The sequence below is a fragment of the Heptranchias perlo genome, chromosome 45, assembly GCF_035084215.1.
Source record: "Heptranchias perlo isolate sHepPer1 chromosome 45, sHepPer1.hap1, whole genome shotgun sequence".
Taxonomy (NCBI): Eukaryota; Metazoa; Chordata; class Chondrichthyes; order Hexanchiformes; family Hexanchidae; genus Heptranchias; species Heptranchias perlo.
In genome coordinates, this window is record NC_090369.1 from 31,349 (window position 1) to 160,962 (window position 129,614).

At 53.0% G+C, this 129,614-nt stretch overlaps 1 protein-coding gene across 1 annotated transcript; it reads left to right on the forward strand.

Annotated features, from left to right (window-relative positions):
* The first annotated feature begins 12,900 nt into the window (after positions 1-12,900).
* On the forward strand, positions 12,901-117,800 carry LOC137306767 (plexin-B1-like). The gene is made up of 36 exons (XM_067976132.1): positions 12,901-13,139; positions 21,774-22,844; positions 29,571-29,750; positions 31,354-31,482; positions 32,717-32,817; positions 36,929-37,061; positions 42,569-42,725; positions 45,881-45,989; positions 46,950-47,058; positions 50,005-50,133; positions 51,126-51,248; positions 54,648-54,741; positions 55,629-55,795; positions 56,477-56,628; positions 60,402-60,507; positions 62,245-62,381; positions 66,812-66,988; positions 67,632-67,782; positions 70,445-70,684; positions 72,791-72,967; positions 75,528-75,676; positions 82,442-82,542; positions 87,775-87,992; positions 88,788-88,966; positions 93,247-93,313; positions 93,780-93,926; positions 95,945-96,104; positions 96,472-96,575; positions 100,655-100,742; positions 103,035-103,201; positions 106,581-106,741; positions 108,325-108,472; positions 110,872-110,936; positions 113,109-113,184; positions 115,446-115,520; positions 116,036-117,800. Exons 2-36 carry the CDS (start codon positions 21,783-21,785, stop codon positions 116,138-116,140), a joined length of 5,643 nt encoding a protein of 1,880 aa, XP_067832233.1. The 5' UTR covers positions 12,901-13,139; positions 21,774-21,782; the 3' UTR covers positions 116,141-117,800.
* Positions 117,801-129,614: the final 11,814 nt, after the last annotated feature.

The following is a 129,614-nucleotide window of genomic DNA, read 5'->3' on the forward strand; positions in this document are numbered from 1 at the left end:
TCACAGACCAACACACTCACACTCACAGACCAACACACTCACACTCACACTCACAGACCAACACACTCACACTCACAGACCAACACACTCACACTCACACTCACAGACCAACACACTCACACTCACAGACCAACACACTCGCACTCACACTCACAGACCAACACACTCACACTCACAGACCAACACACTCACACTCACACACCAACACACTCACACTCACAGACCAACACACTCACACTCACACACCAACACACTCACACTCACAGACCAACACACTCACACTCACAGACCAACACACTCACACTCACAGACCAACACAATCACACTCACACTCACAGACCAACACACTCACACTCACAGACCAACACACTCACACTCACAGACCAACACACTCACACTCACAGACCAACACACTCGCACTCACACTCACAGACCAACACACTCACACTCACACTCACAGACCAACACACTCGCACTCACAGACCAACACACTCACACTCACAGACCAACACACTCACACTCACAGACCAACACACTCACACTCACACTCACAGACCAACACACTCACACACACTCACACTCACAGACCAACACACTCGCACTCACACTCACACTCACAATCACACTCACAGACCAAGCACTCACAGACCAACACACTCACACTCACACTCACACTCACAGACCAAACACTCACAGACCAACACACTCACACTCACACTCACACTCACAGACCAAACACTCACAGACCAACACACTCACACTCACACTCTCACAGACCATAACGGTCACACTCAAACTCTCAGACCCAAATACTCACACAGACCGACACGCTCACACCCAAACTCACACTCAGACACTCACAGACCCAAACTCACACTCAGACACTCACAGACCCACACTCACACTCACTCATAGACCGACACGCTCACACATAGACACTCACAGACCCAAACTCACACTCAGACACTCACAGACCCACACTCACACTCACTCTCAGACCTACACGCTCACACTCTCAGACCAACACACTCACACTCTCACAGACCAACACACTCACACTCACAGACCAACACACTCGCACTCACAGACCAACACACTCACACTCACAGACCAACACACTCACACTCACAGACCAACACACTCACACTCACAGACCAACACACTCACACTCACAGACCAACACACTCACACTCACAGACCAACACACTCACACTCACAGACCAACACACTCACACTCACAGACCAACACACTCACATTCACACTCACAGACCAACACACTCCCACTCACAGACCAACACACTCACACTCACAGACCAACACACTCACACTCACAGACCAACACACTCACACTCACAGACCAACACACTCACACTCACAGACCAACACACTCACACTCACAGACCAACACACTCACACTCACACTCACAGACCAACACACTCACACTCACAGACCAACACACTCGCACTCACACTCACAGACCAACACACTCACACTCACACTCACAGACCAACACACTCACACTCTCAGACCAACACACTCACACTCACACTCACAGACCAACACACTCACACTCACACTCACAGACCAACACACTCGCACTCACAGACCAACACACTCACACTCACAGACCAACACACTCACACTCACAGACCAACACACTCACACTCACAGACCAACACACTCACACTCTCAGACCAACACACTCACACTCACACTCACAGACCAACACACTCACACTCACACTCACAGACCAACACACTCACACTCACAGACCAACACACTCACACTCACACACCAACACACTCACACTCACAGACCAACACACTCCCACTCACAGACCAACACACTCACACTCACAGACCAACACACTCACACTCACAGACCAACACACTCACACTCACAGACCAACACACTCACACTCACACTCTCACAGACCAACACACTCACACTCACAGACCAACACACTCACACTCACAGACCAACACACTCATACTCACACTCACAGACCAACACACTCACACTCACAGACCAACACACTCACACTCTCAGACCAACACACACACACTCACACTCACAGACCAACACACTCACACTCACAGACCAACACACTCACACTCTCAGACCAACACACTCACACTCACACTCACAGACCAACACACTCACACTCACAGACCAACACACTCACACTCACAGACCAACACACTCACACTCACACTCACAGACCAACACACTCACACTCACAGACCAACACACTCACACTCACACTCTCACAGACCAACACACTCACACTTACAGACCAACACACTCACACTCTCAGACCAACTCACTCACACTCACAGACCAACACACTCACACTCACACTCACAGACCAACACACTCCCACTCACAGACCAACACACTCACACTCACACTCACAGACCAACACACTCACACTTACAGACCAACACACTCACACTCACAGACCAACACACTCACACTCACAGACCAACACACTCGCACTCACAGACCAACACGCTCACACTCACAGACCAACACACTCACACTCACACTCACAGACCAACACACTCACACTCACAGACCAACACACTCACACTCACAGACCAACACACTCACACTCACAGACCAACACACTCACACTCACAGACCAACACACTCACACTCTCAGACCAACACACTCGCACTCACACTCACAGACCAACACACTCACACTCACAGACCAACACACTCACACTCACAGACCAACACACTCGCACTCACAGACCAACACACTCGCACTCACAGACCAACACACTCGCACTCACAGACCAACACACTCGCACTCACAGACCAACACACTCACAGACCAACACACTCACACTCGCACTCACAGACCAACACACTCACACTCACAGACCAACACACTCACACTCACAGACCAACACACTCACACTCACAGACCAACACACTCGCACTCACACTCACAGACCAACACACTCACACTCACAGACCGACACACTCGCACTCACAGACCAACACACTCACACTCACAGACCAACACACTCACACTCACAGACCAACACACTCGCACTCACAGACCAACACACTCACAGACACACACACTCACACTCACACTCACAGACCAACACACTCGCACTCACAGACCAACACACTCACACTCACAGACCAACACACTCACACTCACAGACCAACACACTCACACTCACAGACCAACACACTCGCACTCACAGACCAACTCACTCACACTCACAGACCAACACACTCACACTCACAGACCAACACACTCGCACTCACAGACCAACACACTCGCACTCACAGACCAACACACTCACACTCTCAGACCAACACACTCGCACTCACAGACCAACACACTCACACTCACAGACCAACACACTCACACTCTCAGACCAACACACTCACACTCTCACAGACCAACTCACTCACACTCACACTCACAGACCAACACACTCCCACTCACAGACCAACTCACTCACACTCACACTCACAGACCAACACACTCACACTCACAGACCAACACACTCACACTCACACTCACAGACCAACACACTCACACTCACAGACCAACACACTCACACTCACAGACACACACACTCACACTCACACTCACAGACCAACACACTCGCACTCACAGACCAACACACTCGCACTCACAGACCAACACACTCGCACTCACAGACCAACACACTCACACTCACAGACCAACACACTCACACTCACAGACCAACACACTCGCACTCACAGACCAACACACTCGCACTCACAGACCAACACACTCACACTCTCAGACCAACACACTCGCACTCACAGACCAACACACTCACACTCACAGACCAACACACTCACACTCTCAGACCAACACACTCACACTCTCACAGACCAACTCACTCACACTCACACTCACAGACCAACACACTCCCACTCACAGACCAACACACTCACACTCACACTCACAGACCAACACACTCACACTCTCACAGACCAACTCACTCACACTCACACTCTCAGACCAACACACTCCCACTCACAGACCAACACACTCACACTCACACTCACAGACCAACACACTCACACTCACAGACCAACTCACTCACACTCACACTCACACTCTCAGACCAACACACTCACACTCACAGACCAACACACTCACACTCACACTCACAGACCAACACACTCACACTCACACTCACAGACCAACACACTCGCACTCACAGACCAACACACTCACACTCACAGACCAACTCACTCGCACTCACAGACCAACACACTCACACTCACAGACCAACACACTCACACTCACAGACCAACTCACTCGCACTCACAGACCAACACACTCACACTCACAGACCAACACACTCGCACTCACACTCACAGACCAACACACTCACTCTCACAGACCAACACACTCACACTCACAGACCAACACACTCACACTCACAGACCAACACACTCACACTCACAGACCAACTCACTCGCACACACAGACCAACACACTCACACTCACAGACCAACACACTCGCACTCACACTCACAGACCAACACACTCACACTCACAGACCAACACACTCGCACTCACAGACCAACACACTCACACTCACAGACCAACACACTCACACTCACAGACCAACACACTCACACTCACAGACCAACTCACTCACACTCACACTCACACTCTCAGACCAACACACTCACACTCACAGACCAACTCACTCACACTCACACTCACACTCTCAGACCAACACACTCACACTCACAGACCAACACACTCACACTCACACTCACAGACCAACACACTCACACTCACAGACCAACACACTCACACTCACAGACCAACTCACTCACACTCACACTCACACTCTCAGACCAACACACTCACACTCACAGACCAACACACTCACACTCACACTCACAGACCAACACACTCACACTCACAGACCAACACACTCACACTCACAGACCAACACTCTCACACTCACAGACCAACACACTCACACTCACACTCACAGACCAACACACTCACACTCACAGACCAACACACTCACACTCACAGACCAACACTCTCACACTCACAGACCAACACACTCACACTCACAGACCAACACACTCACACTCACAGACCAACACACTCGCACTCACAGACCAACACGCTCACACTCACAGACCAACACACTCACACTCACAGACCAACACACTCACACTCACAGACCAACACACTCACACTCACAGACCAACACACTCACACTCACAGACCAACACACTCACACTCACAGACCAACACACTCACAGACCAACACACTCACACTCACAGACCAACACACTCACACTCACAGACCAACACACTCACACTCACAGACCAACACACTCACACTCACAGACCAACACACTCACACTCACAGACCAACACACTCACACTCACAGACCAACACACTCACACTCCCACTCACAGACCAACACACTCACACTCACAGACCAACACACTCACACTCACAGACCAACACACTCACACTCACAGACCAACACACTCACACTCACAGACCAACACACTCACACTCCCACTCACAGACCAACACACTCGCACTCACAGACCAACACACTCACACTCACACTCACAGACCAACACACTCACACTCACAGACCAACACACTCACACTTACAGACCAACACACTCGCACTCACAGACCAACACACTCACACTCACACTCACAGACCAACACACTCACACTCACAGACCAACACACTCACACTCACAGACTAACACACTCACACTCACACTCACAGACCAACACACTCACACTCACAGACCAACACACTCACACTCACAGACCAACACACTCACACTCACAGACCAACACACTCACACTCACACTCACAGACCAACACACTCACACTCACAGACCAACACACTCATACTCACACTCACAGACCAACACACTCACACTCACACTCTCACAGACCAACACACTCGCACTCACACTCACAGACCAACACACTCACACTCACAGACCAACACACTCATACTCACACTCACAGACCAACACACTCACACTCACAGACCAACACACTCACACTCACACTCTCACAGACCAACACACTCACACTCACAGACCAACACACTCACACTCACAGACCAACACACTCATACTCACACTCACAGACCAACACACTCACACTCACAGACCAACACACTCACACTCACAGACCAACACACTCACAGACCAACACACTCGCACTCACAGACCAACACACTCACACTCACACTCACAGACCAACACACTCGCACTCACAGACCAACACACTCACACTCACACTCACAGACCAACACACTCGCACTCACAGACCAACACACTCACACTCGCACTCACAGACCAACACACTCACATTCACAGACCAACACACTCACACTCACAGACCAACACACTCACACTCACAGACCAACACACTCACACTCACAGACCAACACACTCACACTCGCACTCACAGACCAACACACTCACACTCACAGACCAACACACTCACACTCACAGACCGACACACTCACACTCACAGACTAACACACTCACACTCACACTCACAGACCAACACACTCACACTCACAGACCGACACACTCACACTCACAGACTAACACACTCACACTCACACTCACAGACCAACACACTCACACTCACAGACCAACACACTCACACTCACAGACCAACACACTCACATTCACAGACCAACACACTCACACTCACACTCACAGACCAACACACTCACACTCGCACTCACAGACCAACACACTCACACTCACAGACTAACACACTCACACTCACACTCACAGACCAACACACTCACACTCACAGACCAACACACTCACACTCACAGACCAACACACTCACATTCACAGACCAACACACTCACACTCGCACTCACAGACCAACACACTCACACTCACAGACCAACACACTCACATTCACAGACCAACACACTCACACTCACACTCACAGACCAACACACTCACACTCGCACTCACAGACCAACACACTCACACTCACAGACCAACACACTCACACTCACAGACCAACACACTCACACTCGCACTCACAGACCAACACACTCACACTCACACTCACAGACCAACACACTCACACTCACAGACCAACACACTCACACTCGCACTCACAGACCAACACACTCACACTCACACTCACAGACCAACACACTCACACTCACAGACCAACACACTCACACTCGCACTCACAGACCAACACACTCACACTCACACTCACAGACCAACACACTCACACTCACAGACCAACACACTCACATTCACAGACCAACACACTCACACTCGCACTCACAGACCAACACACTCACACTCACAGACCAACACACTCACACTCACAGACCAACACACTCACACTCACAGACCAACACACTCACACTCACAGACCAACACACTCACACTCACAGACCAACACACTCACACTCACAGACCAACACACTCACACTCACAGACCAACACACTCGCACTCCCACTCACAGACCAACACACTCACACTCACAGACCAACACACTCACACTCACAGACCAACACACTCACACTCGCACTCACAGACCAACACACTCGCACTCACAGACCAACACACTCACACTCACAGACCAACACACTCACACTCACAGACCAACACACTCACACTCACACTCACAGACCAACACACTCACACTCACAGACCAACACACTCACACTCACAGACCAACTCACTCACACTCACAGACCAACACACTCACACTCACAGACTAACACACTCACACTCACAGACCAACACACTCACACTCACAGACTAACACACTCACACTCACAGACCAACACACTCACACTCACAGACCAACACACTCACACTCGCACTCACAGACCAACACACTCACATTCACACTCACAGACCAACACACTCACACTCACAGACCAACACACTCACACTCACAGACCAACACACTCACACTCACACTCACAGACCAACACACTCACACTCACAGACCAATACACTCACACTCACACTCACAGACCAACACACTCACATTCACAGACCAACACACTCACACTCACAGACCAACACACTCACACTCACAGACCAACACACTCACACTCACACTCACAGACCAAACACTCACAGACCAACACACTCACACTCACACTCACAGACCAACACACTCACACTCACACTCACACTCACAGACCAACACACTCACAGACCAACACACTCACAGACCAACACACTCACACTCACACTCACACTCACACTCACACTCACAGACCAAACACTCACAGACCAACACACTCACACTCACACTCACACTCACAGACCAAACACTCACAGACCAACACACTCACACTCACACTCTCACAGACCAAAACGGTCACACTCAAACTCTCAGACCCAAATACTCACACAGACCGACACGCTCACACCCAAACTCACACTCAGACACTCACAGACCCAAACTCACACTCAGACACTCACAGACCCACACTCACACTCACTCATAGACCGACACGCTCACACTCAGACACTCACAGACCCACACTCACACTCAGACACTCACAGACCCACACTCACACTCACTCTCAGACCTACACGCTCACACTCAGACCCACACTCACTCTCAGACCTACACGCTCACACTCTCAGACCCACACTCACACTCACTCTCAGACCGACACGCTCACACTCAGACACTCACAGACCCACACTCACACTCAGTCACTCCCAGACTGACACGCTCACAATCTCAGACCCAGTCACCTCACACTCAGACCGACACACACACTCTCACAGACTGACACGCTCACGCTCACTCACACACCGACATGCTCACACTCACACTCAGACACACATGCTCACATTCACAGACCAACACACTCGCACTCAGACAAAAATACTCACTCACACACTGACACACTCGCAGACTGACACACTCACTCACAGACCGACATACTCACACTCTCAGACCCACTCTCACACTCAGAGACTGACACACACACACTCTCACAGACCGACATGCTCACACTCACCGACACGCTCACACTCACAGACCGACATGCTCACACTCACCGACATGCTCACTCTCTCACAGACCGACATGCTCACACTCACCGACACGCTCACACTCACAGACCGACATGCTCACACTCACCGACATGCTCACTCTCTCACAGACTGACATGCTCACACTCACACTCTCACAGGCCGACACGCTCACACTCACACTGACTGACACGCTGACACTCACACTGACCGACACGCTCACACACTGACACACTCACAGACCGACATGCTCACACTCACACTGACTGACACGCTCACACTCACAGACCGACATGCTCACACACTGACACACTCAGTCACAGACTGACACACTCACACTCAGACACTCACAGACTGACACGTTCACACCCAGACACACGGACAGTCACACTAACACGCACACACAAAAACACTGATGGACACAAATACGCAAACAGGCAATTCGATCATGGTGAGCATCACAGCCAAGCATGAGCCCAGCGGCGGGGGGAACTAGTTATTAAAAAGTACGTCCTTTCCCCCAAGTTCTGCCTGTAATACAGTACGTGAGCTGAGCAGAGTATTGCCTGGAGGATTCTGTCCTCTCGGATACACAAGTCCCACTGCAGCGAAACTCGAGACAAAGACTTTCGAAACAACGTCTGCTTGTTCAGCTGGGACTGCCCAGGCCGAGGGGGGCCGGGGGGTGTTGTGGGCTGTCGTAGCGGGGAAGTGTTGGTTTGTTTAAGCTGTCTTGTTTTAACAGCCCCATGGCTAATGGGGATCTGTCCATCCGTCAGCTGTGGCTCGGGGCAGGTTCGGTGCGCGAGAGGGAGTTTGTTTTGTGACTGGGGACTCTCACGCTCTCTCCTAGGAAAAACAAACTGACTGCCCTCCCTCCCTCCCTCCCTCCCTCCCTCCCTCTCTCTATGACTGTGACTCTCCCTCTCCCTCAGGCTAAAGTGCGAGTCTGAGTGGCAGCGAGCTGGAGCTTGGAATTATTCACACCTCTCCGACAACCTTCACTTCCTCTTTCCAATTATTATCGAATCGTACAGCCACTCGGGGCATGTGATGTACGCATTAGGGTTAGGTGTGTCTGTATTCATGCGTGTATGTGTGCGTGCGTGCGTGTCTGTGTGTCCGTGTGAGAACGCCTGTGAGAACGCCCGTGTCCGTGTGAGAACGCCCGTGCGTCCGTGTGAGAATGTCCGTGTGAGAACGCCCGTGCGTCCGTGTGAGAATGTCCGTGTGAGAATGTCCGTGTGAGAATGTCCGTGTGAGAACGTCCGTGTGAGAACACCCGTGCGTCCGTGTGAGAACGTCCGTGTGAGAACGTCCGTGCGTCCGTGTGAGAATGTCCGTGTGAGAACGCCCGTGCGTCCGTGTGAGAATGTCCGTGTGAGAACGTCCGTGCGTCCGTGTGAGAACGTCCGTGCGTCCGTGTGAGAATGTCCGTGCGTCCGTGTGAGAACGTCCGTGTGAGAACGTCCGTGTGAGAACGTCCGTGCGTCCGTGTGAGAACGTCCGTGTGAGAACGTCCGTGTGAGAATGTCCGTGTGAGAACGTCCGTGCGTCCGTGTGAGAATGTCCGTGTGAGAATGTCCGTGCGTCCGTGTGAGAACGTCCGTGTGAGAACGTCCGTGTGAGAATGTCCGTGTGAGAACGTCCGTGTGAGAATGTCCGTGTGAGAACGTCCGTGCGTCCGTGTGAGAACGTCCGTGCGTCCGTGTGAGAATGTCCGTGTGAGAACGTCCGTGTGAGAATGTCCGTGTGAGAACGCCCGTGCGTCCGTGTGAGAACGTCCGTGCGTCCGTGTGAGAATGTCCGTGTGAGAACGTCCGTGTGAGAATGTCCGTGTGAGAACGTCCGTGCGTCCGTGTGAGAATGTCCGTGTGAGAATGTCCGTGTGAGAATGTCCGTGTGAGAATGTCCGTGTGAGAACGTCCGTGCGTCCGTGTGAGAATGTCCGTGTGAGAATGTCCGTGTGAGAATGTCCGTGTGAGAACGTCCGTGTGAGAACGTCCGTGTGAGAACACCCGTGTGAGAACGTCCGTGTGAGAACGTCCGTGCGTCCGTGTGAGAATGTCCGTGTGAGAACGTCCGTGTGAGAACGTCCGTGTGAGAACGTCCGTGCGTCCGTGTGAGAATGTCCGTGTGAGAACGTCCGTGTGAGAACACCCGTGCGTCCGTGTGAGAATGTCCGTGTGAGAATGTCCGTGTGAGAACGTCCGTGTGAGAACACCCGTGCGTCCGTGTGAGAATGTCCGTGTGAGAACGTCCGTGTGAGAACGTCCGTGTGAGAACGCCCGTGCGTCCGTGTGAGAATGTCCGTGTGAGAACGTCCGTGTGAGAACGTCCGTGTGAGAACGTCCGTGTGAGAACACCCGTGCGTCCGTGTGAGAACGTCCGTGTGAGAACGTCCGTGTGAGAACGTCCGTGTGAGAACATCCGTGTGAGAACGTCCGTGTGAGAACGTCCGTGTGAGAACGTCCGTGCGTCCGTGTGAGAATGTCCGTGTGAGAACGCCCGTGCGTCCGTGTGAGAACGTCCGTGCGTCCGTGTGAGAATGTCCGTGTGAGAACGTCCGTGCGTCCGTGTGAGAACGTCCGTGCGTCCGTGTGAGAATGTCCGTGTGAGAATGTCCGTGTGAGAACGTCCGTGTGAGAACGTCCGTGCGTCCGTGTGAGAATGTCCGTGCGAGAACGTCCGTGCGTCCGTGTGAGAATGTCCGTGTGAGAACGTCCGTGCGTCCGTGTGAGAACGCCCGTGCGTCCGTGTGAGAATGTCCGTGTGAGAACGTCCGTGCGTCCGTGTGAGAACGTCCGTGCGTCCGTGTGAGAATGTCCGTGCGAGAACGCCCGTGCGTCCGTGCGAGAATGCCCGTGCGTTGGTGCGAGAACGCCCGTGTGATCTGAGATTGAGCAACTTCTCTTTAAGAGTTTCAGTTTTGTGTGTGTGAGGAGTTTGTGTTTTCCTGCATTCTCTCCCTTACCTCCCCCGAAGGCACTGACTCTCATCGAATCAAACAGCACAGAAGGAGGCCTTTCAGCCCATCGTGCCTGTGCCGTCTCTTTGAAAGAGCGATCCGATTAATCCCACTCCCCCCTGCTCTTTCCCCATAACCCTGCAAAATTTTTCCCCTTCAAGTATTTCTCCAATTCCCTTTTGAAAGTTATTATTGAATCTGCTTCCACCGCCCTTTCAGGCAGTGAATTCCAGATCAGAACAACTCGCTGCATAAAAAAACATTCTCCTCATCTCCCCCTCTGGTTCTTTTACCAATTACCTTAAATCTGTGTCCTCTGGTTCCCGACCCTCCTGCCACTGGAAACACTTTCTCCTTATTTACTCCATCAAAACCCCTCATGATTTTGAACCCCTCGATTAAATCTCCCCTTAACCTTCTCTGCTCCGAGGGGAACAATCCCAGATTCTCCAGTCTCTCCACATCACTGAAGTCCCCCATCCCTCCCCTCGCCCCAGAAAGGTGCTGACACTCCCTGGAGTAGGACGCCGATACGCCCTCGCTCACTCTCCCGAGTGAGCCGAGACAAGGATGGTCGGCGGGACAATCGACCAGGGGGTGCATCGTAGCCCTCGCTCGTTCTCCTGCTGGCCGGGAGATGATTGGGTCGGAGGGGGGGGTGGGTGGGGGGGCTTCGGAGGGACGGGAGAGGTGGAGCTCCGTATCGATCTGGACTCCACTTGTCCCCCTCGATGTCACTCCTGTCGCCTTTTTCATAATATACGGGCAGCAGCCAATCGCGCAGTGTGGCTGCAGCGACCGCGTTCACTGGCACACAAATCCTGACATCACTTGGTATTTTGCTGTCAATCCCTGCGGGAGTTCGTGCTCTCCCTTCCCCCTGCCCCCGCCCTCAGCAAACATCGGCTTTCTTTCTCACAGTATCACTTCCAACAATACAGCTCTGTGCTGGGGACCCGCGAGGAGTCGCCTCCCTCCCTCCCTCCCTCCCTCCCTCCCTCGCTCCCTCGCTCTCTCTTGTTCCTGTAAAGTTTTCTTTTATCTCTCCCACTTTGGACAGCGTTGGCAAAGGAAATGAGCCCGCAGCAACAGTGAGTGATCTTTTGTTCTCTTCTCTCTCTCGTGTTCCCCCTCCCCCCTCTGTTTCTCTACCTCCCTGTCTCTCCCTCTCTCTGTCTGCGTGTGTGTGTCTTTCTCTCTGTCTCTTTCTGCCTCCCTTTATCTCTCTCTCTCTCTCTCTCTCTCTGTCTCTCTCTCTCTCTCTGTCTCTCTCTCTCTCTCTCTGTCTCTCTCTCTCTCTCTCCCTCTCTCTTTCTGCCTCCCTTTATCTCTCTCTCTCTCTCTCTCTCTCTGTCTCTCTCTCTCTCTCTGTCTCTCTCTCTCTCTCTCTGTCTCTCTCTCTCTCTGTCTCTCTCTCTCTCTCTCTCTCTGTCTCTCTCTCTCTGCCTCTCTCCCTCTCTCTCTCTGTTCCTGGAGAACTTTTATACTCTTGCCTGATTCTGTGCCTGTTGTGTGTGAGCGGGTGCTATCAGTGTGAGTCGATGCTCGCCCTGGGTGCTTATGTGCAATGGGCTGCCTGCTTCACTCCTTCAGTCCTCCTTAATTACAGTCATTTTACCGATACAGTGCTTCCTATTGCTTTGTGCTTTAGTTGGGAGCTTTGTTGACAGAATGACAGCTCCCTGATTCAGGGAGTGCAGAATGGGCTGTGAGTGTGGGCAATTACATGTGTGTCTGCATCTGTGTTTGTGTGTCTGTGCGGTTTACATGTGTGTGTCTGTGTGGTGGACGCGTGTGTGTCTGTACACGTGTGTGTCTGTGTGTGCGGGTGTCTGTGTGTCCGTCTGAATGTCTGTGTGTGCGGGTGTCTGTGTGTCCGTCTGAATGTCCGTGTGTGCGTGAGTCTGTGTCCGTGTGTGCGTGAGTCTGTGTCCGTGTGTGTGTGAGTCTGTGTCCGTGTGTGCGTGAGTCTGTGTCCGTGTGTGCGTGAGTCTGTGTCCGTGTGTGCGTGAGTCTGTGTCCGTGTGTGCGTGAGTCTGTGTCCGTGTGTGCGTGAGTCTGTGTCCGTGTGTGCGTGAGTCTGTGTCCGTGTGTGTGTGTGAGTCTGTGTCCGTGTGTGTGTGAGTCTGTGTCCGTGTGTGCGTGAGTCTGTGTCCGTGTGTGTGTGTGAGTCTGTGTCCGTGTGTGCGTGAGTCTGTGTCCGTGTGTGCGTGAGTCTGTGTCCGTGTGTGTGTGAGTCTGTGTCCGTGTGTGCGTGAGTCTGTGTCCGTGTGTGCGTGAGTCTGTGTCCGTGTGTGCGTGGGTCTGTGTCCGTGTGTGTGTGAGTCTGTGTCCGTGTGTGCGTGGGTCTGTGTCCGTGTGTGTGTGAGTCTGTGTCCGTGTGTGCGTGGGTCTGTGTCCGTGTGTGCGCGAGTCTGTGTCCGTGTGTGTGCGTGAGTCTGTGTCCGTGTGTGTGCGTGAGTCTGTGTCCGTGTGTGTGTGAGTCTGTGTGCGTGAGTCTGTGTCCGTGTGTGCGCGAGTCTGTGTCCGTGTGTGCGTGAGTCTGTGTCCGTGTGTGCGTGAGTCTGTGTCCGTGTGTGCGCGAGTCTGTGTCCGTGTGTGCGTGAGTCTGTGTCCGTGTGTGCGCGGGTCTGTGTCCGTGTGTGCGCGAGTCTGTGTCCGTGTGTGCGCGGGTCTGTGTCTGTGTGTGCGCGAGTCTGTGTCCGTGTGTGTGTGTGAGTCTGTGTCCGTGTGTGCGTGAGTCTGTGTCCGTGTGTGTGTGAGTCTGTGTCCGTGTGTGCGTGAGTCTGTGTCCGTGTGTGCGTGAGTCTGTGTCCGTGTGTGTGTGTGAGTCTGTGTCCGTGTGTGCGTGAGTCTGTGTCCGTGTGTGCGTGAGTCTGTGTCCGTGTGTGTGTGAGTCTGTGTCCGTGTGTGCGTGGGTCTGTGTCCGTGTGTGTGTGAGTCTGTGTCCGTGTGTGCGTGGGTCTGTGTCCGTGTGTGCGCGAGTCTGTGTCCGTGTGTGCGCGAGTCTGTGTCCGTGTGTGCGCGAGTCTGTGTCCGTGTGTGCGTGAGTCTGTGTCCGTGTGCGCGTGAGTCTGTGTCTGTGTGTGTGTGAGTCTGTGTCCGTGTGTGTGCGTGAGTCTGTGTCCGTGTGTGTGCGTGAGTCTGTGTCCGTGTGTGTGCGTGAGTCTGTGTCCGTGTGTGTGTGAGTCTGTGTCCGTGTGTGTGTGAGTCTGTGTCCGTGTGTGTGCGTGAGTCTGTGTCCGTGTGTGTGCGTGAGTCTGTGTCCGTGTGTGTGTGTGAGTCTGTGTCCGTGAGTCTGTGTCCGTGTGTGCGTGAGTCTGTGTCCGTGTGTGCGTGAGTCTGTGTCCGTGTGTGCGTGAGTCTGTGTCCGTGTGTGCGCGAGTCTGTGTCCGTGTGTGCGTGAGTCTGTGTCCTGCGTGAGTCTGTGTCCGTGTGTGCGCGAGTCTGTGTCCGTGTGTGCGTGAGTCTGTGTCCTGCGTGAGTCTGTGTCCGTGTGTGCGCGAGTCTGTGTCCTGCGTGAGTCTGTGTCCGTGTGTGTGCGTGAGTCTGTGTCCGTGTGTGCGTGAGTCTGTGTCCTGCGTGAGTCTGTGTCCGTGTGTGTGCGTGAGTCTGTGTCCGTGTGTGCGTGAGTCTGTGTCCGTGTGTGCGTGAGTCTGTGTCCGTGTGTGCGTGAGTCTGTGTCCTGTGTGAGTCTGTGTCCGTGTGTGCGTGAGTCTGTGTCCGTGTGTGCGTGAGTCTGTGTCCGTGTGTGCGTGAGTCTGTGTCCGTGTGTGCGTGAGTCTGTGTCCGTGTGTGCGTGGGTCTGTGTCCGTGTGTGCGCGGGTCTGTGTCCGTGTGTGTGTGTGAGTCTGTGTCCGTGTGTGTGTGAGTCTGTGTCCGTGTGTGTGTGAGTCTGTGTCCGTGTGTGCGTGAGTCTGTGTCCGTGTGTGCGTGAGTCTGTGTCCGTGTGTGCGTGAGTCTGTGTCCGTGTGTGCGTGAGTCTGTGTCCGTGTGTGTGTGTGAGTCTGTGTCCGTGTGTGTGTGAGTCTGTGTCCGTGTGTGCGTGAGTCTGTGTCCGTGTGTGCGTGAGTCTGTGTCCGTGTGTGTGTGAGTCTGTGTCCGTGTGTGTGTGAGTCTGTGTCCGTGTGTGCGTGAGTCTGTGTCCGTGTGTGCGTGAGTCTGTGTCCGTGTGTGCGTGAGTCTGTGTCCGTGTGTGCGTGAGTCTGTGTCCGTGTGTGTGTGTGAGTCTGTGTCCGTGTGTGTGTGTGAGTCTGTGTCCGTGTGTGTGTGAGTCTGTGTCCGTGTGTGTGTGAGTCTGTGTCCGTGTGTGTGCGTGAGTCTGTGTCCGTGTGTGCGTGGGTCTGTGTCCGTGTGTGCGTGAGTCTGTGTCCGTGTGTGCGTGGGTCTGTGTCCGTGTGTGCGCGGGTCTGTGTCCATGTGTGCGCGAGTCTGTGTCCGTGTGTGCGTGAGTCTGTGTCCGTGTGTGCGCGAGTCTGTGTCTCCATGTGTGCGCGAGTCTGTGTCCGTGTGTGCGTGAGTCTGTGTCCGTGTGTGCGTAAGTCTGTGTCCGTGTGTGCGCGAGTCTGTGTCCATGTGTGCGCGGGTCTGTGTCCGTGTGTGCGCGGGTCTGTGTCCGTGTGTGCGCGGGTCTGTGTCCGTGCGAGAACGCCCGTGTGATCTGAGATTGAACATCTTCTCTTTAAGAGTTTCAGTTTTGTGTGTGTGAGGAGTTTGTGTTTTCCTGCATTCTCTCCCTTACCTCCCCCGAAGGCACTGACTCTCATAGAATCAAACAGCACAGAAGGAGGCCACTCGGCCCATTGTTCCTCTGCCGTCTCTTTGAAAGAGCTCTCCAATTAGTCTCACTTCCCCTGCTCTTTCCCCTTATCCCTGCAAACTTTTTCTATTCAAGTATTTCTCCAATTCCCCTTTTTGAAATTTATTATTGAATCTGCTTCCACTGCCCTTTCAGGCAGCGAATTCCAGATCAGAACAACTCGCTGCTTAAAAAAACATTCTCCTCATCTCCCCCTCTGGTTCTTTCACCAATTACCTTAAATCTGTGACCTCTGGTTACCGACCCTCCTGCCACTGGAAACAGTTTCTCCTTATTTACTCTATCAAAACCCCTCATGATTTTGAAAATTGGGACAGTGTAGAGGGAGCTTTACTCTGTATCTAACCCTGTACCTGCCCTGGGGAGTGTTTGATGGGACAGTGTAGAGGGAGCTTTACTCTGTATCTAACCCTGTACCTGCCCTGGGAGTGTTTGATGGGACAGTGTAGAGGGAGCTTTACTCTGTATCTAACCCTATACCTGCCCTGGGAGTGTTTGATGGGACAGTGTAGAGGGAGCTTTACTCTGTATCTAACCCTATACCTGCCCTGGGAGTGTTTGATGGGACAGTGTAGAGGGAGCTTTACTCTGTATCTAACCCTGTACCTGCCCTGGGAGTGTTTGATGGGACAGTGTAGAGGGAGCTTTACTCTGTATCTAACCCTGTACCTGCCCTGGGAGTGTTTGATGGGACAGTGTAGAGGGAGCTTTACTCTGTATCTAACCCTGTACCTGCCCTGGGAGTGTTTGATGGTACAGTGTAGAGGGAGCTTTACTCTGTATCTAATCCTGTACCTGCCCTGGGAGTGTTTGATGGGACAGTGTAGAGGGAGCTTTACTCTGTATCTAATCCTGTACCTGCCCCTGGGAGTGTTTGATGGGACAGTGTAGAGGGAGCTTTACTCTGTATCTAACCCTGTACCTGCCCTGGGAGTGTTTGACGGGACAGTGTAGAGGGAGCTTTACTCTGTATCTAACCCTGTACCTGCCCTGGGAGTGTTTGATGGGACAGTGTAGAGGGAGCTTTACTCTGTATCTAACCCTGTACCTGCCCTGGGAGTGTTTGATGGGACAGTGTAGAGGGAGCTTTACTCTGTATCTAACCCTGTACCTGGGAGTACTGAGTGTAATCTCCAGTCTATAGCTACTGATTGCAGAATATTCGAACATTGTTACATTCCCTCTACTTGCAGCATCAGTAATCTCTGTGCATTGCTTATACAAGGAACAGGCTGAAACTAGTGTGGGGAAATGCAGAGCAATATAACCAACACCACTTGCAAACAACTGATTTTCTGTTGCGCAGTTGCTACACACGCACGCGCACACGCACACGCACATACGCACGCACGAGTTACAGATTCTGGGCTCAGTCCGGGGCCCATGCTGAGGTCACCGATGTATCAGTGTATCTCTGTAACCTCCTCCAGCCCCTACGACCCTCCCAGATCTCTGCGCTCCTCCAATTCCGGCCTCTTGTCCATCCCCCCGATTCCCATCGCTCCGCCATTGGCGGCCGTGCCTTCAGCCGCCTCGGCCCCAAGCTCTGGAATTCCCTCCCTAAACCTCTCCGCCTCTCTCTCCTCCTTTAAAACCCTCCTTAAAACCTCCCTCTTTGACCGAGCTTTTGCTCACCTGTCCTAATATCTGCTTTTGTAGCTCGGTGTAAACATTTGTCAGATTTATATTTCCGTGTGAAGTGCTTTCGGTCATTTTACCACGTTAAAGTCACTATATAAATGCGACTTGTCGTTGTATAAGTCTGAGTTTCGATATTTATTAAGTAAACGGGAGCGAAGCCGCCAGCTCGGCCCCCCCTCCCCGGCTGGATCCGGTTGTAATTACTTACTATTCCACCAGGGCTGCCATCGGCTGACTGTGGATCGACCCTGGGTCCTTCCCTGGTCTAGTGTGTGGCTCAGTACCGCACCTGGCACGGTACTCACCGAATGGGGAGACGTGCGCAGCCGACGGGAGAAGATTCCTGCCGCCGGCTCACGCCCAGAGAGCCTGGGAGGAGAGGGGAGGGGAGGCGGGGTGGGGGGGGAGAGGGAGCCTCATCCAGTTGCTGCAGTGCGTGACGGTAGCAGGCTTGAGGCTGGTTCATTGCCGAGTGGGAGGCAGCTCCGCGCTGCCCACCCAGGCGGGCACAGGACTCGGGCTCTGCTGCGATGTCCTTCAGTCGAATAGCCCATTGACACTTTACAGCCTGGCCTTGACGCGGGAGCGGTAGGCACCTTGATGGAGGCCCTGGAGGGCGGCCTGTAGATCCTGTGCCCCCTCGGGTGTCGGCACCTACCACAGCAACAGCCTGCATTTAGACAGCGCCAGTAAAAACGTCCCAAGGCTCGTCACAGGAGCGTTAAATCAGAAATAAATTGACACTGACCCTCATATTAGGGCAGGTGACCAAAAGCTCGGTCAGAGAGGGAGGTTTTAAGGAGGGTCTTATAGGAGGAGAGAGAGGCGGAGAGGTTTAGGGAGGGAATTCCAGAGCTTAGGGCCGAGGCGGCTGAAGGCACGGCCGCCAATGGCGGAGCGATGGGAATCGGGGGGATGGACAAGAGGCCGGAATTGGAGGAGCGCAGAGATCCGGGAGGGTCGTAGGGACTGGAGGAGGTTACAGAGAGAGGGAGGCGGGGGGAGAGGGCCATGGAGGGATTGGAACAGGAGGATGGAGAATTTAAAATCGAGGCGTTCCCCGACTGGGAGCCAGAGTAGGTCCAGCGAGCGCAGTGGGGGTGATGGGTGAACGGGACTCGGTGCGAGTTAGGATACGGGGCTAGTGGGAGTTTTGGGTGAGCTGGAGTTTACGGGGGGTGGGAGGTGGGAGTCCGGCCAGGGGAGTGTTGGAATGGTCGAGTGTGGAGGCATGCGGAGGGGAGGGGGAGGGGGAAACACAGTTGGCGTACTGTACCTGACACAGAGGGACACGGGCTGTATCTCTACATTGTAGGATTCTGCACACTCGGGGACCAGTCTCAATTCCCCGCGCGTCCTGCTGGGAAAGTATGTGTGGAATGTTCTGGAGATCGCCTCCAGCTATCTTGATGGGACGTGCCTCGAATCCTCTCACTCTGCGGCTAGCTTTGAGGACACGGATCGGAGAGGGAATGGGTCACACCCACCCCCACCCCCGGTTGCTGGAAACCCACCTGTTTCTGTGGGGTACTCTGGCGTTGAGAGATAAGTGAATTCCGGCTGAGGGAATCGGCACGATCTGGGAAACGCATTTGGATTTGCGATACGGATCGAAGGTGGGGTACAGATCAGCCGTGATCAATGTAGCTCACCCATCACCCCACCCCCCCGTGCTCGCTGACCCACATCGGCTTTAAAATTCTCGTCCTCGTGTTAAATCCCCTCCCTGGCCCCCCGCAATCTCTGTAACCTCCTCCAGCCCCTACGACCCTCCCAGATCTCTGCGCTCCTCCAATTCCGGCCTCTTGTCCATCCCCCGATTCCCATCGCTCCGCCATTGGCGGCCGTGCCTTCAGCCGCCTCGGCCCGAAGCTCTGGAATTCCCTCCCTAAACCTCTCCGCCTCTCTCTCTCCTCCTTTAAAACCCTCCCTCTTTGACCAAGCTCACCTGTCCTAATATCTCCTTATATGGCCCGGTGTCTGATTTACGCTCCTGTGAAGTGCCTCGGGGACATTTTATTACGTTAAAGGTTGCCGTTGTTGATAGGTGGAACAGGCTCGAGGGGCTGAACGACCTCCTGCTGTTGGTGTCACCTGTTTAAATTGCTTCCTTGATTTCTGTTGGTGTGTTACTCCACTCGAAATTCAATGTTAAAAAATTGATATATGCAAGCAGCCGCCCTCGTCTGGTAGCCCAGCGAGTTTATTCAGTGAGTAACTGAAGTGCAACTTTAACGTAGTGAAACGTCCTGAGGCTCTTCACAGGAGCGATTATCCTCCTTATGGTCTCCCCCCGACATCTTCTCCCCATCTACCCTGTCGAATCCCCTTCGTAATATTAAGGACCTCTGTCAGGTCGGTCTGGGAAAGTGCGCCTGTGTGTGTGGGCGCGCCTGGACAACAGGGCAGCCGTTTCAGCAGTCGAAGGGTTAACCGTCGCAGGAGTGACTTTGAACTTTTTTGACGCTACCCCCGGCCTGAGTCACGGTGTTTTGCCCAGGTATCTGATGCAAATGACGGGCGTTGTGTCTGGAATCTAAGCTCACTCTGGGACCACACCTGTTTGTTAGTTTACAATCCGGGTGTGGTTTCATGGGCTGCGGTGGGGGGCGGTTTGCTGATCGCTGGGCCCCGCAGCGTGACTCTGTGAGCTCGAGCAGGAGCGGCGGGGAGCTCCTCGTCTCATCTAGAATCGTGGGAGGAGGTACAAGAGACTCTGGCCGGGGATTGCACTGGCCGCCCTCGCCCAGGTGGCGCTCGCTCGCGCGTGATTATCGGGAGGGTATTCGACCACAGAGGGCATCGCGGCACGAGCTCGATTCCTGCCGGCACCTGGTGATCTCTGCGCTCCTCCAATTCCGGCCTCTTGTCCATCCCCCCGATTCCCATCGCTCCACCATTGGCGGCCGTGCCTTCAGCCGCCTCGGCCCGAAGCTCTGGAATTCCCTCCCTGAACCTCTCCGCCTCTCCCTCCTCCTTTAAGACCCTCCTTAAAACCTCCCTCTTTGACCGAGCTTTTGGTCACCTGTCCTAATATCTCCTCATGTGGGTGGGTGTCTGATTCACGCTCCTGTGAAGCACCTTGGTATGTTTTACCATGTTAAAGGCACTTGTATGTTAGTGTATGTAGATTGTATGTAAGTGTATGTAGATTGTATGTTAGTGTATGTAGATTGTATGTTAGTGTATGTAGATTGTATGTAATTGCTTCTTCCTTCCTCACGTGTTACAATTTCTGATGCTCTGTGTGTTTCCCCCCCCCCAGGTGATCATCATGTCCTCTCCTGCCACCTTCGCCCTCCTGGGTCTCCTGGCGAGCCTCGGTGCCCGGCCCTGCCAGCTGTACCCCACCTTCTCCCCGCCAGGCGTCCTCTTCAACCACTCGGCCATCGACCCGCGGACGGGCTACCTGTACCTGGGCGCCGTCAACCGCCTGTACCAGCTGGCGGGCGACCTGTCGTCGGTGGTGTCGGAGAGCGCGACGGGGCCGGTCAACGACAGCCGGGACTGCATCCCGCCCATCAGCCCCAAGGACTGCCCGCAGGCTCGGGAGACAGACAACCACAGCAAGCTGCTCCTGGTCCACCGGGAGGGGAAGGTGGGCGGCTCCCTCCTGGTCTGCGGCAGCGTCCACCAGGGCGTGTGCGAGAAGCGCGGCCTCCGCCGGGTGGCGCAGGTGGTGCAGCGGGCGGCCCAGCCGGGCGAGACGCAGTACGTGGCGGCCGACGACCCGGGCACCTCGACGGTGGGGCTGACTGGCCGCTCGGGGGGGCGGGCCGCCCTCTTTGTGGGCCGGGGTTACACCCACAAGCCCACCGACTCGCCCATCACCACTCGGAGGCTGGAGGGACCCGACGCCTTCTCCAACGAGGACCTGGGCAAGCTGGTGGTGGCAGGCGGCTTTGCCGAGTACGACCACCACTTTGCCGCTGCCTTCGGGCATGGCGCCCACGTCTACTTTCTCTTCTACCGGCGGGCGGGACGGAGCTACGCCACCTTCGTGGCGCGCATCTGCGCCGATGACGCCAACTACTATTCCTACGTGGAGGCGCCCCTGGGCTGCCGGGGGGACGGGGGGTCCTACAACTTGGCGCAGGCCTCCTTCGTGGGCCCGCGAGGGGGCGGAGGGGAGCCCACCCTCTTCGTCCTCTTCTCGGTGGGGAGGCCAACGCCGGAGGAGGCCTCGCCCGGAGATCGCTCGGCGCTCTGCGTTTACGGCGTGGCCGAGATCGACCAGACCATCGAGAGGGCGCGGGTGGCGTGCTACTCCTCCCAGGAGACCGAGGAGGCTTACATCGGGTACGACGTCAAGTCCAGCTGCACCAGGCTGCCCGAGGTACGTGGACGCCGCACGGAGCAGGAAGATCCCGGGCCGCGCTGCTGGGCGGGCGGGCGGCGGGGGGGAGGGAATGTTGCCTGATCCTGATCAGTAAAACCCTCCGGAGAAGTGCGTGTGGGAGAGGACAGGGGGAGAGCGGGTGAGGCCGCGATGCCTCCCACAGCCGAATATTGAGACTGACATTGGACTGGACTCTGGGGCGAGGTACCTGTGGAACCCCGTACCCCAGCAAGAGAGTCAGTGGAGTGGGGGGTGGGGGGGCGGGGGGAAAGAGCAGAAATAAGGCAAGTGTGACGACATCAATACAGCACCTTTTAATGTAGAAAAATGTCCAAAGTCGCTTTACAAAGGCAGAATCAAAAAAAATGGACGCCGAGCCGCTTAACGAGATATTAGGACAGGCGACCAAAAGCTCGGTCAAAGAGGGAGGTTTTAAGGAGGGTCTTAAAGGAGGAGAGAGAGGCGGAGAGGTTTAGGGAGGGAATTCCAGAGCTGAGGGCCGAGGCGTCTGAAGGCCAGTGAGTACAGGGCAAACGGGACTTGGTGTGAGTGAGGATACGGGGCTGCAGAGTTCGAACGCAAGGGTTAATCTGGGCTGAGAGAGGTGTTTGTTTGAGACACTAAACACTCCACCGGTGATATGTTGCCAGCGTTTAATTAATTATCAATTCAGAGCCACAGGAAAAACCAGTTTGAAAGCAGATGTGTCAGTAGCACAAAGAGCAGGGTGTCAACACTGAATTATAACGTCATTCTGCCCGTTCATGGTCACAATCTTATGGAGGCATGGAAACATTCTGTCCTTTTTTATGTGTGTCAGTCAGCATCACTCTCCCCTCTGTGTCAGTAGTTCATGGGTTCGAGCCCCGCTCCGGAGACTTGAGTCCCAGAATCCAGGCCCACACTCCCAATACAGTACTGAGGGAGCCCCGCACTGTCGGAGGGTCGGTACTGAGGGAGCCCCGCACTGTCGGAGGGGCAGTACTGAGGGAGCGCCGCACTGTCGGAGGGTCAGGACTGAGGGAGCGCCGCACTGTCGGAGGGGCAGTACTGAGGGAGCGCCGCACTGTCGGAGGGTCAGTACTGAGGGAGCGCCACACTGTCGGAGGGTCAGTACTGAGGGAGCGCCGCACTGTCGGAGGGTCGGTACTGAGGGAGCGCCGCACTGTCGGAGGGGCAGTACTGAGGGAGCGCCGCACTGTCGGAGGGTCGGTACTGAGGGAGCGCCGCACTGTCGGAGGGTCAGTACTGAGGGAGCGCCGCACTGTCGGAGGGTCAGTACTGAGGGAGCGCCGCACTGTCGGAGGGGCAGTACTGAGGGAGCGCTGCACTGTCGGAGGGTCAGTACTGAGGGAGCACCGCGCTGTCGGAGGGTCAGTACTGAGGGAGCCCTGCACTATCGGAGGGTCAGTACTGAGGGAGCGCTGCACTGTCGGAGGGTCAGTACTGAGGGAGCGCCGCACTGTCGGAGGGTCAGTCCTGAGGGAGCGCCGCACTGTCGGAGGGTCAGTACTGAGGGAGCGCCGCACTGTCGGAGGGTCGGTACTGAGGGAGCGCCGCACTGTCGGAGGGTCAGTACTGAGGGAGCGCCGCACTGTCGGAGGGTCGGTACTGAGGGAGCGCCGCACTGTCGGAGGGTCAGTACTGAGGGAGCGCTGCACTGTCGGAGGGTCAGTACTGAGGGAGCGCCGCACTGTCGGAGGGTCAGTACCGAGGGAGCGCCGCACTGTCGGAGGGTCAGTACTGAGGGAGCACCGCGCTGTCGGAGGGTCAGTACTGAGGGAGCCCCGCACTGTCGGAGGGTTAGTACTGAGGGAGCGCCGCACTGTCGGAGGGTCAGTACTGAGGGAGCGCCGCACTGTCGGAGGGTCAGTACCGAGGGAGCACCACACTGTCGGAGTTACCGTAATTTGGTTGAGACATTACCCCGAGGCCCCGTCTGCCCCTCTCGGGTGGATGTAAAAGATCCCACGACTAATATTAGAAAAAGAGCAGGGGGAGTTCTCCCTCGTGTCCTGGGGCAAACACTGCCACCCCCTCAACTAACAACACCAAAAGAAAGCTGATTTCAGTGCTCCTTTGGGATCATGCTGTTTGTGAAATGGCTGCTGCGTTTGTCTACATAATAACAAGCACTGTAGATCAGCAGTGATTCACTGTATGCCAAGGGGTTTGAGATATTTCTCTGTGTGGTTCAGTCCCACACCGGGCAGTGCTCTCCTGCTCTTAAAACCACACAGATCGCTACAGCTCAGTGAGGGAGTGTTTCTCCTGAGTTTAATTCTCCCCCCTCACTTACACAACCAGTGACGAGATATCTGAAAATATTATGTTGCAACATCCCTTGTGTAATTATAATTGGTCACGGAAACTCTTCCACAAACAAATCCACAGGGGAACTGCTTCATAAACAGGAAATGTGGGAGATATCTGTACACTGACTGGTGTCTCTCAGTCCCTCTCTCTCAGGGAGATATCTGTACACTGACTGGTGTCTCTCAGTCCCTCTCTCTCAGGGAGATATCTGTACACTGACTGGTGTCTCTCAGTCCCTCTCTCTCTCAGGGAGATATCTGTACACTGACTGGTGTCTCTCAGTCCCCTCTCTCTCAGGGAGATATCTGTACACTGACTGGTGTCTCTCAGTCCCCTCTCTCTCAGGGAGATATCTGTACACTGACTGGTGTCTCTCAGTCCCCTCTCTCAGGGAGATATCTGTACACTGACTGGTGTCTCTCAGTCCCCTCTCTCTCAGGGAGATATCTGTACACTGACTGGTGTCTCTCAGTCCCTCTCTCTCAGGGAGATATCTGTACACTGACTGGTGTCTCTCAGTCCCTCTCTCTCAGGGAGATATCTGTACACTGACTGGTGTCTCTCAGTCCCCTCTCTCTCAGGGAGATATCTGTACACTGACTGGTGTCTCTCAGTCCCCTCTCTCTCAGGGAGATATCTGTACACTGACTGGTGTCTCTCAGTCCCCTCTCTCTCAGGGAGATATCTGTACACTGACTGGTGTCTCTCAGTCCCCTCTCTCTCAGGGAGATATCTGTACACTGACTGGTGTCTCTCAGTCCCTCTCTCTCAGGGAGATATCTGTACACTGACTGGTGTCTCTCAGTCCCTCTCTCTCAGGGAGATATCTGTACACTGACTGGTGTCTCTCAGTCCCCTCTCTCTCAGGGAGATATCTGTACACTGACTGGTGTCTCTCAGTCCCTCTCTCTCAGGGAGATATCTGTACACTGACTGGTGTCTCTCAGTCCCCTCTCTCTCAGGGAGATATCTGTACACTGACTGGTGTCTCTCAGTCCCCTCTCTCTCAGGGAGATATCTGTACACTGACTGGTGTCTCTCAGTCCCCTCTCTCTCAGGGAGATATCTGTACACTGACTGGTGTCTCTCAGTCCCCTCTCTCTCAGGGAGATATCTGTACACTGACTGGTGTCTCTCAGTCCCTCTCTCTCAGGGTGATATCTGTACACTGACTGGTGTCTCTCAGTCCCCTCTCTCTCGGGGAGATATCTGTACACTGACTGGTGTCTCTCAGTCCCTCTCTCTCAGGGAGATATCTGTACACTGACTGGTGTCTCTCAGTCCCCTCTCTCTCAGGGAGATATCTGTACACTGACTGGTGTCTCTCAGTCCCTCTCTCTCAGGGAGATATCTGTACACTGACTGGTGTCTCTCACTCCCCTCTCTCTCAGGGAGATATCTGTACACTGACTGGTGTCTCTCAGTCCCCTCTCTCTCAGGGAGATATCTGTACACTGACTGGTGTCTCTCAGTCCCTCTCTCTCAGGGAGATATCTGTACACTGACTGGTGTCTCTCAGTCCCTCTCTCTCAGGGAGATATCTGTACACTGACTGGTGTCTCTCAGTCCCCTCTCTCTCAGGGTGATATCTGTACACTGACTGGTGTCTCTCAGTCCCCTCTCTCTCAGGGAGATATCTGTGCACTGACTGGTGTCTCTCAGTCCCCTCTCTCTCAGGGAGATATCTGTACAGTGACTGGTGTCTCTCAGTCCCTCTCTCTCAGGGTGATATCTGTACACTGACTGGTGTCTCTCAGTCCCCTCTCTCTCAGGGAGATATCTGTACACTGACTGGTGTCTCTCAGTCCCTCTCTCTCAGGGAGATATCTGTACACTGACTGGTGTCTCTCAGTCCCTCTCTCTCAGGGAGATATCTGTACACTGACTGGTGTCTCTCAGTCCCCTCTCTCTCAGGGAGATATCTGTACACTGACTGGTGTCTCTCAGTCCCTCTCTCTCAGGGAGATATCTGTACACTGACTGGTGTCTCTCAGTCCCCTCTCTCTCAGGGAGATATCTGTACACTGACTGGTGTCTCTCAGTCCCCTCTCTCTCAGGGAGATATCTGTACACTGACTGGTGTCTCTCAGTCCCCTCTCTCTCAGGGAGATATCTGTACACTGACTGGTGTCTCTCAGTCCCCTCTCTCTCAGGGAGATATCTGTACACTGACTGGTGTCTCTCAGTCCCTCTCTCTCAGGGTGATATCTGTACACTGACTGGTGTCTCTCAGTCCCCTCTCTCTCGGGGAGATATCTGTACACTGACTGGTGTCTCTCAGTCCCTCTCTCTCAGGGAGATATCTGTACACTGACTGGTGTCTCTCAGTCCCCTCTCTCTCAGGGAGATATCTGTACACTGACTGGTGTCTCTCAGTCCCTCTCTCTCAGGGAGATATCTGTACACTGACTGGTGTCTCTCAGTCCCTCTCTCTCAGGGAGATATCTGTACACTGACTGGTGTCTCTCAGTCCCTCTCTCTCAGGGAGATATCTGTATACTGACTGGTGTCTCTCAGTCCCCTCTCTCTCAGGGAGATATCTGTACACTGACTATTGTCTCTCAGTCCCCTCTCTCTCAGGGAGATATCTGTACACTGACTGGTGTCTCTCAGTCCCTCTCTCTCAGGGAGATATCTGTACACTGACTGGTGTCTCTCAGTCCCCTCTCTCTCAGGGAGATATCTGTACACTGACTGGTGTCTCTCAGTCCCTCTCTCTCAGGGAGATATCTGTACACTGACTGGTGTCTCTCAGTCCCCTCTCTCTCTCAGGGAGATATCTGTACACTGACTATTGTCTCTCAGTCCCCTCTCTCTCAGGGAGATATCTGTACACTGACTGGTGTCTCTCAGTCCCCTCTCTCTCAGGGAGATATCTGTGCACTGACTGGTGTCTCTCACTCCCCTCTCTCTCAGGGAGATATCTGTACACTGACTGGTGTCTCTCAGTCCCTCTCTCTCAGGGAGATATCTGTACACTGACTGGTATCTCAGTCCCCTCTCTCTCAGGGAGATATCTGTACACTGACTGGTGTCTCTCAGTCCCTCTCTCTCAGGGAGATATCTGTACACTGACTGGTATCTCAGTCCCTCTCAGGGAGATATCTGTACACTGACTGGTGTCTCTCAGTCCCCTCTCTCTCAGGGAGATATCTGTACACTGACTGGTGTCTCTCACTCCCCTCTCTCTCAGGGAGATATCTGTACACTGACTGGTGTCTCTCAGTCCCCTCTCTCTCAGGGAGATATCTGTACACTGACTGGTGTCTACTGACTACTCTCCTGCCCGGCCTCCCATCTTCCACCCTCCGTAAACTTGAGCTCACCCGAAGCTCTTCTGCCTGTTTCCCAACTCGCACCGAGTCCCGTTCACCCATCACCCCCTGTGCTCGCTGACCTACACTGGCTCCCGGTCCAGCAACGCCCCGTTTTTAAAATTCTCATTCTCGTTTTGAAATCGCTCCTTGGCCTCGCCCCCTCCCGATCTCTGTAACCTCCTCCAATTCTGGCCTCTTGGCCCATCCACCATTTCCATCGCCTCACCATTGGCGGCTGTGCCTTCAAGGTCCTTGGTCCTGGTCCTGATCCCTGGACCTGTTCCGGATCCAGGTCCTGTTCCATATCCTGATCCAGATAATTGCTCCTGTTCTAGATCATGATCCAGATCCTGTTCCAGATCCTTGGTCCCGTTCTACACCCTGATCCAGATCCTTGGTCCTGATCCTGATCCTTGCTCCTGTTCCAGATCCTGGTCCTGGTCCTGGTCCTGATCCTGATCCTGATCCTTGCTCCTGATCCTGATCCTTGCTCCTGTTCCAGATCCTGGTCCTGGTCCTGGTCCTGGTCCAGATCCTGGTCCTGATCCTTGGTCCTGGTCTATATCCTGATCCTGATCCTTGCTCCTGTTCCAGATCCTGGTCCTGGTCCTGGTCTATATCCTGATCCAGATCCTTGCTTCTGGTCCTGATCTATATCCTGGTCCAGATCCTGGTCCTGGTCCAGATCCTGGTCCTGATCCTTGGTCCTGGTCTATATCCTGATCCTGATCCTTGCTCCTGTTCCAGATCCTGGTCCTGGTCCTGGTCTATATCCTGATCCAGATCCAGGTCCTGGTCCTGATCTATATCCTCGTCCAGATCCTGGTCCTGATCCAGATCCTGGTCCTGGTCTTGATCTATATCCTCGTCCAGATCCTGGTCCTGTTCCAGATCCTGGCCCTGGTCCTGGTCTATATCCTGATCCAGATCCAGGTCCTGGTCCTGATCTATATCCTCGTCCAGATCCTGGTCCTGGTCCAGATCCTGGTCCTGGTACTTGTAGCCCACTGAGAGTCAGCCTCTTCAGGAGGGGAGAGCGGGGATGAGGAAAGGTCCTACAATGATTGCGGCTTTGTGTTTCTTTCCCCAGGAGTCTCCCACTATCTTCCCTTGCGGTGATGAGCACACTCCCAGCCCCATCGCCAGCAAAGTCCCCGTGCAGGCTGCCGCTGCGGTGACCACCCACATCCAACTGACTGCCGTGGCGGTTACAGTGGAGGCGAACAACACCATCGTGTTCATGGGAAATCGACTAGGGAAGCTTCACAAGGTAAGTGTTGGAATAGTGACCGTGAGGCTTATCGGAAAAAAACCCAACTGGTTCACTAACTCGGTGTTGGCCGTGACTCAGTGGGTCCCACTCTCGCCTCAAAGTCAGAAGGTCGTGGGTTTGAGCCCCACTCCAGAGACCCGAGCCCCATAATCCAGGCCCACATTCCCAGTGCAGTGCTGAGGGGAGTGCTGCACTGTCGGAGGGTCAGTACTGAGGGAGCGCCGCACCGTCGGAGGGTCAGTACTGAGGGAGCGCTGCACTGTCGGAGGGTCAGTACTGAGGGAGCGCCGCACTGTCGGAGGGTCAGTACTGAGGGAGCGCCGCACTGTCGGAGGGTCAGTACTGAGGGAGCGCCGCACTGTCGGAGGGTCAGTACTGAGGGAGTGCCGCACTGTCGGAGGGTCAGTACTGAGGGAGCGCCGCACTGTCGGAGGGGCAGTACTGAGGGAGCGCTGCACTGTCGGAGGGTCAATCCTGAGGGAGCGCCGCACTGTCGGAGGGTCAGTGCTGAGGGAGCGCTGCACTGTCGGAGGGTCAATCCTGAGGGAGCGCCGCACTGTCGGAGGGTCAGTACTGAGGGAGCGCTGCACTGTCGGAGGGTCAGTACTGAGGGAGCGCCGCACTGTCGGAGGGTCAGTACTGAGGGAGCGCCGCACTGTCGGAGGGTCAGTACTGAGGGAGTGCCGCACTGTCGGAGGGTCAGTACTGAGGGAGTGCCGCACTGTCGGAGGGTCAGTACTGAGGGAGCGCCGCACTGTCAGAGGGTCAATCCTGAGGGAGCGCCGCACTGTCGGAGGGTCAGTACTGAGGGAGCGCTGCACTGTCGGAGGGTCAGTACTGAGGGAGCGCCGCACTGTCGGAGGGTCAGTACTGAGGGAGCGCCGCACTGTCGGAGGGTCAGTACTGAGGGAGTGCCGCACTGTCGGAGGGTCAGTACTGAGGGAGTGCCGCACTGTCGGAGGGATAGTATTGAGGGAGCGCTGTACTGTTAGAGGTCTTTCTGATGAGACGTTAAACCGAGGCCCCGTCTGCCCCTCTCAGGTGGATGTAAAAGATCCCACGGCCACTATAGGAAGAAGAGCAGGGGGAGTTCTCCCCGGGGTCCTGGGCCAATATTTATCCCTCGACCAACATCACTAAAAAACAGATGATCTGCTCATTATCACATTGCTGTTTGTGGGATCTTGCTGTGCACAAATTGGCTGCCGCGTTTCCCACATTACAACAGTGACCACACTTCAAAAAGTACTTCACTGGCTGTAAAGCTTTGGGACGTCCTGAGGTGGTGAAAGGTGCTGTAGAAATGGGAGTTCTTTCTTTCTTTGTGTGGACATTGGGCAGGAGGCAGGATTGGGGTGGGCTGTGATGCTCCACATGGTTGACCTGCCGCTGACACCTTTGCTGTCTGGATTCACACACGAGGAATGGCCAGGTGCAGGGCGACCACCCTCTGTGGGACCACCCCCCCCTAGCCCTGGCCCGGCCGGCCCCTTCTATACAGTCCGGGTGGGTCTGGGCAGGGGGCAGCGGGTGGGTGAGGGTTTGAGCAGCGGGAATGATGCTCGATGGTCATGCTCCTTTCCTCTTAATCCGTCTCCAGGTTTTTCTGAAGTCCGGCAGCGAAGGGGAGATGTACAGTACCCTGACCGTCCAGGAAGGCGCCCCCATCAATGGGGACCTGCTGCTCGACCCCTCCCACGACCACCTCTACGTAATGACATCGTCCCAGGTGAGAGCTGAGTGTGGCCGGTGGCATTGGAGGGGGGTCGGGAGTCGGTCACTGACCTTTCACCCTGGTGACCTGGATTCCAGTCCGGCCAAGACTGACCGGATGAATTACAGACACTCGACAGCACAGAAACAGGCCAACTGGTCCATGCCGGTGTTTATGCTCCACACGAGCCTCCTCCCGCTCTAATTCTCTTTTCCCACCCCGTCTATATCCTTCTATCCCTTTCTCCTCCTTTCTCCCTCATGTGTTTATCCGGCTTCCCCTTAAATCCATCTCTGTTATTCCCCTCAACCACTCCCTGTGGGAGTGAGCTCCACATTCTCACCACTCTCTGGGTAAAGAAGTTTCTCCTGAATTCCCGATTGGATTTATTACTGACTATCTTATATTTATGGCCCCGAGTTCTGGTCTCCCCCACAAGTAGAAACATCATCTCTACATCTACCCTATCGAACCCCCTTCATAATCTTAAAGACCTCGATCAGGTCACCCCTCTGCCTTCTCTTTTCTAAAGAAAAGAGCCCCCAGCCTGTTGAGCTTTTCCTGATTCTTAGAACCTCTCAGTTCCTGGTCAGTCAACTATCTGTGGATCATAGAATCACAGCACAGAAGGAGGCCATTCGGCCCATCGTACCTGTGACGGCTCTTTGAAAGAGCGATCCAATTAGTCCCATTCCCCCCCTGCTCTTTCCCCGTAGCCCTGTGAATTTTTCTCTTTCAAGTATTTCTCCAATTCCCCTTTTGAAAGTTATTATTGAATCTGCTCCCTTTCAGGCAGCGAATTCCAGATCAGAACAACTCGCTGCGTAAAAATCATTCTCCCCATCTCCCTCCCCGGTCCTTTCGCCAATTTTCTTAAATCTGTGTCCTCTGGTTACCGACCCTCCTGCCACTGGAAACACTTTCTCCTTATTTACTCTTCCTGATTTTGAACCCCTCGATTAAATCTCCCCTTAGCCTTCCCTGCTCCGAGGGGAACAACCCCAGCTTCTCCAGTCTCTCCGTGTAACTGGAGTCCCTCATCCCCGGGACCATTCTAGTAAATCACCTCCGCGCCCTCTCCGAGGCATGGACGTCGTCCCTAAAATGTGGTGCCCAGAATCGGACACAACTATTCGGCAGGGATCCGATTACAGCAGTTGCACTGTGCTTTCCTCCCAGTTGATTTTGTTGCTCTGTGTTCGATTACTCCTGTTTGCTTTTTAACCTTTTCCATCCTTCTCCTTTTCAGGTGGTGAAGCTTCCAGTGGCTGAGTGTTTGCAGTACTCTGACTGTACATCATGTCTGGGAGCCAGGGATCCCTACTGCGGCTGGTGTGTGCTAGAGGGTAGGTTAGTATCCAGGGCATTGATGTACATACATAGAATTACATAGAGTTTTACAGCACAGAAACAGGCCACTCGGCTCAACTGGTCTATCCCGGTGTTTGTGCTCCACACGAGCCTCCTCCCTCCCTACTCCATCTCACCCTATCACCCTATCCTTCTATTCCTTTCTCCCTCATGTGTTTATCCAGCTTCCCCTTAAATCCATCTCTGTTATTCCCCTCAACCACTCCCTGTGGGAGTGAGTTCCACATTCTCACCACTCTCTGGGTAAAGAAGTTTCTCCTGAATTCCCGATTGGATTTATTACTGACTGTCTTATATTTATGGCCCCGAGTTCTGGTCTCCCCCACACGTGGAAATATCTTCTCTACATCTACCCTATCGAACCCCTTCATAATCTTAAAGACCTCGATCAGGTCACCCCTCAGTCTTCTCTTTTATAGAGAAAAGAGCCCCAGTCTGTTCAGCCTTTCCTGATAGCGATAACCTCTCAGTTCTGGTATCATCCTTGTAAATCTTTTTTGCACTTCCTCCAGAGCCTCTATATCCTTTTTATATTATGGCGACCAGAACCGTGCACAGTGCTCCAAGTGTGGTCTAACCAAGGAATATGGAGACCAGAACTGTGCACAGTGCTCCAATTGTGGTCTAACCAAGGAATATGGGCACCAGAACTGTGCACAGTGCTCCAAGTGTGGTCTAACCAAGGAATATGGGCACCAGAACTGTGCACAGTGCTCCAAGTGTGGTCTAACCAAGGAATATGGAGACCAGAACTGTGCACAGTGCTCCAATTGTGGTCTAACCAAGGAATATGGGCACCAGAACTGTGCACAGTGCTCCAAGTGTGGTCTAACCAAGGAATATGGAGACCAGAACTGTGCACAGTGCTCCAAGTGTGGTCTAACCAAGGTATATGGAGACCAGAACTGTGCACAGTGCTCCAAGTGTGGTCTAACCAAGGAATATGGAGACCAGAACTGTGCACAGTGCTCCAAGTGTGGTCTAACCAAGGAATATGGGCACCAGAACTGTGCACAGTGCTCCAAGTGTGGTCTAACCAAGGAATATGGGCACCAGAACTGTGCACAGTGCTCCAAGTGTGGTCTAACCAAGGTATATGGAGACCACAACTGTGCACAGTGCTCCGAGTGTGGTCTAACCAAGGTATATGGAGACCAGAACTGTACACAGTGCTCCAAGTGTGGTCTAACCAAGGTATATGGAGACCAGAACTGTACACAGTGCTCCAAGTGTGGTCTAACCAAGGTATATGGGGACCAGAACTGTGCTCAGTGCTCCAAGTGTGGTCTAACCAAGGTATATGGGGACCAGAACTGTGCTCAGTGCTCCAAGTGTGGTCTAACCAAGGTATATGGGGACCAGAACTGTGCACAGTGCTCCAAGTGTGGTCTAACCAAGGTATATGGAGACCAGAACTGTGCACAGTGCTCCAAGTGTGGTCTAACCAAGGTATATGGGGACCAGAACTGTGCTCAGTGCTCCAAGTGTGGTCTAACCAAGGTATATGGGGACCTGAACTGTGCACAGTGCTCCAAGTGTGGTCTAACCAAGGTATATGGGGACCAGAACTGTGCTCAGTGCTCCAAGTGTGGTCTAACCAAGGTATATGGGGACCAGAACTGTGCACAGTGCTCCAAGTGTGGTCTAACCAAGGTATATGGGGACCAGAACTGTGCTCAGTGCTCCAAGTGTGGTCTAACCAAGGTATATGGGGACCAGAACTGTGCACAGTGCTCCAAGTGTGGTCTAACCAAGGTATATGGGGACCAGAACTGTGCACAGTGCTCCAAGTGTGGTCTAACCAAGGTATATGGAGACCAGAACTGTGCTCAGTGCTCCAAGTGTGGTCTAACCAAGGTATATGGAGACCAGAACTGTGCACAGTGCTCCAAGTGTGGTCTAACCAAGGTATATGGAGACCAGAACTGCGCACAGTGCACCAAGTGTGGTCTAACCAAGGTTTGATACAAGTTTAACAAAACTTCTCTTCGACTCTATCCCTCTAGAAATGAACCTCAGCGCTTGGTTTGTAAAAGAGAAAAAAGCTTCCATTTCCCGGTTTGCAAACCAAAAATTAACCGATGAAGGGGTCACACTCAATGTGTGGAGGGCAGGACCGTTCCCCCTGTGGCCCCTCTTTCTAACCCACAGGGTTACTGAGTTCGTGATGCTGCCCTGAAGGAACTTGACCCTCTGGTCCTGCACCAGACCTACAGGCAGATTCTACATCTACGACAAAACCTATTCCCTCTCCCTCCCCACCTGAAGGCACTGACTCTCGCTGAGGGTACCGGCTTCCAGTGTCTGCGTCAGCCAGCTTGGCCCTTCTTCAGGTCTGTGACCAGCAGTGAGTGTCGGCAAGATATTCAACCACGGGAGGATCACGGCTAACCTGATTCTCTTCTCGGACACACACACACACACAACCTGCATTTATATAGCGCCTTTAATGTAGTAAAACGTCCCAAGCCGCTTCACAGAAGCGATTATCAAATAAAATCAGACACCGAGCCACATGAGGAGATATTAGGACAGGTGACCAAAAGCTTGGTCAAAGAGGGAGGTTTTAAGGAGGGTCTTAAAAGGAGGAGAGAGAGGCGGAGAGGTTTAGGGAGGGAATTCCAGAGCTTAGGGCCGAGGCAGCTGAAGGCACGGCCGCCAATGGTGGAGAGATGGGAATCGGGGGATGGACAAGAGGCCGGAATTGGAGGAGCGCAGAGATCTGGGAGGGTCGTAGGGGCTGGAGGAGGTTACAGAGAGAGGGAGGGGGGCGAGGGCCGTGGAGGGATTTGAACATGAGGATGGAGATTTCAAAATCGAGGCGTTCCTGGACCGGGAGCCAGTGTAGGTCAGTGAGTGCAGGGGGGGTGACGGGTGAACGGGACACGGTGCGAGTTAGGATATGGGGGGGGACAGCAGAGTTTTGGATGAGCTGGAGTTTACGGAGGTGGAAGGTGGGAGGCCGGCCAGGAGAGCATTGGGATAGTCGTGTCTGAGGGTAACATACACACACTAGATAGTGATTGGGCTGATGTTCTGTCCCACCCACCACTAACCCAGGGGCTCTGAGGCCAACTCCCTAACCATGGGTATGGCAGTGTAGTGGGTTATCCTGATGGGCTAACCCGAGAGGTCATGAGGTCAAATCCCACTGCCACTTGATGTGAGATTTAATTCGGTTAAGAGTCAGAATCTGCTGGACTGTTGTAGAAACCCTCCTCAATCTGGGCTCAACAGCTCATTCAGTCCCACACTATAGGGTTGACTCTTAATGGCCCACTCCCAACTAAGGATGGTCATTATCTGCGGCCTTGCCAGTGTGGCCCACGTCCTGAGACAGGAACCCTCTGGGTACTGGCTGCGATGGGCCAGCTTCCTGGTGTGTGGAACACAGGACCCTCGAGCCTGTCCCGCCATTCAATGAGATCACGGCTGATCTGAATCCTAACTCCATTCACCCGCCTTGGCTCCATATCCCTTAATACGCTTGGTTAGCAAAAAATTATCGACCTCAGATTTAAAATGACTAATTGAGCTAGCTTTTTGCTTTCTGTGGGAGAGAGTTCCACATTCATAACACCCTACGTGTGGAGAAGTGTTTCTGATCTTCTCTCCTGAATGGCCTGGCTCTGATTTTAAGGTGATGTCCCCATGTCCGAGACTCCCCCACCAGCAGAAAAAGTTTCGATATATCCTATTAATTCCGTTCAAAATCCTAAAAACCTCATTCAGATCACCCCTTGACCCTCTATATTCCAGGGAGTACAAGCCTCGCTTATGTAATCTCCTCTCATAATCTAACCCTTGGAGCCCTGGTAACATTCTGGTCAATCTGCGCTGCACTCCTTCCAAGGCCAGTATGTCCTTTCTGAGGTGCACTGCCCAGGACGGCACACCGTACTCCAGATGTGGTCTACCCAGGGCTTTCTATAGCTTTGTATACCTTTATATTGTAGCCCTCTCGATCTGTGGGTGGCTCAGGGTCACACCGGGGCCTTGACCCGATGTTCTGACGATCATGGAGGACAGCGAGGGAATGGGATCTCCCTAGACCGAGGGGCCTGCTAACTCCACTGGCTTGTGCCCACAGATGTTCAAGGAAGCTGGAATGTGATCGGCAACGAGAGGCCAATCACTGGCTGTGGGTCTACGAGGACAATGGCCGTTGCCTGACCGTGCAGAGCAAGGATCCTGTCCATCTGAGCAGGGAGGAACAGAGAGAGGTAGGCCCAATCCCCATAACCCCACTCAGCAACCCCCTGCTGCACACCAGCTTCACGCTCAACTCTTCCTCTTCCTGCTGGGTCACGGGTCACCGTGAACATTTTTTCACCCAGAGGGTGGTGGGGGTCTGGAACTCACTGCCTGAAGGGGTGGGAGAGGCAGGAACCCTCAACTCATTTAAAAAGCACCCGGATGTGCTCCTGATGTCCCGTGACCGAGAGGGCGAAGGACCAGGTGTTGGAAAGTGGGATTGGCCGGGTGGCTCATTTTCGGCTGAAAGTCCTCCTTCTGTGCCGTAAATTTTCTATGATTCTATCCAGTGATTAGTGATTAGGGAACAGAACACTCCCAGGGTCAGGTACAGGGTTAGATACAGAGTAAAGCTCCCTCTACACTGTCCCATCAAACACTCCCAGGGTCAGGTACAGGGTTAGATACAGAGTAAAGCTCCCTCTACACTGTCCCATCAAACACTCCCAGGGTCAGGTACAGGGTTAGATACAGAGTAAAGCTCCCTCTACACTGCCCATCAAACACTCCCAGGGTCAGGTACAGGGTTAGATACAGAGTAAAGCTCCCTCTACACTGTCCCATCAAACACTCCCAGGGCAGGTACAGGGTTAGATACAGAGTAAAGCTCCCTCTACACTGTCCCATCAAACACTCCCAGGGCAGGTACAGGGTTAGATACAGAGTAAAGCTCCCTCTACACTGTCCCATCAAACACTCCCAGGGCAGGTACAGGGTTAGATACAGAGTAAAGCTCCCTCTACACTGTCCCATCAAACACTCCCAGGGCAGGTACAGGGTTAGATACAGAGTAAAGCTCCCTCTACACTGTCCCATCAAACACTCCCAGGGCAGGTACAGGGTTAGATACAGAGTAAAGCTCCCTCTACACTGTCCCATCAAACACTCCCAGGGCAGGTACAGGGTTAGATACAGAATAAAGCTCCCTCTACACTGTCCCATCAAACACTCCCAGGGCAGGTACACGGTTAGATACAGAGTAAAGCTCCCTCTACACTGTCCCATCAAACACTCCCAGGGTCAGGTACAGGGTTAGATACAGAGTAAAGCTCCCTCTACACTGTCCCATCAAACACTCCCAGGGCAGGTACAGGGTTAGATACAGAGTAAAGCTCCCTCTACACTGTCCCATCAAACACTCCCAGGGGCAGGTACAGGGTTAGATACAGAGTAAAGCTCCCTCTACACTGTCCCATCAAACACTCCCAGGGCAGGTACAGGGTTAGATACAGAGTAAAGCTCCCTCTACACTGTCCCATCAAACACTCCCAGGGGCAGGTACAGGGTTAGATACAGAGTAAAGCTCCCTCTGCACTGTCCCATCAAACACTCCCAGGGCAGGTACAGGGTTAGATACAGAGTAAAGCTCCCTCTACACTGTCCCATCAAACACTCCCAGGGGCAGGTACAGGGTTAGATACAGAGTAAAGCTCCCTCTGCACTGTCCCATCAAACACTCCCAGGGCAGGTACAGGGTTAGATACAGAGTAAAGCTCCCTCTACACTGTCCCATCAAACACTCCCAGGGCAGGTACAGGGTCAGATACAGAGTAAAGCTCCCTCTACACTGTCCCATCAAACACTCCCAGGGCAGGTACAGGGTTAGATACAGAGTAAAGCTCCCTCTACACTGTCCCATCAAACACTCCCAGGGTCAGGTACAGGGTTAGATACAGAGTAAAGCTCCCTCTACACTGTCCCATCAAACACTCCCAGGGCAGGTACAGGGTTAGATACAGAGTAAAGCTCCCTCTACACTGTCCCATCAAACACTCCCAGGGCAGGTACAGGGTTAGATACAGAGTAAAGCTCCCTCAACACTGTCCCGTCAAACACTCCCAGGGCAGGTACAGGGTGAGATACAGAGTAAAGCTCCCTCTACACTGTCCCATCAAACACTCCCAGGGCAGGTACAGGGTGAAATACAGAGTAAAGCTCCCTCTACACTGTCCCATCAAACACTCCCAGGGCAGGTACAGGGTTAGATACAGAGTAAAGCTCCCTCTACACTGTCCCATCAAACACTCCCAGGGTCAGGTACAGGGTTAGATACAGAGTAAAGCTCCCTCTACACTGTCCCATCAAACACTCCCAGGGTCAGGTACAGGGTTAGATACAGAGTAAAGCTCCCTCTACACTGTCCCATCAAACACTCCCAGGGTCAGGTACAGGGTTAGATACAGAGTAAAGCTCCCTCTACACTGTCCCATCAAACACTCCCGGGGCAGGTACAGGGTTAGATACAGAGTAAAGCTCCCTCTACACTGTCCCATCAAACACTCCCAGGGTCAGGTACAGGGTTAGATACAGAGTAAAGCTCCCTCTACACTGTCCCATCAAACACTCCCAGGGCAGGTACAGGGTTAGATACAGAGTAAAGCTCCCTCTACACTGTCCCATCAAACACTCCCAGGGCAGGTACAGGGTTAGATACAGAGTAAAGCTCCCTCTACACTGTCCCGTCAAACACTCCCAGGGCAGGTACAGGGTGAGATACAGAGTAAAGCTCCCTCTACACTGTCCCGTCAAACACTCCCAGGGCAGGTACAGGGTGAGATACAGAGTAAAGCTCCCTCTACACTGTCCCATCAAACACTCCCAGGGCAGGTACAGGGTTAGATACAGAGTAAAGCTCCCTCTACACTGTCCCATCAAACACTCCCAGGGCAGGTACAGGGTTAGATACAGAGTAAAGCTCCCTCTACACTGTCCCATCAAACACTCCCAGGGCAGGTACAGGGTTAGATACAGAGTAAAGCTCCCTCTACACTGTCCCATCAAACACTCCCAGGGTCAGGTACAGGGTTAGATACAGAGTAAAGCTCCCTCTACACTGTCCCATCAAACACTCCCAGGGGCAGGTACAGGGTTAGATACAGAGTAAAGCTCCCTCTACACTGTCCCATCAAACACTCCCAGGGCAGGTACAGGGTTAGATACAGAGTAAAGCTCCCTCTACACTGTCCCATCAAACACTCCCAGGGGCAGGTACAGGGTTAGATACAGAGTAAAGCTCCCTCTGCACTGTCCCATCAAACACTCCCAGGGCAGGTACAGGGTTAGATACAGAGTAAAGCTCCCTCTACACTGTCCCATCAAACACTCCCAGGGGCAGGTACAGGGTTAGATACAGAGTAAAGCTCCCTCTGCACTGTCCCATCAAACACTCCCAGGGCAGGTACAGGGTTAGATACAGAGTAAAGCTCCCTCTACACTGTCCCATCAAACACTCCCAGGGGAGGTACAGGGTCAGATACAGAGTAAAGCTCCCTCTGCACTGTCCCATCAAACACTCCCAGGGCAGGTACAGGGTTAGATACAGAGTAAAGCTCCCTCTACACTGTCCCATCAAACACTCCCAGGGTCAGGTACAGGGTTAGATACAGAGTAAAGCTCCCTCTACACTGTCCCATCAAACACTCCCAGGGCAGGTACTGGGTTAGATACAGAGTAAAGCTCCCTCTACACTGTCCCATCAAACACTCCCAGGGCAGGTACAGGGTTAGATACAGAGTAAAGCTCCCTCTACACTGTCCCGTCAAACACTCCCAGGGCAGGTACAGGGTTAGATACAGAGTAAAGCTCCCTCTACACTGTCCCATCAAACACTCCCAGGGCAGGTACAGGGTTAGATACAGAGTAAAGCTCCCTCTACACTTTCCCATCAAACACTCCCAGGGCAGGTACAGGGTTAGATACAGAGTAAAGCTCCCTCTACACTGTCCCATCAAACACTCCCAGGGCAGGTACAGGGTTAGATACAGAGTAAAGCTCCCTCTACACTGTCCCATCAAACACTCCCAGGGCAGGTACAGGGTTAGATACAGAGTAAAGCTCCCTCTACACTGTCCCATCAAACACTCCCAGGGCAGGTACAGGGTTAGATACAGAGTAAAGCTCCCTCTACACTGTCCCATCAAACACTCCCAGGGCAGGTACAGTGTTAGATACAGAGTAAAGCTCCCTCTACACTGTCCCATCAAACACTCCCAGGGCAGGTACAGGGTTAGATACAGAGTAAAGCTCCCTCTACACTGTCCCATCAAACACTCCCAGGGCAGGTACAGGGTTAGATACAGAGTAAAGCTCCCTCTACACTGTCCCATCAAACACTCCCAGGGCAGGTACAGCACGGGGTAGGTACAGAGTAAAGCTCCCTCTACACAGTCCCATCAAACACTCCCAGGGCAGGTACAGCACGGGGTAGGTACAGAGTAAAGCTCCCTCTACACAGTCCCATCAAACACTCCCAGGGCAGGTACAGGGTTAGATACAGAGTAAAGCTCCCTCTACACTGTCCCATCAAACACTCCCAGGGCAGGTACAGGGTTAGATACAGAGTAAAGATCTGCAAGTGACTTTTTTCCAACATTGATGATCACCTCGATGTTGTCGTGAGATATTTTTCTGTTTCCCAACACCAGCCAATCCCTGCGGGAGACAGGCAATGTCGTGCTGCATTACGGACAGTTCTTGCTCTGGGTTCCTGCCTGTCGGTGGTGGCAACTGATTTAAAACTGACCAACCTCACGACATGTATGGTCTTTACAGCCAGCAGTGGGGGAGCCTTTCTGTCCAGGCTCAATTGGAACCCAGGTCCCACAGACTAAAAGCCCCACAGCTCGTTCCACCTGCAGTGTTTCCTCTGACTGTCCGGGTGTAGGGGACTTTGTCCAGTGAGCCCTGTTGTTAAGTGTGTGCTTGATAGTGAAATACCAGAGGGTGCCCAGTGGTGTACAACTTCCCCACTGTCATATCCTCCGTCCCTTCCTCAGCCCATCTGCTGCTGAAACCCTCGTCCGTGCCTTTGTTACCCCCAGACTCCCACTATCCCAATGCTCTCCTGGCCGACCTCCCATCTTCCACTCTCCGTAAACTCCAGCTCATCCAAAGCTCCGCTGCCCCCCGTATCCTAACTCGCACCGAGTCCCGTTCACCCATCACCCACCCCGTGCTCGCTGGCCGACATTGGCTCCCGTTCTGACAATGCCTCGATTTTACAATTATCATCCTTGTGTTCAAATCCCTCCATGGCCCTCGCCCCCCCCCGACCCTATCTCTGTAACCTCCTGCAGCTCCACGACCCTCCCAGATCTCTGCGCTCCTCCAATTCCGGCCTCTTGTCCATCCCCCCGCTTTCCATCGCTCCACCATTGGCGGCCGTGCCTCCAGCCGCCTGGGGCCCGAAGCTCTGGAATTCCCTCCCCAAACCTCTCCCCCTCTCAAAACCCCACTTAAAACCTCCCACTTTGACCAAGCTTTTGGTCACCTGTCCTAATATCTCCTCATGTGGCTCGGTGTCTGATTTCCGCTCCTGTGAAGCACCGTGGGGCATTTTACTCTGTTAAAGACGCTATATAAATGCAGATTATTATTGTTGTAAGGGTCAGTGTCCTTGTTTGAGGTGGGGGGAATGGGAGTGGGAGGGGGGGGGGAGAAAATCGAGCAATAAAAACGGGCCTGGTCCATTTTGCAGGTGCAGCTGAGCATTGACCGGATCCCGATCCTCGGACAGGGAGAAGGATTCACCTGTTCGTTCGGTAATTACTTCACCAAAGCTGTCGTCGTGGGAAACCTCGTCACCTGCCAGTCACCGGACGCTGATCAAGTGCCACCCAACGACCCGGGCAAAGGTGAGAGGTCGCAGGGTCAGCATGACAAAGGAGCGTGGACCTGGAGGAGAGGGGCTCCCTAGTTTTCACGGCGATAATGTTTATTGCGTCCGAGTTGGTCGAAAGTTGGCATCGGTCATAGGCAACGTTATTGATAAAGATTAGAAAAGACACAACTTGAGCCCCAGGCTTGTCTAGGCCTTCAACCCATTTAACTCTCTCAGACCCGAGGGTAATGGTCAGTGAGGGAGACCGGAGACTGGATTCTCAGACCCGAGGGTAATGGTCAGTGAGAGAGCCCCGAGACTGCACTCTCAGACCCGAGGGTAATGGTCAGTGAGAGCGCCCGGAGACTGGACTCTCAGACCCGAGGGTAATGGTCAGTGAGGGAGCCCGGAGACAGGACTCTCAGACCCGAGGGTAATGGTCAGTGAGAGAGCCCCGAGACTGCACTCTCAGACCCGAGGGTAATGATCAGTGAGGGAGCCCCGAGACTGGACTCTCAGACCCGAGGGTAATGGTCAGTGAGGGAGCCCCGAGACTGGACTCTCAGACCCGAGGGTAATGGTCAGTGAGGGAGCCCCGAGACTGGACTCTCAGACCTGAGGGTAATGGTCAGTGAGGGAGCCCGGAGACTGGACTCTCAGACCCGAGGGTAATGGTCAGTGAGAGAGCCCGGAGACTGGACTCTCAGACCCGAGGGTAATGGTCAGTGAGAGAGCCCGGAGACTGGACTCTCAGAGACCTGAGGGTAATGGTCAGTGAGGGAGCCCCGAGACTGGACTCTCAGACCCGAGGGTAATGGTCAGTGAGGGAGCCCCGAGACTGGACTCTCAGACCCGAGGGTAATGGTCAGTGAGGGAGCCCCGAGACTGGACTCTCAGACCCGAGGGTAATGGTCAGTGAGGGAGACCGGAGTCTGGACTCTCAGACCCGAGGGTAATGGTCAGTGAGGGAGCCCGGAGACTGGACTCTCAGACCCGAGGGTAATGGTCAGTGAGGGAGCCCCGAGACTGGACTCTCAGACCCGAGGGTAATGGTCAGTGAGAGAGCCCCGAGACTGGACTCTCAGAGACCTGAGGGTAATGGTCAGCGAGAGAGCCCGGAGACTGGACTCTCAGACCCGAGGGTAATGGTCAGTGAGAGAGCACGGAGACTGGACTCTCAGACCCGAGGGTAATGGTCAGTGAGGGAGCCTGGAGACTGGACTCTCAGACCCGAGTGTAATGGTCAGTGAGAGAGCCCGGAGACTGGACTCTCAGACCCGAGGGTAATGGTCAGTGAGAGAGCACGGAGACTGGACTCTCAGACCCGAGGGTAATGGTCAGTGAGAGAGCACGGAGACTGGACTCTCAGACCCGAGGGTAATGGTCAGTGAGGGAGCCCGGAGACTGGACTCTCAGACCCGAGTGTAATGGTCAGTGAGAGAGCCCGGAGACTGGACTCTCAGACCCGAGGGTAATGGTCAGTGAGAGAGCACGGAGACTGGACTCTCAGACCCGAGGGTAATGGTCAGTGAGGGAGCCCGGAGACTGGACTCTCAGACCCGAGTGTAATGGTCAGTGAGAGAGCCCCGAGACTGGACTCTCAGACCCGAGGGTAATGGTCAGTGAGGGAGCCCCGAGACTGGACTCTCAGACCCGAGGGTAATGGTCAGTGAGAGAGCCCCGAGACTGGACTCTCAGACCCGAGGGTAATGGTCAGTGAGGGAGCCCGGAGATTGGACTCTCAGACCCAAGGGTAATGGTCAGTGAGAGAGCCCGGAGACTGGATTCTCAGACCCGAGGGTAATGGTCAGTGAGGGAGCCTGGAGACTGGACTCTCAGACCCGAGGGTAATGGTCAGTGAGAGAGCCCGGAGACTGGACTCTCAGACCCGAGGGTAATGGTCAGTGAGAGAGCCCGGAGACTGGTCTCTCAGTCCCGAGGGTAATGGTCAGTGAGGGAGCACGGAGACTGGACTCTCAGACCAGAGGGTAATGGTCAGTGAGGGAGCCCCGAGACTGGACTCTCAGACCAGAGGGTAATGGTCAGTGAGGGAGCCCCGAGACTGGACTCTCAGACCAGAGGGTAATGGTCAGTGAGGGAGCCCCGAGACTGGACTCTCAGACCAGAGGGTAATGGTCATTGAGGGAGCCCAGAGACTGGACTCTCAGACCCGAGGGTAATGGTCAGTGAGGGAGCCCGGAGACTGGACTCTCAGACCCGAGGGTAATGGTCAGTGAGAGAGCCGCGAGACTGGACTCTCAGACCCGAGGGTAATGGTCAGTGAGGGAGCCCGGAGACTGGACTCTCAGACCCAAGGGTAATGGTCAGTGAGAGAGCCCGGAGACTGGACTCTCAGACCTGAGGGTAATGGTCAGTGAGAGAGCCCGGAGACTGGACTCTCAGACCCGAGGGTAATGGTCAGTGAGAGAGCCCCGAGACTGGACTCTCAGACCCGAGGGTAATGGTCAGTGAGGGAGCCCGGAGACTGGACTCTCAGACCCGAGGGTAATGGTCAGTGAGGGAGCCCGGAGACTGGACTCTCAGACCCGAGGGTAATGGTCAGTGAGAGAGCCGCGAGACTGGACTCTCAGACCCGAGGGTAATGGTCAGTGAGGGAGCCCGGAGACTGGACTCTCAGACCCAAGGGTAATGGTCAGTGAGAGAGCCCGGAGACTGGACTCTCAGACCTGAGGGTAATGGTCAGTGAGAGAGCCCGGAGACTGGACTCTCAGACCCGAGGGTAATGGTCAGTGAGAGAGCCCCGAGACTGGACTCTCAGACCCGAGGGTAATGGTCAGTGAGGGAGCCCGGAGACTGGACTCTCAGACCCGAGGGTATTGGTCAGTGAGGGAGACCGGAGACTGGACTCTCAGACCCGAGGGTATTGGTCAGTGAGGGAGACCGGAGAATGGACTCTCAGACCCGAGGGTATTGGTCAGTGAGGGAGCACGGAGAATAGACTCTCAGAGACCTGAGGGTATTGGTCAGTGAGGGAGCCCGGAGAATGGACTCTCAGACCCGAGGGTAATGGTCAGTGAGGGAGCCCGGAGATTGGACTCTCAGACCCGAGGGTAATGGTCAGTGAGGGAGCTGGTCTGGGTTACGGGCTGGAGGGTGTGTGGAGGCTCCTTTCTCTCAGGTCTCATGCTCAGCCTGTATTTCTAATGATGCCTGTTTTTTGTTTCGCAGATCACGTGAGGATGGAGTTGAGTCTCCGGTTTGGAGCGGTGATCGTTGCCTCCACAGAGTTTGTGTTTTATGACTGCGGCGCAGTGATGGAGCTGTCTCCAATCTCACCGTACGTTTCCTTTCAGTCCGTCTGGGGAGGGGGGGCACTGATTTAAGAATTCTTTTTGCTTTTGAATGCTCTGATTTCAGGCTCGCTGTGGGTAAGGGCTCGACCCGGTGTGGGGGTCCCACACAGAGCAGGAAAGGCCCAGCTCCCCTGGGTGAGGGAAGGGGTAGATCAGCCAAGGTTCCTGCTCCTGGTCACTGTCCAGTGACCCCCCCCCTGCTGGTGAGAACAGGATCGGGCCCAGCTGCGATGCTCCCTACGATAAAATATCCAACTGATGCTTAACCCCTCGAGATCTCTGCGCTGCTCCAATTCTGGCATCACGTGTTTCCCCCACTCCCATCGCCCCACCATTGGCGGCCGTGCCTTCAGCTGCCTCGGCCCGAAGCTCTGGAATTCCCTCCCTAAACCTCTCCGCCTCTCTCTCCTCCTTTCAGACGCTCCTTAAAACCTCCCTCTCTGACCAAGCTTTTGGTCACCTGTCCTAATATCTCCTCATGTGGCTCGGTCTCAAATTTGACATCGATTTGTATCAGATTTTACAACACAGAAACAGGCCATTCGGCCCATCTGGTCTGTGCTGGTGTTTATGCTCCACACGAGCCTCCTCCCTCCTTACTCCATCTCACCCTATCACCCTATCCTTCTATTCCTTTCTCCCTCATGTGTTTATCCAGCTTCCCCTTAAATCCATCTCTGTTATTCCCCTCAACCACTCCCTGTGGGAGTGAGTTCCACATTCTCACCACTCTCTGGGTAAAGAAGTTTCTCCTGAATTCCCGATTGGATTTATTACTGACTGTCTTATATTTATGGCCCCGAGGGAGGTACCAGAGATTGGTCAGTGCCTGCAGATCCCGTAGACCCAGAGACAGCCAGGAGAGGAGTGGGGGTGTCGGGGATGATGAGAAATGTTTTTGCCCCCCCCACTTTGTTTAACATTGCCCTTTTTCCCTTTCTCAGGTGCCAGGCCTGTGTGCGCAGTGCCTGGCAGTGTAACTGGTGTCTGTCAGAGCATCGCTGCATATGTGCGACAGACTGTGAGGGACAGCACATCATATTCAGTGAGAACGTGAGTCCAGGTGGCGATCTTTCTGTGTGGGAGCCTGCGCTAACTTAGACAAGGGGCTTAACCCTTCTTATAAGGGGTATTGATTGGTTTGAAAGGGCATTTGTTTTAAGGTGTCAGCTGTGGCACACTCACGCCTCTCAATCAGAAGGTCATAGGTCAGTACTGAGGGAGTGCTGCACTGTCGGAGGGTCAGTAATGAGGGAGCGCCGCACTGTCAGAGGGTCAGTACTGAGGGAGCGCCGCACTGTCGGAAGGTCAGTACTGAGGGAGCGCCGCACTGTCAGAGGGTCAGTACTGAGGGAGCGCCGCACTGTCGGAAGGTCAGTACTGAGGGAGCGCCGCACTGTCAGAGGGTCAGTACTGAGGGAGCGCCGCACTGTCGGAGGGTCGGTACTGAGGGAGCGCCGCACTGTCGGAGGGTCAGTACTGAGGGAGCGCCGCACTGTCGGAGGGTCAGTACTGAGGGAGCGCCACACTGTCGGAGGGGCATTACTGAGGGAGCGCCACACTGTCGGAGGGGCATTACTGAGGAAGCACTGCACTGTCGGAGGGTCAGTGCTGAGGGAGCACCGCACTGTCGGAGGGTCAGTACTGAGGGAGCGCTGCACTGTCGGAGGGGCAGTACTGAGGGAGCGCCGCACTGTCGGAGGGTCAGTACTGAGGGAGCGCCGCACTGTCGGAGGGTCAGTACTGAGGGAGCGCCGCACTGTCGGAGGGTCAGTACTGAGGGAGCGCCGCACTGTCGGAGGGTCAGTACTGAGGGAGCGCCGCACTGTCGGAGGGTCAGTACTGAGGGAGCGCCGCACTGTCGGAGGGTCAGTACTGAGGGAGCGCCGCACTGTCGGAGGGGCATTACTGAGGGAGCGCCACACTGTCGGAGGGTCAGTACTGAGGGAGCGCCGCACCGTCGGAGGGTCAGTACTGAGGGAGCGTGCACTGTCGGAGGGTCAGTACTGAGGGAGCGCCGCACTGTCGGAGGGTCAGTACTGAGGGAGAGCCACACTGTCGGAGGGGCATTACTGAGGGAGCGCCACACTGTCGGAGGGGCAGTACTGAGGGAGCGCCACACTGTCGGAGGGTCAGTACTGAGGGAGCGCCACACCGTCGGAGGGTCAGTACTGAGGGAGCGCCGCACTGTCGGAGGGTCAGTACTGAGGGAGCGCTGCACCGTCGGAGGGTCAGTACTGAGGGAGCGCCGCCCTGTCGGAGGGTCAGTACTGAGGGAGCGCTGCACTGTCGGAGGGGCAGTACTGAGGGAGCGCTGCACCGTCGGAGGGGGTTACTGAGGGAGCGCTCATTTATCACATTGCTGTTTGTGGGATCTTGCTGTGCGCAAATTGGCTGCCGTGTTTCCTACATTACAACAGCGACCACACTTCAAAAAGTACTCCATTGGCTGTGAAACACTGTGGGACGTCCTGAGCTGGTGAAAGGCTCTGGAGAAATGGTTTCTTTCCGTGGTGTGACGATTGTTGAGACGCTGCTCTCCCTGGTGGCTGTGGGTTAACAGCCAGCCAGGTCGGGACTGAGCCACACAGACCAGGGAGGGCCCAGGTTCTGTCGGCCCCGTTGCCCCTGGGTTAGGGGCAGGGCGAGAAATAAGAACATAAGAACATAAGAACATAAGAAATTGGAGCAGGAGTAGGCCAATCGGCCCCTCGAGCCTGCTCCGCCATTCAATAAGATCATGGCTGATCTGATCCCAACCACAAATCTAAAGAACACAAGAAGTCGGAGCAGGACCCGGCCACATAGCCCCTGGGCCCTCTCCCCCACCCACAGGGCATTGACCGATCCGAACTCAGCTTCATGTCCAATTTCCTGCCCGCTCCCCATAACCCCTAATTCCCTTTACTTCTAGGAAACTGTCTATTTCTGTTTTAAATTTATCTAATGATGTAGCTTCCACAGCTTCCTGGGGCAGCAAATTCCACAGACCTACCACCCTCTGAGTGAAGAAGTTTCTCCTCATCTCAGTTTTGAAAGAGCAGCCCCTTATTCTAAGATTATGCCCCCTAGTTCTAGTTTCACCCATCTTTGGGAACATCCTTACCGCATCCACCCGATCAAGCCCCTTCACAATCTTATATGTTTCAATAAGATCGCCTCTCATTCTTCTGAACTCCAATGAGTAGAGTCCCAATCTACTCAACCTCTCCTCATATGTCCGCCCCCTCATCCCCGGGATTAACCGAGTGAACCTTCTTTGTACTGCCTCGAGAGCAAGTATGTCTTTTCTTAAGTATGGAGACCAAAACTGTATGCAGTATTCCAGGTGCGGTCTCACCAATACCTTATATAACTGCAGCAATACCTCCTTGTTTTTATATTCTATCCCCCTAGCAATAAAAGCCAACACTCCTGCTCCCTGCCCAGTGACCCCTGCTGCCGACCGCGTGTGTTTGGGCTCGGGATGAGGACAGGGTGGGGCTCAGTTGTGATTAAGGGTTGCCAACCCTCCAGGATTGTCCTGGAGACTCCAGGAATTGGAAGATTAAGCTCCAAGGCACCGTTGTGAGCAAAAACCCGGGAGAGAAAATCATAGGGGCAATTGAACCCTAAAAATATTGGACGGGGAGGGGGGAGGGGGGGGGGTCAAATCATCCTTTTGGGTCAGAAAGAGTCCATTTGCTTTCTGATTGGCGAGGAAGGCTAAGACGGACATGTTGGGTGACCAATGGCACGTTGGGGGGATGGGGGGCAGTTGGAGGCGGGAGGTCACGTGACGAAATCTCCAGGAATACGCCCGACCAGAGTTGGCGACCCCAAGTTGTGACGCGCCCTGTGCACGAATCGGCGAGGGGGGAGGGGAGGGGAGCGAGAGTCTGTGCCTCTGGTTGGAGGAGGAGGAGGAGGAGGAGGAGGAGGAGGAGGAGGGGGGGTGGGTACCGGACAGACTGAATGTCCCTGCGCTGTCCTGATGTGTTGTGCTCTCCCGGTGTACAGGACCGCGAGGCTAAGATGAAGGGTCCCGACGAGTGCCCCCTTGTGGAGAGGTTAGAGGGCTCTGGGCTCATACCCGTGGGACACGAGGAGACGCTGCAGCTGATTGGATGGAACCTGGACCTACTGGAAGTGAGTCTCTGTCGGTGGTCCGTGCAGGGCGGAACATTCCGGAAGCAGCACGCGGCTTCCCCATTTTCATCGAGTGATACAGCACAGGAGGAGGCCATTCGGCCCGTCGTGCCTGTGCCGGCTCTTTGAAAGAGCTGTCCGATTAGTCCCACTCCTCCCCTGCTCTTTCCCCGTAGCCCCTGCAAATTTTTCCCCTTCAAGTATTTATCCAATTCCCTTTTGAAAGTTATTGCTGAATCTGCCTCTACCGCCCTTTCAGGCAGTGAATTCCAGATCATAAAAACATTTCTCCTCATCTCCCGCTCTGGTTCTTTTGCCAATTTCCTTAAATCTGTGTCCTCTGGTTCCCGACCCTCCCGCCACTGGAAACAGTTTCTCCTTATTTACTCCATCAAAACCCCTCATGATTCTGAACGCCTCGATTAAATCTCCCCTTAACCTTCTCTGCTCTCAGGAGAAGAACCCCAGATTCTCCAGTCTCTCCGCGTAACTGAAGTCCCTCATCCCTGATACCATTCTAGTAAATTTCCTTGTCCTTTTCCATAACTACTCTGAACCGTATGATATTGTGATCGCTGTTTCCCAAATGCTCCCCCACCGAAACATGCTCCACTTGCCCCACTTCGTTGCCAGAATCAGATCCAGCGCTGTTTCCTTCCTTGTTGGGCTGGAAACATACTCACCACCACCTTCTCAAGGGCAATTAGGGATGGGCAATAAATGCCGGCCTTGCCAGTGACGCCCACATCTCATGAACAAATTTTAAAAAGTACTGATCGAGAAAGTTCTCTTGTACACATTTCAGGAATTCCTCCCCCTCTTTGCCCTTAAAACTGTTACTTTGCCAGTCTATATTAGGATAATCGAAGTCCCCCATTATCACTACTCTGGAGTTCTCGCAGCCTTCTGAAATTTGCCTGTAAATTTGCTCCTCCCCACTATTTGGGAGAGAAAACTTGACAAGAAAAATCAGAATTGTCTTTCTTTGATAGAACGAGAAGCTGGAATACGAGTGTGTCCTGGACATTAAGGGCTCCCCGCTGGTACTGACAGCTGAGGTGCAAAGAAGCACAGACAACCCAAGGATGTTCAATATAACCTGTCACGCCAACAAGGTACATACTGAGCTTCATCAGAAATATACAGTCAGGGATAACAGATACCCGGGAGTGAGTTACAGGCTGGGATATAATCGAGGGGTTCGGGGGTTTATATATAGAATAACAGATACCCGGGAGTGAGTTACAGGCTGGGATATAATCGAGGGGTTCGGGGGTTTATATATAGAATAACAGATACCCGGGAGTGAGTTACAGACTGGAATCTAATCGAGGGGTTCGGGGGTTTATATATAGAATAACAGATACCCGGGAGTGAGTTACAGGCTGGGATATAATCGAGGGGTTCGGGGGTTTATATATAGAATAACAGATACCCGGGAGTGAGTTCCAGGCTGGGATATAATCGAGGGGTTCGGGGGGTTTATATATAGAATAACAGATACCGGGAGTGAGTTACAGACTGGAATCTAATCGAGGGGTTCGGGGGGTTTATAGATAGAATAACAGATACCGGGAGTGAGTTACAGACTGGAATCTAATCGAGGGGTTCGGGGGGTTTATATATAGAATAACAGATACCCGGGAGTGAGTTACAGACTGGAATCTAATCGAGGGGTTCGGGGGGTTTATATATAGAATAACAGATACCCGGGAGTGAGTTACAGACTGGAATCTAATCGAGGGGTTCGGGGGGTTTATATATAGAATAACAGATACCCGGGAGTGAGTTACAGACTGGAATCTAATCGAGGGGTTCGGGGGGTTTATATATAGAATAACAGATACCCGGGAGTGAGTTACAGACTGGAATCTAATCGAGGGGTTCGGGGGGTTTATATATAGAATAACAGATACCCGGGAGTGAGTTACAGGCTGGAATCTAATCGAGGGGTTCGGGGGGGTTTATATATAGAATAACAGATACCCGGGAGTGAGTTACAGACTGGAATCTAATCGAGGGGTTCGGGGAGTTTATATGTAGAATAACAGATACCCGGGAGTGAGTTACAGGCTGGGATATAATCGAGGGGTTCGGGAGGTTTATATATAGAATAACAGATACCCGGGAGTGAGTTACAGGCTGGAATCTAATCGAGGGGTTCGGGGGGGTTTATATATAGAATAACAGATACCCGGGAGTGAGTTACAGACTGGAATCTAATCGAGGGGTTCGGGGAGTTTATATGTAGAATAACAGATACCCGGGAGTGAGTTACAGGCTGGGATATAATCGAGGGGTTCGGGAGGTTTATATATAGAATAACAGATACCCGGGAGTGAGTTACAGGCTGGAATCTAATCGAGGGGTTCGGGAGGTTTATATATAGAATAACAGATACCCGGGAGTGAGTTACAGACTGGAATCTGATCGAGGGGTTCGGGGGGGTTTATATATAGAATAACAGATACCCGGGAGTGAGTTACAGACTGGAATCTAATCGAGGGGTTCGGGGGGTTTATATATAGAATAACAGATACCCGGGAGTGAGTTACAGGCTGGAATCTAATCGAGGGGTTCGGGGGGGTTTATATATAGAATAACAGATACCCGGGAGTGAGTTACAGGCTGGAATCTAATCGAGGGGTTCGGGGGGGGGTTTATATATAGAATAACAGATACCCGGGAGTGAGTTACAGGCTGGAATCTAATCGAGGGGTTCGGGGGGTTTATATATAGAATAACAGATACCCGGGAGTGAGTTACAGGCTGGAATCTAATCGAGGGGTTCGGGGGGGGTTTATATATAGAATAACAGATACCCGGGAGTGAGTTACAGGCTGGAATCTAATCGAGGGGTTCGGGGGGGGGTTTATATATAGAATAACAGATACCCGGGAGTGAGTTACAGACTGGAATCTAATCGAGGGGTTCGGGGGGGTTTATATATAGAATAACAGATACCCGAGAGTGAGTTACAGACTGGAATCTAATCGAGGGGTTCGGGGGGTTTATATATAGAATAACAGATACCCGGGAGTGAGTTACAGACTGGAATCTAATCGAGGGGTTCGGGGGGGGTTTATATATAGAATAACAGATACCCAGGAGTGAGTTACAGGCTGGAATCTAATCGAGGGGTTCGGGGGGTTTATGTATAGAATAACAGATACCCGGGAGTGAGTTACAGACTGGAATCTAATCGAGGGGTTCGGGGGGGGTTTATATATAGAATAACAGATACCCGGGAGTGAGTTCCAGGCTGGAATCTAATCGAGGGGTTCGGGGGGTTTATATATAGAATAACAGATACCCGGGAGTGAGTTACAGACTGGAATCTAATCGAGGGGTTCGGGGGGTTTATATATAGAATAACAGATACCCGGGAGTGAGTTACAGACTGGAATCTAATCGAGGGGTTCGGGGGGTTTATATATAGAATAACAGATACCCGGGAGTGAGTTACAGACTGGAATCTAATCGAGGGGTTCGGGGGGTTTATATATAGAATAACAGATACCCGGGAGTGAGTTACAGGCTGGAATCTAATCGAGGGGATCGGGGGGTTTATGTATAGAATAACAGATACCCGGGAGTGAGTTACAGGCTGGAATCTAATCGAGGGGTTCGGGGGGTTTATGTATAGAATAACAGATACCCGGGAGTGAGTTACAGACTGGAATCTAATCGAGGGGTTCGGGGGGTTTATATATAGAATAACAGATACCCGGGAGTGAGTTACAGACTGGAATCTAATCGAGGGGTTCGGGGGGGTTTATATATAGAATAACAGATACCGGGAGTGAGTTACAGACTGGAATCTAATCGAGGGGTTCGGGGGGTTTATATATAGAATAACAGATACCCGGGAGTGAGTTACAGACTGGAATCTAATCGAGGGGTTCGGGGGGTTTATATATAGAATAACAGATACCCGGGAGTGAGTTACAGACTGGAATCTAATCGAGGGGTTCGGGGGGTTTATATATAGAATAACAGATACCCGGGAGTGAGTTACAGACTGGAATCTAATCGAGGGGTTCGGGGGGTTTATATATAGAATAACAGATACCCGGGAGTGAGTTACAGGCTGGAATCTAATCGAGGGGTTCGGGGGGTTTATATATAGAATAACAGATACCCGGGAGTGAGTTACAGGCTGGAATCTAATCGAGGGGTTCGGGGGGTTTATATATAGAATAACAGATACCCAGGAGTGAGTTACAGACTGGAATCTAATCGAGGGGTTCCGGGGGGTTTATATACAGAATAACAGATACCCGGGAGTGAGTTACAGACTGGAATCTAATCGAGGGGTTCGGGGGGTTTATATATAGAATAACAGATACCCGGGAGTGAGTTACAGACTGGAATCTAATCGAGGGGTTCGGGGGGTTTATATATAGAATAACAGATACCCGGGAGTGAGTTACAGACTGGAATCTAATCGAGGGGTTGTGCCAGGAGCTGAAACGTGGTTTAATATTGCTGACCGTGTTTATTCCTCCCCCCAGTATGAATACTCAGCTCCGACAATGGAATATCAGGTCACTGTGTTCGTTCGGATTGGGGCCACGTTCCGAATTGACAGTCGGTCAGATCTGAACGGTAGGGAGGACTGCTCTGGGCAGAGCCCTGTGTGTGTGAGCTCGAATTTTCAGACGGGGGATTTTTCGGGAGTGCGCAAAGTTCGAAGAAGAGCAGGGGGAGTTCTCCCCGGGGTCCTGGGGCCAGTATTTATCCCTCAACCAACATCACTAAAAAACAGATGATCTGCTCATTATCACATTGCTGTTTGTGGGATCTTGCTGTGCGCAAATTGTCTGCTGCGTTTCCCACATTACAACAGTGACCACACGTCACAAAGTGCTTCATTGGCTGTAAAGCGCTTTGGGACGTCCTGAGGTGGTGAGAGGGGCTGGAGAAATGGGAATTCTTCTTAAAAGTCCACCTGGCACCTGTCGACAGGTGAGGCAGGTGGCTTGACACCGGGAATTAATCACAGCCATGATCCCGTGTGCGACTGCCCTTGCGCCCCCATGAATGAAGACTCCTGGCTCTGTGCTTACCCGCCAAGTTTCTGGCGATCCCCATGCAATTACAGGCCAAGAGGGCCCCAGCTTTCATCTTTCGGTCTGCGCTGAGTCAGCTGGGGTGGGGTGGGGTGGGTGGAGGGCGTTAGAGATGGTCTCTACGCCCTAGAATTAGGGAAGGGGATGAGGATGGGCGGGGGGGGGAAACCCGCCAGGGTTCCTGCTCCAGGCCACTACCCAGTGATGACTCCTGCTGGGGAAAGAGCCTGGATTTCGCGATGCCCCACACAGTCGAATATCCCGGCCTAGACTCACTGTCTGAGCTGACAGGTGGAGGGCGGCACCCGTTACCCAGCGAGAGTCAGCGCGCTCGGGGGCCGGCGTTGATGGGGGGGCGGGGGGGAGAGACGGAGCTGGTTGTGAGTTTTCTGACGGTCAGTCCCTTTGATTTTCTGCCCACAGTGACCCTCTACGATTGTGCCGTGGGCCAGTCGGACTGCAGCCGCTGCCAAGTGTCTGATGCCAAACACGGCTGCGTGTGGTGTGGAGGGGAGGAGCCCGGCTGCCTCTACCGGGAATCCTGTCGGGCAGAGGTGGTACAGACCTGCCCGGCGCCCGTCATTGACTGGGTGAGTGTCCGCGGCCCGGTTACAAGGGGGTTAAAAACAACACCACCAAAGAAAATCAGTCATGCCTCCAACCTTCCTCCCCTCGAGGTGCTGACTCTGGCGGGGGTGAGGATTCCCCAGGCCCCAACCGCCCTCCAGTAGCTCACCCGCGTGGCCATCCCTCATCTCTGAGCCTGGTCAGGGAATGCCGGCGGGATATTCGACTGTGGAGGGCATCACAGCTGAGCCCGATCTTGTCCTTATCCGACGCACACGCACGCACGCACGCACACACAGGCCCGCACATACACAGACATACACGCACACACAGGCCCGCACATACACTCACACACACTTTCTGGCAGTGGAGAGTGGGTGGGGATCAGCAGTAGGAATCCCCTCCAAACCCCAGGGTTTTCACCGTCAAATAGCCTCACTGCGCTGACACATGAAGAATACTGACTTGGGTGAGACGCCGGGATTGAGCTGAGGAGATATACTGTGTCGTACAACATGAAAGTGGGAAATGTGAGGCCGGATACACTGGATAATCCGTGCGATGCCACTGAGTTACCCTCGGCCCCTCTCCAAAAACCGCCTGGATCGTTAGTAGCTTCGCTCCGCCAGACCCCAGACCCGCTACACACCCGAACCACGCCACTAACTGGATATCCCCCCACCCCCCCCCCCCTGTCGTTCCAGATTGAGCCCCTGACGGGTCCGACCGAGGGTGGGATTACCCTCACCATCTCCGGCTCCAACCTGGGGCAGCGTTTCGCGGACATTGAACGCACGGTGAAGGTGGCCGATCTCCCCTGTCTCCCGGATCCCGCTGGATACCAGATCTCGACCAGGTACGTCACAGGAATACTGTCGTTCTAAACCGCGAGACTGCAATTGCTTATTCAGGAAAGGCTGAACCGGCTGGGGCTCTCGTCGCTAGAAAAGTGAAGACTGAGGGGTGACCTGATAGAGGTCTTTAAAATTATGAAGGGGTTTGATAGGGTCGACGCAGAGATGTGGGGGAGACCAGAACTCGGGGCCATAAATATAAGACAGTCAGTAATAAATCCAATAGGGAATTCAGGAGAAACTTCTTTACCCAGAGAGTGGTGAGAATGTGGAACTCACTCCCACAGGGAGCGGTCGAGGGGAATAACAGAGATGGATTTAAGGGGAAGCTGGATAAACACATGAGGGAGAAAGGAATAGAAGGATATGGTGATAGGGTGAGATGGAGTAGGGAGGGAGGAGGCTCGAGTGGAGCATAAACACCAGGATAGACCAGTTGGGCCGAATGGCCTGTTTCTGTGCTGTAAATTCGACGTAATCTTAAAACCACACAGATCGCTACAGCTCAGTGAGGGAGTGTTTCTCCTCAGTTTAATTCTCCCCCCTCACTTACACAACCAGTGACGAGATATCTGAAAATATTATGTTGCAACATCCCTTGTGTAATTATAATTGGTCACGGAAACTCTTCCACAAACAAATCCACAGTGGAACTGCTTCATAAACAGGAAATGTGGGAGATATCTGTACACTGACTGGTGTCTCTCAGTCCCCTCTCTCTCAGGGAGATATCTGTACACTGACTGGTGTCTCTCAGTCCCCTCTCTCTCAGGGAGATATCTGTACACTGACTGGTGTCTCTCAGTCCCCCCTCTCTCAGGGAGATATCTGTACACTGACTGGTGTCTCTCAGTCCCTCTCTCTCAGGGAGATATCTGCACACTGACTGGTGTCTCTCAGTCCCTCTCTCTCAGGGAGATATCTGTGCACTGACTGGTGTCTCTCAGTCCCCTCTCTCAGGGAGATATCTGTACACTGACTGGTGTCTCTCAGTCTCTCTCTCAGGGAGATATCTGTACACTGACTGGTGTCTCTCAGTCCCTCTCTCTCAGGGAGATATCTGTACACTGACTGGTGTCTCTCAGTCCCCTCTCTCTCAGGGAGATATCTGTACACTGACTGGTGTCTCTCAGTCCCCTCTCTCTCAGGGAGATATCTGTACACTGACTGGTGTCTCTCAGTCCCTCTCTCTCAGGGAGATATCTGTACACTGACTGGTGTCTCTCAGTCCCCTCTCTCTCAGGGAGATATCTGTACACTGACTGGTGTCTCTCAGTCCCCTCTCTCTCAGGGAGATATCTGCACACTGACTGGTGTCTCTCAGTCTCTCTCTCTCAGGGAGATATCTGTACACTGACTGGTGTCTCTCAGTCCCCTCTCTCTCAGGGTGATATCTGTACACTGACTGGGGTCTCTCAGTCCCTCTCTCTCAGGGAGATATCTGTACACTGACTGGTGTCTCTCAGTCCCCTCTCTCTCAGGGTGATATCTGTACACTGACTGGGGTCTCTCAGTCCCTCTCTCTCAGGGAGATATCTGTACACTGACTGGTGTCTCTCAGTCCCCTCTCTCTCAGGGAGATATCTGTACACTGACTGGTGTCTCTCAGTCCCCTCTCTCTCAGGGAGATATCTGTACACTGACTGGTGTCTCTCAGTCCCCTCTCTCTCAGGGAGATATCTGTATACTGACTGGTGTCTCTCAATCCCCTCTCTCTCAGGGAGATATCTGTACACTGACTGGTGTCTCTCAGTCCCTCTCTCTCAGGGAGATATCTGTACACTGACTGGTGTCTCTCAGTCCCCTCTCTCTCAGGGAGATATCTGTACACTGACTGGTGTCTCTCAGTCCTCTCTCTCTCAGGGAGATATCTGTACACTGACTGGTGTCTCTCAGTCCCCTCTCTCTCAGGGAGATATCTGTACACTGACTGGTGTCTCTCAGTCCCCTCTCTCTCAGGGAGATATCTGTACACTGACTGGTGTCTCTCAGTCCCTCTCTCTCAGGGAGATATCTGTACACTGACTGGTGTCTCTCAGTCTCTCTCTCTCAGGGAGATATCTGTACACTGACTGGTGTCTCTCAGTCCCTCTCTCTCAGGGAGATATCTGTACACTGACTGGTGTCTCTCAGTCTCTCTCTCTCAGGGAGATATCTGTACACTGACTGGTGTCTCTCAGTCCCCTCTCTCTCAGGGAGATATCTGTACACTGACTGGTGTCTCTCAGTCCCCTCTCTCTCAGGGTGATATCTGTACACTGACTGGGGTCTCTCAGTCCCTCTCTCTCAGGGAGATATCTGTACACTGACTGGTGTCTCTCAGTCCCCTCTCTCTCAGGGTGATATCTGTACACTGACTGGGGTCTCTCAGTCCCTCTCTCTCAGGGAGATATCTGTACACTGACTGGTGTCTCTCAGTCCCCTCTCTCTCAGGGAGATATCTGTACACTGACTGGTGTCTCTCAGTCCCCTCTCTCTCAGGGAGATATCTGTACACTGACTGGTGTCTCTCAGTCCCCTCTCTCTCAGGGAGATATCTGCACACTGACTGGTGTCTCTCAGTCCCCTCTCTCTCAGGGAGATATCTGTACACTGACTGGTGTCTCTCAGTCCCTCTCTCTCAGGGAGATATCTGTACACTGACTGGTGTCTCTCAGTCCTCTCTCTCTCAGGGAGATATCTGTACACTGACTGGTGTCTCTCAGTCCCCTCTCTCAGGGAGATATCTGTACACTGACTGGTGTCTCTCAGTCCCCTCTCTCAGGGAGATATCTGTACACTGACTGGTGTCTCTCAGTCCCCTCTCTCTCGGGGAGATATCTGTACACTGACTGGTGTCTCTCAGTCCCTCTCTCTCAGGGAGATATCTGTACACTGACTGGTGTCTCTCAGTCCCCTCTCTCTCAGGGAGATATCTGTACACTGACTGGTGTCTCTCAGTCTCTCTCTCAGGGAGATATCTGTACACTGACTGGTGTCTCTCAGTCCCCTCTCTCAGGGTGATATCTGTACACTGACTGGTGTCTCTCAGTCCCCTCTCTCAGGGAGATATCTGTACACTGACTGGTGTCTCTCTGTCCCCTCTCTCTCAGGGAGATATCTGTACACTGACTGGTGTCTCTCTGTCCCCTCTCTCTCAGGGAGATATCTGTACACTGACTGGTGTCTCTCAGTCCCTCTCTCTCAGGGAGATATCTGTACACTGACTGGTGTCTCTCAGTCCCTCTCGCAAGGTCAGGTCCTCTTGTTCTGGACTCCCCCAGAGGAAATAGCTTCTATTAACCCTATCAAATCTGTTAATCTTCTTAAACAACTTAATTAGATCACCCCTTAACCTTCGACACTCGAGGGAATACAAGCCGAGTCTGTGCAACCTGTCCTCGTAATTTAACCCTTTTAGCCCCGGTATCATTCTGGTGAATCTGCCCTGCACCCCCTCCAAGGCCAGTATATCCTCCCTGAGGTGCGGTGCCCAGAACTGAACGCAGTCTCTCCAGATGGGGTCTGGCCGGAGCTTAATATAACTGTCGCATCACTTCCGCCCCACCGAGATAAAAGCCAATGTTGCAGTAGCCTTTTAAAATTATTTTCATCTCGCTCTCTCTCTCTCTCTCTCTCCGTGCATCGAGAAACAGCGGAGGTGAGTCTGGGACCGTGTTCTGGGAGAGTCTGGTTGGAGCCCTGAGTTTGGGACATCCCCGCGCCCTCCCCCCGACCTCACCTCAACCGTGGGTCTCTCGGGTACGATAATCGTTCTGCTCTTTGCCCGTCCCAGAATCGTGTGTTCGGTGGCCGCGAGTGGCAGGGAGACAGCTGGACTGGTGAAAGTGACGGTGGGAGGTCGATCGCCTGCCTACTCCACCCAGGCGTTTACCTACCAGGTTCGTTCAAACCACTGATTTTATTTTTTTTTAAAAAAAACACACACTTCTTGCAACACATTTTCCTAATTAATCGGTTTTTTTTTTCAAAAGAAAGGGCGTGCATTTCTGTAACCACCTCAGGACGTCCCAAAGTGCTTCACAGCCAAATAAATGCTTTTGAAGTGATGTAATGTAGGAAACGCAGCAGCCAATTTGCGCACAGCAAGATCCCACAAATGTGATAATGAGCAGATCATCTGTTTTTTTAGCGATGTTCATTGAGGGATTAATATTGGCCCCAGGTCACTGGGGAGACCTCCCCCTGCTCTTCATCCAATTGTGGCCGTGGGATCTTTTACGTCCACCCGAGAGGGGCGGACGGGGCCTCAGTTTAACGTCTCAACCAAAAGACGGCACCTCCGACAGTGCAGCACTCCCTCAGTACTGACCCCTTGGACAGTGCCGCTCTCTTTCAATACTGACCCTCCGACAGTGCTGCGCTCCCTCAGTACTGCCCCTCCGACAGTGCAGTGCTCTCTCAGTGCTGACCCTCCGACAGTGCAGCACTCCCTCAGTACTGCCCCTCCGACAGTGCAGCGCTCCCTCAGTACTGACCCTCCGACAGTGCAGCGCTCCCTCAGTACTGACCCTCCGACAGTGCGGCGCTCCCTCAGTACTGTCCCTCCGACAGTGCGGCGCTCCCTCAGTACTGCCCCTCCGACAGTGCAGCGCTCCCTCAGTATTGCCCCTCCGACAGTGCAGCGCTCCCTCAGTACTGACCCTCCGACAGTGCAGCGCTCCCTCAGTACTGACCCTCCGACAGTGCAGCGCTCCCTCAGTACTGACCCTCCGACAGTGCAGCGCTCCCTCAGTACTGACCCTCCGACAGTGCAGCGCTCCCTCAGTACTGCCCCTCCGACAGTGCAGCGCTCCCTCAGTACTGACCCTCCGACAGTGCGGCGCTCCCTCAGTACTGCCCCTCCGACAGTGCAGCGCTCCCTCAGTATTGCCCCTCCGACAGTGCAGCGCTCCCTCAGTACTGACCCTCCGACAGTGCAGCGCTCCCTCAGTACTGACCCTCCGACAGTGCAGCGCTCCCTCAGTACTGCCCCTCCAACAGTGCAGCGCTCCCTCAGTATTGCCCCTCCGACAGTGCAGCACTCCCTCAGTACTGTCCCTCCGACAGTGCGGCGCTCCCTCAGTACTGACCCTCCGATGGTGCGGCGCTCCCTCAGTACTGACCCTCCGACAGTGCAGCACTCCCTCAGTACTGCCCCTCCGACAGTGCAGCACTCCCTCAGTACTGACCCTCCGACAGTGCGGCGCTCCCTCAGTACTGACCCTCCGATGGTGCGGCGCTCCCTCAGTACTGACCCTCCGACAGTGCAGCACTCCCTCAGTACTGCCCCTCCGACAGTGCAGCACTCCCTCAGTACTGCCCCTCCGACAGTGCAGCACTCCCTCAGTACTACACTGGCGTGTCGGCCTGGATTATGGGGCTCGAGTCTCTGTAGTGGGCTCGAACCCACGATCTTCTGACCCAGAGTCGAGAGTGAGACCCAGAGCCATGGCTGATGCTGGGGGATGGAACCTAGGCCTTTCCTGCTCTGTGTGGGGCTCGGTATTCTAGCAAGCAATAGGAGAGGACAAACAGACCCCAGCACGGACCTGTGAGTGGACTGAAGGGAGGAACCTGTTGTTTTTTGATTGAATGGTGGGCCGTCGATTGACCAATGACTGATCTCTGTTGTTTAGGACCCTCAGCTAACTTCCATATTCCCAGTGAAAGGACCAATCGCTGGAGGGACATCCGTGACCATCAATGGAGCCAAGTTACTGACGGGCAGCCTGAGTGACATCAGCGTGTTTCTGGGAACCCTCCCCTGTCAGATGTGAGTACCCCTCAACATGTATACCCCAACCCCCACTAAATATGTCTGTGGTAATATCCCTCTCGCTCTCTGTATCTGTGTTAATATCCCTCTCCCTCTGTATCTGTGTTAATATCCCTCTCCCTCTCTGTATCTGTGTTAATATCCCTCTCTCTCTCTCTCTGTGTTAATATCCCTCTCTCTCTCTGTATCTGTGTTAATATCCCTCTCCCTCTCTCTCTCTCTGTATCTGTCTGTGTTAATATCCCTCTCTGTATCTGTCTGTGTTAATATCCCTCTCACTCTGTATCTGTGTTAACATCCCTCTCACTCTGTATCAGTGTTAATATCCCTCTCCCTCTGTATCTGTGTTAATATCCCTCTCTCTCTCTCTCTGTATCTGTCTGTGTTAATATCCCTCTCACTCTGTATCAGTGTTAATATCCCTCTCTCTCTGTATCTGTGTTAATATCCCTCTCCCTCTGTATCTGTGTTAATATCCCCCTCCCTCTGTATCTGTGTTAATATCCCTCTCTCTCTCTGTATCTGTGTTAATATCCCTCTCCCTCTCTCTCTCTCTGTATCTGTCTGTGTTAATATCCCTCTCTGTATCTGTCTGTGTTAATATCCCTCTCCCTCTGTATCAGTGTTAACATCCCTCTCACTCTGTATCAGTGTTAATATCCCTCTCTCTCTGTATCTGTGTTAATATCCCTCTCCCTCTGTATCTGTGTTAATATCCCTCTCCCTCTCTCTCTCTCTGTATCTGTCTGTGTTAATATCCCTCTCTCTCTGTATCAGTGTTAACATCCCTCTCTCTCTGTATCTGTGTTAACATCCCTCTCTCTCTGTATCAGTGTTAATATCCCTCTCTCTCTGTATCAGTGTTAATATCTCTCTCTCTCTGTATCTGTGTTAATATCCCTCTCCCTCTCTGTATCTGTGTTAATATCCCTCTCCCTCTCTCTCTCTCTGTATCTGTCTGTGTTAATATCCCTCTCTCTCTCTGTATCTGTCTGTGTTAATATCCCTCTCTGTATCTGTCTGTGTTAACATCCCTCTCACTCTGTATCAGTGTTAATATCCCTCTCTCTCTGTATCAGTGTTAATATCCCTCTCTCTCTCTCTCTGTGTTAATATCCCTCTCTCTCTCTCTCTCTGTATCAGTGTTAATATCCCTCTCTCTCTCTCTCTGTGTTAATATCCCTCTCACTCTCTCTCTCTCTGTGTTAATATCCCTCTCTCTCTCTCTCTGTATCTGTCTGTGGTAATATCCCTCTCTCTCTCTGTATCTGTCTGTGGTAATATCCCTCTCTCTCTCTCTCTCTCTGTGTTAATATCCCTCTCTCTCTCTATCTGTCTGTTAATATCCCTCTCTCTCTCTCTCTCTGTGTTAATATCCCTCTCTCTCTCTATCTGTCTGTTAATATCCCTCTCACTCTCTCTCTCTCTGTGTTAATATCCCTCTCTCTCTCTCTCTGTATCTGTCTGTGGTAATATCCCTCTCTCTCTCTGTATCTGTCTGTGGTAATATCCCTCTCTCTCTCTCTCTCTCTGTGTTAATATCCCTCTCTCTCTCTATCTGTCTGTTAATATCCCTCTCTCTCTCTCTCTCTGTGTTAATATCCCTCTCTCTCTCTCTATCTGTCTGTGTTAATATCCCTCTCTCTCTCTGTATCTGTATTAATATCCCTCTCTCTCTCTCTCTCTGTGTTAATATCCCTCTCTCTCTCTATCTGTCTGTTAATATCCCTCTCTCTCTCTCTCTCTGTGTTAATATCCCTCTCTCTCTCTCTATCTGTCTGTGTTAATATCCCTCTCTCTCTCTGTATCTGTATTAATATCCCTCTCTCTCTCTCTCTCTGTATCTATGTTAATATCCCTCTCTCTCTCTCTCTCTCTCTCTGTATCTGTGTTAATATCCCTCTCTCTCTGTATGTCAATATCCCTCTCTCTCTCTGTATCTGTGTTAATATCCCTCTCTCTGTATGTTACTATCCCTCTCTCTCTGTATGTTACTATCCCTCTCTCTCTGTATCTGTTAATATCCCTCTCTCTCTGTATGTTACTATCCCTCTCTCTCTCTGTGTTAATATCCCTCCCTCTCTCTCTCTGTATCTGTCTGTGTTAATATCTCTCTCTCTCTGTATCTGTCTGTGTTAATATCCCTCTCTCTCTGTATCTGTCTGTGTTAATATCTCTCTCTCTCTGTATCTGTCTGTGTTAATATCCCTCTCTCTCTGTATCTGTCTGTGTTAATATCCCTCTCTCTCTGTATCAGTGTTAACATCCCTCTCTCTCTGTATCTGTGTTAATATCCCTCTCTCTCTGTATCAGTGTTAACATCCCTCTCTCTCTGTATCAGTGTTAACATCCCTCTCTCTCTGTATCAGTGTTAACATCCCTCTCTCTCTGTATCTGTGTTAATATCCCTCTCTCTCTGTATCAGTGTTAACATCCCTCTCTCTCTGTATCAGTGTTAATATCCCTCTCTCTCTGTATCAGTGTTAATATCCCTCTTTCTCTGTATCTGTCTGTGTTAATATCCCTCTCTCTCTCTGTATCTGTGTTAATATCCCTCTCTCTCTCTCTGTATGTGTTAATATCCCTCTCTCTCTCTCTGTATGTGTTAATATCCCTCTCTCTCTCTCTGTATCTATGTTAATATCCCTCTCCCTCTCTGTATGTGTTAATATCCCCTTCTCTCTCTGTATGTGTTAATATCCCTCTCTCTCTCTGTATCTATGTTAATATCCCCCTTTCTCTCTGTATGTCAATATCCCCCTCTCTCTCTCTGTATCTGTTAATATCCCTCTCTCTCTGTATGTTACTATCCCTCTCTCTCTGTGTTAATATCCCTCCCTCTCTCTCTCTGTTAATATCTCTCTCTCTCTCTCTGTGTTAATATCCCTCCCTCTCTCTCTCTGTTAATATCTCTCTCTCTCTCTCTCTGTGTTAATATCCCTCTCACTCTCTCTCTCTCTGTGTTAATATCCCTCTCTCTCTCTCTCTCTCTGTGTTAATATCCCTCTCTTTCTCTCTCTGTATCTGTGTGCGTATCCCTCTTTCTACCTGTGTCTCTCTCTCTCTCAGTGTTAATATCCCTCTCTCTCTCTCTCTGTGTTAATATCCCTCTCTCTCTCTCTCTCTGTGTTAATATCCCTCTCTTTCTCTCTCTCTCTGTGTTAATATCCCTCTCTCTCTCTCTCTCTGTGTTAATATCCCTCTCTCTCTCTCTCTCTCTGTGTTAATATCCCTCTCTCTCTCTCTCTCTCTGTGTTAATATCCCTCTCTCTCTCTCTCTCTCTCTGTGTTAATATCCCTCTCTCTCTCTCTCTCTGTGTTAATATCCCTCTCTCTCTCTCTCTCTCTGTGTTAATATCCCTCTCTCTCTCTCTCTCTGTGTTAATATCCCTCTCTCTCTCTCTCTCTCTCTCTGTGTTAATATCCCTCTCTCTCTCTCTCTCTCAGTGTTAATATCCCTCTCTCTCTCTCTCTCTCAGTGTTAATATCCCTCTCTCTCTCTCTCTCTGTGTTAATATCCCTCTCTCTCTCTCTCTCTGTGTTAATATCCCTCTCTCTCTCTCTCTCTCTGTGTTAATATCCCTCTCTCTCTCTCTCTCTCTGTGTTAATATCCCTCTCTCTCTCTCTCTCTGTTAATATCTCTCTCTCTCTGTGTTAATATCCCTCTCTCTCTCTCTCTGTTAATATCCCTCTCTCTCTGTGTTAATATCCCTCTCTCTCTCTCAGTGTTAATATCCCTCTCTCTCTCTCTCTCTCTGTGTTAATATCCCTCTCTCTCTCTCTCTCTCTGTGTTAATATCCCTCTCTCTCTCTCTCTCTCTGTGTTAATATCCCTCTCTCTCTCTGTATCTGTGTGCGTATCCCTCTCTCTCTCTCTCTCTGTGTTAATATCCCTCTCTCTCTCTCTCTCTGTGTTAATATCCCTCTCTCTCTCTCTCTCTCTCTGTGTTAATATCCCTCTCTCTCTCTCTCTCTCTCTGTGTTAATATCCCCCTCTCTCTCTCTCTCTCTGTGTTAATATCCCTCTCTCTCTCTCTCTCTCTGTGTTAATATCCCTCTCTCTCTCTCTCTCTCTCTGTGTTAATATCCCCCTCTCTCTCTCTCTCTCTCTGTGTTAATATCCCTCTCTCTCTCTCTCTCTCTCTGTGTTAATATCCCCCTCTCTCTCTCTCTCTCTCTGTGTTAATATCCCTCTCTCTCTCTCTCTCTCTGTGTTAATATCCCTCTCTCTCTCTCTCTCTCTCTGTGTTAATATCCCTCTCTCTCTCTCTCTCTGTATCTGTGTGTGTATCCCTCTTTCTACCTCTCTCTCTCTCTCTCCTTGTCGCTTTGACCCTGTGTGTGTGTCTCCCTCGCTATGGCTGCAGTGATTCTCAGGTTTGCTGCATGTTTTCCCATTCTAAGGATGTGTATTTCTCTCCTTCAGTACAGGGAATGTCCAGACTGATCAGCTGGTGTGCCGCTCCAGCCCCACCAACGAGACGGATGAAGTGCGAGTGATGGTGAGGTACGGACAAGCGGAGAAGGTTCTGGAAACGGTTGTGTACCAGTACGCGGACAACCCACAGATCAAGGGAGCTGAGCCGTCCAACAGCTTCTTCAGGTGAGTGGAGAAGCTCGGTGATGGAGCTTGGGGCAGGAGGGACACGACCAGAAACACGGGCAAAAACAGGCCATTCGGCCCAACTGGTCTATCCCGGTCTTTATGCTCCACTCGAGCCTCCTCCCACCCCACATCATCTCACCCTATCACCCTATCCTTCTATTCCTTTCTCCCTCATGTGTTTATCCAGCTTCCCCTTAAATCCATCTCTCCTATTCGCCTCATGTCAGCCTGGATTATGGGGCTCGAGTCTCTGGAGTGGGGCTCGAATCCATGACCTTCAGACTCCGAGGCGAGGGTGCTCCCCAACTGAGCCGCAGCTAACGCTGTGCATAAGAATAATTCTTATTCCCCTCGAAATTTTCTCGAGTCCATCCCCCGATTCCCATCGCTCCACCATTGGCGGCCGTGCCTTCAGCCGCCCGGGCCCTAAGCTCTGGAATTCCCTCCCTAAACCTCTCCGCCTCTCTCTCCTCCTTTAAGACGCTCCTGAAAACCTACCTCTTTGACCGAGCTGTCCTAATATCTCCTTGCGTGGCTCGGTGTCTGATTTACGCTCCTGTGAAGCGCCTTGGGGACGTTTCACTTGTTAAAGGCGCCGGAGAAAGGCAAGTTGTTGACTCTCCTCTCGTGCTTTCTGCAGCGGAGGCCGAACAATTCACATACACGGGGAGAACCTGGATGTTGTGCAGCTTCCCCTGATGAAGATCCACCTGAAGCCGGCGGCTCGGAGGCGGAGGAGAGGGGCCTGGAGGCCCCGGCTCAGGACAGAGCGCAGCCTGCCAGATTCAGAGGTACAGCACCCGTTGGTCTTTGCGAGTCTCCCCGTGGGGGCTTTGGGGTACGTGACGCGGCAGCGGGAGTCCCTGGAGACCCCGAACGCGGGTCAGCGCCTAGGCCCCCGGTTTGATCCTGGCCAGGCCGCCGGGGGGTGGGTGTCAGGTGGAGGCCAAGCCCTTTCCCACAAAGAGGGAACAAATCTCGGGAGCGCTGTCCGCTCTCGGCTGCCTCCCTGTGGTTGGACTGTTTGTCTCATCCTCGTGTTCCAATCCCTCCGTGGCCCCTCACCCCCCTCTCCCTATCTCTGTAACCTCCTCCAGCCCCTACGACCCTCCCAGATCTCTGCGCTCCTCCAATTCCGGCCTCTTGTCCATCCCCCCCGATTTCCATCGCTCCACCATTGGCGGCCGTGCCTTCAGCTTCCTCGGCCCTAAGCTCTGGAATTCCCTCCCTAAACCTCTCCGCCTCTCTCTCCTCCTATAAGACGCTCCTTAAAACCTGCCTCTTTGATCAAGCTTTTGGTCACCTGTCCTAATATCTCCTTACGTGGCTCGGGGTCTGATTTACGCTCCTGTGAAGAGCCTCGGGGACGTTTTACTACGTTAACGGCACTGTATAAATTCAGGTCGTTGTTTTCTGTCTACCTCTCCCATTGTGTATGGACAGGGAAAGTAATCACAGTCATCGAACCATGATCCTTAAAAGGAGCTCCCTCTGGGGGCCCAGTGAATAAATACATGTCCAGATCCCGGGTCCTGCTCCACATCGACCAGGAAGGTGAAAAGCAAAATACTACAGCTGCTGGAAATCTGAATCAAAAACAGGAAACGCACAGCGGTTCCCTATGAGAGAACGGACAGGTTATCGTTTCTAGAGGTGGGGGCATATTAATACAATGAGGAAAGGAGGTGGGGTGGGGGGGGGCGGAGTTTGTATATCGATTAGAATAGGAACATAGGGAACAGGAGGAGGCCATTCAGCCCCACGAGCCTGTTCCACCATTCAATTAGATCATGGCTGATCTGTATCTTAACTCCATTTACCCGCCTTGGTTCCTTAATCCTTAATCCCCTTACCCAACAAAAATCGATCAATCTCAATTTTGAAATTTTCAATTGACCCCCAGACTCCACAGCTTTTTGGGGGAGAGAGTTCCAGATTCCCACTCCCCTTTGTGTGAGGAAATGCTTCCCGACATCACCCCTGAACGGCCTGGCTCTAATTTTAAGGTTCTGCCCCCTTGTTCTGGACTCCCCCCACCAGAGGAAATAGTTTCTCTCCATCGACCCTATCGAATCCTTTAATCATCTTAAACCCCTCGATTAGATCACCCCTTAATCTTCCACACTCGAGGGAATACAAGCCCAGTCTGTGCAACCTGTCCTCGGAATTTAACCCCTTTAGCCCCGGTATTATTTTGTTGAAAAACAGACAATGCATGAGTGGAATGAGTAGAAATGGCACAGGTTCCATCACTGGTCACTGCTGAGTTAGTTGGTCTCAGCGATAATGGGAGGGGTGCTACAGGGTTAGAGAGAGGGGGAAATCAGCCAGGGTTCCTGCTCCTGATCACTGTCCAGTGACCCCCTGGGTTAGAGAGAGGGGAAATCAGCCAGGGTTCCTGCTCCTGATCACTGTCCAGTGACCCCCTGGGTTAGAGAGAGGGGAAATCAGCCAGGGTTCCTGCTCCTGATCACTGTCCAGTGACCCCTGGGTTAGAGAGAGGAGGAAATCAGCCAGGGTTCCTGCTCCCGATCACTGTCCAGTGACCCCTGGGTTAGAGAGAGGGGGGAAATCAGCCAGGGTTCCTGCTCCTGATCACTGTCCAGTGACCCCTGGGTTAGAGAGAGGGGAAATCAGCCAGGGTTCCTGCTCCTGATCACTGTCCAGTGACCCCTGGGTTAGAGAGCGGGGGAAATCAGCCACGGTTCCTGCTCCTGATCACTGTCCAGTGACCCCTGGGTTAGAGAGCGGGGGAAATCAGCCAGGGTTCCTGCTCCTGATCACTGTCCAGTGACCCCTGGGTTAGAGAGAGAGGGGGAAATCAGCCACGGTTCCTGCTCCTGATCACTGTCCAGTGACCCCCGGGTTAGAGAGAGGGGGAAATCAGCCAGGGTTCCTGCTCCTGATCACTGTCCAGTGATCCCTGGGTTAGAGAGAGGGGGAAATCAGCCAGGGTTCCTGCTCCTGATCACTGTCCAGTGACCCCTGGGTTAGAGAGAGGGGGAAATCAGCCAGGGTTCCTGCTCTGATCACTGTCCAGTGACCCCTGGGTTAGAGAGAGTGGAAATCAGCCAGGGTTCCTGCTCCCGATCACTGTCCAGTGACCAAGGGGATAGAGAGAGGGGAAATCAACCAGGGTTCCTGCTCACGATCTCCGCCCGGTGATTCCAGCTGTGTGTGGGTATCGACTGAGGACAGGATCCTGCTTGGCTGTGATGCCCCCATGCCCCCCCTCCGCCCGGCTGACCCTTGAGGTGCGGAGATGGTGGAGTCGGAGCTGAGGTACCGGGGCCTGTGAGACCTGCAACACCAGTGAGAGTCGGTGCCTTTGGTTGGGGGGATTGGGATTGCGTTGTTGACGGCTTGGGACCCGTACGGCGGTGAGTCGGATCGAGCGATGCCATGGTCCGGGGTCTAACTCCGGCTCTCTCTCCAATTCCGCCCTCTCCACAGTATTCTGACACCTGCAACGTCACCGCGCCCACGCGGATGGATTGCAAGACGCCCCGGATTCCGGAGGGGTCGCGAGTGGCGGCCACCAGCTTTGTCCTCGACAACCTGCTCATCGACTTCCAGAGCCTGGAGGGAGGAAAGGCCTTCACGTACGAGAGCGACCCCACCCTGCGACCCCTGAACGGCCACGACCCCTCCATGCCCTACAAGTACAAACCGGGCAGCGTCCTCTCCGTTGAGGTAAGACGGCGGAAATCGCAAACTCGTCAACCGCGAATGAACAACTCCGCCAGGGACCCGTGATTAAGGACACTTAAATTTACAGGCGGTTTTAGATGGGTGTCTCATCCTGTAAATGCAGTGCCTACTCTCGGCACGAAGTTACAGTCTATCGTGGTCCCTGCAGAGGAAAGGGAATGAATGATGTTCCCTAAAGGACAATAAACTTCATTAAGAAACTCCTCCTGTTCCCCTAAAGGCTCACCACCTCTCTCTCTCTCGCCCTCCGCTGCCTCTGTGTTGTCAGACTCCTTGTTTGACGTCTAGTCCTGGATGAGCCAGTTATACATTGGGAAGACTCTTTGGTCCCCAGCGCAAACTCCATTCCCCAGCCACCGACTCCATCCCTCTCCCTGGCCACCATCTGAGGCTGAACCAGACCGTTCGCAACCTTGGCGTCCCATTTGACCCCGAGATGAGCTTCCGAAGACGTCTCCGCTCCGTCACCAAGACCGCCTCCTTCCACCTCCGTAACATCGCCCGTCTCCGCCCCCTGCCTCAACCCATCTGCTGCTGAAACCCTCATCCGTGCCTTTGATACCTCCAGACTCGACTATTCCAATGCTCTCCTGGCCGGCCTCCCATCCTCCATTAACTTGAGCTCATCCAAAACTCTGGTGCCCCGTATCCTAACTCGCACCAAGTCCCGTTCACCCATCACCCCCTTGTGCTCGCTGGCCTACACTGGCTCCCGGTCCGGGAACCCCTCGATTTTAAAAATTCTCATCCTTGTTCTAAGGCTCTCCCCTCTCCCTATAACCTCCTCCAGCCCCTACGACCCTCCCAGATCTCTGCGCTCCTCCAATTCCACCCTCTTGTCCATCCCCCCGATTCCCATCGCTCCACCATTGGCGGCCGTGCCTTCAGCTGCCTCGGCCCTAAGCTCTGGAATTCCCTCCCTAAACCCCTCCACCAAGCTTGTAGTCACCCCTTCTAACATCCTTCTGTGGCTCGGCGCCAATATTTGCCTGTCCGATTACACTTCCATGAAGCGCCTAGGGAGGACGTGATTCTGAACTAATCATGCAGCGCAGGCGGCCATTCGGCCCATCGTGCCTGTGCCGGCTCTTTGAAAGAGCTATCCAATTAGTCCCACTCCCCTCGCTCTTTCCCCTGTAGCTCTGCAAATTTCTCCTTTTCAAATATTTCTCCCGTTGAAGATAGGAACATAGGAACAGGAGTAGGCCATTCAGCCCCTCGTGCCTGCTCCGCCATTTGATAAGATCATGGCTGATCTGTGATCTAACTCCATATACCTGCCTTTGGCCCATATCCCTTAATACCTTTGGTTGCCAAAAAGCTATCTATCTCAGATTTAAATTTAGCAATTGAGCTAGTATCAATTGCCGTTTGCGGAAGAGAGTTCCAAACTTCTACCACCCTTTGTGTGTAGAAATGTTTTCTAATCTCACTCCTGAAAGGTCTGGCTCTAATTTTTAGACTGTGCCCCCTACACCTAGAATCCCCAACCAGCGGAAATAGTTTCTCTCTATCCACCCTATCTGTTCCCCTTAATATCTTATAAACTTTGATCAGATCACCCCTTAACCTTCTAAACTCTGGAGAATACAACCCCAATTTGTGTAATCTCTCCTCGTAACTTAACCCTTGAAGTCCGGGTATCATTCTAGTAAACCTACGCTGCACTCCCTCCAAGGCCAATATGTCCTTCCGAAGGTGCGGTGCCCAGAACTGCTCACAGTACTCCAGGTGCGGTCTAACCAGGGTTTTGTATAGCTGCAGCATAACTTCTGCCCCCTTGTACTCCAGTCCTCTAGATATAAAGGCCAGCATTCCATTAGCCTTATTGATGATTTTCTGCACCTGTTCATGACACTTCAATGATCGATGTACCTGAACCCCTAAGTCCCCTTTGGACATCCACTGCTTTTAACTCGCGATAGAAATGCAAGTTTGCTGGTTAGCTAGTGAGTCGCTGAGCGACACGGACCGGCAAGGTTCCGGTCTGCGCTGAGCTGGTCCCGTGCGGAGAGGGAGGAACAGGGTTGGGGGAGGAACTGGCTTGGTTTGGAATTTGAATCGTTTCTTCCTGCTTTTCCTGCGAAGGGTGAGAATCTGGACCTGGCGATGAAGATGGAGGAGGTGATTGCGTTGATTGGAGCAGAGATGTGTGCGGTGAAAACCCTGACTGGCCACAACTTGTACTGTGTACCTCCGAAGACTCAGCCTCCAGCCCTGGGGGGGCTGAAACGTGATGGTGGGGGTGACTTGCCGGAATTTATTGTAAGTTCTTTTTTTTCAAAAAAAAAATCTATATATCTGCCATGGTCCTTGCCCCTCCTCCCCTCTCTGCGCAGTTCCCGGGCTGGGAGGCTCTTTCTTCCAGAACTGTCCACGAGGAGACGCAAGAACTGCAGGGAGATCGGTGCTGGTTTTTGGTTTAAAATTTACTTCCTCCCCCTCCCCTCCCCCCCCCACTCGCTCAGTGGGCGGTACTGAGTCACACAGGCGAGGAAGGCTGCCAGGTTCAGTTCCTGGTCTAATTTACATAGAAAGTACAGCACGGAAACAGGCCATTCGGCCCAACTGGTCTGTGCCAATGTTCATGAGTCTCCTCCCTCCCTACTCCATCTCACCCCATCAGCCTATCCTTCTATTCCTTTCTCCCTCATGTGTTTATCCAGCTTCCCCTTAAATCCATCTCTGTTATTCCCCTCAACCACTCCCTGTGGGAGTGAGTTCCACATTCTCACCACTCTCTGGGTAAAGAAGTTTCTCCTGAATTCCTGATTGGATTTATTACTGACTGTCTTATATTTATGGCCCCGAGTTCTGGTCTCCCCCACACGTGGAAATATCTTCTCTACATCTACCCTATCAAACCACTTCATAATTTTAAAGACCTCTATCAGGTCACCCCTCCCTTCTCTTTTCTCGAGAAACGAGCCCCAGCCTGTTCCGTCTTTCCTGACAGTTAGAACCTCTCAGTTCTGGTATCATCCTTGTGAATCTTTTTTGCACCTTCTCCAGTTCTGGTCCCCATTTTTATAATATGGAGACCAGAACTGTGCACAGTGCTTCAAGTGTGGTCTAACCAAGGTATATGGAGACCAGAACTGTGCCCAGTGCTCCAAGTGTGGTCTAACCGAGGTATATGGAGACCAGAACTGTGCTCAGTGCTCCAAGTGTGGTCTAACCAAGGTATATGGAGACCAGAACTGTGCTCAGTGCTCCAAGTGTGGTCTAACCAAGGTACATGGAGACCAGAACTGTGCACAGTGCTCCAAGTGTGGCCTAACCAAGGTATATGGGGACCAGAACTGTGCACAGTGCTCCAAGTGTGGTCTAACCAAGGTATATGAAGACCAGAACTGCGCACAGTGCTCCAAGTGTGGTCTAACCAAGGTATATGAAGACCAGAACTGTGCACAGTGCTCCAAGTGTGGTCTAACCAAGGTATATGGAGACCAGAACTGCGCACAGTGCTCCAAGTGTGGTCTAACCAAGGTATATGGAGACCAGAACTGCGCACAGTGCTCCAAGTGTGGTCTAACCGAGGTATATGGAGACCAGAACTGCGCACAGTGCTCCAAGTGTGGTCTAACCGAGGTATATGGAGACCAGAACTGCGCACAGTGCTCCAAGTGTGGTCTAACCAAGGTATATGGAGACCAGAACTGTGCACAGTGCTCCAAGTGTGGTCTAACCAAGGTATACAGAGACCAGAACTGCGCACAGTGCTCCAAGTGTGGTCTAACCAAGGTATATGAAGACCAGAACTGTGCACAGTGCTCCAAGTGTGGTCTAACCAAGGTATATAGAGACCAGAACTGTGCTCAGTGCTCCAAGTGCGGTCTAACCCAGGTATATGAAGACCAGAACTGTGCACAGTGCTCCAAGTGTGGTCTAACCAAGGTATATGGAGACCAGAACTGTGCACAGTGCTCCAAGTGTGGTCTAACCAAGGTATATGGAGACCAGAACTGTGCACAGTGCTCCAAGTGTGGTCTAACCAAGGTATATGGAGACCAGAACTGTGCACAGTGCTCCAAGTGTGGTCTAACCAAGGTATATGGAGACCAGAACTGTGCACAGTGCTCCAAGTGTGGTCTAACCCAGGTGCTATACAAGTTTAACATAACTTCTCTGATTTTCAATTCTATCCCTCTAGAAATGAACCCCAGTGCTTGGTTTGCTTTTTTTTTTCAGTCTTGTTAACCTGCGTCACGACTTTTAGCGATTTATGTCCCTGTACCCCTAGATCCCCCTCCTCCTCTACCCCGTTCAGACTCCGCCCCGTTCAGACTCCGCCCCAAGGAGTGAGATGATGAGAGCGGGGGTGGGGAGGGATGGCCCTGCGATTGGCCTCAGAGCCGCCAGTTTGGGAGTAGGGATGAAACCATCCAGGGTTCTTGGATCTGACCATTATCCAGTGCGTCTTGCTGGATGTGTGTGGGCAGTGGGTGAAGGCGGGAGCAGACGATCCCACCGTTACTCGCTGTCTGGCCTCACGCCCCAAGAACGGGCCCTCGGGGCGAGGTGCCGGATTGCGGGCGCTGCCCTTGGGACCACCGGTACTCCCAGCGATAATCACGGCCTTGGGGGGAGGAGACAGGGGTGAATAACATGGGAGGGATCATCGGAACAGGAGGAGTCCCTCACTCCTGGGACCATTCGAGTAAATCTCCTCTGCACCCTCTCCTAGGCCTTGATATCCTTCCCAAAGTCTGGGAATCCTCCGGCTGGGGCTGAACCGGTGATTGATAAAGGTTTAGCCATGACGTCCAGTGTTGCCGTGGACACTGCTGCCTCCTCTTTAACCGCCCTTGTCTCCTGTTTGTAGGTACTGATGGGGAACCTGAGGTTTGAGCTGGGCCTGGTGGAGTATGACACCGAGGGTCAGGTTACGTTCCCGCTGGAGGCGAAGATCGGGCTGGCAGTGGGGGCAGCGTTGGTGGTGCTCCTGGTGGGGGTCATCATCCTTATTTACAGGTACAGTAGAACATTTGAAATAACTTCAGGGGCTCCTCTCCCTCCCGCCCTACGTACCCAATGGCTAATGTACGAGCCAGTGCGGTAATGAGAATCGTGTGTTAGCTTCACAAGGTGAAAACAATCAGAAATCCACACAGGGCAAGAATCTGTTTGTCAATACGCGTGTTGTCCCTGGGAGTGTTTGATGGGACAGTGTAGAGGGAGCTTTACTCTGTATCTAACCCTGTACCTGCCCTGGGAGTGTTTGATGGGACAGTGTAGAGGGAGCTTTACTCTGTATCTAACCCTGTACCTGCCCTGGGAGTGTTTGATGGGACAGTGTAGAGGGAGCTTTACTCTGTATCTAACCCTGTACCTGACCCTGGGAGTGTTTGATGGGACAGTGTAGAGGGAGCTTTACTCTGTATCTAACCCTGTACCTGTCCCTGGGAGTGTTTGATGGGACAGTGTAGAGGGAGCTTTACTCTGTATCTAACCCTGTACCTGCCCCTGGGAGTGTTTGATGGGACAGTGTAGAGGGAGCTTTACTCTGTATCTAACCCTGTACCTGCCCTGGGAGTGTTTGATGGGACAGTGTAGAGGGAGCTTTACTCTGTATCTAACCCTGTACCTGACCCTGGGAGTGTTTGATGGGACAGTGTAGAGGGAGCTTTACTCTGTATCTAACCCTGTACCTGCCCTGGGAGTGTTTGATGGGACAGTGTAGAGGGAGCTTTACTCTGTATCTAACCCTGTACCTGACCCTGGGAGTGTTTGACGGGACAGTGTAGAGGGAGCTTTACTCTGTATCTAACCCTGTACCTGCCCTGGGAGTGTTTGATGGGACAGTGTAGAGGGAGCTTTACTCTGTATCTAACCCTGTACCTGCCCTGGGAGTGTTTGATGGGACAGTGTAGAGGGAGCTTTACTCTGTATCTAACCCTGTACCTGCCCCTGGGAGTGTTTGATGGGACAGTGTAGAGGGAGCTTTACTCTGTATCTAACCCTGTACCTGCCCTGGGAGTGTTTGATGGGACAGTGTAGAGGGAGCTTTACTCTGTATCTAACCCTGTACCTGACCCTGGGAGTGTTTGATGGGACAGTGTAGAGGGAGCTTTACTCTGTATCTAACCCTGTACCTGCCCTGGGAGTGTTTGATGGGACAGTGTAGAGGGAGCTTTACTCTGTATCTAACCCTGTACCTGACCCTGGGAGTGTTTGATGGGACAGTGTCGAGGGAGCTTTACTCTGTATCTAACCCTGTACCTGCCCTGGGAGTGTTTGATGGGACAGTGTAGAGGGAGCTTTACTCTGTATCTAACCCTGTACCTGCCCTGGGAGTGTTTGATGGGACAGTGTCGAGGGAGCTTTACTCTGTATCTAACCCTGTACCTGCCCTGGGAGTGTTTGATGGGACAGTGTAGAGGGAGCTTTACTCTGTATCTAACCCTGTACCTGCCCTGGGAGTGTTTGATGGGACAGTGTCGAGGGAGCTTTACTCTGTATCTAACCCTGTACCTGCCCTGGGAGTGTTTGATGGGACAGTGTCGAGGGAGCTTTACTCTGTATCTAACCCTGTACCTGCCCTGGGAGTGTTTGATGGGACAGTGTAGAGGGAGCTTTACTCGGTATCTAACCGTGTACCTGCCCCTGGGAGTGTTTGATGGGACAGTGTAGAGGGAGCTTTACTCTGTATCTCACCCTGTACCTGCCCTGGGAGTGTTTGATGGGACAGTGTAGAGGGAGCTTTACTCTGTATCTAACCCTGTACCTGCCCTGGGAGTGTTTGATGGGACAGTGTAGAGGGAGCTTTACTCTGTATCTAACCCTGTACCTGCCCTGGGAGTGTTTGATGGGACAGTGTAGAGGGAGCTTTACTCTGTATCTAACCCTGTACCTGCCCTGGGAGTGTTTGATGGGACAGTGTAGAGGGAGCTTTACTCTGTATCTAACCCTGTACCTGCCCTGGGAGTGTTTGATGGGACAGTGTAGAGGGAGCTTTACTCTGTATCTAACCCTGTACCTGCCCAGGGAGTGTTTGATGGGACAGTGTAGAGGGAGCTTTACTCTGTATCTAACCCTGTACCTGCCCTGGGAGTGTTTGATGGGACAGTGTAGAGGGAGCTTTACTCTGTATCTAACCCTGTACCTGCCCCTGGGAGTGTTTGATGGGACAGTGTAGAGAGAGCTTTACTCTGTATCTAACCCTGTACCTGCCCTGGGAGTGTTTGACGGGACAGTGTAGAGGGAGCTTTACTCTGTATCTAACCCTGTACCTGCCCTGGGAGTGTTTGATGGGACAGTGTAGAGGGAGCTTTACTCTGTATCTAACCCTGTACCTGCCCTGGGAGTGTTTGACGGGACAGTGTAGAGGGAGCTTTACTCTGTATCTAACCCTGTACCTGCCCTGGGAGTGTTTGATGGGACAGTGTCGAGGGAGCTTTACTCTGTATCTAACCCTGTACCTGCCCTGGGAGTGTTTGATGGGACAGTGTCGAGGGAGCTTTACTCTGTATCTAACCCTGTACCTGCCCTGGGAGTGTTTGATGGGACAGTGTAGAGGGAGCTTTACTCTGTATCTAACCCTGTACCTGCCCTGGGAGTGTTTGATGGGACAGTGTAGAGGGAGCTTTACTCTGTATCTAACCCTGTACCTGCCCTGGGAGTGTTTGATGGGACAGTGTAGAGGGAGCTTTACTCTGTATCTAACCCTGTACCTGCCCTGGGTGTGTTTGATGGGACAGTGTAGAGGGAGCTTTACTCTGTATCTAACCCTGTACCTGCCCTGGGAGTGTTTGATGGGACAGTGTAGAGGGAGCTTTACTCTGTATCTAACCCTGTACCTGCCCTGGGTGTGTTTGATGGGACAGTGTAGAGGGAGCTTTACTCTGTATCTAACCCTGTACCTGCCCTGGGAGTGTTTGATGGGACAGTCCAGAGGGAGCTTTACTCTGTATCTAACCCTGTACCTGCCCTGGGAGTGTTTGATGGGACAGTGTAGAGGGAGCTTTACTCTGTATCTAACCCTGTACCTGCCCTGGGAGTGTTTGATGGGACAGTGTAGAGGGAGCTTTACTCTGTATCTAACCCTGTACCTGCCCTGGGAGTGTTTGATGGGACAGTGTAGAGGGAGCTTTACTCTGTATCTAACCCTGTACCTGCCCTGGGAGTGTTTGATGGGACAGTGTAGAGGGAGCTTTACTCTGTATCTAACCCTGTACCTGCCCTGGGAGTGTTTGATGGGACAGTGTAGAGGGAGCTTTACTCTGTATCTAACCCTGTACCTGCCCTGGGAGTGTTTGATGGGACAGTGTAGAGGGAGCTTTACTCTGTATCTAACCCTGTACCTGCCCTGGGAGTGTTTGATGGGACAGTGTAGAGGGAGCTTTACTCTGTATCTAACCCTGTACCTGCCCTGGGAGTGTTTGATGGGACAGTGTAGAGGGAGCTTTACTCTGTATCTAACCCTGTACCTGCCCTGGGAGTGTTTGATGGGACAGTGTAGAGGGAGCTTTACTCTGTATCTAACCCTGTACCTGCCCTGGGAGTGTTTGATGGGACAGTGTAGAGGGAGCTTTACTCTGTATCTAACCCTGTACCTGCCCTGGGAGTGTTTGATGGGACAGTGTAGAGGGAGCTTTACTCTGTATCTAACCCTGTACCTGCCCTGGGAGTGTTTGATGGGACAGTGTAGAGGGAGCTTTACTCTGTATCTAACCCTGTACCTGCCCTGGGAGTGTTTGATGGGACAGTGTAGAGGGAGCTTTACTCTGTATCTAACCCTGTACCTGCCCTGGGAGTGTGTGATGGGACAGTGTAGAGGGAGCTTTACTCTGTATCTAACCCTGTACCTGCCCTGGGAGTGTTTGATGGGACAGTGTAGAGGGAGCTTTACTCTGTATCTAACCCTATACCTGCCCCTGGGAGTGTTTGATGGGACAGTGTAGAGGGAGCTTTACTCTGTATCTAACCCTGTACCTGCCCCTGGGAGTGTTTGATGGGACAGTGTAGAGGGAGCTTTACTCTGTATCTAACCCTGTACCTGACCCTGGGAGTGTTTGATGGGACAGTGTAGAGTGAGCTTTACTCTGTATCTAACCCTGTACCTCCCCTGGGAGTGTTTGATGCGACAGTGTAGAGGGAGCTTTACTCTGTATCTAACCCTGTACCTCCCCTGGGAGTGTTTGATGCGACAGTGTAGAGGGAGCTTTACTCTGTATCTAACCCTGTACCTCCCCTGGGAGTGTTTGACGGGACAGTGTAGAGGGAGCTTTACTCTGTATCTAACCCTGTACCTGCCCTGGGAGTGTTTGATGGGACAGTGTAGAGGGAGCTTTACTCTGTATCTAACCCTGTACCTCCCCTGGGAGTGTTTGACGGGACAGTGTAGAGGGAGCTTTACTCTGTATCTAACCCTGTACCTCCCCTGGGAGTGTTTGATGCGACAGTGTAGAGGGAGCTTTACTCTGTATCTAACCCTGTACCTCCCCTGGGAGTGTTTGACGGGACAGTGTAGAGGGAGCTTTACTCTGTATCTAACCCTGTACCTCCCCTGGGAGTGTTTGACGGGACAGTGTAGAGGGAGCTTTACTCTGTATCTAACCCTGTACCTGCCCTGGGAGTGTTTGACGGGACAGTGTAGAGGGAGCTTTACTCTGTATCTAACCCTGTACCTGCCCTGGGAGTGTTTGATGGGACAGTGTAGAGGGAGCTTTACTCTGTATCTAACCCTGTACCTGCCCTGGGAGTGTTTGACGGGACAGTGTAGAGGGAGCTTTACTCTGTATCTAACCCTGTACCTGCCCTGGGAGTGTTTGATGGGACAGTGTAGAGGGAGCTTTACTCTGTATCTAACCCTGTACCTGCCCTGGGAGTGTTTGATGGGACAGTGTAGAGGGAGCTTTACTCTGTATCTAACCCTGTACCTGACCCTGGGAGTGTTTGATGGGACAGTGTAGAGGGAGCTTTACTCTGTATCTAACCCCGCACCTGCCCTGGGAGTGTTTGATGGGACAGTGTGGAGGGAGCTTTACTCTGTATCTAACCCCGCACCTGCCCTGGGAGTGTTTGATGGGACAGTGTAGAGGGAGCTTTACTCTGTATCTAACCCTGTACCTGCCCTGGGAGTGTTTGACGGGACAGTGTAGAGGGAGCTTTACTCTGTATCTAACCCTGTACCTGCCCTGGGAGTGTTTGACGGGACAGTGTAGAGGGAGCGTCACTCTGTATCTAACCCTGTACCTGCCCTAGGAGTGTTTGATGGGTCAGTGTCGAGGGAGCTTTACTCTGTATCTAACCCTGTACCTGCCCTGGGAGTGTTTGATGGGACAGTGTAGAGGGAGCTTTACTCTGTATCTAACCCTGTACCTGACCCTGGGAGTGTTTGATGGGACAGTGTAGAGGGAGCTTTACTCTGTATCTAACCCTGTACCTGCCCTGGGAGTGTTTGATGGGACAGTGTAGAGGGAGCTTTACTCTGTATCTAACCCTGTACCTGCCCTGGGAGTGTTTGACGGGACAGTGTAGAGGGAGCTTTACTCTGTATCTAACCCTGTACCTGCCCTGGGAGTGTTTGATGGGACAGTGTAGAGGGAGCTTTACTCTGTATCTAACCCTGTACCTGCCCTGGGAGTGTTTGATGGGACAGTGTAGAGGGAGCTTTACTCTGTATCTAACCCTGTACCTGACCCTGGGAGTGTTTGATGGGACAGTGTAGAGGGAGCTTTACTCTGTATCTAACCCTGTACCTGCCCTGGGAGTGTTTGATGGGACAGTGTAGAGGGAGCTTTACTCTGTATCTAACCCTGTACCTGACCCTGGGAGTGTTTGATGGGACAGTGTAGAGGGAGCGTCACTCTGTATCTAACCCTGTACCTGCCCTGGGAGTGTTTGATGGGACAGTGTAGAGGGAGCGTCACTCTGTATCTAACCCTGTACCTGCCCTGGGAGTGTTTGATGGGACAGTGTAGAGGGAGCTTTACTCTGTATCTAACCCTGTACCTCCCCTGGGAGTGTTTGATGGGACAGTGTAGAGGGAGCTTTACTCTGTATCTAACCCTGTACCTCCCCTGGGAGTGTTTGATGGGACAGTGTAGAGGGAGCTTTACTCTGTATCTAACCCTGTACCTGACCCTGGGAGTGTTTGATGGGACAGTGTAGAGGGAGCTTTACTCTGTATCTAACCCTGTACCTGCCCTGGGAGTGTTTGATGGGACAGTGTAGAGGGAGCTTTACTCTGTATCTAACCCTGTACCTCCCCTGGGAGTGTTTGATGGGACAGTGTAGAGGGAGCTTTACTCTGTATCTAACCCTGTACCTGCCCTGGGAGTGTTTGATGGGACAGTGTAGAGGGAGCTTTACTCTGTATCTAACCCTGTACCTGCCCTGGGAGTGTTTGATGGGACAGTGTAGAGGGAGCTTTACTCTGTATCTAACCCTGTACCTGCCCCTGGGAGTGTTTGACGGGACAGTGTAGAGGGAGCTTTACTCTGTATCTAACCCTGTACCTGACCCTGGGAGTGTTTGATGGGACAGTGTAGAGGGAGCTTTACTCTGTATCTAACCCTGTACCTGCCCTGGGAGTGTTTGATGGGACAGTGTAGAGGGAGCTTTACTCTGTATCTAACCCTGTACCTGACCCTGGGAGTGTTTGATGGGACAGTGTAGAGGGAGCTTTACTCTGTATCTAACCCTGTACCTGCCCTGGGAGTGTTTGATGGGACAGTGTAGAGGGAGCGTCACTCTGTATCTAACCCGTGCTGATGTGCTTCCGACCCCTGACAGGAGGAAGAGTAAGAAAGCAGTGCGAGACTATAAAAAGGTCCTTGTTCAGCTCGTAAACCTGGAGACGAGCGTTGGTGACCAGTGCAGACGGGAATTTACTGGTAAGTGATATACCCTGCCCCACAGGGTCTATTCACCCCCCCAATATCGAATACCCTGCCCCACAGGGTCTATTCACCCCCCCAATATCGAATACCCTGCCCCACAGGGTCTATTCACCCCCCCAATATCGAATACCCTGCCCCACAGGGTCTATTCACCCCCCCAATATCGAATACCCTGCCCCACAGGGTCTATTCACCCCCCCAATATCGAATACCCTGCCCCACAGGGTCTATTCACCCCCCCAATATCGAATACCCTGCCCCACAGGGTCTATTCACCCCCCCCCAATATCGAATACCCTGCCCCACAGGGTCTATTCACCCCCCCAATATCGAATACCCTGCCCCACAGGGTCTATTCACCCCCCCAATATCGAATACCCTGCCCCACAGGGTCTATTCACCCCCCCAATATCGAATACCCTGCCCCACAGGGTCTATTCACCCCCCCCCAATATCGAATACCCTGCCCCACAGGGTCTATTCACCCCCCCATATTAAATACCCTGTCCCACAGACTCTCTCTACCCCCCCATATTAAATACCCTGTCCCACAGACTCTCTACCCCCCCCCCCATATTAAATACCCTGTCCCACAGACTCTATCTACCCCCCCCATATTAAATACCCTGTCCCACAGACTCTCTACCCCCCCCCCCGATATTAAATACCCTGTCCCACAGACTCTCTCTACCCCCCCATATTAAATACCCTGTCCCACAGACTCTCTCTACCCCCCCATATTAAATACCCTGTCCCACAGACTCTCTACCCCCCCATATTAAATACCCTGTCCCACAGACTCTCTCTACCCCCCCCCATATTAAATACCCTGTCCCACAGACTCTCTCTACCCCCCCCATATTAAATACCCTGTCCCACAGACTCTCTCTACCCCCCCCCATATTAAATACCCTGTCCCACAGACTCTCTCTACCCCCCCATATTAAATACCCTGTCCCACAGACTCTCTCTACCCCCCCATATTAAATACCCTGTCCCACAGACTCTCTCTACCCCCCCATATTAAATACCCTGTCCCACAGACTCTCTCTACCCCCCCCCATATTAAATACCCTGTCCCACAGACTCTCTCTACCCCCCCCCATATTAAATACCCTGTCCCACAGACTCTCTCTACCCCCCCATATTAAATACCCTGTCCCACAGACTCTCTCCACCCCCCCATATTAAATACCCTGTCCCACAGACTCTCTCTACCCCCCCCCATATTAAATACCCTGCCCCACAGACTCTCTCTACCCCCCCAATATTAAATACCCTGTCCCACAGACTCTCTCTACCCCCCCCATATTAAATACCCTGTCCCACAGACTCTCTCCACCCCCCCATATTAAATACCCTGTCCCACAGACTCTCTCTACCCCCCCCCATATTAAATACCCTGTCCCACAGACTCTCTCTACCCCCCCATATTAAATACCCTGTCCCACAGACTCTCTCTACCCCCCCATATTAAATACCCTGTCCCACAGACTCTCTCTACCCCCCCCATATTAAATACCCTGTCCCACAGACTCTCTCTACCCCCCCCATATTAAATACCCTGTCCCACAGACTCTCTCTACCCCCCCATATTAAATACCCTGTCCCACAGACTCTCTCTACCCCCCCCATATTAAATACCCTGTCCCACAGACTCTCTCTACCCCCCCATATTAAATACCCTGTCCCACAGACTCTCTCTACCCCCCCCATATTAAATACCCTGTCCCACAGACTCTCTCTACCCCCCCCATATTAAATACCCTGTCCCACAGACTCTCTCTACCCCCCCAATATTAAATACCCTGTCCCACAGACTCTCTCTACCCCCCCCATATTAAATACCCTGTCCCACAGACTCTCTCCACCCCCCCATATTAAATACCCTGTCCCACAGACTCTCTCTACCCCCCCCCCATATTAAATACCCTGTCCCACAGACTCTCTCTACCCCCCCATATTAAATACCCTGTCCCACAGACTCTCTCTACCCCCCCATATTAAATACCCTGTCCCACAGACTCTCTCTACCCCCCCCATATTAAATACCCTGTCCCACAGACTCTCTCCACCCCCCCATATTAAATACCCTGTCCCACAGACTCTCTCTACCCCCCCATATTAAATACCCTGTCCCACAGACTCTCTCTACCCCCCCATATTAAATACCCTGTCCCACAGACTCTCTCTACCCCCCCATATTAAATACCCTGTCCCACAGACTCTCTCTACCCCCCCCCATATTAAATACCCTGTCCCACAGACTCTCTCTACCCCCCCATATTAAATACCCTGTCCCACAGACTCTCTCTACCCCCCATATTAAATACCCTGTCCCACAGACTCTCTCTACCCCCCCCATATTAAATACCCTGTCCCACAGACTCTCTCTACCCCCCCCATATTAAATACCCTGTCCCACAGACTCTCTCTACCCCCCCCATATTAAATACCCTGTCCCACAGACTCTCTCTACCCCCCCCCCCATATTAAATACCCTGTCCCACAGACTCTCTCTACCCCCCCCCATATTAAATACCCTGTCCCACAGACTCTCTCTACCCCCCCACCCATATTAAATACCCTGTCCCACAGACTCTCTCTACACCCCCCATATTAAATACCCTGTCCCACAGACTCTCTCTACCCCCCCACCATATTAAATACCCTGTCCCACAGACTCTCTCTACCCCCCCCATATTAAATACCCTGTCCCACAGACTCTCTCTACCCCCCCATATTAAATACCCTGTCCCACAGACTCTCTCTACCCCCCCCCATATTAAATACCCTGTCCCACAGACTCTCTCTACCCCCCCATATTAAATACCCTGTCCCACAGACTCTCTCTACCCCCCCATATTAAATACCCTGTCCCACAGACTCTCTCTACCCCCCCCCATATTAAATACCCTGTCCCACAGACTCTCTCTACCCCCCCATATTAAATACCCTGTCCCACAGACTCTCTCCACCCCCCCATATTAAATACCCTGTCCCACAGACTCTCTCCACCCCCCCATATTAAATACCCTGTCCCACAGACTCTCTCCACCCCCCCATATTAAATACCCTGTCCCACAGACTCTCTCTACCCCCCCCCATATTAAATGCGGGTCTGATGTTATCCCTTCTCCTCTCCTGTTTTGAAGACCAGCCTCACTGTCTCCAGCCCGTAACTCATTCCTTCCCAGGACCACTACACTGGGGAACTCCCCTCCTCCCTCAGCCTACCCCTCCTCATACAGGTTTTTAAAACCCAAGCTTGGCCTCGCCGCTCGGTCCTGATTTATTGCGACTTCTCTCCTACACTTTCGAACCTTGCTCGCATTCTGATCTCTGCGTTTTAGCCCTTCGTTCCCCAAAGTGCAATTTTAAAGGGGGTGCAGGAACAGTGGGACCTGGGGGTTCATCATAACTTTGAAGGCGGCAGGACGAGTTGAGAAGGGTGTTTAAAAAAAAAAGTATACAGGATCCTGGGCTTTATAAATAGAAGCACAGAGTACAGAGAGTGGCTGGGAGGGAGGTAGTGAAGGTAGCAGGAGGGACGGGAAAGTAGAGGCTGGGATTGGGAGGGAGGGAGGGAAGGTGGCAATGTCTGGGAGGGAGGGAAGGTAGTGGTGTCCGGGAGGGAGGGAAGGTAGCAGTGTCGGGGAAGGGGAGAGGGTGGCAGTGTCGGGGAGGGAGGGAGGGGTATAGTGATCAGGAGCGAGGGAAGGTCGCAGTGTCGGGGAGGGAGGGGTATAGTGATCAGGAGCGAGGGAAGGTAGCAGTGTCGGGGAGGGAGGGGTATAGCGATCAGGAGCGAGGGAAGGTAGCAGTGTCCGGGAGGGAGGGGTATAGTGATCAGGAGCGAGGGAAGGTAGCAGTGTCCAGGAGGGAGGGGTATAGTGATCAGGAGCGAGGGAAGGTAGCAGTGTCGGGGAGGGAGGGAGGGGTATAGCGATCAGGAGCGAGGGAAGGTAGCAGTGTCCGGGAGGGAGGGGTATAGTGATCAGGAGCGAGGGAAGGTAGCAGTGTCGGGGAGGGAGGGGTATAGTGATCAGGAGCGAGGGAAGGTAGCAGTGTCGGGGAGGGAGGGAGGGGTATAGTGATCAGGAGCGAGGGAAGGTAGCAGTGTCGGGGAGGGAGGGAGGGGTATAGTGATCAGGAGCGAGGGAAGGTAGCAGTGTCGGGGAGGGAGGGGTATAGTGATCAGGAGCGAGGGAAGGTAGCAGTGTCGGGGAGGGAGGGGTATAGTGATCAGGAGCGAGGGAAGGTAGCAGTGTCGGGGAGGGAGGGAGGGGTATAGTGATCAGGAGCGAGGGAAGGTAGCAGTGTCGGGGAGGGAGGGAGGGGTATAGTGATCAGGAGCGAGGGAAGGTAGCAGTCTCGGGGAGGGAGGGGTATAGTGATCAGGAGCGAGGGAAGGTAGCAGTGTTGGGGAGGGAGGGAGGGGTATAGTGATCAGGAGCGAGGGAAGGTAGCAGTCTCGGGGAGGGAGGGAGGGGTATAGTGATCAGGAGCGAGGGAAGGTAGCAGTGTTGGGGAGGGAGGGAGGGGTATAGTGATCAGGAGCGAGGGAAGGTAGCGGTGTCGGGGAGGGAGGGGTATAGTGATCAGGAGCGAGGGAAGGTAGCGGTGTTGGGGAGGGAGGGAGGGGTATAGTGATCAGGAGCGAGGGAAGGTAGCAGTGTCGGGGAGGGAGGGAGGGGTATAGTGATCAGGAGCGAGGGAAGGTAGCAGTCTCGGGGAGGGAGGGGTATAGTGATCAGGAGCGAGGGAAGGTAGCAGTGTTGGGGAGGGAGGGAGGGGTATAGTGATCAGGAGCGAGGGAAGGTAGCGGTGTCGGGGAGGGAGGGGTATAGTGATCAGGAGCGAGGGAAGGTAGCAGTGTCGGGGAGGGAGGGGTATAGTGATCAGGAGCGAGGGAAGGTAGCAGTGTCGGGGAGGGAGGGGTATAGCGATCAGGAGCGAGGGAAGGTAGCAGTGTTGGGGAGGGAGGGGTATAGTGATCAGGAGCGAGGGAAGGTAGCAGTCTCGGGGAGGGAGGGGTATAGTGATCAGGAGCGAGGGAAGGTAGCAGTGTCGGGGAGGGAGGGGTATAGTGATCAGGAGCGAGGGAAGGTAGCGGTCAGCAGCAATCCAGGAGGGCCTTTAATGTGGAGAAACATCCCCTGGCCCCTCGCCGAGGAGTGCGGACACAATGTGCTCCGTCGACTCACTGAGTCTTTCTTTGACCAGATCTGATGACAGAGATGATGGATCTGACGGGCGACCTGGAGGGAACCAGGATCCCGTTCCTGGATTACAAGCCCTACGCCGAGAAAATCTTTTTCCCCGGACACAAGGAATCTCCGCTGCACCGAGACTTGGAGCTCCCGGAATCGCGGCGACAGACAGTGGAGCAGGGACTGACTCAACTCTCCAACCTCCTCAACAATAAAACCTTCCTCACCAAGGCAAGCAGGGATCCCTTCTCCCTCCCCACTCCCCCCCGCCCCGCCCCGAAACAGGGCACCCCCCTCTCCTTCCTTCCCCTATAGGTGGCGGATGGAATTCAACATGTTCTCCTCGGAGCAGAGAGGGTTAAGGGGAGATTTAAATCGAGGTGTTCAAAATCAGGAGGGGTTTTGATAGAGTAAATAAGGAGAAAGTGTTTCCAGTGGCAGGAGGGTCGGGAACCAGAGGACACAGATTTAAGGTAATTGGCAAAAGCACCAGAGGGGGAGATGAGGAGAATGTTTTTTTACGCAGCGAGTTGTTCTGATCTGGAATTCACTGCCTGAAAGGGCGGTGGAAGCAGATTCAGTAATAACTTTCAAAAGAGAATTGGATAAATACTTGGAGGGGAGAAATTTGCAGGACTCCGGGGAAAGAGCAGGGGAGCAGGACTAATTGGTTAGCTCTTTCAAAGAGACGGCACAGGCACAATGGGCCGAATGGCCTCCTTCTGTGCTGTATCATTCTAAGATTGTAACCAAGGCGGGTAAATGGAGTTAAGATCAGCCACGATCTAACTGAATGGCGGAACAGACTCGAGGGGCTGAATGGCCTCCTCCTGTGCCTAATGTAACAGACTCGAGGGGGCTGAATGGCCTCCTCCTGTGCCTAATGTAACAGACTCGAGAGGGGCTGAATGGCCTCCTCCTGTGCCTAATGTAACAGACTCGAGAGGGGCTGAATGGCCTCCTCCCGATCCTTTCCCTGCTGTGCTGTAAGAATTCCCTCTCGTCTCCTCCCTTTAACCCCCACAGTTTGTTCAGACGCTGGAGGAGCAGAGGACATTCAGCCCGCGGGACCGTGGATACGTGGCGTCCTTGCTGACTGTGGCGCTCCACGGGAAGCTGGAGTACCTCACCGAAATCATGAAAACCTTGCTCAGCAACCTGGTGGATCAGTACGTGGCCAAGAATCCCAAGCTCATGCTACGCAGGTTTGTGTCCTGTGCTTCCTCTGGTCCTTGTTATATCTCACCGAGCTTTCCATCGCTGTGATAACCTCCGCTGTTAAACTCTGTGTAATTCCCTTCCTCATTCTCTGCCTCTCTCTCTCTCTGTGACTGTCTCGCACTCCTCACTCTGTGGGTCTCACTCTCTCGCCTCAAGGTCAGAAGGTCGTGGGTTCGAGCCCCCACTCCAGAGACTCGAGCCCCGTAATCCAGGCCGACACCCCTGATGCAGTAGTGAGGGAGCGCCGCACTGTCGGAGGGTCGGTACTGAGGGAGCGCTGCACTGTCGGAGGGTCAGTACTGAGGGAGCGCCGCACTGTCGGAGGGTCGGTACTGAGGGAGCGCTGCACTGTCGGAGGGTCGGTACTGAGGGAGCGCTGCACTGTCGGAGGGTCGGTACTGAGGGAGCGCCGCACTGTCGGAGGGTCAGTACTGAGGGAGTGCTGCACTGTCGGAGGGTCAGTACTGAGGGAGCGCTGCACTGTCGGAGGGTCGGTACTGAGGGAGCGCCGCACTGTCGGAGGGTCAGTACTGAGGGAGCGCCGCACTGTCGGAGGGTCGGTACTGAGGGAGCGCTGCACTGTCGGAGGGTCGGTACTGAGGGAGCGCTGCACTGTCGGAGGGTCGGTACTGAGGGAGTGCTGCACTGTCGGAGGGTCAGTACTGAGGGAGCGCTGCACTGTCGGAGGGTCGGTACTGAGGGAGCGCTGCACTGTCGGAGGGTCGGTACTGAGGGAGCGCTGCACTGTCGGAGGGTCGGTACTGAGGGAGTGCTGCACTGTCGGAGGGTCAGTGCTGAGGGAGCGCTGCACTGTCGGAGGGTCGGTACTGAGGGAGTGCTGCACTGTCGGAGGGTCGGTACTGAGGGAGCGCTGCACTGTCAGAGGGCCAGTACTGAGGGAGCGCCGCACTGTTGGAGGGTCGGTACTGAGGGAGCGCTGCACTGTCGGAGGGTCAGTACTGAGGGAGCGCCGCACTGTCGGAGGGTCAGTACTGAGGGAGCGCTGCACTGTCGGAGGGTCAGTACTGAGGGAGCGCTGCACTGTCAGAGGGCCAGTACTGAGGGAGCGCCGCACTGTTGGAGGGTCGGTACCGAGGGAGCGCTGCACTGTCGGAGGGTCGGTACTGAGGGAGCGCCGCACTGTCGGAGGGTCAGTACTGAGGGAGCGCTGCACTGTCGGAGGGTCGGTACTGAGGGAGCGCCGCACTGTCGGAGGGTCAGTACTGAGGGAGCGCCGCACTGTCGGAGGGTCGGTACTGAGGGAGCGCCGCACTGTCGGAGGGTCAGTACTGAGGGAGTGCTGCACTGTCGGAGGGTCAGTACTGAGGGAGCGCTGCACTGTCGGAGGGTCGGTACTGAGGGAGCGCCGCACTGTCGGAGGGTCAGTACTGAGGGAGTGCTGCACTGTCGGAGGGTCAGTACTGAGGGAGCGCTGCACTGTCGGAGGGTCAGTACTGAGGGAGCGCTGCACTGTCGGAGGGTCGGTACTGAGGGAGCGCTGCACTGTCGGAGGGTCAGTACTGAGGGAGCGCCGCACTGTCGGAGGGTCAGTACTGAGGGAGCGCTGCACTGTCGGAGGGTCAGTACTGAGGGAGCGCTGCACTGTCAGAGGGCCAGTACTGAGGGAGCGCCGCACTGTCGGAGGGTCGGTACTGAGGGAGTGCTGCACTGTTGGAGGTGCTGTCTTTCGGATGAGATGTTAAACCGAGGCCCCGTCTGCCCCTCTCAGGTGGATGTAAAAGATCCCACGGCCACTATTTGAAGAAGAGCAGGGGGAGTTCTCCCCGGGGTCCTGGGGCCAATATTTATCCCTCAACCAACATCACTAAAAAACAGATGATCTGCTCATTATCACATTGCTGTTTGTGGGATCTTGCTGTGCGCAAATTGTCTGCTGCGTTTCCCACATTACAAACAGTGACCACACTTCAAAAAGTACTTCATTAGTGTGAAGCGCTTTGGGACGTCCTGAGATGGTGAGAGGCGCGGTAGAAATGGGAGTCCCTTCTGTCTTTTTGATCTCCTCAGTCTTGGGTTCCTTTCAACAAAACACACCCACGATGCCCAGTACACTGGGTCAGCGAGACGCAATCTCTGGGAAAGTTCCATCCGTCTCAGCCTTGAATATACTCAACAGCTCTGAGAATCTGACAGAGGTCCTCAAAATGATTAAGGGGGTTCAATAGGGTGGATGCAGGGTAACTGTGTCGACTTGAGGGGTGGCTCCACAACAAGGGGGCCATGAATAATTTCTTAATAGAATTTACAGCCAAGAAACAGATAATTAGGCCCAACAGATCTATGCCAGAAATCAGAATAAAGGGAGCTTTACTCTGTATCTAACCCTGTACCTGACCCTGGGAGTGTTTGATGGGACAGTGTAGAGGGAGCTTTACTCTGTATCTAACCCTGTACCTGCCCCTGGGAGTGTTTGATGGGACAGTGCAGAGGGAGCTTTACTCTGTATCTAACCCTGTACCTGCCCTGGGAGTGTTTGACGGGCCAGTGTAGAGGGAGCTTTACTCTGTATCTAACCCTGTACCTGACCCTGGGAGTGTTTGATGGGACAGTGTAGAGGGAGCTTTACTCTGTATCTAACCCTGTACCTGCCCTGGGAGTGTTTGATGGGACAGTGTAGAGGGAGCTTTACTCTGTATCTAACCCTGTACCTGACCCTGGGAGTGTTTGATGGGACAGTGTAGAGGGAGCTTTACTCTGTATCTAACCCTGTACCTGACCCTGGGAGTGTTTGATGGGACAGTGTAGAGGGAGCTTTACTCTGTATCTAACCCTGTACCTGCCCTGGGAGTGTTTGATGGGACAGTGTCGAGGGAGCTTTACTCTGTATCTAACCCTGTACCTGCCCTGGGAGTGTTTGATGGGACGGTGTAGAGGGAGCTTTACTCTGTATCTAACCCTGTACCTGCCCTGGGAGTGTTTGATGGAACAGTGTAGAGGGAGCTTTACTCTGTATCTAACCCTGTACCTGCCCTGGGAGTGTTTGATGGGACAGTGTAGAGGGAGCTTTACTCTGTATCTAACCCTGTACCTGCCCTGGGAGTGTTTGATGGGACGGTGTAGAGGGAGCTTTACTCTGTATCTAACCCTGTACCTGCCCTGGGAGTGTTTGATGGGACAGTGTAGAGGGAGCTTTACTCTGTATCTAACCCTGTACCTGCCCTGGGAGTGTTTGATGGGACAGTGTAGAGGGAGCTTTACTCTGTATCTAACCCGTGCTGTACCTGCCCTGGGAGTGTTTGATGGGACAGTGTAGAGGGAGCTTTACTCTGTATCTAACCCGTGCTATACCTGCCCTGGGAGTGTTTGATGGGACAGTGTAGAGGGAGCTTTACTCTGTATCTAACCCTGTACCTGCCCTGGGAGTGTTTGATGGGACAGTGTAGAGGGAGCTTTACTCTGTATCTAACCCTGTACCTGCCCCTGGGAGTGTTTGATGGGACGGTGTAGAGGGAGCTTTACTCTGTATCTAACCCTGTACCTGCCCTGGGAGTGTTTGATGGGACAGTGTAGAGGGAGCTTTACTCTGTATCTAACCCTGTACCTGCCCTGGGAGTGTTTGATGGGACAGTGTAGAGGGAGCTTTACTCTGTATCTAACCCTGTAGCTGCCCTGGGAGTGTTTGATGGGACAGTGTAGAGGGAGCTTTACTCTGTATCTAACCCTGTACCTGCCCTGGGAGTGTTTGATGGGACAGTGTAGAGGGAGCTTTACTCTGTATCTAACCCTGTACCTGCCCTGGGAGTGTTTGATGGGACAGTGTAGAGGGAGCTTTACTCTGTATCTAACCCTGTACCTGCCCTGGGAGTGTTTGATGGGACAGTGTAGAGGGAGCTTTACTCTGTATCTAACCCTGTAGCTGCCCTGGGAGTGTTTGATGGGACAGTGTAGAGGGAGCTTTACTCTGTATCTAACCCTGTACCTGCCCTGGGAGTGTTTGATGGGACAGTGTAGAGGGAGCTTTACTCTGTATCTAACTCTGTACCTGCCCTGGGAGTGTTTGATGGGACAGTGTAGAGGGAGCTTTACTCTGTATCTAACCCTGTACCTGCCCTGGGAGTGTTTGATGGGACAGTGTAGAGGGAGCTTTACTCTGTATCTAACCGTGTACCTGCCCTGGGAGTGTTTGATGGGACAGTGTAGAGGGAGCTTTACTCTGTATCTAACCCTGTACCTGCCCTGGGAGTGTTTGATGAACATTGATGTGCCGGCTGTAATCAAAGCTTCTGTCGGTTTGTCTCCTCAGGACGGAAACAGTGGTGGAGAAACTCCTCACTAACTGGATCTCTCTCTGTCTCTACAGCTTTCTCCGGGTAAGTGAGGCGATGTACGTTCAGAGTGAGAGTTCGTGCAGAGTGGGTGTGTACGTGCGCAGAGTCTGTCTGCTGACAGTGTGCACATTCAGTGCGTGCACAGCTGTATGTGAAAAGGTTCACCCTGGTGAGAGAGAGAGAGACAGAGAGAGAGAGAGAGAAAAAGAGAGGGCGCGAGACGGACGGGGAAGGGCGCGAGACGGACGGGGAAGGGCGCGAGACGGACGGGGAAGGGCGCGAGACGGACGGGGAAGGGCGCGAGACGGACGGGTAAGGGCGCGAGACGGACGGGGAGAGAGAGAGAGTGGATGTGTGGAGATGAGTGCAGTCCTGTTTGCCCATGGTGCCCTGTTCTGTGCGTGTAGCTCATCATGAATCCTGCTCCCCCAATCTGGGCAGCTCTGTGGGCCTTCTCCTGGCCTTTCTCAGCACAGACCTGACTGCTTCACTCACCCTCTTCTCCCAGGAGTCCGCAGGGGAACCCCTCTACACGTTGGTACGGGCCATCAAACACCAGGTGGATAAAGGACCGGTGGACGAGAAGACTGGCAAAGCAAAGTATACGTTAAACGACAGCCGCCTGCTCCGGGAGGACGTGGAGTACAAGCCTCTGGTGAGCACTGAGGGCCAACAGGGCAACCGGCACACTCTGGTCACCTCCAGACTCCGACTATTCCAATGCGCTCCTGGCCGGCCTCCCATTATCCAAAACTCTGCTGTTGTGGGTCTAAGGCCTGCTCTATACTCACACTCCAGTGCAGTACTGAGGGAGCGCCGCACTGTCGGAGGGTCAGTACTGAGGGAGCGCCGCACTGTCGGAGGGTCAGTACTGAGGGAGCGCCGCACTGTCGGAGGGTCGGTACTGAGGGAGCGCCGCACTGTCGGAGGGTCGGTACTGAGGGAGCGCCGCACTGTCGGAGGGTCAGTACTGAGGGAGCGCCGCACTGTCGGAGGGTCAGTACTGAGGGAGCGCCGCACTGTCGGAGGGTCAGTACTGAGGGAGCGCCGCACTGTCGGAGGGTCAGTACTGAGGGAGCGCTGCACTGTCGGAGGGTCAGTACTGAGGGAGCGCCGCACTGTCGGAGGGTCAGTACTGAGGGAGCGCTGCCCTGTCGGAGGGTCAGTACTGAGGGAGCGCCGCACTGTCGGAGGGTCAGTACTGAGGGAGCGCCGCACTGTCGGAGGGTCAGTACTGAGGGAGCGAAAGGCACTGTCGGAGGGTCAGTACTGAGGGAGCGCCGCACTGTCGGAGGGTCAGTACTGAGGGAGTGCCGCACTGTCGGAGGGTCAGTACTGAGGGAGCGCCGCACTGTCGGAGGGGCAGTACTGAGGGAGCGCCGCACTGTCGGAGGGGCAGTACTGAGGGAGCGCTGCACTGTCGGAGGGTCAGTACTGAGGGAGCGCCGCACTGTCGGAGGGTCAGTACCGAGGGAGCGCCGCACTGTCGGAGGGTCCGTACTGAGGGAGCGCTGCACTGTCGGAGGGTCAGTACTGAGGGAGTGCTGCACTGTCGGAGGGGCAGTAGTGAGGGAGTGCTGCACTGTCGGAGGGGCAGTATTGAGGGAGTGCTGCACTGTCGGAGGGGCAGTATTGAGGGAGTGCTGCACTGTCGGAGGGGCAGTAGTGAGGGAGTGCTGCACTGTCGGAGGGGCAGTATTGAGGGAGTGCTGCACTGTCGGAGGGGCAGTATTGAGGGAGTGCTGCACTGTCGGAGGGGCAGTAGTGAGGGAGTGCTGCACTGTCGGAGGGTCAGTACTGAGGGAGTGCTGCACTGTCGGAGGGGCAGTATTGAGGGAGTGCCGCACTGTCGGAGGGGCAGTATTGAGGGAGCGCCGCACTGTCGGAGGGGCAGTAGTGAGGGAGCGCTGCACTGTCGGAGGGGCAGTATTCAGGGAGCGCCGCACTGTCGGAGGGGCAGTAGTGAGGGAGCGCTGCACTGTCGGAGGGGCAGTACTGAGGGAGCGCTGCACTGTCGGAGGGGCAGTACTGAGGGAGTGCTGCACTGTCGGAGGGTCAGTACTGAGGGAGCGCCGCACTGTCGGAGGGTCAGTACTGAGGGAGCGCCGCACTGTCGGAGGGTCAGTACTGAGGGAGCGCCGCACTGTCGGAGGGTCAGTACTGAGGGAGCGCCGCACTGTCGGAGGGGCAGTACTGAGGGAGCGCCGCACTGTCGGAGGGGCAGTACTGAGGGAGTGCCGCACTGTCGGAGGGTCAGTACTGAGGGAGCGCCGCACTGTCGGAGGGTCAGTACTGAGGGAGTGCCGCACTGTCGGAGGGTCAGTACTGAGGGAGCGCCGCACTGTCGGAGGGTCAGTACTGAGGGAGTGCCGCACTGTCGGAGGGTCAGTACTGAGGGAGTGCTGCACTGTCGGAGGGTCAGTACTGAGGGAGCGCCGCACTGTCGGAGGGTCAGTACTGAGGGAGTGCCGCACTGTCGGAGGGTCAGTCCTGAGGGAGTGCCGCACTGTCGGAGGGTCAGTCCTGAGGGAGTGCTGCATCGTTGGAGGTGCTGACTTTCAGTTGAAACGTTAAACCGAGGCCCCGTCTGCCGGCTTGGGGGTGTATATTTCTGAACTGCCTTCGAAGAGCATCGATCGCTGTTAACAATGACCTCTCCCTCTCGTGTCCCAGACCCTCAATGTCCTGATGAAAAATGGTGGGGAGGTCCCCATGGTCCCTGCCAAGGTTCTCGACGTGGACACCATCACCCAGGCAAAGGAAAAGATCCTGGACCAGATTCACAAAGGAGCACCGTACTCTCAGCGCCCCGCAGCGGAGAGCCTCGATCTGGGTAAGTGTACCGTGAGTACCTCATCACAAAGCTCTGGTCTCCCTGCCACCCGCCCCCCCATCGACTGCTGAGAGATAGAACCCCCACCCCCCCTCCTGCGTACTCTACCCCGGGACAGTTAGTGTTTCCCACCGACGAGAGATAGAAGCCCCCCCTTTCCTGGGTACTGTACCCCCTAATATCTCACTTAATTGATCACCCGTCCTATTCTCTCCCCCTGTGGTTCGATGTCTGATTTACGCTCCTGTGAAGTTTCGCGATGTTAAACGCACTGTATAAATGCCAGTTGTTATAGGTGTCTGTACATTGATGATTGATTTGTGCGTCGAGGGTGATTTAATTGCAGATTTTATTTTTTGTTGCTCAGAGTGGCGGGCTGGAATGGCGGGACACTTGACCCTGTCGAACGAGGATGTGACCTCTGTGGTTCAGGGTCAGTGGAAGCGACTTAACACACTCCAACATTACAAGGTGAGCGAGGGATCTGGGCACCACGTGACTGCTCACAATATCGCACCAGGACACGACAGGACTAGTCCCACTTACACCAGTACACGACAGGACTAGTCCCACTTACACCAGTACACGACAGGAATAGTCCCACTTACACCAGTACACGACAGGACTAGTCCCACTTACACCAGTACACGACAGGAATAGTCCCACTTACACCAGTACACGACAGGAACAGTCCCACTTACACCAGTACACGACAGGAATAGTCCCACTTACACCAGTACACGACACGAATAGTCCCACTTACACCAGTATACGACAGGAACAGTCTCACTTACACCAGTACACGACAGGAATAGTCCCACTTACACCAGTACACGACAGGAACAGTCCCACTTACACCAGTATACGACAGGAACAGTCTCACTTACACCAGTACACGACAGGAACAGTCCCACTTACACCAGTACACGACAGGAATAGTCCCACTTACACCAGTACACGACAGGACTAGTCCCACTTACACCAGTACACGACAGGAACAGTCCCACTTACACCAGTACACGACAGGACTAGTCCCACTTGCACCAGTACACGACAGGAATAGTCTCACTTACACCAGTACACGACAGGACTAGTCCCACTTACACCAGTACACGAAAGGAATAGTCCCACTTACACCAGTACACGACAGGAATAGTCCCACTTACACCAGTACACGACAGGACTAGTCCCACTGACACCAGTACACGACAGGACTAGTCCCACTTACACCAGTACACGACAGGAACAGTCTCACTTACACCAGTACACGACAGGAACAGTCCCACTTACACCAGTACACGACAGGAATAGTCCCACTTACACCAGTACACGACAGGACTAGTTCCACTTACACCAGTACACGACAGGACTAGTCCCACTTACACCAGTACACGACAGGAATAGTCCCACTTACACCAGTACACGACAGGACTAGTTCCACTTACACCAGTACACGACAGGACTAGTTCCACTTACACCAGTACACGACAGGACTAGTCCCACTTACACCAGTACACGACAGGAACAGTCCCACTTACACCAGTACACGACAGGACTAGTCCCACTTACACCAGTACACGACAGGAATAGTCTCACTTACACCAGTACACGACAGGACTAGTCCCACTTACACCAGTACACGACAGGAATAGTCCCACTTACACCAGTACACGACAGGAATAGTCCCACTTACACCAGTACACGACAGGAACAGTCCCACTTACACCAGTACACGACAGGACTAGTCCCACTTACACCAGTACACGACAGGAATAGTCCCACTTACACCAGTACACGACAGGACTAGTCCCACTTACACCAGTACACGACAGGACTAGTCCCACTTACACCAGTACACGAAAGGAATAGTCCCACTTACACCAGTACACGACAGGAATAGTCCCACTTACAACAGTACACGACAGGACTAGTCCCACTGACACCAGTACACGACAGGAACAGTCCCACTTACACCAGTACACGACAGGAATAGTCCCACTGACACCAGTACACGACAGGACTAGTCCCACTTACACCAGTACACTACAGGAATAGTCCCACTTACACCAGTACACGACAGGAATAGTCCCACTGACACCAGTACACGACAGGAATAGTCCCACTGACACCAGTACACGACAGGAATAGTCCCACTTACACCAGTACACGACAGGAACAGTCTCACTTACACCAGTACACGACAGGAACAGTCCCACTTACACCAGTACACGACAGGAATAGTCCCACTTACACCAGTACACTACAGGAACAGTCCCACTTACACCAGTACATGACAGGAATAGTCCCACTTACACCAGTACACCACAGGAATAGTCCCACTTACACCAGTACACGAAAGGAATAGTCCCACTTACACCAGTACACCACAGGAATAGTCCCACTTACACCAGTACACGACAGGAACAGTCCCACTTACACCAGTACACTACAGGAACAGTCCCACTTACACCAGTACACGACAGGAATAGTCCCACTTACACCAGTACACGACAGGAACAGTCCCACTTACACCAGTACACGACAGGAATCGTCCCACTTACACCAGTACACGACAGGAATAGTCCCACTTACACCAGTACACCACAGGAACAGTCCCACTTACACCAGTACACGACAGGAATAGTCCCACTTACACCAGTACACGACAGGAATAGTCCCACTTACACCAGTACACCACAGGAATAGTCCCACTTACACCAGTACACGACAGGAATAGTCCCACTTACACCAGTACACCACAGGAATAGTCCCACTTACACCAGTACACCACAGGAATAGTCCCACTTACACCAGTACACCACAGGAATAGTCCCACTTACACCAGTACACGACAGGAATCGTCCCACTTACACCAGTACACGACAGGACTAGTCCCACTTACACCAGTACACAACAGGAATAGTCTCACTTACACCAGTACACGACAGGAATAGTCCCACTTACACCAGTACACGACAGGAATCGTCCCACTTACACCAGTACACGACAGGAATAGTCCCACTTACACCAGTACACGACAGGAACAGTCCCACTTACACCAGTACACGACAGGAATAGTCCCACTTACACCAGTACACGACAGGAATAGTCCCACTTACACCAGTACACCACAGGAATAGTCCCACTTACACCAGTACACGACAGGAACAGTCCCACTTACACCAGTACACGACAGGAATAGTCCCACTTACACCAGTACACGACAGGAATAGTCCCACTTACACCAGTACACGACAGGAATAGTCCCACTTACACCAGTACACGACAGGAATAGTCCCACTTACACCAGTACACGACAGGAACAGTCCCACTTACACCAGTACACGACAGGAATCGTCCCACTTACACCAGTACACGACAGGAATAGTCCCACTTACACCAGTACACCACAGGAACAGTCCCACTTACACCAGTACACGACAGGAATAGTCCCACTTACACCAGTACACGACAGGAATAGTCCCACTTACACCAGTACACCACAGGAATAGTCCCACTTACACCAGTACACGACAGGAATAGTCCCACTTACACCAGTACACCACAGGAATAGTCCCACTTACACCAGTACACCACAGGAATAGTCCCACTTACACCAGTACACCACAGGAATAGTCCCACTTACACCAGTACACGACAGGAATCGTCCCACTTACACCAGTACACGACAGGACTAGTCCCACTTACACCAGTACACGACAGGAATAGTCCCACTTACACCAGTACACGACAGGAATAGTCCCACTTACACCAGTACACGACAGGAATAGTCCCACTTACACCAGTACACGACAGGAATAGTCCCACTTACACCAGTACACGACAGGAATAGTCCCACTTACACCAGTACACGACAGGAATAGTCCCACTTACACCAGTACACGACAGGAACAGTCCCACTTACACCAGTACACGACAGGACTAGTCCCACTTACACCAGTACACGACAGGAACAGTCTCACTTACACCAGTACACGACAGGAACAGTCCCACTTACACCAGTACACGACAGGAATAGTCCCACTTACACCAGTACACGACAGGAACAGTCCCACTTACACCAGTACACGACAGGAATAGTCCCACTTACACCAGTACACGACAGGACTAGTCCCACTTACACCAGTACACGACAGGAATAGTCCCACTTACACCAGTACACGACAGGAACAGTCCCACTTACACCAGTACACGACAGGAATAGTCCCACTTACACCAGTACACGACAGGACTAGTCCCACTTACACCAGTACACTACAGGAATAGTCCCACTTACACCAGTACACGACAGGACTAGTCCCACTTACACCAGTACACGACAGGAATAGTCCCACTTACACCAGTACACGACAGGACTAGTCCCACTTACACCAGTACACGACAGGAATAGTCCCACTTACACCAGTACACGACAGGAACAGTCACACTTACACCAGTACACCACAGGAATAGGCAAAAGGTGGGGCTTACACTTTGTTGTGACGATGAGGCTGGAGTTGACGTGTTCCGTCCTGTCTCCTGCCTTCCAGGTCCCAGATGGTGGGACGGTTGCTCTTGTTCCCCGGGCACACACGGATCTCACCAAGGACCCCCACCGAGACTGCCTCGTTGGAGAGAGTATGTATGGTCTTTTCAAGTCACTGCCTTCCTATAGTATCACCTCTTGGAAAACCGCATGTAACGGAATACGGGGCGAATGTGAAGCAACACTTTCACGTACCTGCGATTCCCATTCAGGGCCCCCTCTCTCTATCTGTTACGTGACACAGAGCTGGTTTCTCTCCTCTCTGTCAAAAAGAAGGTTGAGGTTAGTGTTATTGGAAGGCAGGGTTATCCCAGGCGCTATACAGTGAGTGAACTATTTAACGGAGCTATTCGATCTTGTACCTTAGGATCGTACAGCACAGAAGGAGGCCATTCAGCCCATCGTGCCTGTGCCGGCTCTTTGAAAGATCTATCCAATTAGTCCCACTCCCCCCTGCTCTTTCCCCAGAGCCCTGTGAATTTTTTCCCCTTCAAGTATTTATCCAATTCCCTTTTGAAAGTTATTATTGAATCTGCTTCCACCGCCCTTTCAGGCAGTGAATTCCAGATCAGAACAACTCGCTGCGTAAAAAAACGTTCTCCTCATCTCCCCCTCTGGTTCTTTTACCAATTACCTTAAATCTGTGTCCTCTGGTTACCGACCCTCCTGCCACTGGAAACACTTTCTCCTTATTTACTCGATCAAAACCCTTCCTGATTTTGAACACCTCGATTAAATCTCCCTTTAACCTTCTCTGCTCTAAGGAGAACAATCCCAGCTTCTCCAGTCTCTCCGTGTAACTGAAGTCCCTCATCCCTGGGACCATTCTAGTAAATCTCTTCAGTGCTCTCTCTAAGGCCTTCACATCCTTCCTAAAGTGCGGTGCCCACAATTGGGCACAATACTCCAGCTGAGGTCTAAACAGTGTTTTATAAAGGGTTTAGCATAACTTCCTTGCTTCTGTACTCAATACCTCCATTTATAAAGCCCAGCTTCTGTTAACTGCCTTCTCAACTTGTCCTGCCAACTTCGAAGAGTTGTGCACGTACACCCCCAGGTCTCATCCAAAACTCTGCTCTGCCCATGTCCCAACTCGCACCAAGTCCTGTTCACCCATCACCCCCTGTGCTCACTGACCTACATTGGCTCCTGGTCGGGTAATGCCTCCATTTTAAAATTCTCCATCCTTGTTTTCATAAGAACATAAGAAATAGGAGCAGGAGTAGGCCAATCGGCCCCTCGAGCCTGCTCCGCCATTCAATTAGATCATGGCTGATCTGATCCTAACCACAAATCTAAATTCATGTCCAATTTCCTGCCCGCTCCCCGTAACCCCTAATTCCCTTTACTTCTAGGAAACTGTCTGTTTCTGTTTTAAATTTATTTAATGATGTAGCTTCCACAGCTTCCCGGGGCAGCAAATTCCACAGACCTACTACCCTCCGAGTGAAGAAGTTTCTCCTCATCTCAGTTTTGAAAGAGCAGCCCCTTATTCTAAGATTATGCCCCCTAGTTCTAGTTTCACCCATCCTTGGGAACATCCTTACCGCATCCACCCGATCAAGACCCTTCACAATCTTATATGTTTCAATAAGATCGCCTCTCATTCTTCTGAACTCCAATGAGTAGAGTCCCAATCTGCTCAACCTCTCCTCATATGTCCGCCCCCTCATCCCCGGGATTAACCGAGTGAACCTTCTTTGTACTGCCTCGAGAGCAAGTATGTCTTTTCTTAAGTATGGAGACCAAAACTGTATGCAGTATTCCAGGTGCGGTCTCACCAATACCTTATATAACTGCAGCAATACCTCCCTGTTTTTATATTCTATCCCCCGAGCAATAAAAGCCAACATTCCGTTGGCCTTCTTGATCACCTGCTGCACCTGTTTTCAAATCCCTCCATGGCCCTCGCCCCCCTCCCTATCTCTATAACCTCCTCCAGCCCCTACAACGCTCCCAGATCTCTGCGCTCCTCCAATTCTGGCCTCTTGTCCATCCCCGATTTCCATCGCTCCACCATTGGCTTCCTCGGCCCTAAGCTCTGGAATTCCCTCCCTAAACCTCTCCGCCTCTCTCTCTCCTCCTTTAAGACGCTCCTTAAAACCTCCCTCTTTGACCGAGCTTTTGGTCACCTGTCCTAATATCTCCTCATGTGGCTCGGGGTCTGATTTACGCTCCTGTGAAGCGCCTTGGGGACGTTTTTACTACATTAAAGGCGCTGGATAAACACAAGTTGCTGTCTCTCTGTTCCTGCGCCCCCTTTAAAATTGTACCATTTAATTTATATCTTCTATCTGGGTTTAGTTTCTAACTGAGGCGGGGGGGAGGATTGGCGATTTTACTTTGGTCCACTGGATTTCTCACACACCTTTTTGTCTCCACAGAGACTCCCATGCTGGAGGACATTGAGGAGGGGGCCATCAAATACTGGCACTTGGTCAAACCCACGGAGGAGCCAGAGATTCCGAAGCAGAGACGCAGTAGCCTGCGGGAGCGGGAGCAAGCAAAAGCCATCCCCGAGATCTACCTGACCAGGCTGCTCTCCATGAAGGTTGGTGCGCAGAGGAACAGGAGGAGGCCATTCAGCCCCTCGAGCCTGTTACACAGGAACAGGAGGAGGCCATTCAGCCCCTCGAACCTGTTACATTTGGAACAGGAAGAGGCCTCTGAGTCAGAAGGTTGTTGGTTCTAGTCCCCCTCCAGAAAACCGAGCCCATAATCCAGGCTGAAACTCCCCAGTGCAGTACTGAGGGAGCGCCGCACTGTCGGAGGGTCGGTACTGAGGGAGCGCCGCACTGTCGGAGGGTCAGTACTGAGGGAGCGCCGCACTGTCGGAGGGTCGGTACTGAGGGAGCGCCGCACTGTCGGAGGGTCAGTACTGAGGGAGCGTCGCACTGTCGGAGGGTCGGTACTGAGGGAGCGCTGCACTGTCGGAGGGTCAGTACTGAGGGAGCGCCGCACTGTCGGAGGGTCAGTACTGAGGGAGTGTCGCACTGTCGGAGGGTCGGTACTGAGGGAGCGCTGCACTGTCGGAGGGTCGGTACTGAGGGAGCGCTGCACTGTCGGAGGGTCAGTACTGAGGGAGCGCCGCACTGTCGGAGGGTCAGTACTGAGGGAGCGCCGCACTGTCGGAGGGTCAGTACTGAGGGAGTGTCGCACTGTCGGAGGGTCGGTACTGAGGGAGCGCCGCACTGTCGGAGGGTCGGTACTGAGGGAGCGCCGCACTGTCGGAGGGTCGGTACTGAGGGAGCGCCGCACTGTCGGAGGGTCGGTACTGAGGGAGCGCTGCACTGTCGGAGAGTCGGTACTGAGGGAGCGCCGCACTGTCGGAGGGTCAGTACTGAGGGAGCGCCGCACTGTCGGAGGGTCGGTACTGAGGGAGCGCCGCACTGTCGGAGGGTCAGTGCTGAGGGAGCGCCGCACTGTCGGAGGGTCAGTACTGAGGGAGCGCCGCACTGTCGGAGGGTCAGTACTGAGGGAGCGCCGCACTGTCGGAGGGTCGGTACTGAGGGAGCGCCGCACTGTCGGAGGGTCAGTACTGAGGGAGCGCCGCACTGTCGGAGGGTCGGTACTGAGGGAGCGCCGCACTGTCGGAGGGTCGGTACTGAGGGAGCGCCGCACTGTCGGAGGGTCAGTACTGAGGGAGCGCCGCACTGTCGGAGGGTCGGTACTGAGGGAGCGCCGCACTGTCGGAGGGTCAGTACTGAGGGAGCCCCGCACTGTCGGAGGGTCAGTACTGAGGGAGCGCCGCACTGTCGGAGGGTCAGTACTGAGGGAGCGCCGCGCTGTTGGAGGGTCGGTACTGAGGGAGCGCCGCACTGTCGGAGGGTCCGTACTGAGGGAGCGCCGCACTGTCGGAGGGTCAGTACTGAGGGAGCGCCGCACTGTCGGAGGGTCAGTGCTGAGGGAGCGCCGCACTGTCGGAGGGTCAGTACTGAGGGAGCGCCGCACTGTCGGAGGGTCGGTACTGAGGGAGCGCCGCACTGTCGGAGGGTCAGTGCTGAGGGAGCGCCGCACTGTCGGAGGGTCAGTACTGAGGGAGCGCCGCACTGTCGGAGGGTCGGTACTGAGGGAGCGCCGCACTGTCGGAGGGTCGGTACTGAGGGAGCGCCGCACTGTCGGAGGGTCAGTGCTGAGGGAGGGCCGCACTGTCGGAGGGCCAGTACTGAGGGAGCGCCGCACTGTCGGAGGGTCGGTACTGAGGGAGCGCCGCACTGTCGGAGGGTCGGTACTGAGGGAGCGCTGCACTGTCGGAGAGTCGGTACTGAGGGAGCGCCGCACTGTCGGAGGGTCAGTACTGAGGGAGCGCTGCACTGTCGGAGGGTCAGTACTGAGGGAGCGCCGCACTGTCGGAGGGTCAGTACTGAGGGAGCGCCGCACTGTCGGAGGGTCAGTACTGAGGGAGCGCCGCACTGTCGGAGGGTCAGTACTGAGGGAGCGCCGCACTGTCGGAGAGTCGGTACTGAGGGAGCGCCGCACTGTCGGAGGGTCAGTACTGAGGGAGCGCTGCACTGTCGGAGGGTCAGTACTGAGGGAGCGCCGCACTGTCGGAGGGTCAGTACTGAGGGAGCGCCGCACTGTCGGAGGGTCGGTACTGAGGGAGCGCTGCACTGTCGGAGAGTCGGTACTGAGGGAGCGCCGCACTGTCGGAGGGTCAGTACTGAGGGAGCGCCGCACTGTCGGAGGGTCGGTACTGAGGGAGCGCTGCACTGTCGGAGAGTCGGTACTGAGGGAGCGCCGCACTGTCGGAGGGTCAGTACTGAGGGAGCGCCGCACTGTCGGAGGGTCAGTACTGAGGGAGCGCCGCACTGTCGGAGAGTCGGTACTGAGGGAGCGCCGCACTGTCGGAGGGTCGGTACTGAGGGAGCGCTGCACTGTCGGAGGGTCGGTACTGAGGGAGCGCTGCACTGTCGGAGGGTCGGTACTGAGGGAGCGCCGCACTGTCGGAGAGTCGGTACTGAGGGAGCGCTGCACTGTCGGAGGGTCGGTACTGAGGGAGCGCCGCACTGTCAGAGGGTCAGTACTGAGGGAGCGCTGCACTGTCGGAGGGTCAGTACTGAGGGAGCGCCGCACTGTCGGAGGGTCAGTACTGAGGGAGCGCCGCACTGTCGGAGGGTCAGTACTGAGGGAGCGCTGCACTGTCGGAGGGTCGGTACTGAGGGAGCGCCGCACTGTCGGAGAGTCGGTACTGAGGGAGCGCTGCACTGTCGGAGAGTCGGTACTGAGGGAGCGCCGCACTGTCGGAGGGTCAGTACTGAGGGAGCGCCGCACTGTCGGAGGGTCAGTACTGAGGGAGCGCCGCACTGTCGGAGGGTCAGTACTGAGGGAGCGCCGCACTGTCAGAGGGTCAGTACTGAGGGAGCGCTGCACTGTCGGAGGGTCAGTACTGAGGGAGCGCCGCACTGTCGGAGGGTCAGTACTGAGGGAGCGCTGCACTGTCGGAGGGTCAGTACTGAGGGAGCGCCGCACTGTCGGACGAGACGTTAAAGCAAAGCCCCGTCTGCCTTCTCAGGTGGATGTAAAAGATCCCACAGCACTATTTCAAAGAGAGTTCTCCCCGGTGTCCTGGCCAATATTTGTCCCTCAAACAACATCACTAAAACAGACGATCTGCTCATTATCCCATTGCTGTTTGTGGGATCTTGCTGTGCGCAAGTTGGCTGTCACGTTTCCTACATTACAACAGTGACCACACTTCAAAAAAGTACTTAATCGTCTGTAAAGCGCTTTGGGACGTCCTGAGGTCTTTCTTTTCTTTTACCTCTTTGACCAAGCTTTTGGTCACCTGTCCTAATATCTCCTTATGTGGCTCGGTGTCTGATTTACGCTCCTGTGAAGGGCCTCAGGACGTTTCACTACATTAAAGGCGCTGGAGAAACGGGAGTTGCTGTTGTTAATAAACGTACTCTCTTCCCTTCGGTCTCCCGTAGGGGATACACCAGAAATTCGTCGACGATGTCTTCCAGATCATTCTCAGCACCAGCCGACCCGTTCCGCTGGCAGTCAAATATTTCTTCGATTTCCTGGACGATCTGGCGGCAAAACACGGGATCGTCGATCCCGAGATCATCCACATCTGGAAAACAAACAGGTACCCGGTGCAGAACGGCTCGGCGGGGGCTCGAGGACAAAAACCGTAACTCACTCAGCCAAATAGAATGGGCCATTCCGCAAATTTTTTCCCCTTCCAGTATTTATCTAATTCCCTTCTGAAATTTATTATTGAATCTGCTTCCACTGCCCTTTCAGGCAGTGAATTCCAGATCAGAACAACTCGCTGCGTAAAAAAACATTCTCCTCATCTCGTTCTTTTGCTGATTACCTTAAATCTGCGTCCTCTAGTTTCCAAACTTCCTGCCAGTGGGAACAGTTCCTCCGGCATCTCCTCTTACCGAAACCCCTCCTAATTTTGAATACCTCTATTAAATCTCTGCTTAACCTTCTCTTTAAGGAGAACAATCCCAGCTTGTCCTGCCACCTTCAAAGATTTGTGTATGTGCACCCCCAGGTCTCTCTGTCCCTGCACCCCCGTTAAAATTGTACCCTTTAGTTTGCGTTGCCTCTCCTCATTCTTCCGAGCAAAATGTATCACTTCACACTTCTCTGCGTTAAATTTCATCCGCCATGTGTCTGCCCATTTCACCACTCTGTGTCCTCCTGAAGTCTGTTCCTATCCTCCTCACTGTTTACCACATTTCTGAGTTTTGTGTCATTTGACAAACTTTGAAATTATGCCCTCTTTACCCAAGTCTAGGTCATTAATATATATCAAAAAGAGCAGTGGTCCTAATACTGACCCCTGGGGAACACCACTGTATACTTCCCTCCAGTCTGAAAAACAACCGTTCACCACGACTCTCTGCTTTCTGTCCCTTAACTAATTTCGTTCCCCGTGTGTCCATTCCCAGTTTAATGGTTCTCCCAGTGTCCCCATTCCCACTTTAATGGTTCTCCCAGTGTCCCCATTCCCAGTTTAATGGTTCTCCCAGTGTCCCCATTCCCAGTTTAATGGTTCTCCCAGTGTCCCCATTCCCAGGTTAACGGTTCTCCCAGTGTCCCCATTCCCAGGTTAACGGTTCTCCCAGTGTCCCCATTCCCAGTTTAACGGTTCTCCCAGTGTCCCCATTCCCAGTTTAACGGTTCTCCCAGTGTCCCCATTCCCAGTTTAACGGTTCTCCCAGTGTCCCCATTCCCAGTTTAACGGTTCTCCCAGTGTCCCCATTCCCAGTTTAACGGTTCTCCCAGTGTCCCCATTCCCAGTTTAACGGTTCTCCCAGTGTCCCCATTCCCAGTTTAACGGTTCTTCCAGTGTCCTCATTCCCAGTTTAATGGTTCTCCCAGTGTCCTCATTCCCAGTTTAATGGTTCTCCCAGTGTCCCCATTCCCAGTTTAATGGTTCTCCCAGTGTCCCCATTCCCAGTTTAATGGTTCTCCCAGTGTCCCCATTCCCAGTTTAATGGTTCTCCCAGTGTCCCCATTCCCAGTTTAATGGTTCTCCCAGTGTCCCCATTCCCAGTTTAATGGTTCTCCCAGTGTCCCCATTCCCAGTTTAATGGTTCTCCCAGTGTCCCCATTCCCAGTTTAACGGTTCTCCCAGTGTCCCCATTCCCAGTTTAACGGTTCTCCCAGTGTCCCAATTCCCAGTTTAATGGTTTTCCTGCTTCTGGTTCCCAGTTTACCGCTGCGTTTCTGGTTGAACATCCTCAAGAACCCACAGTTTATCTTTGACATCCAGTTATCGGATAATGTAGACGCCGCACTTTCCGTCATCGGCCAGACCTTCATGGATTCCTGCACTACGGCGGAGCACAAAGTGGGACGGGTGAGTGGCATCTTTACATTGGGCTCAGGGCCCCAGGGGTGGGGGCCTCCAACAGCAGAGGAAGACTCCACCTTAACCATTAACAGGGCCCAATAGGAGACTGGACAGTTATTAACTGGGTGGGATCACATGAGCAGGAGGAGGCCATTCAGCCCCTCGAGCCTGTTCTGCCATTCATTGAGATCATGGCTGATCTGAATCCTAACTCCATACACCCGCCTTGGCTCCATATCCCTTAATACCCTTTGCTGGAAAAAAAACTATCGATCTCCGATTTAAAATTATTAATCGAGCTGGCGTCTACTGCTCTTTGTGGGAGAGACTTCCACACGTCTACCACCCTTTGCATGAAGAAGTGTTTCCTGACTTCTCTCCTGAATGGCTTGGCTCTGATTTTAAGGTTATGTCCCCTCGTTCTAGACTCCCCCCACCAGCGGAAAAAATTCCCTCTATCTACCCTATAATTCCTTTCAAAATCCTAAAAACCTCAATCAGATCACCCCTTGACCTTCTATATTCCTAGTTTATGCAATCACTCCTCTTAATCTAAGGTTCACTCGATTGATTCCTGGGATGAGAGGGTTGTCCTATGAAGAGAGATTGAGTAGAATGGGCCTATACTCTCTGGAGTTTAGAAGAATGAGAGGTGATCTCATTGAAACATATAAGATTATGAGGGGGCTTGACAGGGTAGATGCTGAGAGATTGTTTCCCCCATGGCTGGAGAGTCTAGAACTAGGGGGCATAGTCGCAGGATAAGGGGTCGGCCATTCAAGACTGAGGTGAGGAGGAATTTCTTCACTCAGAGGGTTGTGAGTCTTTGGAATTCTCTACCCCAGAGGGCTGTGGATGCTGAGTCATTGAGTATATTCAAGGCTGAGATTGATAGATTTTTGGACTCTCGGGGAATCAAGGGATATGAGAATCGGGAGGGAAAGTGGAGTTGAGGTCGAAGATCAGCCATGATCTGATTGAATGGCGGAGCAGACTCAAGGGCCATCTTACCCGGGACACCGGGACTCAGTGCTACATTATAATCTAAGACAGTCTTTTGGTGGCTCTGTGAGTTTATCAATCTGTGCCAGAGCCACACCGGCTAGGAAGATCCCAAGTCCCAACATCTGTGCGGGACAGGGGTATGGAGGCTACAATTGGCCTAAGTGCACCTGAGGTAGGGATGGGAATAAACCAGAGAGGGTTCCTGCTCCTTATCACTGTCCAGTTACTCCTGCCCGAAAGCGTGTGGGCATTTGGTGAGGATGGGATTGGACTCTGCTAACAGTCACGGTCTTTGGCTCATGTGAAAAATACTCACTTGGGTGTGGTACTGGAGGATGGTCAGCACTCATCAAAACCGTACCCTAGCAAGAGTCAGTGCCTTCAAGAGATATGAGGGGAAATTGGGGGTGGCGGGGGGGGGGGAGGTGATAGGAGAAAGAAGGCTGTTCTCCAACTGAAATGTAATGAATGGGAAGGGGTTTGGTCCATTGGGATTGTGTACAGTGGGAGTGAATGGGAAGGGGTTTGGGTCCATTGGGATTGTGTACAATGGGAGCGAATGGGAAGGGGTTTGGGTCCATTGGGATTGTGTACAATGGGAGCGAATGGGAAGGGGTTTGGTCCATTGGGATTCTGCACAATGGGATTGAATAGGAAGGGGTTTGGTCCATTGGGATTGTGTACAATGAGAGTGAATGGGAAGGGGTTTGGTCCATTGGGATTGTGTACAATGAGAGTGAATGGGAAGGGGTTTGGTCCATTGGGATTGTGTACAATGGGAGCGAATGGGAAGGGGTTTGGGTCCATTGGGATTCTGTACAATGAGAGTGAATGGGAAGGGGTTTGGTCCATTGGGATTCTGTACAATGAGAGTGAATGGGAAGGGGTTTGGTCCATTGGGATTGTGTACAATGGGAGCGAATGGGAAGGGGTTTGGTCCATTGGGATTGTGTACAATGGGAGCGAATGGGAAGGGGTTTGGTCCATTGGGATTCTGTACAATGAGAGTGAACGGGAAGGGGTTTGGGTCCATTGGGATTGTGTACAATGGGAGTGAATGGGAAGGGGTTTGGTCCATTGGGATTGTGTACAATGGGAGTGAATGGGAAGGGGTTTGGTCCATTGGGATTGTGTACAATGGGAGTGAATGGGAAGGGGTTTGGTCCATTGGGATTGTGTACAATGGGAGTGAATGGGAAGGGGTTTGGTCCATTGGGATTGTGTACAATGGGAGTGAATGGGAAGGGGTTTGGTCCATTGGGATTGTGTACAATGGGAGTGAATGGGAAGGGGTTTGGTCCATTGGGATTGTGTACAATGGGAGTGAATGGGAAGGGGTTTGGTCCATTGGGATTCTGTGCCCTGTCCTATCTGATCACTTTCCTCATGTATCTCTTTAGGATTCACCAATTAATAAGCTGCTCTATGCGAGGGAGATCCCCCGGTACAGACAAATGGTGGAGAGGTAAGTATCAGAATCATAGAATCGTGCAGCACAGGAGGCCATTCAGCCCATCGTGATTGTGCCAGCTCTTAGAGAGGGAGGGACTGGAAATATATACTGGATACAAGTAGAATAAACACTGCACTGGACAATGGGACTTTCATTATAGTAACCCAGGTGAAGGGTCTAGGGCAATAATGCAGGGCACCAAGGGGAAGGGCCAAGGCCCCACGGCGCAGGGCACCAGGGGAAGGGCCAAGGCCCCACGGCGCAGGGCACCAGGGGAAGGGCCGAGGCCCGACGGCGCAGGGCACCAGGGGAAGGGCCGAGGCCCCACGGCGCAGGACACCAGGGGAAGGGCCGAGGCCCCACGGCGCAGGGCACCAGGGGAAGGGCCGAGGCCCCACGGCGCAGGGCACCAGGGGAAGGGCCGAGGCCCCACGGCGCAGGGCACCAGGGGAAGGGCCGAGGCCCCACGGCGCAGGGCACCAGGGGAAGGGCCGAGGCCCCACGGCGCAGGGCACCAGGGGAAGGGCCAAGGCCCCACAGTGCGGGGACACTACAAGTTTGATAAGAGTAGGAGAGATGAGGTAAATCAGGAAGCATTGGTTTAGTTGAGGCTAAACTTAGGTTTTAAATAACCTGTAGATTGTAGGAGGAAGAAGATACTGTGGGAGTGAAAGGTTTGACGTTATTGAGATCCTGGGGAGGAATGAATTAAGAGTAGGAGACAGTGCGATGAGTCTTGATTTGAACATATTTAGGATGCAGGGAGGAGGAAGAATTCTAGGTTGAGGTATTTGGAGCTTTGGAGGAAGAGAAGGAGGTTCACTAGAGCACAGAGCGTTATAGTATTGAGATAATAGAGAGTGAGGAAAGACTGACGGAGAGACGGAGTTGGAGGTTAGAAGTGAGAAAGATCACGGGGTCAGTCATGGCTCGATTAGTCTCACTCTCCACTCCGAGTCAGAAGGTCGTGGGTTCGAGCCCCCACTCTAGAGATTCGAGCCCCATAGTCCAGGCTGACACTCCCAGTGCAGTACTGAGGGAGCGCTGCACTGTCGGAGGGTCAGTACTGAGGGAGCGCCGCACTGTCGGAGGGTCAGTACTGAGGGAGCGCTGCACTGTCGGAGGGTCAGTACTGAGGGAGCGCCGCACTGTCGGAGGGGCAGTACTGAGGGAGCGCCGCACTGTCGGAGGGTCGGTACTGAGGGAGCGCCGCACTGTCGGAGGGTCAGTACTGAGGGAGCGCTGCACTGTCGGAGGGTCAGTACTGAGGGAGCGCCGCACTGTCGGAGGGTCAGTACTGAGGGAGCGCCGCACTGTCGGAGGGTCAGTACTGAGGGAGCGCCGCACCGTCGGAGGGGCAGTACTGAGGGAGCGCCGCACTGTCGGAGGGTCAGTGCTGAGGGAGCGCTGCACCGTCGGAGGGGCAGTACTGAGGGAGCGCCGCACTGTCGGAGGGTCAGTGCTGAGGGAGCGCTGCACCGTCGGAGGGTCAGTGCTGAGGGAGCGCCGCAATGTCGGAGGGTCAGTGCTGAGGGAGCGCTGCACCGTCGGAGGGGCAGTACTGAGGGAGCGCCGCACTGTCGGAGGGTCAGTGCTGAGGGAGCGCTGCACCGTCGGAGGGTCAGTACTGAGGGAGCACTGCACTGTCGGAGGGTCAGTACTGAGGGAGCGCTGCACCGTCGGAGGGGCAGTACTGAGGGAGCGCCGCACTGTCGGAGGGTCAGTACTGAGGGAGCGCCGCACCGTCGGAGGGGCAGTACTGAGGGAGCGCCGCACTGTCGGAGGGGCAGTACTGAGGGAGCGCCGCACTGTCGGAGGGTCAGTACTGAGGGAGCGCCGCACCGTCGGAGGGGCAGTACTGAGGGAGCGCCGCACTGTCGGAGGGTCAGTACTGAGGGAGCGCCGCACTGTCGGAGGGTCAGTACTGAGGGAGCGCCGCACCGTCGGAGGGTCAGTACTGAGGGAGCGCCGCACTGTCGGAGGGTCAGTACTGAGGGAGCGCTGCACTGTCGGAGGGTCAGTACTGAGGGAGCGCTGCACTGTCAGAGGGGCAGTACTGAGGGAGCGCCGCACTGTCAGAGGTGCCGTCTTTCGGATGAGACGTTAAACCGAGGCCCCGTCTGCCCCTCTCAGGTGGACGTGAAAGGCGCTATAGAAATGCTTACCCGTATTCTTTCACTGCAGGTATTATGCTGATATTCGACAAATGCCGTCGGCAAGCTACCAGGAAATGAATTCCTCGCTGACGGAACTCTCCCTAGTGAGTACTGAACGAACGTGTTTTTAATATGTGCTGGCAGACCTCCCTGGGCATTGCTCAGGGGGGGCGGTGGTCTGGTGTCTGGAGTACAGCTGTGACGTTTGACTGCTCACCTGTCTTGTCCCTTCAACACCACGACTCTAAAATGGGCAAATTCAGGGGGATTGTGGTTGGTGCTGGAATGCTGAGGTCAGTCAGAGCTCAAGTGTAACTGGTTGTAAATTTCAGGCTCCAGGTCAATGACTTTCTCTCCCTTCCTATCCCATGGGGGCAGACTCTTATTGACACACAGGCTCCATGGGCGCTAGCTGCCCTCAGGCACCTCGTCTGTGCGGCCACTCTTCACGTGAGTCTCAACCATGGACGGCATCACAGAGCCCGATCCTGTCCCGAGCTGCCGTCCAGACACGCAGGATAGAATCATAGACTGATACAGCACCGAACGAGGCCCTTTGGCCCATCGTGCCTGTGCTGGCTCGTTGAGTTATCCAATTAGTCCCACTCCCCCCAGCTCTTTTCCCATAGCCCTGTGAGTTTTTCCCTTTCAAGTATTTATCCAATTCCCTTTTGAAAGTTACTATTGAATCTGCTTCCCCCGCCCTTTCAGGCAGTGCTCGCAGCATAAATAAAAAAAATTCCTCATCTCCCCCTCTGGTTCTTTTGCCAATTTCCTTAAATCTGTGACCTCTGGTTCCCGACCCTCCTGCCACTGGAAACAGTTTCTCCTTATTTACTCCATCAAAACCCCTCATGATTCTGAACGCCTCGATTAAATCTCCCCTTAACCTTCTCTGCTCTAAGGAGAACAATCCCAGCTTCTCCAGTCTCTCCACGTGACTGAAGTCCCTCATCCCTGGGACCATTCTAGTAAATCTCCTCTGCACCCCCTCGAAAGCCTTGACATCCTTCCTAAAATGTGGTGCCCAGAATTGGGACGATACCCCAGCCGGGGCCTAACCAGTGATTTTTTTTTATACGTTCATGGGATGTGGGCATCGCTGGCGAGGCCGGCATTTATTGCCCATCCCTAATTGCCCCTTGAGAAGGTGGTGGTGAGCCGCCTTCTTGAACCGCTGCAGTCCGTGTGGTGAAGGTTCTCCCACAGTGCTGTTAGGGAGGGAGTTCCAGGATTTTGACCCAGCGACGATGAAGGAACGGCCGATATATTTCCAAGTCGGGATGGTGTGTGACTTGGAGGGGAACGTGCAGGTGGTGTTGTTCCCATGTGCCTGCTGCTCTTGTCCTTCTAGGTGGTAGAGGTCACGGGTTTGGGAGGTGCTGTCGAAGAAGCCTTGGCGAGTTGCTGCAGTGCATCCTGTGGATGGTACACACTGCAGCCACAGTGCGCCAGTGGTGAAGGGAGTGAATGTTTAGGGTGGTGGATGGGGTGCCAGTCAAGCGGGCTGCTTTGTCCTGGATGGTGTCGAGCTTCTTGAGTATTGTTGGAGCTGCACTCATCCAGGCAAGTGGAGAGTATTCCATCACACTCCTGACTTGTGCCTTGTAGATGGTGGAAAGGCTTTGGGGAGTCAGGAGGTGAGTCACTCGCCGCAGAATACCCAGCCTCTGACCTGCTCTCGTAGCCACAGTATTTATATGGCTGGTCCAGTTAAGTTTCTGGTCAATGGTGACCCCCAGGATGTTGATGGTGGGGGATTCAGCGATGGTAATGCCGTTGAATGTCAAGGGGAGGTGGTTAGACTCTCTCTTGTTGGAGATGGTCATTGCCTGGCACATGTCTGGCACGAATGTTACTTGCCACTTATCATCCCAAGCCAGGATGTTGTCCAGCTCTTGCTGCATGCGGGCTCGGACTGCTTCATTATTTGAGGGGTTGCGAATGGAACTGAACACTGTGCAATCATCAGCGAACATCCCCATTTCTGACCTTATGATGGAGGGAAGGTCATTGATGAAGCAGCTGAAGATGGTTGGGCCGAGGACACTGCCCTGAGGAACTCCTGCAGCAATGCCCTGGGGCTGAGATAATTGACCTCCAACAACTTTTTTTAATGAAGAGTTTATGAAGATTTATGAAGAGTTTACCATAACTTCAGAGCCTGGAACTCTGGCTGATTTTCTTTCCCCCCTTTTCCCCCCACCAAACAGCACAGACTGGGGATGGACCCTGCGATCTTCCTGTTTTTTGTGGCTCGGTATCACGCCAGGCAGGACAGTTAGTGGAGCGAGCCACCGGAGGAGCTTATGATATAAATCAAGGTTAAATGTTAAACTCTTTTGTGTATTATTTCTCTTCACAGAACTGCATGTCTGAGCTGAACAGCACCGTTGCTTTGCACGAGCTCTACAAATATCTAATGAAGTACTATGACCAGGTTAGTGGACACTGCACCAGCATAACCAGGGTTACCGGGTAACGGAGAGGGCGGGTGGGGGCGGCTCCAGTGAAACCACAAACAGGAACAAATCACGTGAAACTGGCAGACACACGGCAGATATAATTTAACGAGATATGTGGTGCGAATCGTCTTGCTGGGAAGAATGAGGGGAGGCAATATAAACTAAACAGTTACAAAAGGGGGTGCAGGAACAGGGAGACCTGGGGGTGCACGTACACAAATCTTTGAAGGCGGCAGGACGAGTTGGGAAGGCATGGGAGGTGTCCCTGGTTAGTGACCGGGGTGGGGGAGCAATAAACCCGCAATGACTTCTCCCTCTCCCAGGGTGTCGGCACTGGGGCCAGTTTTTAATTGCACCTCCTTTTACCGCTGACCCGGCTGGGATCTTGCTGTGCTAGTGGGAGGAGGAGGAGGAGGGGGAAGGGTGAAATCACCCCTCACGTCATCGATCATTTTGTTAACCTGTATGCTTCTCCCACCCTCCCCCTCAGATAATGAACGCTCTGGAAGAAGATGCAATGGGACAGAAGATGCAACTGGCTTATCGGCTCCAACAGATTGCGGCCTCCGTTGAGAACAAAGTGACAGATTTGTAACGGCGGGGGTGGATCAGGAGATGGAGCGGGGGAGGGCTCGGAGGGGATATTGACCCCCCCCCTCCGTGACCAGCATTTTACAGCCTTTCCCCCTCCCTTTGAAGAATATTCCATATATTTAAAAGCTAAAAACTGCACAAAAACCACTGAGAGACTTTTTATTTCCAAACGGGAGAAAATAATTTCTCCATTTGTACCAGGACCTCGTGATAATGTGAGACATTTCTTGAAGCTGTTGATATCTTTTTTCATATTGAAGAGGTAAAGATTGTGTTTTTTCAAATTCTTATTTATGTACTAACAGTTGCGTTGTTTTGTACACGGCACTGACCCTTTCCCCGCGCAGACGCTCTGTGGTTAACTGACGTTATTTTTTTTTGACGCAGACGGGGAGTTTTGTATGTACGTTTTTTCAACAAAAGAAAATGCTGTATGGGGGGAGGTTTATATTACGCAAACAGAAAGAACTGCGAGTCGCAGATCCGTTTGCCAAACCCTCGTTGGGGCTGCTGCGTCCGTTCGAGTCAAAGAGACGAGGTTGTGAGGGGACGAGCCAGTGACTGACCCGGGAGTAAATCCAGTCCGGATCGGCTGCTTGACACGTCTCCCTCTCTCTCTCTTTGCTGCCTTGTGATTATTCTGGGGGTGATGGGAGGGGCGGTTTTGATCTGATTTCGAGCGCACGCTGTCTCGTAGCACAAAAATCCACCCCCGCCCCCCCCGACCTTAACCCTGCACTAAATTGGGAACCTCCCTCAGAGTGAGATTGCTGCTTTACGAAATGCAAATAAAGCAACAACATGCATTCATATAACGCCTTTAACATAGTAAAAACGTCCCAAGGCGCTTACCAGGAGTGTAAATCAGAAAAAAGTCTGAAATCGAATCACATAAAGAGATATTAGGACAGGTCAAATAGGGAGGTTTTAAGCAGCGTCTTATAGGAGGAGAGGTTTAGGGAGGGAATTCCAGAGCTTAGGGCCGAGGCGGCTGAAGGCACGGCCGCCAATGGTGGAGCGACGGACATCAGGGGATGGACAAGAGGCCGGAATTGGAGGAGCGCAGAGATCGCGGAGGGCTGGAGGAGGTTACAGAGATTGGGGGGGGGAGGCCATGGAGGGATTTGAACACGGAGATGGAGAATTTTAAAATCGAGACGTAGCTGGACCCGGAGCCAACATAGATGAGCGAGGACAGAGGGTGATGGGGTGAATGGGACTTGGCGCAAGTTAGGATAAGGGACAGCAGAGTTTTGGACCTACTGGTCAGAGCTGATGCACATTGTTGAGATGGTCTCTCTCTCTCTGGAGAAAGAAAGAGAGGAGCTGCACTCCCTTCCCTGGCCCCTTGCTCTACCCGTTCAATATCCTGCTGACGCTCACTCGTGACAGGTGTCTGAGGAGGACTTGTACTCCCAGCGAAGAGGAGAGGGAAGCGAATAGGGAAATCGGGGTAACCACCAGCCTCCCATCCAGCAGGCTAAACAAACGGAGACTTCCCAGAGACACTTTAGAACAGGTCGGCAGCCGGGAGAAGGGTCTGGAATTAATTCACTGATGCCTTAATAGAGAAATCATCCAATGTACTGCTTTATGCCATGCTGATTTGTTTACAACAGGATGTACACTTTTTTTAAAAATTAAAAATGATATAGAAATTATAGAGCATCATTAGTCTGGAGCCATTCGTCGATGGGGAGGGCTCAAACTGATTAAAATATCCAGGGTACACCCTCTGGTATCTTACACATGACTTCATTCATTTTTTGACACTTATTTTCAATCTGGTAACTCGAATTTAAAGTTGCTTTCTCCTCTCTCTCTCCCTGCTGGCTGCGAGGGTCCGACATTAATTATTTTTAGGAAGGATGTCAAGGCCTTGGAGAGGGTGCAGAGGAGATTTACTAGAACGGTCCCAGGGATGAGGGACTTCAGTGATGTGGAGAGACTGGAGAAGCTGGGATTGTTCCCCTCGGAGCAGAGAAGGTTAAGGGGAGATTTAATCGAGGTGTTCAAAATCAGGAAGAGTAAATAAGGAGAAACTGTTTCCAGTGGCAGGAAGGTCAGTAACCAGAGGACACAGATTTAAGATAATTGGCAAAAGAACCAGAGGGGGAGATGAAGAGAATGTTTTTTACGCAGCGAGTAATTCACTGCCTGAAAGGGCGGGGGAAGCAGATTCAATAATAACTTTCAAAAGGGAATTGGTGAAATACTTGAAGGGGAAAGAGCAGGGGGGAGTGGGACTGATTGGATAACTCTTTCAAAGAGACGGCACGGGCACGATGGGCTGAATGGACTCCTCCTGTGCTGTATCATGCTGTGATTTCCCAGTGGGCCTGAACCCACAGTGCCCCTGAATCAGCGTTATAAAGGTGTTCTCAGGGATGTCACAAGATAGCTGGTGTGGTAGGGAATGTGTGCTGATGATGGGGACAGTGTAGAGGGAGCTTTACTCTGTATCTAACCCTGTACCTGCCCTGGGAGTGTTTGATGGGACAGTGTAGAGGGAGCTTTACTCTGTATCTAACCCTGTACCTGCCCTGGGAGTGTTTGATGGGACAGTGTAGAGGGAGCTTTACTCTGTATCTAACCCTGTACCTGCCCTGGGAGTGTTTGATGGGACAGTGTAGAGGGAGCTTTACTCTGTATCTAACCCTGTACCTGCCCTGGGAGTGTTTGACGGGACAGTGTAGAGGGAGCTTTACTCTGTATCTAACCCTGTACCTGCCCTGGGAGTGTTTGACGGGACAGTGTAGAGGGAGCTTTACTCTGTATCTAACCCTGTACCTGCCCTGGGAGTGTTTGATGGGACAGTGTAGAGGGAGCTCTACTCTGTATCTAACCCTGTACCTGCCCTGGGAGTGTTTGATGGGACAGTGTAGAGGGAGCGTCACTCTGTATCTAACCCTGTACCTGCCCTGGGAGTGTTTGATGGGACAGTGTAGAGGGAGCTTTACTCTGTATCTAACCCTGTACCTGCCCTGGGAGTGTTTGACGGGACAGTGTAGAGGGAGCTTTACTCTGTATCTAACCCTGTACCTGCCCTGGGAGTGTTTGACGGGACAGTGTAGAGGGAGCTTTACTCTGTATCTAACCCTGTACCTGCCCCTGGGAGTGTTTGATGGGACAGTGTAGAGGGAGCTTTACTCTGTATCTAACCCTGTCCCTGCCCTGGGAGTGTTTGATGGGACAGTGTAGAGGGAGCTTTACTCTGTATCTAACCCTGTACCTGCCCCTGGGAGTGTTTGATGGGACAGTGTAGAGGGAGCTTTACTCTGTATCTAACCCTGTACCTGCCCTGGGAGTGTTTGATGGGACAGTGTCGAGGGAGCTTTACTCTGTATCTAACCCTGTACCTGCCCTGGGAGTGTTTGACGGGACAGTGTAGAGGGAGCTTTACTCTGTATCTAACCCTGTACCTGCCCCTGGGAGTGTTTGATGGGACAGTGCAGAGGGAGCTTTACTCTGTATCTAACCCTGTACCTGCCCTGGGAGTGTTTGATGGGACAGTGTAGAGGGAGCTTTACTCTGTATCTAACCCTGTACCTGCCCCGGGAGTGTTTGATGGGACAGTGTAGAGGGAGCTTTACTCTGTATCTAACCCTGTACCTGCCCCTGGGAGTGTTTGATGGGACAGTGTAGAGGGAGCTTTACTCTGTATCTAACCCTGTACCTGCCCCTGGGAGTGTTTGATGGGACAGTGTAGAGGGAGCTTTACTCTGTATCTAACCCTGTACCTGACCCTGGGAGTGTGTGATGGGACAGTGTAGAGGGAGCTTTACTCTGTATCTAACCCTGTACCTGCCCTGGGAGTGTTTGATGGGACAGTGTAGAGGGAGCTTTACTCTGTATCTAACCCTGTACCTGCCCTGGGAGTGTTTGATGGGACAGTGTAGAGGGAGCTTTACTCTGTATCTAACCCTGTACCTGCCCTGGGAGTGTTTGATGGGACAGTGTAGAGGGAGCTTTACTCTGTATCTAACCCTGTACCTGCCCCTGGGAGTGTTTGACGGGACAGTGTAGAGGGAGCTTTACTCTGTATCTAACCCTGTACCTGCCCCTGGGAGTGTTTGACGGGACAGTGCCGAGAGACGGTGTACCTGAACCGGACCAGTTGGAGACGCTGGGCCCCTCACCGTCCATTCAGCCCTGGGAAGTGCGTCCTTCAGTCGAGGGATTGAGGAGCTGCCGCCGCCGCCCGGCCCCTGAGGTGAGACCCTCGCCCCCTCGGGCCGCTGTGTGTTGAGGGGGCGGCAGGGAAGTCTCGCGGGAACTGGGCTTCCCGCCTCCCGCTGGGCGCCGCAAGCGCGAATTGAGGCGGGAAAAGCGGGGGGCGCGCGGTGGAGCCGTTGGGAGTGGGAGAGGAAGAGGGGTTCCGTGTGAATGGCCGCCCATGGGTGGGTTAGTCCCCAACAGGGTCATAATGGGCTGAGGGTTACTCCTGGTCAAGGGGGGGGGGGTGGAGAGGTAAGTCCCCCCAGGGGGGGGGAGAGTGATAGGTTCCCCTCAGGAGGAGGGGGAGAGTGATAAGTTCCCCTCAGGAGGAGGAGGAGGGGTAAAGGGGGAGAGTGATAGGTTCCCCTCAGGAGGAGGAGGAGGGGTAAAGGGGGAGAGTGATAGGTTCCCCTCAGGAGGAGGAGGAGGGGTAAAGGGGGAGAGTGATAAGTTCCCCTCAGGAGGAGGAGGGGGTAAAGGGGGAGAGTGATAAGTTCCCCTCAGGAGGAGGGGGTAAAGGGGGAGAGTGATAAGTTCCCCTCAGGAGGAGGGGGTAAAGGGGGAGAGTGATAAGTTCCCCTCAGGAGGAGGGGGTAAAGGGGGAGAGTGATAAGTTCCCCCCAGGGGGTGGGGGGTAAAGGGGGAGAGTGATAAGTTCCCCTCAGGAGGAGGAGGGGGTAAAGGGGGAGAGTGATAAGTTCCCCTCAGGAGGAGGAGGAGGGGTAAAGGGGAGAGTGATAAGTTCCCCTCAGGAGGAGGAGGGGGTAAAGGGGGAGAGTGATAAGTTCCCCTCAGGAGGAGGTGTAAAGGGGGAGAGTGATAAGTTCCCCTCAGGGGGTGGGGGGTAAAGGGGGAGAGTAATAAGTTCCCCCCAGGGGGTGGGGGGTAAAGAGGGAGAGTGATAAGTTCCCCCCACGGAGTGGGGGGGGGGGTAAAGTGGGAAGTGGGAGAGTGATAAGTTCCCCCCAGGGGGCGGAGGTAAAGTGGGAGAGTGATTAGTTCCTCTTGGGGTGGGGGGTAAAGGGGGGGGGAGAGATAAGTTCCCCCAGGGGGGGGCGGAGGTAAAAGGGGAGAGTGATTAGTTCTCCTCAGGGGGTGGGTGGGGGTAAAGTGGGAGAGAGAAAAGTTCCCTCCAGGAGCTGGAGCGTAGAGGGGGAGAATGATAAGTTCCCCCCCAGGGGGTGGGGTTAAAGGGGGGTGAGAGATAAGTCCCCCCCACCCCGGGGGTAAAGGAGGAGGGAGATAAATGCCCCTCGAGGGGATGGGGGGTTAAAGGGGAAGGGTGATAAGTTCCCCCCAGGGGATGGGGGTAAAGGGGGAGAGAGGTAAGTCCCCCCCAGGGGGTGTGGTAAAGGAGGAGAGTGATAAGTCATTCCCCCCCAGGGGGTGGGGGCCATATGGAATTGGTCCTGCAGCCCGTTAAACATGAGGGCAAAGGTGGTGGAGCGGTCACCAACATGGTGATAGAGCACAGGGTACTTTTGCATTGGGAATTGGGACAGTCAAGCGGGGAACGGTCAGGAGGGAAGTATAAGAACTCCTTGGGTCCTTGGACTGGAAAGATGTTCGTAGAGGTCTCCTAAATGGGATGGAAGGATGTGGGAGAATCAGTGTGTCTTATTAGTGTCTGTAGAATAGCGAACTGTCCCATAAATACTTTGCAGGGCTCCCTGCTCATGTAGTGGAGGGCGTGAAGTGCAACAGGGTTAGCAATCGCAGTTCTGGTCTCCGTATACCTTGGTTAGACCACACTTGGAGCACTGTGCACAGTTCTGGTCTCCATATACCTTGGTTAGACCACACTTGGAGCACTGTGCACAGTTCTGGTCTCCATATACCTTGGTTAGACCACACTTGGAGCACTGTGCACAGTTCTGGTCTCCATATACCTTGGTTAGACCACACTTGGAGCACTGTGCGCAGTTCTGGTCTCCATATACCTTGGTTAGACCACACTTGGAGCACTGTGCGCAGTTCTGGTCTCCATATACCTCGGTTAGATCACACTTGGAGCACTGTGCACAGTTCTGGTCTCCATATACCTTGGTTAGACCACACTTGGAGCACTGTGCACAGTTCTGGTCTCCATATACCTTGGTCAGACCACATTTGGAGCACTGTGCGCAGTTCCGGTCTCCATATACCTTGGTTAGACCACACTTGGAGCAACGTGCGCAGTTCTGGTCTCCATATACCTTGGTTAGACCACACTTGGAGCACTGTGCACAGTTCTGGTCTCCATATACCTTGGTTAGACCACACTTGGAGCACTGTGCGCAGTTCTGGTCTCCATATACCTCGGTTAGATCACACTTGGAGCACTGTGCACAGTTCTGGTCTCCATATACCTTGGTTAGACCACACTTGGAGCACTGTGCACAGTCCTGGTCTCCATATACCTTGGTTAGACCACACTTGGAGCACTGTGCGCAGTCCTGGTCTCCATATACCTTGGTTAGACCACACTTGGAGCACTGTGCGCAGTTCTGGTCTCCATATACCTTGGTTAGACCACACTTGGAGCACTGTGCACAGTTCTGGTCTCCATATACCTTGGTTAGACCACACTTGGAGCACTGTGCACAGTTCTGGTCTCCATATACCTTGGTCAGACCACACTTGGAGCACTGTGCACAGTTCTGGTCTCCGTATACCTTGGTCAGACCACACTTGGAGCACTGTGCACAGTTCTGGTCTCCATATACCTTGGTCAGACCACACTTGGAGCACTGTGCACAGTTCTGGTCTCCATATACCTTGGTCAGACCACACTTGGAGCACTGTGCACAGTTCTGGTCTCCATATACCTTGGTCAGACCACACTTGGAGCACTGTGCACAGTTCTGGTCTCCGTATACCTTGGTCAGACCACACTTGGAGCACTGTGCACAGTTCTGGTCTCCGTATACCTTGGTCAGACCACACTTGGAGCACTGTGCACAGTTCTGGTCTCCATATACCTTGGTCAGACCACACTTGGAGCACTGTGCACAGTTCTGGTCTCCATATACCTTGGTCAGACCACACTTGGAGCACTGTGCACAGTTCTGGTCTCCATATACCTTGGTCAGACCACACTTGGAGCACTGTGCACAGTTCTGGTCTCCGTATACCTTGGTCAGACCACACTTGGAGCACTGTGCACAGTTCTGGTCTCCATATACCTTGGTCAGACCACACTTGGAGCACTGTGCACAGTTCTGGTCTCCGTATACCTTGGTCAGACCACACTTGGAGCACTGTGCACAGTTCTGGTCTCCGTATACCTTGTTTAGACCACACTTGGAGCACTGTGCGCAGTTCTGGTCTCCATATACCTTGGTTAGACCACACTTGGAGCACTGTGCACAGTTCTGGTCTCCATATACCTTGGTCAGACCACACTTGGAGCACTGTGCACAGTTCTGGTCTCCGTATACCTTGTTTAGACCACACTTGGAGCACTGTGCACAGTTCTGGTCTCCATATACCTTGGTTAGACCACACTTGGAGCACTGTGCGCAGTTCTGGTCTCCATATACCTCGGTTAGATCACACTTGGAGCACTGTGCACAGTTCTGGTCTCCATATACCTTGGTTAGACCACACTTGGAGCACTGTGCACAGTTCTGGTCTCCATATACCTTGGTCAGACCACATTTGGAGCACTGTGCGCAGTTCCGGTCTCCATATACCTTGGTTAGACCACACTTGGAGCAACGTGCGCAGTTCTGGTCTCCATATACCTTGGTTAGACCACACTTGGAGCACTGTGCACAGTTCTGGTCTCCATATACCTTGGTTAGACCACACTTGGAGCACTGTGCGCAGTTCTGGTCTCCATATACCTCGGTTAGATCACACTTGGAGCACTGTGCACAGTTCTGGTCTCCATATACCTTGGTTAGACCACACTTGGAGCACTGTGCACAGTTCTGGTCTCCATATACCTTGGTCAGACCACATTTGGAGCACTGTGCGCAGTTCCGGTCTCCATATACCTTGGTTAGACCACACTTGGAGCAACGTGCGCAGTTCTGGTCTCCATATACCTTGGTTAGACCACACTTGGAGCACTGTGCACAGTTCCGGTCTCCATATACCTTGGTTAGACCACACTTGGAGCAACGTGCGCAGTTCTGGTCTCCATATACCTTGGTTAGACCACACTTGGAGCACTGTGCGCAGTTCCGGTCTCCATATACCTCGGTTAGACCACACTTGGAGCACTGTGCACAGTTCTGGTCTCCATATACCTTGGTTAGACCACATTTGGAGCAACGTGCGCAGTTCTGGTCTCCATATACCTTGGTTAGACCACATTTGGAGCAACGTGCGCAGTTCTAGTCTCCATATACCTTGGTTAGACCACACTTGGAGCACTGTGCGCAGTTCTGGTCTCTATATACCTTGGTTAGACCACACTTGGAGCACTGTGTGCAGTTCTAGTCTCCATATACCTTGGTTAGACCACATTTGGAGCAACGTGCGCAGTTCTAGTCTCCATATACCTTGGTTAGACCACATTTGGAGCAACGTGCGCAGTTCTAGTCTCCATATACCTTGGTTAGACCATACTTGGAGCACTGTGCGCAGTTCTGGTCTCCATATACCTTGGTTAGACCACACTTGGAGTGCTGTGCGCAGTTCTAGTCTCCTTATAAAAAGGATATCGAGGCACTGGAGAAAGTGCAAAAAAGTTTCACAAGGATGATACCAGAACTGGGAGGTTATAACTGTAAGGAAAGACAGAACAGGCTGGGGCTCTTTTCTCTAGAAAAGAGAATTGTAAACAATTTTACAACACCAAGTTATAGTCCAGCAATTTTATTTTAAATTCACAAGCTTTCGGAGACTTCCTCCTTCCTCAGGTAAATGTTCAAGAGCTCCTTGAAGCCTACGCATTTATACATATAGAACAATACATGGTGTTTCCAGACTGCCCCTGCAACTGCCCGTTGCCAAGGCAATCACCGTGTTCAGACAGAGAGGTGTCACCTGCAGAACCCCCGAATACACATTCAACAAAAAAACAAACAGGGAAAAAAAAACAGAGAGAGGCAGAAACATCCAGAAGGCAGAGAGAGCCAGCAAATGACCCATTATATTAAAAACAGATAACATTTGTTCGCTGGTGGGGTAACGTGTAGCGTGACATGAACCCAAGATCCCGGTTGAGGCCGTCCTCATGGGTGCGGAACTTGGCTATCAATTTCTGCTCGACGATTTTGCGTTGTCGTGTGTCTCGAAGGCCGCCTTGGAGTACGCTTACCCGAAGGTCGGTGGATGAATGTCCATGACTGCTGAAGTGTTCCCCGACTGGGAGGGAACCCTCCTGTTTGGCGATTGTTGCGCGGTGTCCGTTCATCCGTTGTCGCAGCGTCTGCATGGTCTCGCCATGCAGACGCTGCGACAACTTGGTGTTGTAAAATTGTTTACAATTGTCAACCCCAGTCCATCACCGGCATCTCCACATCATGACTAGAAAAGAGAAGGGAGGGGTGACCTGATCGAGGTCTTTAAGATTATGAAAAGGTTTGATAGGGTAGACGTAGAGAAGATATTTCCACTTGTGGGGGAGATGATAAATATAAGATAGTCAGTAATAAATCCAATAGGGAATTCAGGAGAAACTTCTTTCCCCAGAGAGTGGTGAGAATGTGGAACTCACTCCCAAGAATGTGGTTGAGGGGAATAACAGAGATGGATTTAAGGGGAAGCTGGATAAACACATGAGGGAGAAAGGAATAGAAGGATAGGGTGAGATGAAGCTAGGTGGGAGGAGGCTCGTGTGGAGCATAAACATCAGCATAGACCTGTTGGGCCGAATGGCCTGTTTCTGTGTTATGCATTGGATGTAATTCTATATAATGTACGAACGGTGAAGGTCAGCAGAGTATTCGATTATTGGTTATCGTCACATCTGAGCCCCATCCTGCCCTCACCTGATGTCTACATGCATCCACTTTCTGGAGCCCGAGATTAGCATCCCCTTCGCACACCAGCTGTCACAATCTTTAATTTACACTTTGCAAAAACAACTGAAAATAAGAAACAAAACCAATTACCCCCGGTGTCACGCGCTAGCATGTATAGAAATAGGAGGATAGAGCAGATGAATGCGTGGCTGGCGAGATGGTGCAGGAGGGAGGGCTTTAGATTCCTGGGGCATTGGGACCAGTTCTGGGGGAGGTGGGACCTGTACAGGCCGGACGGGTTGCACCTCAACGGAGCTGGGACCAATGTCCTCGCGGGGAGGTTCGCTAGTGCTGTGGGGGAGGGTTTAAACTAATTTGGCAGGGGGTGGGCACCAGGATGTAGCATTGGAAAGGAGAAACAAGGTGCACAAAGGATTGGGAGAGAAATAGAAAGAGCAAGAAATAGTATTGTAGTAGATGGGACCAGACTAAGAGAGAGTACAAGAAGGTCTATGCTGTGTGTAAACGCATGAAGTGTGGTAAACAAGGTTGGTGAGCTGCAGGCGCAATTAGCTACGTGGGAATATGATGTGGCGACAACAGAGACCTGGCTCAAAAAAGGGCAGGATTGGAGATTAAATATTCCTGGATACAAGGTGTTCAGGAAAGATAGGGAAGGGAAGGCAGAAGATAGCGGGGGGGTGGTGGCATAGAATCATAGAAGTTACAACATGGAAACAGGCCCTTCGGCCCAACATGTCCATGTCGCCCAGTTTATACCACTAAGCTAGTCCCAATTGCCTGCACTTGGCCCATATCCCTCTATACCCATCTTACCCATGTAACTGTCCAAATGCTTTTTAAAAGACAAAATTGTACCCGCCTCTACTACTGCCTCTGGCAGCTCGTTCCAGACACTCACCACCCTTTGAGTGAAAAAATTTCCCCTCTGGACCCTTTTGTATCTCTCCCCTCTCACCTTAAATCTATGTCCCCTCGTTATAGACTCCCCGACCTTCGGGAAATGATTTTGACTATCTACCTTATCTATGCCCCTCATTATTTTATAGACTTCTATAAGATCACCCCTTAACCTCTTACTCTCCAGGGAAAAAAGTCCCAGTCTGTCTAACCTCTCCCTATAAGTCAAACCATCAAGTCCCGGTAGCATCCTAGTAAATCTTTTCTGCACTCTTTCTAGTTTAATAATATCCTTTCTATAATAGGGTGACCAGAACTGTACACAGTATTCCAAGTGTGGCCTCACCAATGCCCTGTACAACTTCAACAAGATAGCGGGGGGTGGTGGCAGTATTGATTAAGGAGAATACCGCAGTGCTGGAGAGAGGGGATGTCTTGGAGGGGTCAAGGACAGAATCTATTTGGTTAGAGTTAAGAAACAGTAGAGGTGCCATTACACAATTAGGTGTATTCTATAGGCCACCAACTAGTGGGAGGTAGTGGAGCAAATTTGCAGGGAAATTACAGTGAGGTGCAAAAACCAGAGAGTTGTGATGACGGGGGACTTCAACTATCCTGATATAGACTGGGACAGTAATAGTATAAGGGGCAAAGTGGGGGAGGAATTTTTGAAATGTGTTCAGGAGAACTTTCTCGACCAGTGCGTTTCCGGCCAAACGAGGAAGGAGGCATTGCTGGACTTGGTTCTAGGGAATGAGGCGGGCCAAGTGGAGCAAGTGTCAGTGGGGGAACATTTAGAGAACAACGATCATATTGGAGAGGACATGGACCACTCTAAAGTAAAAATACTGAATTGGAGGAGGGCCAATTTCAGAGGGATGAGAACAGATTGGGACCGGGTAAATTGGAATCAAAGATTAGCAGGCAAAACTGTAATTGAACACTGGGTGGTCTTTAAGGAGGAGATGGTTCAGGTACAGTCTAGGTACATTCCCACGCGGGAGAAAAGTAAGGCAACTAAATCCAGAGCTCCCCGGATAACAAAAGAGATAGTAAGATAAAGCAGAAAAAAGGGGCATATGACAGATCTCAGGTTGATAACACAAGTGAGAACCAGGCAGATTATAGAAAGTTCAGAGGGGAAGTGAAAAGGGAAATAAGAGGGGCAAAGAGAGAGAATGAGAATAGACTGGTGGCAAACATAAAAGGGAATCCAAAAGTCTTCTTTAGGCATGTAAACAGTAAGAGGAGGGGTGGGGCCGATCAGAGACCATGGAGGCAGAGGGCATGGCCGAGGTACTAAATGAGTACTTTGCATCTGTCTTTACCAAGGAAGAAGATGCTGCCAGAGTCTCAGTAAAGGAAGATATAGTTGAGATACTGGATGGGCTAAAAATTGATAAAGAGCAGGTATGAGAAAAGCTAGCTTAAAAAAGCATACAGGATCCTGGGCTTTATAAATAGAGGCATAGAGTATAAAAGTAAGGAAGTCATGATGAACCTTTATAAAACACTGGTTCGGCCACAACTGGAGCATTGTGTCCAGTTCTGGGCACCGCACTTTAGGAAAGATGTGAAGACCATAGAGAGGGTGCAGAAGAGATTTACTAGAATGATTCCAGGGATGAGGGACTTTAGTTACGTGGATAGACTGGAGAAGCTGGGGTTGTTCTCCTTGGAACAGAGACGGTTGCGAGGAGATTTGATCGAGGTATTTAAAATCATGAAGGGTCCAGACAGAGTAGATAGAGAGAAACTGTTCCCATTGGCGGAAGGGTCAAGAAACAGAGGACATAGATTTAAGGTGATTGGCAAAAGAACCAAAGGTGACATGAGGAAAAACTTTTTTACGCAGCGAGTGGTTAGGATCTGGAATGCACTGCCCGAGGGGGTGGTGGAGGCAGATTCAATCATGGCCTTCAAAAGGGAACTGGATAAGTACTTGAAAAGAAAAAATTTGCAGGGCTACGGGGATAGGGCGGGGGAGTGGGACTAGCTGGATTGCTCTTGCATAGAGCCGGCACGGACTCGATGGGCCGAATGGCCTCCTTCCGTGCTGTAACTTTTCTATGATTCTATTGACCTAGAATTTATAAGCATAGGAACAGGAGGGAGGCCATTCAGCCCCTCGACCCTGCTCCGCCATTCAATCAGATCATGGCTGATCTGTACCTCAACTCCATTTACCTGCCTTTGCTCCATATCCCTTGAAACCCTTACCCAACAAAAATCTATCGATCTCAGTCTTGAAAGCTCCAATTGTCCCCCAGCGTCCACAGCCTTTTTGGTATCATTCTGGTGAATCTGCACTGCACCCCCTCCAAGGCCAGTATATCCTCCCTGAGGTGCGGTGCCCAGAACTGAACGCAGTCTCTCCAGATGGGGTCTAACCAGAGCTCTGTACAGCTGGAACATAACTTCTGTCCCTTTGTATTCCAA

Bases quoted from the DNA above. Each gene is read 5' to 3' on its own strand.
- LOC137306767 (XM_067976132.1), top strand. From the start codon at position 21,783: ATGTCCTCTCCTGCCACCTTCGCCCTCCTGGGTCTCCTGGCGAGCCTC. The intron at 62,382-66,811 runs GTGAGTACCCCT...TCTCTCCTTCAG, and splicing joins GGAACCCTCCCCTGTCAGAT to TACAGGGAATGTCCAGACTG. The intron at 75,677-82,441 runs GTACAGTAGAAC...GACCCCTGACAG, and splicing joins GTCATCATCCTTATTTACAG to GAGGAAGAGTAAGAAAGCAG.